The sequence below is a fragment of the Notamacropus eugenii genome, chromosome 1 (genome assembly GCF_028372415.1).
Source record: "Notamacropus eugenii isolate mMacEug1 chromosome 1, mMacEug1.pri_v2, whole genome shotgun sequence".
Lineage (NCBI taxonomy): Eukaryota > Metazoa > Chordata > Mammalia > Diprotodontia > Macropodidae > Notamacropus > Notamacropus eugenii.
In genome coordinates this window covers 712,567,997-712,689,892 of record NC_092872.1, presented here as the reverse complement: position 1 = coordinate 712,689,892, position 121,896 = coordinate 712,567,997, and the positions used below count along the sequence as shown (strand labels likewise).

General features: G+C 42.0%; 5 protein-coding genes and 1 pseudogene across 13 annotated transcripts; 1 reads left to right on the top strand and 5 right to left on the bottom strand.

The window, feature by feature from the left end:
• Nucleotides 1-626: 626 nt before the first annotated feature.
• CHST6 (carbohydrate sulfotransferase 6) lies at nt 627-10,781 on the bottom strand. The gene is made up of 2 exons (XM_072636531.1): nt 10,497-10,781; nt 627-5,570 (listed from the first exon to the last, which is right to left on the bottom strand). Exon 2 carries the CDS (start codon nt 5,553-5,555, stop codon nt 4,359-4,361), a length of 1,197 nt encoding a protein of 398 aa, XP_072492632.1. The 5' UTR covers nt 5,556-5,570; nt 10,497-10,781; the 3' UTR covers nt 627-4,358.
• Nucleotides 10,782-12,919: 2,138 nt separating this feature from the next.
• Nucleotides 12,920-36,949, bottom strand: TMEM231 (transmembrane protein 231). Of its 2 annotated transcripts, none has more exons than XM_072636529.1 (7): nt 36,645-36,949; nt 35,922-36,091; nt 21,115-21,243; nt 20,293-20,436; nt 17,795-17,876; nt 15,419-15,523; nt 12,920-15,020 (listed from the first exon to the last, which is right to left on the bottom strand). In XM_072636529.1, the coding sequence occupies exons 1-7, from the start codon at nt 36,781-36,783 to the stop codon at nt 14,839-14,841; spliced, it is 951 nt and encodes a 316-aa protein (XP_072492630.1). In that variant the 5' UTR covers nt 36,784-36,949; the 3' UTR covers nt 12,920-14,838. The 2 variants fall into 2 exon arrangements, with proteins under 2 accessions (XP_072492630.1, XP_072492631.1); XM_072636530.1 differs by having other exon boundaries at nt 20,293-20,394; nt 36,645-36,906.
• Nucleotides 36,950-53,264: 16,315 nt separating this feature from the next.
• GABARAPL2 (GABA type A receptor associated protein like 2) lies at nt 53,265-70,883 on the top strand. Of its 2 annotated transcripts, none has more exons than XM_072636527.1 (4): nt 53,265-53,480; nt 53,764-53,819; nt 54,740-54,912; nt 70,679-70,883. In XM_072636527.1, exons 1-4 carry the CDS (start codon nt 53,447-53,449, stop codon nt 70,806-70,808), a joined length of 393 nt encoding a protein of 130 aa, XP_072492628.1. In that variant the 5' UTR covers nt 53,265-53,446; the 3' UTR covers nt 70,809-70,883. The 2 variants fall into 2 exon arrangements, with proteins under 2 accessions (XP_072492628.1, XP_072492629.1); XM_072636528.1 differs by lacking the exon at nt 70,679-70,883 and adding an exon at nt 62,523-63,127.
• ADAT1 (adenosine deaminase tRNA specific 1) lies at nt 68,976-91,759 on the bottom strand. Of its 6 annotated transcripts, none has more exons than XM_072636525.1 (11): nt 89,488-89,577; nt 86,199-86,418; nt 85,367-85,435; nt 84,539-84,593; nt 83,077-83,207; nt 80,778-81,381; nt 79,692-79,837; nt 78,991-79,090; nt 70,931-71,017; nt 70,802-70,855; nt 68,976-69,444 (listed from the first exon to the last, which is right to left on the bottom strand). In XM_072636525.1, exons 2-10 carry the CDS (start codon nt 86,365-86,367, stop codon nt 70,840-70,842), a joined length of 1,377 nt encoding a protein of 458 aa, XP_072492626.1. In that variant the 5' UTR covers nt 86,368-86,418; nt 89,488-89,577; the 3' UTR covers nt 68,976-69,444; nt 70,802-70,839. The 6 variants fall into 6 exon arrangements, 5 of the variants coding, with proteins under 5 accessions (XP_072492626.1, XP_072492623.1, XP_072492624.1 ...); XM_072636522.1 differs by lacking the exon at nt 70,802-70,855 and adding an exon at nt 88,565-88,877 and having other exon boundaries at nt 89,488-89,506; XM_072636523.1 differs by lacking the exons at nt 70,802-70,855; nt 89,488-89,577 and adding an exon at nt 91,653-91,759.
• A 560-nt stretch (nt 91,760-92,319) lies between these two features.
• KARS1 (lysyl-tRNA synthetase 1) lies at nt 92,320-115,388 on the bottom strand. Of its 2 annotated transcripts, none has more exons than XM_072636519.1 (14): nt 114,937-115,388; nt 103,809-103,959; nt 102,134-102,299; nt 101,070-101,163; nt 100,541-100,727; nt 100,253-100,378; nt 99,251-99,370; nt 94,928-95,090; nt 94,637-94,810; nt 94,373-94,458; nt 94,037-94,122; nt 93,535-93,661; nt 92,889-93,032; nt 92,320-92,578 (listed from the first exon to the last, which is right to left on the bottom strand). In XM_072636519.1, the coding sequence occupies exons 1-14, from the start codon at nt 114,996-114,998 to the stop codon at nt 92,480-92,482; spliced, it is 1,785 nt and encodes a 594-aa protein (XP_072492620.1). In that variant the 5' UTR covers nt 114,999-115,388; the 3' UTR covers nt 92,320-92,479. The 2 variants fall into 2 exon arrangements, with proteins under 2 accessions (XP_072492620.1, XP_072492621.1); XM_072636520.1 differs by lacking the exon at nt 114,937-115,388 and adding an exon at nt 114,423-114,618.
• On the bottom strand, nt 96,907-98,144 carry LOC140521473 (E3 ubiquitin-protein ligase RNF126 pseudogene; annotated as a pseudogene).
• Nucleotides 115,389-121,896: the final 6,508 nt, after the last annotated feature.

Sequence of the window (121,896 nt, the reverse complement as noted above, 5' to 3'; positions counted from 1 at the left end):
GATTGCCAAAGGGATCCATAACACAAAAAATGTTAAGAACCCCTTCTCTAAGCTATTGTTGCCCTTAGCTGCCACATCTCTTTGCTTGATAAATGAGATCGTATTGATGGCAAGACAGTTTCCAGGTTCTTTTGTCCTTTTTATCATCACTGCTTACATTAATAAAATTTCCATAAGAATGGTGGTAATCAGAATCAGTATATTTCCTTTATCCATTTCCTATTTTTCAGCACCAACAGTTTTGTTGAGATTGATTGCAACTATTGTCATGGGACAAAATTTATTCTTATTATTTTTTTAACTTACTTTTAATTTGATGTTGATTTTGACCTTTGCTATAACTAGTCAATGGTCTGAGTAGACAGCTGATCCAAATATAACTCCCATATCAGTAATCAGCCACTTTCTCTTTTTTAAATTATTGTCAAAATTAATATTTCATGATTTTTTTGGTGTTCACCCTATCCAATGCCTTGCAAATTATTTCTTTTTAAAAATACATTTATGATTTTTAACATTAAAATGTTTCTTGAGTTCTAAAAGTCTCTCCCCTTTCCACTCTTTCCCCACCTGTTGAGAAGACAAGCAATGTGATGTTAATTATACATGTAAAATCACGCAAAACATATTTTCATATTAGTCATGTTGCAAAAAAAGAAAAGCAAGAAAAACAAAGTGAAACAATCATGCTTCAGTTTGCAGTCAGACTTCTTCAGTTTGCTCTCTGAAGGTAAATAGCAGTTTTCAGTATTAATCCTTCAGAAGTGACTTTTCCAAATTATTTCTAAAAGAATGTGTTCTTGATGTCTAGGTATGAGACTCCTGAGCAATCTAAAAACCATTAATACTTTCCATTTATTGATCCCAAACTATATATTTCCCACTACTTTTCACTATCCTTCTTTGTGCCTGCTCTCTCATATTAATCACTGGCATTTGGTAACTTGGTTTGGAGGATATTATAAAGGCCTTAGTACAGTTGTTCAGCTACTTCATTTGCTCAGCTGTTTTAGTTGTGACCAATTCTTCATGACTCCATTTGGGGTTTTCTTGGCAAAGACATTGGAGTAATTGATCATTTCCTTCTTTAGCTCATTTTACAGATGTGGAAACTGAGGCAAACAGGATTAAGTGATTTGCCATGGGTCACACAGATAGAGTCTGAAGTCAAATTTGAACTCAGGAAGAGGAGTGTTCCTGACTCTAGGTGGGGGGTAGGGGTGGGTGCTTCTATTCACTGAGTCACCCAGTTACCCCACTGAGTTAATTAGACCTTTTCTAAGGTGATAGCTAAGCACTAGGAAAGGAGCTGAGAGTTTTGAAAGAAGGGAGAAGAGTATTAGGTAAGTTTAGGGGTGGAAGAGGGGAAGAAGGAGGGGAGAGGGGTCTAAAAGGAGAGATTGAAAGAAGAAAGAGAAATTTTGTCTCAGACCAACCCTGTAACGATGAATGAAGGTGGGGGGAAGAGAAAGAAGGGATGGAGAAGAGGAAAGGACAGAGGGAAAGGAAGGGAGAGAGAGATGCATAGAAGGTTACAGAATGATTTGGGTATGAGATTGTGTATTAACAATATGGATGGGATACTGAGACCAATAAAAAAAAGTCTCTTCCCACAGCATTTAAGTCATAGATTTAAGCAAGTAATAAGCATTAATGCTTACATGCATTTCTAAATTTATGACTGGAGAAAAATCAATCAATGGACCAGAATCGAAACTCCAGAAAGAGCAACAAAGGTATATTAAAAATTTATGTTTCATAAACCTCTATATATTAAACACAGGGGAAAAGAATCATTATTCAATTATACTGTTGAGAAAATTAGTTTCTCTCTCTCTCTCTCTCTCTCTCTCTCTCTCCCTCCTCTCTCTCTCTTTCTCTCTCCTCTCTCTCTCTCTCTCTCTCACTCTCTCTCCCTTCTCTCTCTCTCTCTCTCTCTCTCTCTCTCTCTCTCTCTCTCTCTCTCTCTCACACACACACACACACACACACACTCTAAATTTAGGCCTATACCTCATACCATAAATCACAAAATAAATTTCAGTAAGGTCAACAAATTAATTATTTTTAAACTACAGAGAAAGGATAGGAGAAAGTGGAATAATATATAGTTTAGAAGAGGAATGGAATGGTAGAAGAAATGAAACAATGCTTTTAGAAGGCAGATAAATTCTTGTCTATCAAACAAATGTTGGAAATTATCAGGGACAAGGTAGGTGGATTTTATTATATACATATAAAAACAAAGCAACTCTATACAATGGGAAAAAATATAGCCAAGATAAAAGAAATGCAATTATTTAGGGGAAAAGCTTTTTTTTTTTTATCAGATAAAAACCTGACATCCAGAACCCAGGAGTATATAAATGCTGGCCTCATTTTCAATAGTAAAAGAATGTGAATAGGAAATTTACAAAAGAAGTTATATGAATTATAAATAATTGCTTGAAAAAACTACTCTCACTAATTTAAAGAGTGAATTAAAGCAAGGTACTACTTTGTATCAAGAAAAATCGATACAAATAACAAAATTCAACGCTGGTGGGGATGTGAAGAAAGATATATTTAAAAATTGTTAGTGGTACTGAAAAAATAGCATAATCTTTTGGGCAAGCAATCTTTAACTACACAAAGAGTTATAAAATTGATAATACTTTCAATGTAATAATCTCATTACTAGGAATTTGACTCAACAATATAATTAAACAAAAAAAGCATTGTATTTGTAAGGATAGTCATAGCTGTATTATGTATAATGAAAATTTAAAAAGCAAAATGTTCAGTGATTGAGAAGTAATAACTAAACCAGTTATGGTATATAAATATAAAGAAATACTATATGTTAATGACCTGTGAATTCCTCTGTATGAGAGATCAGGATATGGGAATTCTCTACTTCTACAAAGACCACAACTCATCTATAACTTATAGTGAAGGTATTGCCTAAGACTCAGTGAGCTCCAGTGATTTACCCATGGTCTACAACTGTGTTGTTTTGGTTGAGTTGCTTTTCAGTTGTGTCTGATTCTTTGTCATCCCAGTTGGGGTTTTCTGGCCAAAGATCCTGGAGTGGTTTGCCATTTTCTTCTCCAGCTCATTTTACAAGAGGAACTAAGGCAAACAGGGTTCAGTGACTTGCCCAGAGCCACACAACTAGTAAGCTTCTGAGGTCAGATTTGAACTCACAAAGAGGAGTACTTCCTAACTCTAGACTTGGAACTCCATCTGCTAGGTCACCTAGCTGGTCTCACAGCTTGCAAGTGCTGATCCTTGGTTTTCCTGACACCAAAGCCAACAATCTATCCACAACCCCACAGTACAGATGAGATAATTCTAATGCCATTAAGAATGATAAAAAAATACAAATATGAAAAGACATGGAATAATGCAAAAGGAAGAAGTTAGAACTAGAAATACAGCACATACATTGACTAAGACTACATAAAGTATATGCATTTAGACATATGCTAATTAATGTATGAAGAGATGATAAAGGGAAAGAGAGGAAATCATTGAATGAATACTTTCATGGAGACAGCTGGGTGGTGCAGTGCATAGGGTACTGGACTTGGAGCTGAGAAGGCACTTACTAACAATGGCTGTGAAAAAACCACTTAACCCTTCCTAGCCTCAGTTTCCTCATCTGTAAACTGAGGGGTATAATAGCAACTACCTACCAGGATTTGGGGATTGAATTAGATAACATATGAAAAGCCCAATACAAATCCTATATATACTATATAATTGTATATACGTATATATACTATATATATGTGTGTGTATAATTATAGACATATGTATATAACTTATATACATATATAATTGCCAGTTACAGTTATTATTTATTTGGACATGAAAATGTGTTCTTCATTGAAATGTTTTAAATACCTGTTCAATTTTTTCATTTATCAAAGTTAAATTCATAGTTAAAGTAAGTCATATGACTCAATTTCTCTACTCGGATACTATGGGATGATAAGTAGCACTCCAGCATCAAAAGGAAATAGGAGAATGGGCTGCGGGCTAGGGGAAAGGAAATAAAAGGTTTGGTCAACTAAAAAGGAGTCAAAGAAAAATGATAGCTAGGAGGGAAAAATCAGTGGTGCTTTGGAACTTTTAAAAAAATCTATTCAGTTATAAAAGTCAGGTATTATCTACATAAAACTGTTCCCAGCATCAGCAAATCTGAGTATTAGTGGGGAAATTCCCATCCCTTGTGGAGGTCCCAGTTTTTCTCTCGGAGACAGCCCCTCCTTTCCTTTAGGGGAGGCAGGGAAGGATCCAGGTAGCTGATGGTCTTGCAAAGTCCATAAATAGAAGCTTCCCAGGTGCCCGGAAGTGTTGCCAGGCTTCAGGTCCTACTTTTCTCGAGCGTGCGAGGATGCCAATGAGGTCCAGCTGAACTTGCTCCTTCCCTGGGGCAGCACTAAATCCAAGGTGAGATCCTTCTGTTCCTTCTCAGAGTCAACTGGCCGGTAGCCCAGCACCCGGAGGGCGCCAGCGCACAGCTCTTGTACCCGGTGGATCTTTGGGAAGGGGAGGGCATGGCGCCAGGCCTGGGAGACGTTGAGGGCATCTCGGGAGGTGATCTTGAAGGCCTCTTTAAGCTGGCCGGGCCCCTGGCCGTGTGTAATGTTATAGATCCAGCCCTCCAGCTGCGGGGTGAGGCGAAGCCCCGCGAAGTCGTACATGCCTTGGATCTCGGCCAGTGGGTTTCGCACCAAGTCCTCAAAGCGCACCAGGCGGTAGCGGCCTTGCAGAAAGGGCGGCGGCTTCTGCATGGCCACCTCGGTGATGCGCACGTGGCTGCGGCACACCTCCTGCACCACCCGGAGCCCGGGGTCAGCTTCCACCCACGTGCCGTTGGTGCCCAGCACGATGCCGTTGTCCCGCGCCAAGGCCTTGGCCGATTGCTCACGGGACTTGAGCACGGCTCGGGGATCCCGGACCAGGTGGATGATGTGCAGGTTGAGGGAGGGGTCGGTCAGCAGCGGGTAGAGAACCTGCAGGTTGAAGAAGCGTACCTCCTTGAGCACCACGTGGCTGTAGGAGCGGCAGGCCTTTGCCAGGGCCCTGAAGGGCTGCTGCCCACACCGGCTCTTGCAAGCGGCCTCACTGGTGATGTCCTCTCTCCGGAAAGCGCTGCAGGCGGGTGGGGAGCACAGGGCCCGACTGACAGCCCACTGGAAGAGGTCGGACAGGGTTCGATACCAGGGCAGGTAGGCACTGAAGACGTTCATGTCACAGAGGAAGACCGAGCGCACCAGGTCCCGCACGGCCATGTGCAGCACCTCCGCATTGCTCTGAGACAGGGTCACCCACACGTGCCAGGCTGGCTCCATCAGGTAGAAGACATCCGGGTGCTGGCTGAACAGCTGCCCCACAAAGGAGGAGCCTGAGCGCCAGGAGGACAGGATCAGCACGTGGACGTGGGCCGGCTTCTCCTTGAAGGAGGGCAGCAAATGGGTGTGGTGCGTGTACAAGTAGAGCAGGAGGCCCATCTGGACCATGAAGAGGACAGCCATGGTGGTGCTGGAAATTCGCAGCCAGGCCATGGTGGCACTAGTGACCTACAGAAGAAGCAAAGGTTGTTCAGCCTCCATGGCCATCCCATGCCCCCCACATCCCTGATCCAGCCCTTTAGGGAAGGTTAGGAACAATTCACCTCCAGGATTGCAAGGCAACCTGTCCATGTCTTATTTCTTTCCTAGCCTTTGCCTCTGTTTCTCCTTCTATGATTCAGAGAGAAAGCAAGTTATCTAATTGTCCAAGGCTACTGGAAAGTATACTGTTAGTATAGATATTATTACATTGTGTTATACTGCTATATTAAGTATACCATTAGTAAAGAAAATCAACCTATAGAATTCATAACTGCATTTAAATAATAAGGAAGAGAGTAAATGCCTTTTTGAGAGGAGAGAGTAAGGCTCAGAAAAGCATCCTGAGAACTATGCCTAAGGAAGCACTAGAGATAAGATCACCATATAAACTCCCCTCCTCAGCTAGAATATAAATTGCATAAAATCAGGGAATTGTGTTCTCTTCTCTACCTTGGAGGAGTCCTGGGAATATAAATGATACTCAACAAACTTGATTAATTTAGGTGAATAGAATTCATTAGTTCTACCAAATGAATAAATGAGTGAATGAGGTGGAAAAATGGGATTGAGTTCCTTGCTTAATTTCAACTCTCTGAGCTAAATAACAACAGGGTAGGGAATTACTGAACTCCTAGCATGCAAGGGCAACACCCCGACCATATCTTTCAGGTAGAATTACTATCAGACTATTTAGGGGCAGCTAGGTGGTGCAGTGGATAGAGCACCAGTGCAGGAGTCAGGAGGACCTGAGTTCAAATCTTACCTCAGACACTTGACACTCACTAGCTGTGTGATCTTGGCCAAGTCACTTAACCCCAATTGCCTCATCCTGAGTCATCTCCAGTCATCCTGATGAATATCTGGTCACTGGATTCAGATGGCTCTGGAGGAGAAGTGAGGCTGGTGACCTGCACAGCCCTCCCTCACTCAAAACAAAGTCAAGTGAAAGTCATGTCATTATTTCTCTAATGGCATGGTCTTCTTTGGCAATGAAGGACTAACACACATCAGACTATCTAATGAAGAATTTCAGATATTTGTTATAATAGCTAGGTGCCTCAGAGAAGATCTGAGTTCAAATCCAGCCTCAGATATTTGCTAGCTGTGTGGTCCTGGGCATGCCACCTAACCACTGTTTCCTGAGTTTCTTCATCTGTAAAACAGTTAGAATAATAGCCCCTATTCCAGGGTTGCTGTGAGGATAAAATGAGATTTAAATGTAAACCCCTTTGTAAGGTATCTGAGAAATCAGTGCAGTTTTAAGCCTTCATAGCACTGTATTTTAGTTGGAATTCCAACTTAGGTCTTCATGACTCCAATCTCCAGTGCTCTATTCTCTGTGGGACAATACCTTGGATTTGGAGTCAGAGGATGTGAATTCAAATCCTGATTTGGTTACTTGTTACATATGTAACCTTTAAGCAAGTTACTAAAACATCATGGGACAGTTTCCAAATCTATACAATAAGTTGCTGGACTAGGTCATCTCTAAAGTCCCTAGCTAGAAATTCAGGCTATGCTTGAGCATATATTTTGATTAACCTTGGATCAAACCTTAAAGCATTACATAGACACCAGATATTTTGTTGTTATTATTGTAGATATCCTCTATCTTTAAAAAGTCTTCCCAACATGCCATGCTCTCCAAAGTCCTAGCTCTCATATTATTCCTGTCCTCATGTCTCCCCTTCTCCATGAAACCCTCCCAGATCATTACAACCAACTAGGAAGTGTTATTTTCCCCTTCTTACATAGCTCTCACTTTGGGGCATAATTCCTGTTATCTTACGTTATTTAGCCATTGCACCTGTGAATGTTTAGCCTCCCCAACTACCTCATAAACTCTGAGGCAGGCCCCACCTTCTTTTACATCTCCCACGGTACTTAGCATAGTACTTGGTATGAAGCAAGTATTCAAGAGGTAATTTGCTTCCTCTTTACCCTACCAAAACTGCTCTTTCCAATGTTATTAATGATCTACTATTTGCTAAGTCCAACGGCCTTTATTCAATCTTCATTCTCTTTGACCTCTCAATACCTTTGATATTGTCCATCACCCTCTTCTCCTTGATACTCTCTTCTCTCAAAGTTTTTGGTACACTACTCTCCTGGTTCTTCTCTTATCTGTCTGGTTGCTCCTTCTATCTCCTTTGCTAGATCCTCTTCCAGGCATGTACATTAACTGGAGGAATCTCCCAGAGCTCTATCCTGGGACCTCTTCTCTTCTCCCTTTATACTACTTCACTTGGTGATCTCATCAGCTCCCATGGATTTACTCACCATTTCTATGCTGAGGATTCTCAAATCTACCTATCCAATCTAAACCAACCTTTCTACTGACCTGCAATCTCACATCTCCAACTGCCTTTCAAATATTTCCAACTGGATGTCTAGTAGACATCTTAAATTTAACATGTCTAAAATTGAACTCATTTCCCCCTAAACCTTCCCTAGCTTCCACTTTCTCTATTACTTTAGAGGGTAACACCATGCTCCCAATCCCTCAGGATCACAAGCCAGGAGTCATCCTTCACTCAATCCCCATATCCAATTGTTGCCAAGGCCTGTTTATTTCTTCTTTGCAGTATCTCTTGAATATCCTATCCTCTGACACTGTTGCCACACTCTCATTTAGACCCTCATCACCTCACACCTGGACTATTGTTAATAGCCTGCTAGTGGGTCAGCCTGCCTCTGGTCTCTTCCTCACTCTGATCCATTCTCTGTTCAATGACAAGAGTAATCTTCCTAAAGCATACGTCTGTCTGATCATGTCAGCCCTCTACCCAATATACTCCAGTGACTTCCTGTCACCTCCAGGATCAAATATAAAATCTTCTGTTTGACCTGGAAAGCCCTTCAGAACCGAGCCCCCTCTTACACCTTATTCACCAATATATATTCTTTGATCCAATGATAGTGGTCTACTGGCTGTTCCACAAATAAGGCACTCTATCTCTGAGCTCTGGGCCTTGTCTTTTACCACCATGACAGTTCTTAGGCCTGTTCTTGCTTCTATACTGTGTGTGTGTTCTTTGTGAACAATACCTACATCCCAGGACGTGTAAATAACTCGTCTTCTTCTGCCCGCTGTTTTTGAGGTCTTTTCATGAGAATGGATTGTTTCTCACATTTTTAAAACACTTTGCAAACCTTGAAGTGTATATGAATGCTAGTTATTGTTACATTAAAGACTCCCTCGTTCCTCAGTAAGTCTCTGCTCCTATTGGTGTTATCAGTTTCTACAGTTCTGACTCTTACAGCCCAAGCATAGAATCTGAGGGGGCAGAACACATTGCCAGGTACAAACTCAGATCCTTCTCATCTTGGCTTTGATGGGCAGGTAGGCCCCAGTTGGGGAATTCCAAAGCTTAGAGAGAGTGGATTGTAGCTAAGGAAGCAGCAGCCTCTGAAGGTCAGCGCAGGGGTAAATCATTGTCCGGGGGCTATGCCATAGGACCAAGGAATAATCCTGGGAGAAGAGGGAAAGAGAGGAGGAGAAAAGGGGCAGAAGAGGTAGAAGAAAAGGACAATAGAATAAGGCAGAAAGTCAAAGAAGGAGAAATGAGGCAGGAGAAAAAGTTGCTTAAGGAGAAGTATGATAAAATGTCATCAACAATGGCTTCAGGTGCCCCTGGGAACCACCCAACCTTTGTCTCTAATGATCTAATGGAAAGAGGATTTGTCCATGCCAGTGCCAGGAAGCTGGGGGCAATCAGAGCTGCCTAAGGATGAGCCAGGAAGTAGGGGCCCCGTAAAGATAAAAAAGGATACTCCAGCAGCTGTGGGTGACAGACCTATTGAAAAAAGAATGTAAAGAAAGCCTCAGGTAGGGCAGCCTTTGGGATTTGGTTGGGAGTGCTGCCTCCTTACAGAACTTATTTAGGGCAACTGGACATAAGTGGATTTGCCTTCTGGCCACTCCTCCTAAAGGTTGATGTTCATTTAGGGCCTGACAAATGAAATCTCCAGCCACCAGGAATCCTTTCAGGAGAAAGTAAAATCCTAACTCTTTTCATTTGTCTTTGCATTTCAAGGGCCTATTTTCGAGTAGGCACTCAAGTACTGAATTAGAAGGCAGCTCTAAGAATGCAGTGGTGGATCCTGTCATTAAGCACTGGAATTCGCTCTTTCCCTAACTGAAAATAGCTACAGGAAAGGCTACCCACTTCACCTCATCCCAGGGTCAGCCGTTTCCCCAGGGTCAAGGATGTCCTTATACAAGGTACTGCTGTGTCATCCTGAGAGCCCTGGCAGGATGAGGGCCCCCAAAACAAGGGATTAGGAGGGAAAGACAGGGGCATTCTCCAGATATAGCCAGAGGAGAAAGCTCCAGAGCTTGGGGATAGATGGGATTCTGGAGCATGGGGCGGCAGGGAGAAGGGAGAGGATCTTAGTGGAATAAAGGGGTCTAGGGAATGACAAGGAGCGAGGAGAGAAGTGAATTAAATGACGCCGTGTGCCCAGGAAAGAAACAGAGGGGAGGGGAGCAGAAAGAGACATCGGAAGATCCCAGAAGCACAAGAGAAGAGATCTTGGGACTACGGGGGAATAAAGCGAGGAGGGCAAGGTGCCCAAAGGCATAAGGAGAGGCTGTTCCCGGACGATCGGGAGAAGAAAGAGGCATCCAGGGGAACGGGCACGTGAGGGTGCTGGAGACCGGCACTTAATACTTAGTGACTTGAACCTGGAAGCGGGGTGAGAGCATTCTTGGGTGCAACAGGATCCTGGGGACCCAAAAGAACCCTGGCCCTGCGCGCCTGGAAGAAGGAGGCTGCCGCTTTGGCTGGGTGAGTGATGTGTGCTCGGTCCCGGGAGCAGCCTCCGCCCCCAGCCCCTGTCCCCAGGACTGCAGCCCCTCCACTGCCCGCTGCCCGCCTGGTCCCACTCTACCTGCTTTCAGCTCGCAGTGCCCCGAGTCCCCGAGCTGCTCTGCTCTGCTCTGCCCTCCCCTGTCCGGGACCGTGGCGCCTTCTCTGCTGCGGAGCTAGCACAATGAGTGGTTTTCAGACGTGGCCGCACCACCGGCCGGGAGAGGAGGGGGCAGGAGGGAAGGGAAGCCCGAACCCCTCCCCGCTCCTCGCAGCGAGGTGGGGGTGGTTCTCCATCCCGGGCAGGGAGGGGAGAAGGGCGCCAACGCGTTGTTCTGCCCTACGATGTAGTCTGCCCACCTCCCTTTTAGGATCCAAGAACGGCTGAGTTGAACTTTAGAGATCACCTAGTCCAAATTTGTATATTTGAAGAAACTGAGGCTGAGAGAAGAAAAAATGATTTGCCTACTGCAGCAAATAGTAGAGCCCGACCTTCTGGGTCAAAATACCAGGCTTTTGCCACTACGAAACTGCCTCTCCTAAAATGTGGAGAGGTGGATGGAGGGAGGCCAGTAGCCACTGAGTGCCAGTCCGGGGCGAGGCACAATTCCCAGTTGAATTTCATCTGGGGTTCTTTTCTCCCATTCACTTCCCAGTAGAGCTGCCTCACTGAAAACAGATTTGGATTCCAGCCTAATTCTGCTACTCATCTGCTAGGACCCCTTAGGTCAGTTACTTTGTCAGGGGGAATTAGTCCGGATGTCGTTCTGAAGTCCCATTCCTCCTTTGACATTGTGGCCCCTGGGGGAGGGAGCAGGGGATTGTAGAGCTAGAAGGGTCTTAGAGACAATCTAGTACAATCCCCTCCTTTTACAAATAAGGAAATTGAGGCACAGAAAGATTTAAGTCGCATGCCTACTACGCCACTGGTAGTATTGGAATCCAGCTTTTTCAGTCCAAATACAGTGCTCAATGGGCCATCTCCCCGTTTGTCCCAAGCATGTCTCCATTCATTCAGCAAATTTACTGAGTGCCTATTATGTGAAAGGGATTGTTCTCTTTTGCCGTTCTTCAGAACCAGATGTGTATGGGAGAGCATGGTCACCCCAACAGCACACCTTAGACTAAGCAAGGGATGGGAGAACTGTGGAGAGGTTATGAAGTCAGCTGGAGAGCACAAAAGGCCCTTGTGAATGAAATAGGAACCCAAGGCACTCACTGCAAAGCCCTGAGCCAAGGTGACCGGCAATACGAGCTGCCTCCCAAATCCAAATCCAGCCTTCAAAACGAACCAAATGGTTCAAGCAAAAAAAAAAAAAAATGAAAATCTTGTTTTAGATTCCCATCCCCCTCACCCCTGTCACTTCATCCAGACATCTTCCCTCATTTCTCAAGGGAAAAAAAAGGCAAAACAAAACAGGAAACTTAACATGATTGGTCTCCAAAACAGATCTCCCAGAACAGTAAGACTAGCCTAGTCTGAGATGGATGAAGCATGCTACCTAGCCACTGGCTGTTTTGGCTCTCACTTGAAGAGGTGAGCTCTGGACTGTTGATACCTCAGTTCAGGTCATTAACCTCTCACTCTGGCACATGCTGTGTGTCAAGAACTGTGTCTTACCCTTATCCCCCTAGGTTTCTTAGCACAATGATCAGTGCAAACTAGGTGTCAAATACATACTTGTATTTGGCTGAATAAAGGAAATTCCTTTCCCTGTGAATAAAAGGGCAGGCCTCTCGTACCTTAATAGGATGGAGATTTTGAGTTTCTTGTAAGAAGAAATCATTTCCTCTCTAAACACTACTTTTGGGACTCTGCCACCGATGGAGGCGAAGGCAGCATGCTATGATTAGTGGACGAGCCAGAGAGGCAGATACTGGAATCCCACCCACTGCACCAATGACTAGGTTATGACTAGGGCAAGATACTTCCCTTGGCCTGATAATAGAGGGTCATGTTTACACTGCCTACCTCACAAAGGATGCAGTGAAGAACAAATGAAACAGAGTATGTAAAGTAAGTACTTTGTAACCAGAAAGTACTTAATAAATGCCTTCTTAACAATAAGTCAACTACTCTGGTAAATTAGATCAGAACCTATCTATGTCCCTGAATTTGGGAAAATTTAAACAAAATCAGGTTGGTTGGTTTAGTTTTTCTTATATTAAACTGCCTTAAATCTGTGGAAGCACAGTCTTTAAGGTCAATTAAATTTTTTTCCCTCTCAACTCCATTAAGTCTACCATGCTGCAGAACCAGAGTTCTTCCTGCCTTCAAATAATCAAGTGCTTCCAAAACAAAGTTGTAATTTTCCAGGCTGTGGCTAGAACATGCCATCAAGTGGATTTAGCTGAAAACTCCCATGTTTGTTTGGGGTTGTACCTGCCTGATTCTGCTCCATGGGCCCCAAGCAATGAATGCCTTAACAAAGCAAGCTTACGCAGAACTTAAGATTGCCAAAAAGGGTTTACTGGAGAAAAAAATATTCCACAAGTCTTGACATCTATATTTTGAACATTTTAATCATAAAGATACAAAATTAAGGTACTTTCACATAGTTCTTTATACGTAAAAATTTTGCATTAAATGTATTTAACAAAATTTAAAGTAAGGTTCATAATACATCACTTAAACGGATCCTCCCCCCCTCCTTCCTCTCCCAATGTCTTACTACCTTTTTTTTCTTATTTGGTTTGAATCCCAGAAGCTATTTTTAGATCATATTTGAAGAAAATCTATTCTGGCATTTCTACATTCCTAGATGTTAAAAGAAAGAAGAAAAGAAAAATTTTCCAACATTAATAAAGTTGTTCAGGCACTTCTGTGCTTGAATAAATTGAAACAGCTTTGTTTTCCCAGACTCCCATCTTGGCCAGGTCAAAATCCTGAAAAGATGTGCTTTTGAAATGAGAGGAATCAGTCTTTCCAATTTTTATTGTCAAGCATTGAAGAGGTGGTACATCAAAGCAGGAGCTTCAGGTAACAGTAGGGGCATCGACTACAAGTGGAAGCCATCTTTCTAGCTCCAAACATCTCGTCAATGCCATAAAGCAAATTCCTTTAGCCTTCAAAGCATTTGTCTGTTTTCCTCAGGATGACTGGGCAGCAGCCAGTCCAATAACCCAGCCTTCCTCCTTGTCTGTTTCCATGCCAACATATTGAAGGGAAGGTTCATTTTTTTTCTTGTCATTGGGCAATGGGCGACCAGAGCTGACAACAATGACTCTTCTGTCTTTTATTGTATCATCGAGAAGCAGGATTTACATTCCAGAAAGCGCCTGCTTTTAGTAAAAGCTTCTCCTTCACTGAGGTTCACAGGATCATAAATCTACAACTGAAAGTATCTTAGAGATTATCTGCCCAACCTTCTCCCCACAGACAAATTTACCAGTGAGGAAACTGAGGCACAGAGAGATTAAGTGATTAGCAGCATCTAGATTTGAACCCAGGTCTTTGACACCCATCTAGCCCTCCTTCCACTCCTCTATGTTGTTCATTCCATTTTCTAGTTCTGTTCTATTCCGAGTCTGTGCTCTCAAGATCCCCCTAAAATCCCCCCCACCAAGACTCTCTTTCTTCATGGAAGCTTCTCTCTGTCTCCTCCAATTTCTCATAGCACTTTGTCTGGACTTCTCTGCACTAGTGTATCATATTCTTTCTTGAATCACAGTTATCTGTGTACTTGTCCTTCCCCCATTAGGCCAAGTTCCTTGAAAGCAAGACCTGTATTTAATCTTTGTACCCAAGGCCTTATACTGAATAGAACCTTAATAAATGTTTCATTAAGCTGAAATGAGATCAGACCCTCTCACCAGAGACCAGAGAAGATGGGTGGTGGTCAGTTAGCATTCAAGCTGTTAGGAATCAGCTGGAAAGAAAAAAAGCAATTGTTACAATACCAGTCTCTATAGCAACATCTTATGGACTTGGAATGGAATGGGGCGAACTATCTGCCTTCAATCCTAAGTTTCAGAGAGAGCGAACAGGTGAGATGAATCTAAGTGTGGTCAGACTAGCATCCCCAAGAGTAGGCAAGTGCCATTCCTGCCCCAAATCTCTTACAGACATCTACTGCTAGTTAAAGTCCAAGTTCTAAACGGCAAATACATATGAAAAAATGAGTGTCAATGATTGCATACCCATCGTAAGATAGCCCTACTGTGAACAGTGATAAAGGGTTTGGAATAGGAAAAAATGCATAATGTGTGTCCTCCAAATCCAAAGAGGAAAGATCTTTGGGTTATCAAAAATGGAACACTTTCCAGGATGTCAAAGTGGTCTCTTATCTGTTCTTCCTCATATTTGTGACTACTAGAAAATGGTGACAGTTTCCTTCCCAAAAGGGATCATACAAGGACAGTTTTCTAAAGCTCACAGTGAGGTAGGTGTGACTGTGCCCAGTCATTTTTAGAGGGGCTGCTTCTTAAGATAAGTGCTCCTTATAATATTCCACTGGGGTTATGGATGCCACAGGGACTGTGGTCACCATCTGATTCTGGAACACAAACATCTTGATTTTTTCAAATATCCAAAGGAAGACAAGCAGAATACTGATGTACTGGATCCAGGCAAACTTGATCATCTCCCAGAAACCTGGTATATATGTACCAACTGTTAAGGAACCACTGAATGTCACGCATCAATAACCGAGAGCTAAGGCTTTGTTCCAACAGGAAATAGTCAAAATGTTTCAAATATCCTGATTAAAAGGGTATGATAGGGAAGGTCAAGATATAAATATGGATAATTCTGGCCTGAAAAACTAGCTGCTCAGGGGGAAAAAGGAGGAAATTAAGTTTTTTTTCCCCTTAGGGAAAAGTTGGTAGAAACCATGTTATTTTATTGGGACTATATAAAAGCACGCAGCTCAACAGGACTCCATCGTTCTGAGCATCTGCCCCCACTTAGCATACCTTAGGTATTTCTTTCCTTTATTATAAAAATAGAAAGTCATGGCCACTGCTAACCACTGTTATTTCATCAGGTAACCATCAAAGGATATGAAATGACCTCCACGGGATATCGAATAATAGCATTAACTATAAATGGTGCTTCTGCAGCCCTTCCCACCAGCCAAACAGGGTTGGGATCAGCCAAGATGGTGGTTACTGCAATGAAACCAGGAAGACATCCCTTAAAACCGAATATCCCCCAAAGCCCAAATCTGTTCTCATAGAGGACTCACTACATGTCTGTGTATAGTGCTTGCTGTGTCTGGAAGCTATGGTAACAGCAGAAACACCACTGGAAAAAACATCAGCCCCTCAATAAGGCTCCATATGCTGAGCTAAACAAAAAGGAATGATCCCAGGAGTCCATCCTCTATAACAAATGACAAAATCTTGAAGTCCTGCCACAGTGGAGAGGTTTTATATCATTCTATTTGTGCTATTAATGTTAGAAGATCCTGCTCCCTTTATCCATCTGTGAAAAACAAAGAGTAAATCCTATTTCCTTCTTTTATTTTATATAAAATTTCTAGGAGCATTCAGAATGCTCAATGTCCACTACACCCACCCAAGCCAAACTGAACTCTTGATTCCCACTGCCCACCGCCACATTTGTTGCTCTTCCTCAACTTCTTCCAACTCTCACCTAGTTGCTCAAGCTTGCCTGATCTCTCCCTCCTCTTCATCTGCTATTTCCTCCCTCCCCACTCTGATCCATGCAACCCTCACAGCCAGCTGATTCTACCTTTATAAAATATTTCCTAGCCATCCCTTCTTTTCCCTTCCTGTTGATATCACCCTAGTTCAGGACCTCCTTACCTTACTTAGCTTACTTCAATAGCTTCTAATCTCTCCCCTCAATTTTATTCAATACACTTGATGAAGTGCCCACTATGTGAAAGGCACTGCTGTGTTAAATCTTCCTCATAAACAACTCAGCACATATCACACACCCCTGATCAAAAACCTAACATTGCTTGTCATTGCTACCCAACAGAGGCCAGACTCCATACCCTGGGATTCAAGGTTCTTTACGAGCTGGCTTCAGCTAATTTTTCCAGCCTTTGCTTACACAATTCCCCTCTACATACTCTATATCCTTGCCCAATTGGATTACGTACCTCTCCCTAATTACATCCCTAAATTCCCTCTATCTGCTGTTCCCAGTGCTTAGAACCAAAACCCCTGAACTTTTCTGTGGAAATCTTATCCATCCTTTAAGAAAAAACTCACCAATTCCTTCTTCAAGTTATCCTTGATACTGCTGAAATGATCTATCCGTCTTCTGAACTTCTGTAGTGTTTTAGCAGTGAGTCAATAGATTGAGCACCTACTATGTTTGTGAGGTACTGGGAGTACCAAAAAAGGCAAACATATTCCAGGTACATACAGTGCCAATGGAAGGTCTCCTCACATTCTTTTCTTATGTATTCAAAGCATTTCTGTCTTGCGTTCAATTGTAGATTTGTCTCAAACTCGTCAGAACCCAACTCTTTCCTGGTTTTCTCGTTGTTTCACATTCTGCTCATCTACATGCACTCTTCAGTTCAGCTCCACTGGCCTACCTGCTGCTTTTTATATCCTATCCTTCATCTCCCCACACTGAACATTTGCACAGGCTATTCCTCATGCCTAGAGTGCTCTTCCTCTTAACCTATGCCTGTTTCCCTGGCTTCCTTTACAAATGAGCTCAAATCCCATCTTCTTCTGTTGGCCAGCCCCCTCAGCTGTTAAGGGCCTTCTCTTTTCAGGTCACCTTTCGTTTTCTCCATTTATACTACATACATGTATTTATGTATGTATAAATACATATACACATAATTACATGTATCCATATATATGTTATATATAACTATGTACATATCTACATATAAATATATATACAGGCACATACGTGTGTATACAAATACACACATGCTGTCTCCTCTACTAAAATTTAAGTTTCTAGCGGGCAAGTTCTGGTCTTGTATTTGTTTTTCTTGGCCTTTCTTTGTACCCCAAGTGGCTCGCACAGTGTGGGTACTTAATTAAATGCTTATTAACTGATAGACTAAACTCCTTTAGAGCAGGAAACATGTCCTATTCACTTTGTATCATCCTCTACATCTACCACTGCGACTCAAACATAGCAGATGGAAAAAAATGCTTGGGAAATGAGTAAAAACAAAGTTAGGAATCAAATAAATGCAGGGACTTTTTATCATGAACCCAACTGAGCCACTAATCATCGAGCTGTGGTAACAGCTCTGAGATCAGTCCAGGGAGAAAAGAAAGGGAAAGGAAAACGAGTTTCTTCTTTTCGATCTCTGGGCCTGCCCTCTCCAATCATCATCACCAGAATCCACTGTTATTTTCCTACTGAGCTGTGAACAGACCTCTTTGAAGAATGCCACCCCTTACTAAAACCCTGGAATGAGGCTCATAACTCACCATTCCTTTCATGGTATGCAGCAGCAATTTTCTTGAATCTATAGTCACTTGCAAAAATGCTCGTCCCATTGATCACTGATACCTGTGATACAACAGGTGATGTAAATATGAGCACCAGTCTTCATCCCCAACCTTCTCCCCTTTTTCCTTCTCCCTTTCTAGGCTTTAAGTGACCAAGAGTGACTCCTGGTTAGTGTGAAACAATGATATATCTAGTATGCAGATCACTATCTATGATAGGCTGAGGACTTTCTCTTTATTCTTATTGCATACTCTAAGGATGAAATCTATCTAGAAAGCAAAACTCCCTAGCTCTGACATTTCTTCATTATGGAAGGAACATGGAGCCTCTGAAGTGAAAGATGTTAGGAGTTATAGGACTGAGTGCTCTCTCACAACATGTGTCTGGCCACCCTACGTTGGAAGGTCTCCAATGAGGGAGCTTCTACGATGAGAATTTTTCCTTATGTTTAAGTGAACTTCTATTATCACCTAGACCTCTTTTCTTTCAGTCTTGTCTTTCCTGAGACAATTTTTGAGTGAGGGAGGGCTGTGCAAGGTCACCAGCCTCACTATGGGTCCAGTGTTGATGTCATGGTCCTATTCAAAAAAGGACAAACACAATCTATGAGTGAATAGCAACTCCTCTTCTCTCTTCTCCTCTTTCTCTCCCTCCTTTTGTGGAGTGCTCTACTCAGGAAAAGGTGCACTTCCACAGCCAAAAGCTGCCTTTTTTTTCTTCGGGCTTACTGGCTAGATTTCTTGCTCAAAGACGGAGCCTTAAATCCAGTTCACTCTGGAGCTTATAGATTGGACAAATCCCTGATCTCCTAGCACAGAGTGAATGTAAATACTAAATAGTAACTGTTTCTCTTTTACCCAGGAACCCTGAGGGTCTTTCCTTTTTATTAAAGGGGGCCATCCCTTGAGTAACTACTTAAAGAGGACTATTCATTGAATGGGTGTATCACACTCAAAGTCAGAATCTGATAAGACCTTAGCCTAAAAGGGCCAGGGCCTCCCATTGATTGCATCCTGGGCCACCTTCAGTCATCCTGATGAATATCTGGCCACTGGACGCAGATGGCTCAGGAGGAGAAAATGAGGCTGGTGACCTTGCACAGCCCTCCCTCACTCAAATCAAAGTCAACTGCAAGTCATGTCATCATCTCCCTGATGTCATGGTTCTTTTTGAGAATGAAGGACAAACACAAACACAATTCTGAGACAAGAAAAAAATGATCAGCTGCTGCCTCTCATCTACTTTAAATCGTGGGATCACAGATTTTTAGCTGTCAACAAGTCCAATTCCCTCCTTTTATAGGTAGGGAAAGTGAAACCCAGGTAGACTAGAAGCTCAAATTTTTCTTACTCCAACCTCGGTATCCCATCCACTGTAATGACTTTCTAAACAAAATCGATTCCTTAACTTTTCTGAATATTTTTACTTCTCAAATCTTTGGTCACTTTTCTTGCACTTCTCTGGACACTTCCCAATTTCTTCATATAAGTTTTAGAATTTCTGAGCTGCCAAGCATCTAGTCTAACCCCTCATTTTAAAGATTAAATGTGCAGTCCACAGTGCTGGTGACTGGGCCTGGAAAAAGACTCACTCACTTTCGAGTCTGTCTCTCTCCTATGGGAGGGTTCCCCCATCCCACCTCCCAGAGTGGTTGTATTGTACTTGTACAAACACCCTTCGGGGCCCAGAGAGTACACAAAGGGTGGGAGGGGGAGAAAGGCATCATTTTGAAGGAAGTTGAGGCAGCCATGAAAGATTGTTGCTTAGATTACCCTTAGGAGAGTTTGCTTTGTTGTATTTTCAAACTGGAAAATTCCATTCTACTAAAAGTAAATGAAAATAAAAAACAACAATCCTGGAGCTCAGATGGAAGAGAAAACTTGCCCAAGGTGATACAACCAGTCAGGGCACAAAAAGATTAGAAAATTGGTCTCTTGAGTCCCAGGCCAATGCTCTATCCACTGGGATACACTGCCTTCCATAGGCAGACAATATCATGTGGAGGATGGGGAAAGGTCACTTCACTTCCCTGCCATTTCATGTTAACCATCCATCCTGCTGACGTAGAGTCTGTACCAAGTTAGCTTTTTAAAACAATGATTATATGCTGTTTACCCATATTCAGCTTGTGGTCTACAATGACCTCAAGTTTCTTGACATCCAGTATCAGTGCTGTCTGCCTTGAGGTACCTAAGTAGACTCTCTGCACTTGTCATTCCTTCATTAACTAGAATTTCTCTTTGCCATCTCACCATTCTCTGCATGTATCCAGTTTTTAAAATACCCTTTTTGGTAAATGCCTAGGTATTGAGCTGTCCCCCCCCCCCCCCCCTTCCCCTTGTCTATTCATACTACATATGAGTATTCCAGGCTGCTCCAGGTCACTCAAAGGAAAATATGTGCAACATTCATTTTCTCAATAAACAGTAACTAATAAAGACCGTAGAACTCAGAAAAAAAAAGAGAAACCGCTTACATTGTATCTGTCATCCAGCCCACGATACCTCAGAGGCTGCCTCTGCTGCAGTTTCAGGTCTCCATTCACAGACAGTTGGGAACCTGGCACAGGGGAGGATGACTGGAGAAAAACCATGCTCTGCATCACAAATTTTGACATTTTCTGAAAGAATGATTTAGGAGAGACAACTAAGCTGTGGCCCAATCTCTAGCTGCTTAAGTTCTAGAAGTCAGTGGTGTCCACTGCTCTGCTCCTCCTATAGAGAAGCACTTGGCCAATGAATGTTCCAAGCTCAGATGGTCTAATGGGGCTTCTTCACCTTTTTCCACTCAAGACCCCTTTTAGAATTTTCAGCAGTGTTCATTGCCCACTGAGTGGCCTGAGGGCATGAGCAGTGCAAAGTGCGAATGCTCTATGTTCAGAACCAAGGCTAAAGTGAGGCTGCTCAACACAACACAGGCAAAGGCTGCCAGAAACACCTCAGATTAGTTATGCGTTTGATTCTTAATTAAGTTTTGGTAAGTATGCATTCAGAAATCTTTTACTTTGCCAGTATAGGGTCTCTATTCATAGTTTAAGAAGCACAGATCTGCAGAACCAAATGGGACAAGTTCATGGGACAAGTTCAAGCCACTAAAGTCCAAACTAGGCCAGAAAACAGGCAGAGAACAGCCAAGGTCCTCGTAGAATGAGTAGGCAGAGGCCCTGGGTCCCCCAACCACACACATTCTTTTTATAAACTCTAGAAGATGGGACTGAAGTAGGAAATGCAGCAGGAATGGGATCCCTAAAAACTGCCCCCACCCTCCAAGGCAAAGGCTTCCTAAGACCGTCACTTACAGTTAGCTGATAATTAAAGGTCAGAATAAGCTGGACCCCAACGACATGCTCAGTAGGTTTCATCGGAAGTTCTAATCTGAAATGTAACATGTCCATTTTTCCATCATGGTTCCTGTCTTCTTCTCTGGACTGGAAGACATTACAATCCAGCTTTTAATCCACTTAAAAAGAATCACAAACATATGTACCCAGATATGTCCAAAATCTACTTTTGCCCCTCTACTTACCACCTCTATCCCCAATGCTCCATGAAAAAACATAATTAAGTTGTATTTTTTAATATCAAAATGCAAAAAGTACATAAAGTATATTGGCTATAATATCCACTGAAATGCTGCCTCCAAGGAACCAAGAGCTAGTAATGGTCAAAAGATCTAACAAGAAGAGGATGATACATAGCTAGATTTCTGAAGTGGCCCCAGAGAGATATCAGTGCTACCAAAAGAGCCATGTTAAGAAGTGTGTCTGACTCTTATATTCTAAGTCCTTGGAGGACAGAGACTTGATTTATATAGAGTCCAACTCATCACAAGTAGACAAGCACCAAATAAATCAGGATAATCATGGTATTTCTGTGTGATGTAGAGATGCAACTCTTCCTAATGAGTGGCCAGTCACTGAGTTGGACTCAGACCTTTACCTGGGGAGTCCACTGTCTCTCTAATTTGTTACTGTTATTAAAAAAAAAAAAGTTTCACATCAGAGTATAGTGAATTGATTAAAGCTTCAAGTTACCACAATCAAAGTGTCGTAGCTAGAAATACAAATATAGAAAAGCTCTGGTGGAGTGCTGGGGGAAGGAATCCTTATTCCCAATAGCTAATTTGTGTTTCAGGACACTCAGAAAAATCTAGCTTGCATCTTTCTTTGAATTAGAAATTGCTTTATATAGTGAAAGAATAACAACAACAAAACCCTCCGCACACAAAATGTGGCCCAACAAGCGCTTTCTTGGCCATTCTCTCCTGCGGTTCTAACATAACATTTGATCCTGTGTGAAATACGTAGAGTGACTATCATGCCCATTTACAGAAGACAAAACTGAGATGTGGAGAGATTCAAAAACGGGCCCACGGTCACACCCAGATTTGGCTCCAGGACTCACAGATAAGGAGGCAATAAACTAGTAATTATTTATATTTATTTATATATAATATATACTTATATTACGATCACTAATAAACTAGTCCAATTTCTTCATTTTACATGAGAGGAAACTGAGGAAGAGTTAGGCAGAGCGACTGGTTTGAAACAGAGTTGGGACTAGGATTTGAATGTCCCAACGCCTATCGGTGTTCTTTCCTCTCCACTACACATGGACCCAAGCTCTGGAGGATCTGGCTTTAGAGTCATGGAGAAGAGTTTCCTTTATGCAATGTCATTCTAAAGCAGCTCATATGTAAAATCAGTGCAATAATAAAAAGAGGACAGGCCTCAACACATGTGACCAATTTCCTTCCATTCTAACTTAGGAAAAGATCACATTTTCTAAAGTGGTGATTTGTAAATTCTCCCCCATTCAGGATCATTTCTCACTAGGCCTGTTTCTGCTTTCCTGCATCTCATTCCTCATGGCTGGGGAAGCTAAGAAATCTCTCTAGTCTCTCAACATTCTCTGGCACTGCCTTTTGGCCCCCCCACCAAAAAGAGATGGGGAGCTGTTCCTTTCCTTTTCCATCTTTTATATCCTTAGAGTTCTCCACTTATACTTTGACCTAGACTTTGATTCTCACTTTCTCTAGTCCTATATATTCCTTCAAGAGACAAGGTGGATTTGGAGTTCCTCAGATCCTGTTAAGTGAAATGCAGGCTTAGTGATTTTGAAAGAATCAAGCCACAGATGCCACAAAACATCATACTTCTCATCATTCAATAATAATTATAATAGCTAACCTTTCTATAGGGCATTAAAGCTTGCCAAACACTTAACCTATCTTACTTAATCTTCACAACAACCCTGGGAGATAATCCCCTTTTTATAGATGAAGAAACTGAGGCACAGAGACTGAGTGACTTACACAGCTAATTAAGTGCCTGAGACAGGATTCCAGTCCACCATACCACCTCATTCCCTCCCAAAGTTAAGCTAAGGATACGTAGAAATGTACTGTTCCTGCCCAAGGCACCTCCCCAAATGAGCATCTTCATTTTGCTTCCTGCTTGACAAACCTTTCTTCAAGAAACTCCCTTCTTAGCTTCTGAGGAAACCCTCTACATCCAGGAGCCTCATGCCTGGCTTGTTACCGGTGAAGAAATCTTGATTTATTCAGGATGGTGAGAGAATATAGTTTTGGTTTATCAAGGAGAACTTTCAAGAAGCAAATCACTGGTCCCTTAACCACCTGATTCTTTAACCCTGCACTGTGCCTCCTGAAGAGAGGACAAGGGGGCGCAGACCACTTACCGAGATGGACCATACATTAATCATAGACACAGGCCTGAGAAGAAGCACAGAACAGAGGGAGAGAACGAAGCTTTGGTCTGGTATCCCCACTGCAACAGAAAGTCCTAGCTCTTCTTGCAAATGGTTACCAACACCCTTCAAGGCTCGGTACCAAGTATTAAGTCTGTGTTCAGTGAATTCACAATAGAAAAAGGCCCTAGTGCATGTGCACAGCCTCACACACAAACACTTGTATCAGCACAGTAACGAGAAGAAATAAGTGCACTGAAGGGGGAGCCCTCTAAGCAATGGCAATACCTGCTTCTCCAAGTGAGTGACCAGCCTTCTGAAGATCAGATGTTGAATACTTAAAGAATGCATTTTAAAACACAATCTTTATGAATACTGTTATTAGCATCCATCTTATTCCAACTTGTTCCATTGTATTGTATCTTAAACCAGACTTCATTGTGGACACGTTGCGTCCCCCCATCTCTAAGAGGACAAGCCTTTGTGCTTCTGAACCCCCCTGGTGTCAGTGCTCTTTTGCTCCCCAAACGATCAGATATTTGCTTATCTAAATGCATTCAAAACTCATGCAATGCTCCCTCTCCGCCATGTACATTTCCTTTGGACAGGGACTGGTTTTTGTCTTGCCTTTATATTATAAGCACGTAGCAGCATGGCTTGTACACAGCAAATAAAACTCAATAAACACTTTTTGATCTGAATTCTTGGACTGAAATATTTAGAAAAGCCTGAGAGAGAAGAAGGCATACTAAACTATTTACCAAATTTTAAAAGGGAAGAAGCTAAATTCTAAAAATTTTGTTGATATCTCTGATTTATGGCCAATTAATATACTGCCCATGACAATTCTTCATAAAAATTTTTTAAAGTTTTGTCATAAATTAAGCATGCCATTGGAAACCTTCTGAAGCATATGTAGGCTTAAAATTGTAACTGAGTCACTTGCTGCCACTATCTAAAGATCACTGACAAGACCCTAATTTTAAAGACTAAAGTCAGAAAGTTTACATTTCCAACTTGACAGTAGGCAAGAGATAAGCCTATAAGGGTCAGAGGCAAAGGAGGTAAGTAGTAATGACCTTCCTTTGAGGAACCAGGAGAGATCTTAGTCGACAGGACAAGAACAGCAACCAAGTTAGCTGTTCTGGACTATGAACACAAGACTTTGCAGAGATCGCCCAAGACTAATCAATCTTGATGATTATTACCCAATTCTAATGATTCGTACTCACACAGATAACACCGTCAGAAGGAAACTAGAAAGTACTGCTAAAGATTATCAAGTCCTGGGCAAGTATTTGCAGACCTGAAGGTGCACTGCAGGTGGTGTTTTCACTGGCACTGCTGATCAAAGACCAGAGCTACAGCTGATTTGGGAAATTAACAGCTGCTCAAGAAGATAATGGATGAGAATGAGATTTGGATGTCTGGAAAATACAGGAATAACAGATTACTAGTCAGGGACAAGGGGCAGCCATTAAGGGCTAGCTAGGGTTTTGCAATCATGATCAAAAGGGCCTTAAACTGAAAAGCAGAGAGGGAGAAAAACACCCATGTATATCTATCAAACTGATACCACAGAAGATAGTTACAGTACATCAGCAGAAATGCCCATAAGTTCACAGAAGTCAAGATTTAAGAGCTCGGGCCATAAATCTCAAAGCTTTAGTTATTAAACTAATATGCACCATGTATTTTTAATAATCAAGGTGACCTAGAGATCCTAGTGCAAGGATACAAAATTGATCCCTTAGAATATCACTGAGACTTGGTGGTATGAAACCAATATATGGTTCTGAGAGGGTTACTTATGTAAAAGCAATAGGCCAAGTAAAGAGGTGGGAAGGTGGAGGGAGGAGGCTGAATGCATTATATGTTAAGATTAACTTGTGAGAAAACCCAAGTAGGTAGCATTTAGGTGAAAATCCATAAATGAAAATAAAGAAGGAACACATATTGTTATTGGAGTATACTACAGACTGCCAGGACAGAAAGAAGAAAGAGATGAAGAGTTCAGAAAATAAATCACAGAGATGGCACAAAGGCAAGAAATTGGAGTGAAAGGAGACTTATCTATTGTCTCTTTGCAGTCTGTAACACTGCTGACCACTCTTCTCCTTGACGCCCCGTTCTCTCTAGACTTTCAACACTGCTCTCCCCTGGTTTTTCTGGCTGTGGGGCTGCTCCTTCTCAGTCTCCTTTGCTGCGTCTTCATCTAGGTCATGCCCAATGACTGTTGGTGTCCCCCAAGGCCCTCTCTCTTCTTCCTCTATACTATTTTACTTGGTCATCTCCTCAGCTCTCCTGGATTCAATTATCATCTCTTATGCAGGTAATTCTTACATGTATTGATCTAGCCCCAATCTCTCTTTTAACCTGTCTCACACCTCTATCTGCCCATTGGATATCTCAAGTTAAATGTCTTGGAGACATCTTAAACTCAACATGTCCCAAACTAAACCCATTATTTTTCCCCCCAAAGCCATCTCCTCCTCTTATCTTCCCTGTTACCACTGAGGGAGCCACCTGCCACCTACCCTCCTCCCAGTTTCCCAGGCTTGCACTAGGTGGTATCCTTGACTTTTCACTCTCACACCCCATATCTAATCAGTTGCCATTTCTGTCTCTTATATATACCCCCATACACACAATGCCATCACCCTGTGCATGCCCTCATCATCTCATTTCTGCACTACTACAATAGCCTTCGGTTTGAGCTCCTTGACTCAAGTCCCACCCCAATCAAATTCATCCTCCACTCGGCTACCAAACTGATCTTCCTAAAGAGTTGGCCTGACCATGTCATCCTCTAATTCAAAAAACTCCAGTAGTTCCCTATTCCCTTCAAGATCAGATATAAAATCCTGATTGGATTTCAAATCCCTTCCCAATCTCTAGTACCCCTCCAGTCTTCTCACACCTTACTCTCACCCACATATTCTTTGATCCAGTGACCCTGGCCTCCCTGCTATTCCTAGAACCTGACTCTTCATGTCCCAACTCTAAATATTTGCACTGGTTGTTCCCCATACTTGGTACTCTCTCCTTCCTCTACCTCTAAGCTTCCACAGCTTCCTTCAAGCCTCAACTTCTGCAAGAAGTCTTTCCCAGTCTTTTTTAAACTTAGTCCCTGAACCCTAAAACTATCCCAAATTTATCCTGTATATATCTTTTTGCATATAATTGTTTCATATTATCTCTCCCAGTAGACTGTGAGTTCCCTGAGAAAAATTACTAGTTTTTGTCTTTTCTTTGTACCCCTAGCACTTACCCTCAGGGTTTGGCATATAATCAATGCTGAATGAGTGACTTCAATTTTCTAGTCAACCGTGGAAGGTCTTTCTCTGCCAAAAGCAGAGAAGCTAATAACTTAGCTTATCTTAATAATAATTTTATCCTTCCAAAAGACTCATGATGGAAAATGCTATTCACACCCAGAAAAAGAACTATGGAGTTTGAATTCAGATTGAAGGATACTAATTGCTCCTTCTTTTGTTTGTTTCTTTCTTGTAGTTCTAATTCTTCTTTACATCATGACTAATATGAAAACATGTGAAAATGACTGTATATGTAGAGCCTATATCAGATTGCATGGCATCTTGGAGTGGGAAGAGAAGGAGGGAAGAAAATTTAGAACTCAAAATCTTGTGGAGGTGAATGCTGAAAACTAAAATAAATAAATAATAATTTTATCCTTCTGTGGTGGAGGAATCAACAAGACCAATCACTGTAATGAACCTAATTTTACTAAAGGGAGAAACTGGCTGCTGAAACAGAAGTGATGGGAACCTTGGGGGACAGGTGGTCCCTTCTATTGGAATGTGTGATATGAGAAGACAAAAGCTAGGCGTGAATATTTAATTTTCAAAGGGCAGATTGCAAAAGTGTCACAGAAAAGAAAAATTGGATTCTACGAATGAAAACTCTACAGAGAAAGTCAGTCAAGAAGAGAAGGGAAGCTTTCAAGAAGAAAATTGTGAAGACACAAAGAGCAAAAATTCTCATGAGGGATATAAATACAGCTTTCAAAAGAGACTAATGTGGATAAACAGAGAATTCATAATCAAATCAAAATTTTAAAAGACAGATACAGAAGGAAAAAGCAGCTCTAAGCAATGCAAAAATAGAAAAACATTCTGTAAGAACAGTGTCAGGAATGTTTATGCTCAGAATCAGCTAGGAAAGAAACCTAACTGTGGGGAAAAAATTTAATTTTTAAAAGCTATACTGGGCCCATATAAGATTGCATGCCATCTTGGGGAGGGAGAGGGAAGGGAGGGAGAGAAATTTAAAACTTATGCAAGTGATTGTTGAAAACTAAAAGCAAATTAATTATTTTTAAAAAGCTAGACTGGGGAAAAGAGGAGAATCAAAGTAGGAAAGAAAGAAGATAACTGACAAAAGACAGAAGACAGAGCTGCTGAACTTGTATTTAACTTCTGTTTTCACTTCCAAAGACAATAATCATCAGACTAACGGAACAAAAATGGCTAATAGAAGTGGAAACAGTGTCCTTGGAAAGATCGCTGAGGATAGGAGAGATCCTCAGGGCTGAAGGACAAATATAATTGGAATGCTATAGGCCAGCGAACTTGATTTCTATTCCTGGCAAAATTCTTGATATTATTATTAGGGAATAGTTAGTGAATGTCAATAAAATAAAATGGTGATCACAGAGTGGCAGCAATGGAACTTTTTTTATGGCAGCAGTGTAAATAAAGTGTGACCATCAGTGAGCGAATGGCTGAACAAATTTGGGCATAGGAATATAATGGAATATTACTGCACTATAAGACACAATAAATATGAAGAGAAGCATGGGAAGCCATGAACTGATGCAGAATGAGGCAGAATCAAGACAATGTTTTACAGTATGACTGCAACAATGTAAATGGAAAGTGCAACAATGACACCCAAATGAAATGCTCCATAATTATACTGACCCATCTAGGTCCTGGAAAAAGACTGAGAAAAATGTACTCCCTCTCTGGAGATGTGAAACACTGCATATACTGTTAGACTTGGTGGAGGAGAAATTGCTAGTTTTGATGTACTGCCTTTTTTTTCTTTCCTTTTTATTCATTGCTACCTCTAGAGATGACTACTTGGGAGAAGAGGATATTCTGAACAAATGAAAATGATGTTAAAAAACCTCAAAAGATATCAACACATAAATAAATAAGCTCACACAGTTAACTTGGCTTTATCAGGGACAAGTCATACCAGGTTACCTTTTTTTTTTTTTAAAAAACAGAGTTATCAGATGAATAGAACAGAGAAATGCAACAGGACATATCGTTCATGTGGACAAGATGGTGATATGTGGGCTAGTTGATAGTAGACTTGGATGGATTCAAAATCTGCAGAATAGTTAGACCCAATGAGTGATCATTAACGGTTTGTTGTGAACCTGAAAGGTCTCAGTGATATATCCAGGGTCATAAGCTCACTGCCTTGTGCAGTTCAAGATTTTTAGTAGTGCATTTTTATCAACAGATCAGTTGATTCCAGTAAGATGAAATTTAACAAGGATTCAATTCAATAAGAATTTGTTAAGCAGTTATTATGAGCAAGGCACTGTGCTAGATGCCAGGAACAGTCTCTGCCCTTAAGGAAGCTTCCTTTCTACTAGGAGGATACAATATGGATAAAGGTAAATAAATACAAAGTAATTTCAAAGGGAAGAGTAGAAACCTAGCCTCAAAGTTCAAGTGCCAAGTTTTACAACTGGGTTCAAAATATTAATTTCTCAAGTTAAAAAGAAGCAAGTGAGGCATGACTATTCAGAAGTTAGTCTGGAAAAAAAATGTAGGTGTGCCAAAAATAATTAAAAGGAACCTCAATGCTGGTAAAGTTGCTGAGAAAGAGATAACTCATTCTTTGAGGATGGAATTGTAAATCTGTGGAACTCTTTAAGATTGGGAAAGACAATCTGCATATGATACAATGCAAAACAAAACAAAAAAAGGCAGACCAAAAAATAAACATTAACTACTATCATATAAGAGAAAAAGAGAATGAGAATAAATCAACAAGGAATCATGATAGAATGGTTAAAAAGTTACGATATTATTTTGAATATTGAAATTAATTTAAATGTAAATAAAGTTATAGAAGGTTATATAAAATATAATTACATATATTAGTACTCAATATTAAATGTATAGCAAAAATAATTTTTTAAATAGGTACTTTATTAGTGAACTTTAAGCACTATAGGGAGAGCTAGATGGTTCAGTAGATAGAGTGCTGGGTCTGGAATCAGGAAGATTTGAGTTCAAATCCAGCCTCAGAAGTTTACTAGCTATGTGATTGTGCAAATCACTGCACCCTATTCACCTCAGTTTCCTCATCTGTAAAATGAGCTGAAGAAGGAAATGGCAAACCAATCCAGTGTCTTTGCCAAGAAAATCCCAAATGGGGTCATGGGAAGTCAAGACAGGACTGAAAAAATGACTAACTACCAGCACGTACCAATAGGAACAAGACACTGAAAAGCATTGAGAGCAGCAACATAAGGACAGTGTGAGGGGCCCAGAAGTGTTCACAGACTTAGAGAAACCCATTTCACTATGAAATATGGGCTGAGTGTGGTGGCACATGCCTGTAATCTCTGCCACTGGGGAGCTCAAGGCTGACGAATCTCTGGAGCTCAGGCATTCTAAGCTACAAGGGCTAAAGTCTATCCTGTGTCTGGCACCAATTCTGGAGTGGGGCCACCAGGCAATCTAAGAAGGGGTGAACCAACCCAGGTCAGAAATAAAGCAGGTCTTGGGAATGGTTGAACAAGTTGTGGTATATGAACGTATGGCATACCATTTATTATGCTATAAGAAATGGTGAGCAGGTGAACTTCAAAAAAACCTGGAAGGACTTACATGAACTTATGTTGAGAGAAGTGAGAAGAACCAGGAGAACACTGTGTGATGAACAACTTTGATAGACTTAGCTCTACTCTGCAATACAATGATCTAAGACAATTCCAAAAGACTCATGATGGAAAATGGTATCCAAATACAGAGAAGAAACTATGGAGGATGAATGCAGATCAAAGCATACTATTTTCTCTTTTTTTGTTGTTTTTTCCTTTCTCATGGTTTTTCCCCTTTTGTTCTGTTTCTTCTTTCACAACATGACTGATGTGGAAATATGTTCAATATGATTGTACATGTATAGCCTATATCAAATTGCTTGCCATCTTAGGGAGGGGGGAGAGAAGGAGGGAAGGATAAAAAAATTTGGAACCAAAATCTTATAAAAGTGAATGATGAAAACTATCTTTACATGTAATTGGAAAAAATAAAATACTTGTAAGCAGGGAAAAAGACTGTTGTTCAGGTATGGATTAGACTAGATGACTTCTGAGGTCTCATCTATCTCTGAAATTCTCAGATTTTGCCTCAAGATTCTTATCTCAAGAATTACAAGAAATCTCAAGAAAACCATTTATCTTCTCTTTGACTTCATCTGTATAAAATGAGGATTTTATATTTGCCTCACTTCACTGGCTTTTGTGAGGATTAAATGAAAAAAATTCAAGAAAAAGCAGTTAGAAAAAAAAGACTAAATCCTTTATACAAATACACAGTATTATTACTACAGATCTATACTTATTGGGTAAAACCAAATTAAATTACAGATGAGAAGAAGATTAGGATTGATTTTGGTTTTATGTGCTCCTGTACATGTTTTGAAACTGCAGTGTAAGAACTCACTACTGAATTATATCCCCTTTCACAATGAGCTAAATGTCTTCCACTCAACGTCACCTTTGCCTTCACTGATTCCTCTCACACTCATCGTAGGTTCTCCTCTCTATCATAATGTCTTCTACTAGTCTCCATTAGTCTATTTGTGGGTTCTTTTGTTCATCACTCATTCCTTATTAGTCTATGGGTTCTGCCAGTTCCATATCTCAATAGCTCCCTCTTATTTTGTGGTACGAAAACTCCTGGAGAAAATTTAAATGAAATGGTCCCATATCTACAAAATATAATATATGTAATGAAATAGGGAATAAATAATCTAAGACAAATTTATCTTGCAAAGAAAAATCAAGGAAGTAATAAGTGAATTTCCAAAAGAAAAAACTTCAGACTCTTAAGTGAATTCCATCAAACATTTAAGGAATAACTAATCCTCATGCTACATAAATTGTTCTCCAAAATGGAGGAAGAAAGTGCTTTTTGAAATGACATATTAGGAAGTATGATTCCAATGCCTAAACCACAGAGGGATAAGGTGAAGAAAGAAGGTACAGACAAACATCATCAATGAATATTGGTATGAAAAAATAATAACAAATACATATAAAATGTGACTATTCATTATGACCAAGCTGTTTTTATACTAAGGATGTTTAGGACTAGTTCAACATTAAGAACACAAATGGTATAATTAATCACATAAATAACAAAAACAGCCCAATTATACAATTGATATTTTAAGATGTATTTTGTATTAAAAATACACAAAAAGCATAGGAGTGGATGGTCATTTATGAATATGATTAAAAGTATTTATTTCAAGTCAAAGGCTAGCATTTATCTGTACTAGAGGAACACTAGAATACTCCCAAATAACAGCAGGACTAAATCAGCACTATGATTTGAGAAAATACTAGAAATGTACACTAAAATAAATTATGGGAATAAGCATTAGTAAAAAAAAATAAAAAGAGCAAAATTATTCCTTTTTGCAAAGGATTTGTTGGTTTACTCAGAAAACCCTAGAGAATCAACAAAGAAGTTAATGGAGACTAGTGAGAAGTAGAGGACCTGGGCTCCAATCCTGTCTCTTATTTTCGATAAAACCCGTGTGAACTTGGGCAGGTCCCTTCACTTCCTTAGGTCCAAATTTCCTCATCTGTAAAATGGAGATAAAAGCACCCACCTCACAGAACTAGTGTGAGGACTAAATGAAATACCATCTGTAAACCACTTTGCCAGACCTTAAAGCACTATACTTAAGTGCCAGCTATTATTATTACAAAGAAACAAGACCTCCCCTATCTTGGCAGAGACAGGAACAGAGGTACAGAATGAAACATACATTTTCAGAAATGGCTACATTGTGTTAATGTGTTTGGCTTGACCACACAATCTGTGTTTTCTTACCAGGGAATTTCCTAAACCAATGAAATCATAGATCTAATTCCTATTTTTATTTAGAGATAAACCAAGGTGCCAGAAGAAGCTTTCTAAAATCAGATAGGTTTAATAGAATACAGAACAAAATTTACACACAGTAACAAAAAGTAAAGAATTTTAAGGGACATAATGAAAAAATGTTATGAACTAAAGGAATCCAGAGCATCATAATATCTTAAAAGATAATCATAAAGTAGTAATTTTCAAACCCCCCTGGTACTTCCTGGTATTCTCCAGAAAGCCTGCCTTGATTGCACCAACTCCTGGTACTGTCTCTGCCAAACTATCTTGTATTTAACTCATGTATTTATTCTTTTTTATAGTAATTGTACATATACTTCTGTGAGTATTTGTATTCCCAACATTTTAATGGTTGTTCTTCATGCCTGGAAGGCACTCTAACCTCAGTTCCATTTCACAAAATCTCTCTTCCTTCAAGACCCAACGTAAACACCATTTTCTACATGAAGTCCATCCTGAACCTCTCAAAATACCTTGTTTCCTCTCCCAGCTGCCTCAATAGAGGGAGATTCCTCATCCAAGATCTCCTCATATCAAACCCTTCTATTTGTATATGTCTTTATTGTCTCCCCTGCTAAAATAAAGGCTCCTAGAGAGTTGAGATCATTTCATTCACTGTCTTTGTATTATTCCCTGTGCCTAGCACATCTCCTGGCACACAGCAAGGACTTAGTAAATGACTGCGTCACCTGGAAATTAACAAAGTCACAAACAACACAAAGCCAAGCACAAAAATCTCCATATACTCAATACACGCAAGACCTCCTTCGAAGCTCCAATGATCCCAAACCATTTATGTTTACTCTTTGGGTTAGGTCAGGTTTGAAATGTCAGGTTTTCATCGGTCATATGTGCCATAAGCATTTCAAACAACCATTTTTTTATGTTGATATTTTCTTTCTCATGCTGAATACTTTTAATTTTAATGAAATACATTTATTTTGTCCCTAATGATTCTTATTTAATAAAAAAAAACCTTTTCACCACAAGTGAGATAAATATATTTCATTTTCTTAAAGAAATTTTTTTTTTAAGGTTTAAGTCTAAGAAGTTTAAGTTTAAATTTAAGTCAAGAAGCATTTACTAAGGGTCAACTATGTGTCTGCCACTGTACTAAGGAAAGAAAAAATCACTCTTTGCTTTGTTGGAGCTCACAGTCTAACAGAGGTCTATCATTTAGCTGGAAATCACTAAAGTATATGATGTGAGATGTGGGTCTAAATTAATTTCTTGTCCAATTAGTAGTCAATTTTCCCATGTTCCTTTATTAAATCATGAATTCTTGTCTGGGATTTTATCCTCTATAAAAGGTTTGCCTTTTGTCTACATTTAGTTAGATGCCTAGGATTATTCTTCTCTTTCATATGCCTCATTCTGCTTTTGACCCAGTGCCAGATAATTTGGATGGCTGCTTTTGTAATAAGTCTGGAAGTCATTATTCAGTCATTTTTCAGTTATGTCTGACTCTTCATAATCACATTTGGGATTTTTGGAGATACTGGAACAGTTTGCTATTTCCTTCTCTAGCTCATTTTATAGATAAGAAACTGAGGTAAACAAGGTTCAGTGACTTGTCCAGGGTCACACAGCTAGTAAGTTTCTAAAGTCACATTTGAACTCAAGACCAGTCTTCCTAACTCTAGTTAAGGCATTCTAGCCACTGCACTACCTAGCTATCCCAAGTCTGGGAGTACAAGACTACATTTACAAGCATTTTAAATAGTGACTCTACATAGTCCAGTTTCTTTATTTTTCTATATGTATTTCAATATTATTTTGTCCAGTTGTACTTAAATCTTGGCATTTTGATTGGTACTGTATTAAGTATTCAAGTTAAGCTTGGTTGTATTGACATTTTCATCATATTAACTTATCCATCTTTGCACACTATCCCTTTAATTATTTAGATCTTTCTTTATTTTAGTCATTATAATTTTATAGTTGTCTATATATAGGCCATGCATATTTCTAGGCAGAATGATTTTCAAATATTTGGTGCCATTTATTATTATGGTAGATGGGGTTCTTTGATCTCTATTGCTAGCAAATAAGACTGCAAATGATTTTAGTGAACTCATCTTGTTTTCTAAGACCTTCCTCAACTCATTTATTGTCACTATTAATTTTTGGTAGGAACATTTGGATTTTCTAAATAGCCTAAATAGCAAATAATATCTTGAACTCTTTGTTTTTAATGTTAATAATTTTAGTTTCTTTTTTTTGTCTTATTTGCAATTGCAAACTATAAATTAAAATAACTCTAAGGTATGTATCACTTCCCACTCATCAAATTGGGAAAAATATGGTAAAAGATGGAAAAAGCAAATGTTGGTAGAGCTATAGTGGAGCTACGAACTGATCCAACCATTCTAGAATATAATTTGGGAATATGCGACAAAATTTACTAAACCATTCATACCCTCTGAGCTAGAAATTCCACCACTGGGCTTATATCCACAGAGGTCAACGACAGAAATAACGTTCCCCATTTGCACCAAAATAGTCATAGTTGTTACAGCAAGAATTTGTAACAGAAAGAAATTAGAAACAAGCTACACCCCCAATGACTAGAAATGCCTCAACAGAACAGCGTATGAATGGAAGAAGAAGCGCATGGTACGGTGGGGAGAATGCAAAATTTGGAATCAGAAGACCCGAGTTTGGATCCTGGCGATGCCACTTTTTCACTGTGTGACTGTCAGTAAATAATGAACCTTTCTGGAAGCCACTTTCCTCATCTGTGAAATAAGATGATTGAAATGGATGACTTCTGTGGACCTTTTTAACTGCTGTTATGATTGTAATAAAATCCCATCTCACTATCACAAAGGATAAATATGAAGAACTCAAAGACAGGTGGAAAGACTTGTGTAATCTCATGTACAGAGAAAAAAGCAAGACCAAAGGAACAATATAGACCTGAATATACTGATTGAATGAAGTCCACCCTAAAAAGCAAAAGAATTCAGGTCAAATCCATGGACTTCTGTGGGGAGGGCAGAGCTGAAATACTCTTCCTTTCTGTTAAGAAATGATAAACTACAAGAGTGGAAAAATCACAATTTTTTTTTTGTCTATGACAATCATGATATTAAGATGGTTTAGCTTATTTGATGTTTTTTTACAGGGAAGTATTATGGGAGGTTATTTATTGGGAAATGATCAATATGTCAAAACAAACTGTCAATAGCAAATTCTGCTTTAGGAGTATAGGAGCCACCTACCCATACCACTGGCAGCCGAAGATTATCCCCTTGAAACTGGTTAAAATTGGGGAATGTGCTCCAGGCTAGATACTCTCCAGAATTAGAGCTTAACAAAGCCACAAACAGCACCTCATGTTGGTACCGAACAGTCGGCTGCTCCTCATAACTGCTGCGCTTCAACCAAAAACCTAGACAGAATATACAAGTCAGAAGCAAGGCATGGAGAATGAAGCTCTGTGCCCAGGCCGTGTTGAACACCAACAAGTCGATCTAGGGGCCAAAGAAGCTGAAAGGGAGATGAGAGCACACACAAGATGAGGGGAGATGTGACACACTAGGAGAATGAGGCCAAGGGGTGTACGCCAGGTTCTGGGGACACCATAATATTGCCTTGATGGCAAAGTACAGAGGGCAGTGTAGGTGAGGTTGGGAGGGCCACAATGTGTTGGCAGACGTCTGCCTCGGTCTGGGGTGGGGGCTTCTGGATGGCCGGGGTCTGGGTGGGGTTTGGGAGGCACACTGAAGGGGGGTGTCTGGATGACTTGGATCTGGGGAGTTTAAGGGACACAATGTGAGGGGGGCCATCTGGAAGGCCTGGGTCTAGGGGCTGGGGGGGCGGGGAACGACATGGGGGCGTCTGGACGGCCTGGGTCTAGGGGCTGGGGGCGCACGACATGGGGGCGTCTGGAAGGCCTGGGGGGGGGGAAGGGGCAGGGCCCCTTCGGGCTGGGCCGGGCTCACCGTGACTCCGGAAGGCCACGAGCAGCGGGGGGATGTAGGTGAGGCTGGAGGCCAGCAGCAGAAACAAGGCGGCCTTGGAGCACAGCCCTGCGCGGTAGATGATCTCCAGAGGGTGAGAGTACAGATCGTAGAGGGCCATGGCGAAGGCCGCGCTCCTCGCTGCAGGCCTGGGCTTAGGGAGCCCGGGGCGGAGGCCTGGGCTGCACGACTCACCAACGCTTACCAGATTTGGCTTCTCTCAGTGGCCATAGCCTAGGTCTCCACGGTAACCGTCCTACCTCGGTGCGTGAGCCAATAGCAAGGCCGCGGCTGGGGTAGAGTCGTTCTCAGCCAATCATGTAACGACGTGAGGGGGACGGGCTCCGCGCCGGCGAGAAAATGTTACTGTGGTCTACTTGTGCCAAAGATACCTTGTATCCCTGCTCCCTGCGGTGATCTATGCCAAGAGCGCTAAGAACATTTCTGAAACCTTGCGTGTAAACAGAATAATCTTTTATCTTTTCGGATAAACAGCATTGTAGGTATATTTTTGTCAGATCGCCCAAGGCAATATCTGTAGCCAGTCCAAAGGAAATGAAATTCCCGTGCATTTCCTACTTGGTCTTAGGAAGTATTTAGGGACCGAAATCAAATGGAACACTTCATACGTATGTGCCACTAGCTATCTTTAAAGCACTGGGTGCACAACTCTCTGAAGAGTCAATCAATAAACATTTATTAAGCGCCTAGTATGTGCCAGCACTGGTTGTGCTAAGCACTGGAGATGGAAAAAAATAAGGCGAAAGGCATCCTCTGGAGCTCACAGAATTAGGGGGAAAACATCATGAAAACGTGGTTTCAGCAAAATGTTTGTAGCAATACCATTTGTAACAGCACAAAGTTTGACGCCTAGAAATAAAATTGTCTGTTTGGATATCAACTCCTCAAGATTGTTTTCAGTATGAATTCGCAGTACAAAAGAGAATTATTCGAGATCTTTTTTACAACGAATTTACTCCAGAACAGATTGACCGTTTTATGTTTGCAAATATTGAATTTTCACAGTCCCTAAAGACTAAAATCTTGCCTGTGACCGAAAGGTCAATAAAAGAAAGGCACAAATATTTTCAAAGATGATTGGTGTATTAAAAGTGATGTAAGGGGATTCACTGAATATATACATAATTGGAAAAGAAGTAGCATGTGACAAGGGCAACAGATAGCATATGAATGACTCAAATGACATACTGTTGCCAAAGAAATGTAAAAAGACTTAAGAAAGGGCATTTTTCCTGATAGCAAACCTAAATTTAGTTATTTACAAATTCCACATATTGCTCTTGGTTTTGATCTCTAGGACCAAACCAAACTAGTGTAATCTCCGCTCCAGATAAAAATCCTTTAAGTATTTGAAGACAGCTATCATATTCCCCCATTCCCACCCCCAGTCTTCTACATCTCCAGGCTAAATGTGTCCAGTACTTTCAATAGCCCTCATATGTCATAGAGTCAAAAAAGATAAGCATCCTGTTTACTGTCTTCTGAACCACCTAAGTAGATAGGTGGTGCAAGTGATAGAGCCCTGAGCCTAGAGTTAGGATAGACTTGCCTAAAACACTTATTTAATAGCTATGTAACCTTGGACAAGTCACTTAACATGTTTGTCTTCTTTTCATTATCTGTAAAATAGGGATCATGATAGCACAGGAAAAAAATGAGATATATTAATAAAGTACTTTTCAGACCTTAAGGCACTATATAAACATTATTATTGAAGATAATTTTGGCAAACTTGATTTTTTGTTTTTGTTTTGTATTTCGAGGCAATCAGGGTTAAGTGACTTGTCCATGGTCACATAGCTAGTAGGTCAGGTGTCTGAGGCTGGATTTGAATTCAGATCTTCCTGACTCCAGGATGAAAACTACATTTTAAGTCCTCCAGTTTTGTTGGGTCTTCCAGTCACTGGTAATTTAAGTCACTTCTAAGTTCTACTAGGTAATCTCTTCCGAGATCAGTTTACTTTCAAAGTATCTTGAAGAGACAGGATTTTTTGGGATAGAGAAAGAAAAGTTCAACTCTTTTAGAAAAGGGCTAATTTGTAGAATCCTTAAAGTTCAACCATAGTTCCTTTGTATTATTAAAGACCATGTCACTCACTTGCCTAAGAGGGGCCCCAGAGAGCTATTTTTGTGTAATTTTTGTGTATTTTTTTTTTAATTTGAATGGCTTTTTGGAAAAGACCATGCAGTAAACCTGTCATTGTACATGAACATAGCCAGCCATTGAAGAGTGGTATAAAAGATCCCCACAGGGAAAAACTGTAAACCAAGGCAGATACCTGGAAACAGATTATTTTTTTTTTTATTAATTTTTTTATTTTTTTAATGTTTAACAATCACTCAGATTATTTTTTTATTTAAGAGATCAGAGAATTTTGCCACAAGGTTATTTTTGGGATTCTTTGGTGCAAGTCCTTAGAGAGGACACTTAAAATGATAATGCTAAAATTTCCCCAGGATCCCAGAAATATTTCTGGGATTGGGGATATGGACAAGTGTGCCAACTGTGCCCCCATTTAATCAGCCAAGAACAGGAAGGTGTGCTGCATCATTCTAAAAAGTTTGTACTCTCACTCTGGAACCCTGAACTATTATTGTAATTAACTCTCTCTCTCTCTCTCTCTCTCTCTCTCTCTCTCTCTCTCTCTCTCTCTCTCTCTCTCTCTCTCTCTTCCCCCTTAGTCTACCTCATCTCTCTTAATAGGAGTTTTAATACAGGAAGATACCCCAATTTTTGGCGGGTTTTTAAACTATTGAAGATATATATAAGATACATATCTCTCTCTCTCTCTCTCTCTCTCTCTCTCTCACACACACACACATATATATCTGTAATCTCGCTAGTACTTTAAAAAAAATTTTACATTGGTATTCATTAGGGAAATTGGTATAGTTTTTTTTCTCTGTTTTGGCTCTTCCTGGCTTAGATATCAGCAACATATTTTTGTCATAAGAGGAATTTGGTTAGACTCCTTTGTGAATTTTCCCAAATAGTTTATATAGTATCAGAATTAATTGTTCTTTAAATGTTTGGTAGCGTTCACTTGTACATCTATCTGGCCCTGTGAATTTTGTCTTAGGGAGTTCATTGATGGCTTATTCAATTTCATTTTCTAAAATGGGGCTATGTAAGTATTCTCTTTCCACTTATGTTAATCTGGGCAATTTATATTTTTGTAAATATTCATCCCCTTCACTTAGTTGTCAGATTTATTGGCATACAGTTGGGCAAAATAGTTCCTAATTATTGTTTTAATTTCCCCTTTGTTGGTGGTGAATTCACCCTTTTTATTTTTTGATACTGGTAATTTGGTTTTCTTCTTTCCTTTTTTTAAAAATTAAATTAACCAAAGGTTATCTATTTTATTGTTTGTTTGTTTTTTCATAAAACCAGCTCTTGGTTTTTAGTTCAATGGGTTTTTTTACTTTCAATTTTATTAATCTCTTTTTTGATTTTCAGAATTTCCAATTTGATGTTTAATCAGGGACTTATAATTTGTTCTTTTTCTTGCTCTTTAAAATTGCATGCCCACTTCATTGGTCTTCTCTTTATTTTATTGATATAAGCATTTAGAGATATAAAATTTCCCCCAAGTACTGCCTTGGGTTGCATCCCTTAAATTTTAGCATGTTGTCTCATTATTGTCATTCTCTTTAATGAAATTATTTATGATTTGTTCTTTGATCCATTTATCCTTTAGGATTAGATTTAGTTTATTTTTATTTAATTATCTTTCCATGGTCTTCTATTAAATGTAATTTTTTATTGCATCATGATCTGAAAAGGATTAATTTAATATTTCTGCCTTTCTGCATTTGATTGTGGGGTTTCTTTGTGCCCTAATACATGGTCAATTTTTTTGTAAGTGCAATGTACTACTGAGAAAAAGGTATATTCATTTCCATCCACATTCAATTTTCTCCAAAGGTCAATCATATCTATCTTTCTAAAGTTCCATTCATCTCCTTAACTTCTTTCTTGTTTATTTTGTGGTTAGATTTATCTAGTTCTGAGAGGGGAAAGTTGAGGTCCCCCACTAGTATAGTTTTACTATCTATTTCTTGCTATAAGTCATTTAACTTCTCCTTCAGAAATTTAGATGCTATACCATTTGTTGCATATATGCTTAGAACTGATATTACTTCATTGTACCTTTTAGCAAAATGTAGCTTCCTTCCTTGCCTCTTTTAATTAGAGCTATTTTGTTGAAGATCGTGATTGCTATCCTTGGTTTGTTTTTTTTTTACTTAAGCTGAAGCATAAAAGATTCTGCTCCAGTCTTTTACCTTTATTCTATGTGTGCCTCCCTGCTTCAAATGTGTTTTTTTGTAAACAACATATTGTAGGTTTCTTGTTTTCAATCCACTCTGCTATCCACTTCCATTTCATGGGAGAGTTCATCCCATTAACATTCACATTTATAATTACTGTGTATGTCTCTCCATCCTATTCTCCCCATGTCTATAATTTTCTCTGTGTCCTTTTACCCTGTCCTTCCTCACCAGTGTTTTGCTTCTGACCACCACCTCCTTCAATCTACCCTCCCTTCTATCATCCCTCCATTTTTGTCCCCCTTCCTTTCTATTTCACTATAGGGTAAGATAGATTTCTATACACAACTAACTGATTTTTATATAGTCCCTCTGAACCAAATTCAATGAGAGTAAGGTTCAAACAATGCTCACTCCCACCCTTTCTTTCCCTCCACTGAGATAGGTCTTTAAAATCTCCTCACTGTATTGATAATGCATTTTTGCTCATTGTTAATGCAATTTTGCTTCTTAAGGTCTGATAATATGCATAGACTTCTTGTTACTATAATGGATTTCTTTGTTACTATGATCGATTTGGTTTTCTGGTATCTGAATAGATGTATTGGTTCTGTCTTTTGGAAAGTCTGTTGTATTTCATGATTCAGAATTGCACTGATATATTCATGATTGCTATAGGTGCTGTGAATATTGCACTGGCGCTATATTCATATGATACAATTTACCCCATTCTCCTTTTCCCTTCTCCAAGTGAAACCCTCTTTCTCACTCTTTAATTTTTTTTTAATAATCCCATCAAAGTCATTTTATACCCACAACCTCTGTCCATGTATACTCCTTCTAACTGCCCTAATAAAGATACAGTATTTAAGAGGGAGAGATTTATTATTAATACACAATTATTGAATTAAGGTTAGGATTTTTTCCCCCAGAAGACTATAGGTTGTTCAGTCTCAGAAGGACATCACTGATAATGAGATTGAATTAACTTTATCTTTAATCTTGTTCAGACCCCACCCAACTTTATTGTGCTCTATACAGGTTTGGGTGGGGATAAATTCTTTGATAAGAAATTTCCTAGACTGGGTAATTTAGAAGTAAAAGACATAATTAAAGTTACATTCCCCTATCTCCTCCTTAGAATAGGTCTAGCTCTCATTGTAATATTCATTCTCTCTCTTTACTTGTTAACCATCAGAGTTGATTGCCATTCTCAGGAACACACACTCTTTCAAGGGTATATAAACTATGAACTCATCACCATTAGTTGTCTTTGGCATTCAAGAGTGTCACTCATTTTATTGATATTATGCTAGCATTGTTAACAAAATTTTTTGTAATTTATTTATTTAGTTTTAGTTTTCAATAGATACTTCTACAAGATTTTGAGTTCCAAATTCTCTCTCCATTTCTCCCCTCTGCCCACCTCAAGACAGTGTGCATTGATTACCACTTCCCCTAATCTGCCCTCCCTTCTATCACATTTCTCCCTTTTCTTATCCCTATCCCCTCTATTTTCTTGTAGGGCAAGATAGATTTCTATACCCCATTGCCTGTATATCTTATTTCCCAGTTGCATATAAAAACAATTTTTAACATTCATTTTTAAAACTTTGAGTTCCAACTACTCTCCCTTCCTCCCTCCCCACCCATTCACACTGAGAAGGCAAGCAATTCAATATAGGTTATATATGTGTAGTTATGCAAAATATGTCCATAATGGTCATATTGTAAAAGACCAGCTATATTTCCCTCCATCCTATCCTGGCCCCCATTTAATCTATCCCTCCTCAAAAGTGTTTACTTATAATTATCCCTCCATCCTGTTTGCCCTCCTTTCTATCATTCCTCCCAGCCCCCCACTTATCTCCTTCTCCCCTACTTTCTTGTAGTGTAAGATAGATTTTCATATCAAATTGAGTGTGCATGTTATTCCCTCCTTAAGCCAAACGCAATGAGAATAAGGTTCACTCTTTCCCTCTCACCTTTTCTTTTTTCCCCTCCGTTGAAAAAGCTTTTTCTTGCCTTTTTTATGTGAAAGATAATTTGCCCCATTCTATTTCTCCCTTTCTCCTCCCAATATATTCCTCTCTCACCCCTTAATCTTATTTTTTAGATATCATCCCTGTCTACCGAACTCACCCTGTGCCCTCAGTCTATATGTATATAATCCCTCCAACTACCCTAACACTGAGAAAAGTCTCAAGAGTTACAAATATGATCTTTCCATGTAGGAATGTAAACAGCTCAACTTTAGCAAGTCTCTTATGATTTCTCTTTTCTGTTTACCTTTTCATGCTTCTCTTGATTCTTGTGTTTGAAAGTCAAATTTTCTATTCAGCTCTGATCCGTTCAACCAGAATGCTTAAAAGTCCTCTACTTCATTGAATTACCATTTTTTTCCCCTGAAGTATTATACTCAGTTTTGCTAGGTTGGTGATTCTTGGTTTTAATCTTAGCTCCTTTGACCTCAGTAATATCATGTTCCAAGCCCTGTGATTCCCTTAATGTAGAAGCTGCTTGATCTGTGGGTTCTGCAGCTCCAAAATTTGTTTAGACTTATTTTTTACAGGTATTTGGCTGGGTGTATGGGGAAAGCATTAGCAAGTCCATGCTGTTACTCTACCAATAAAATTATTAATTTCCCAGAAATTATGTCTTTTGAACTTTTTAAACATCACAAGAATTATAGGTATCATCTTCCCATGGAGAAACATAATTGGCTTAATCTTATTGAATACTTTTTTTTCTTTTCTGTTTACCTTTTTTATGCTTCTCTTGAGTCTTATATTTGAACATCTAATTTTCTGTTTAGCTCTGGTCTTTTCATCAGGAATGTTTGAAAATCCCCTATTTCAAAGGGAAGGGGTGGAGAGGGAGGGAGGAAAAGAAGTTGGAACTCAAAGTTTTAGGAACAACTGTCGAGTAATGTTCTTGCCACTAGGAAATAAGAAATACAGGTAAAGGGGTATAGAAAGTTATCTGGCCCTACAGGACAAAAGAGAAGATGGAGACAAGGGCAGAGAGGGATGATAGAAGAGAGGGCAGATTGGTGATAGGGGCAATTAGAATGCTCGGTGTTTTGGGGTGGGGGGAGGGGACAAAAGGGAAGAAAATTTGGAACCCAAAATTTTGTTAAAATGAATGTTAAAAGTTAAATAAATAAATTAAAAAAAAATAAAAGAAAATCCCCTATTTCATTGAATATCCATTTTTTTCCTCTGAAAGATAATGCTCAGTTTTACTGGGTAGTTGATTCTTGGTTGTAATCCAAGTTCCTTTGCCTTCTGGAATGCCATATTCCAAGCCCTTTTTTCCAAACCTGTTTCTTGAAACAGAGCACTGAAAAAAGGTTTTGAGAAAGGCCATTGTGATTCAAATGGAGGTACTTGACTAGGCCTTTAAACCCAAATCTCTCTGACTTTCATTGGTTAGCTAATCCTAGGTTCCAGCCCAAGCCTCACTTGTTTATTGTTTGACTTTTGATGGCTCAAAGTGAGTGCAAATAGCAATTATTTTCTGTTCTGGACAGGTCTTTCTCGTGCAGATTGATTTTTTTGGGAAGGCAAACTAGGGCATCAATTGGCTCAGTTCTTACCTTGCTCTTAACTACCAAGTGGATGGTGCCTCAGACAAAAACTGAGATCTGGGAAGGATCTTACCTTAAAAAGGCTGTTTCCTACTGCATCCAGGATCATCACCAGTTGTCTTATGGCTTGCTACTGAACTTCCAATGTTTCTGGAGGAGAGAGTGAAGCTAATGACTTTGCATAGCTCTGCCTCATCCCCTTCCTGATGTCACTGGTCCTCTTTGAAAACAAAGGACCAACAACAACAACTATATGTGTGTATGTGCATATATGTGTATGTATGTATGCATGTATATGAGAGAGAGAGAGAGAGTAGTTGTTGTTTGTCCTTCCTTCATAAAGAAGACCATGACATCAGGGAAGTGACACAATGGCATGCAGGGGAATTCGATTTAAATGAGGTAGGGCTGTGCAGAGTCATCACCCTCACTCCTCTGGAGCCATCTGGGTCCAGTGGCAAGAAACAGATCAAGGATGACTGGCAATGGCCTTGGATGCAGAGGGAGACATTGACCTTTTTAAGTTAAGGTCTTTAAAAGGTCTCAGTCTGACTGAGGCAACACCCATTCAGTGATTAAGGCTAGGTTATATTTGCCATCACTTTCAAAGAGGACCATGACATTAGGGAAATGATGACATAACTTGCAGTAGACTTTGATTTGAGTGAGGGAGGGCTGTGCAATGTCACCAGCCTCACTTTCTCCTCCAGAGCCATCTAGGTCCAGATAGTCACCAGGATGACTGAAGATGGTCCAGGATGCAAGGGAGCCCCCAACCCTTTTAGGCTAAGGCCTTTTCAGGTACTTTCTTAGAGTGAGATAATGCCCATTCAGTGAATAGGCCTCTTTAAGAAGTGACTCAAGGTTAGGTTGTTGGTTGATTGTTGTCCTTCATCTTCAAAGAAGACCAAAGTGACATCACCATGATAAAAGTGAAATTTCAGTGTGTCTGACTGTGGCTAGTTAGACCAATATAAGCTCAGAATGCTCTACCACAGGTGGGCACAGATAGTCCATGTGAATATTTGGGGTGGATATCCCAAATTTACACATCCTATGTTTACCTTGTGCCATCTCAACTCTGCTTTGCTCAAAGAACTCAGCAGGCTTTTTGATGTGGGCACACCATGCTGAGTAGTCCTGTGCCAGCGTCTCCCATGTTGCACAGTCAAATCCAAAGTTCTTGAGAAGAGACCTTGAGCTTGCCCTTATATTGTTTCTTCTGGCCACCATGTGATCGCCTGCCCCATGCAAGTTCTCCATAAAATAGTCTTTTTGGCAAGTGTACATTTTGTATTTGAACAACATGGCCAGCCCATTGGAGTTGTGCTCTCTGAAGCATAGTTTGAATACTTGGCAGTAGCCCCCAAGGCTAGGTAAGAAAAGAGGCAGAGAATGGATTCTTTAACCTAGTCAAAAAAGAGATCTATCTATCTGGGAGGGACAGACCCTCACAGTTTCTGGCCAAAATAGAAATAATTGCTATTCATACTCATTTTGAGCCAATCAGGGCCCAAACACTGACCACTCGGGTCTTGGTTTGGAATCTCTTTGTTGCCCAATCAATGAAAGCCAGAGTGATATGGGTTTAAGGCATGGTATTTAAGAAAAATATCTAGCTCTTAAATCCTAAGACATCTTGGGAGGTTTCAGCAATTGAAATTTACATTTCTTTGGGCAGAGCACTGGCAGATAAGGTTATTATACCTTAAGAAGAAAGGAAAGAGGAAAAAAGAAAAAGAAGGAATGGAAGAGAAAGGAAGGAAGGGAGAGAGAGAGAGAAAGGAAGGAAGGAAGGGAGAAAGAAAGAAAGAAAGAAAGAAAGAAAGAAAGAAAGGAAAAAAGAAAGAAAGAAAGGAAGGAAGGAAGGAAGGAAGGAAGGAAGAGAGAAAGAAAGAAAGAAATAAAGAGCTGTGTTGCCTAAGTGGTCAGTTCCAGTTGGGTTCCCAGTGGGACAGTTCCTACTACTCCTCACAGATACTGATATCTATATATCTATATATCTATATAGACACACACACAGTACAAAGCTTCCCTCTCTAGCACTAACTTATTCTGAGCTTTAACAGTCCTGGAACTATTTTAATAGTACTGTGCTACACACTAACAATCATTTTAAGTTACATGTCTTTGCTTCTATTGTCTGAACATTTCTTTTTAAAATTTAAATTGGTTGGAGAGTCCCCTATGTATCCACATTGGCCTCTAGAAAAATCTCCTTTTTCCTCCTCAGTGGAATTATTTCCCATTATATGTCTTTAGTTCATTGTTGAACAGGTTTCATAACAGATCTCCACCTATAAATAAAAACAAGAACAACAACAAGAATACTGAGCACACACACTTATAGAAGAACAGAACGTCAACAGCACTAGACTAGATACAGGATCGCTCCTGCAGGGTGGTCTTTCTTTCATGTTTTATATAATTTCCATCCTTTGACTTTGTGTAACAACTTGGTTTTTACTATATGGAGTCAGGGCCCTTTTCAAAAGCAATATTCTTTTTAGCTGGTAAACAAAACAAAAGAAAAGCAATTATTCAGACTTAGCCGAAGCATGTTGTATTTAGGAACAGATGAGGGAGAAGTTACTTTGGTGTTGAGCCAGGTCTTAGTATTCTGATACATTCCTATAATAAGTAGACTTAGATCAACCTGGATTTGACTAAGAGCTAAGGGAAGGAAATCCTTGAGTCAATTTTCCTGTTAGTCCATGGAAGCTGGGAAGTCCTTTTGGATACAGAGTTCAGCTGAGGTCCTCGTCTTCCCACTTAAGCAGTAAAATTTGTCAGATGTCTCCCACCAATTAGGGGAAATGTGCAAATTTCAAAGGAATAATTAACTTCTTCCATAAAACATCTCCAATGTGCTAACCAGAATCCATAACTCTCTTTACTTTTGCTTCAAAAGTTCTAGGTGATGAGGCAATATTATTAATATACATTAGTAAAATATGGGGAGCAAGGTGGTGCTGTGGATAGAGAACTGGGCCTGGAATCAGAAAGACTCAGAGTTTAAATGTGAACTCAAACATAGTAGCTATACGACCCTGGGAAAGTCACTTAACTCCTGCCTGTATAATACTGAAGAAAGAAATGGCAAACCACTCCAGTATGTTTGCCAAGAAAACCACATGGACAGTTGGTCCATGGGGTCATGAAGAGTCTGACATGACTGAACAACAAGTAAAATGTATTAATAAAATAGAAATTAATGTAAAATACATTAATGCATAAATAGCGTGCTAATAAAAAAGAAAAAGGGCATAAAGCGGAAAATTATCTAGCTGGATCAAATATAATGGCATAATTCTGGCAAATATATATAAGGAAGAGAGACTCAAATTGGATTTTTATGTGTCCTTTATTCTTTTCAATCTCATTCATGTAATATTTGAGAATCTTGAAAGGGATCTTAAAGTGCAAAGTTCACAAGATTAAAATTTAGAAAACATGGATTCTAGTCCAGTAACTATAGTATATAATCTTGAAAAGCCATTTGGCTTGTTTGGTTCTCAGTTCTGTACAATATACAACATCATTTGTACAATGATGAGGTTGGAATGGATGACCCTTTGGTCTATTCCATTCCTGACATTCTGTGATCAAATGTTGCATGTTAACTTTAACATGAGTCTAGTCATTTTCTTCCAACTTCTACAGCTCACTGTGCTTCTTTGCTTCTTGAGTATGAATTCAAGAGACTATCCCCAAAGAGTGAAAAAACTTGATGAAAGAGCTCCATAACTGGTATTGTTGAGGTTAGGGAACCATAATGTTGAGGTTTGGAGTGCTTGGGACCCCAAAATACTGACACCCCAGGTCCTTCCTGAATGAATTTGATCCAAGCCTTCTTTTAGCCAAAGTAAAATGGAGTTTATTAAAGATTCTCCACATTGGGTTGACTCTTAAGAAACCTCACAATTTGTGACACTTGTATTAACAAGTAGGCCAGATAGAATCTGAGCTAGATTGAGTCTAAACTAGATAGAATCTGAGCACATTCACAGAGGCAAGAGGGAGCTTATATACAGAAAAATCATGGGGAAAGATCTAGGGGTGGTCAAGTAGTCTTGATGGGATTGGGGTGACTGATCAAGGGTGGGAAATAGCTGGAGGCAATTGAGAGGTATCAAACAAAGAAGGGTTAGGGTGGGAAGCAGGTAGGGACAATCCAGAGGCATTAGACAATGGATGGCCAGGCTAGGTTAAGAGTAATGATGTATGTATAAATAAATATGTGTGTGTGTGTGTGTGTGCATGTGTATGTTCTAAAGACAGAAGCAATTACTGAGGATTTGTTTACCAAATGTTTTTGCCCCTTCCAGAATAACATTGACATTACAAAGTCTTGTTCTTAATTGTTTGATATTAATGGAAGCCAGCAGATGTGCTCAGCAGCCTGGAACAGCAATTTTCTGGAACAGTGGAAAGAGTCAGAAAGAGTCAAATCCAGCTTCAGACATTTAATAGCTGTGCAACTGTGAGCAAATCACTTAACTTCTCTGACCCTCAGTTCTTTCCTCTGTAAAAATGGGAATAATACCTTCCAGTCCTACTTGAAACCTTGCAAGATATCTTGGAGTTTACAGCTAGATTTTTTTCTTAAGGACCCAAGTCACTCTGGTTCTCATTGATTGACCAACAAAGAGGTCTCAGGCCAAATCCCACTTGATCATTGTTTGGGCCCTGATTGGCCCAGAGTGAATGTAAATAGCAATTGTTTCTGTTTTGGCCAGAAACCCTGACATCTGGTCTTCCTCTCCTAGATTTTTTTTTTTTTGATTAGGTCAAAAAATCCACTCTCTTCCTCTTTTCTTTCCTAGCTTTTATCACTGAATGGTCATTGCCTCTCACACCGAGACCTTAGCTTAAAAAGAGCAAGGTCTAACAATGCATCCAAGGCCATCTCCAGTCATCCTGATCTATTTCTTGCCACTGGACCCAGATGGCTCCAGAGAAATGAGACTGGTGGCTCTACACAGCTCTACCTCACTTACATCCAATTCCCCTATGTCATGGTCCTCTTTGAGAATGACGGAAAAACAGCAACAACAGAATTGTGAAGATTTAATAAAATAGTGTATGTAAAGTGCTTGGTAAGTCTTACACAGTACCCCTTCAAGGGCTAATTCTCCAACTTCCAATAATATGTATGAGTGGGCAGGGTCCCAAAAGAGCAGCTCACAATTTCTTCCCTCAAAATTCTAGGCATAATCTTGGTTATCTACTCTTAGAATTAGATATGTGGTGACAGAGGCTTCTGATTGGTTGAAGAACTTGAAGGGCTGATGACTCAGAGGCTGCTGAGATAGAACTGAGTGTAAATGAAAGGAGTAATCTTACCCTCAGTAAGCTTTTTTTTTTTCCTTCCTGGGGCAAGTAAAGCAAAACTGCCATGATGTGGCAGGTAAGACCCAAGGCAGCTATCTTTCTCACATCTGGTCACCATGTGTTCTCAAATACATGTTGCTTCTGCTTCTTTTATGTTTATTCATTCGTTCTTGATCCTAGATGAATAACTATTCCCAGAGGGAAGTGTCCTAGCCACCACAAAATAGATCAGAGCCACCCAAAGTGCACCTGACAAACAGTCAATAGCAGAGTCCAACCCAGTAGTAGAGGTCAGTGACAAAGGAAACACCTACAGATAAAGGTAGAAACCTGACCCCCAAGGATGACTGCAACTTTAAGGATTATAACCCTTTGGGACCAAGAAAAGTGCTGGTTATGGACCATAGAAAGGCATTGATTCTTAGAATCCAGGAAATACACCTAAGAGGAACCTCATGAGAATTTCATGACGAGAAGGAAAGAACTTCTAGCACCAGGAATCAGGGAGTACCCCTTGGCCATGTGTTCTTTATACATATGCCTCATTACCATTGTACTTTAAGGGAGTGCACTGCACTCAGGACCCTTGTATGTACATGGAGAGCGTATGCTGCCAGCTTAAGGAAAATGTTTTTGTAACTATTGTTTTTGCTATACTTTCGTAGCACATCCCTTTTCTAAAAGCAGTAGAGTTCTACAGTTGGATTGATAATGGGGAGCACCCCAGATTGGGGCTTGTGACTGACAATACTAAAAACTTTACCCTTCCAGGATGCTCATGGACACGTTGCAATAAAGGTGGGAGATAAATCTTTTCCTTGTACTGAGGCAGTTCAGTTGTTCTACTGGATTAGAATGAAGGAGGGAATATCTATCATGTTCTGTAGAATTGAACAGGAAGAACAAATATGAGTTTGCTCTAAGGATTAGGTCCTCATTGGCTAGTTCCTCATTACAGCCAACTTATTGTACAAAGAAGCAGTCCCCACCTTAAAGGAGTTTATACCCTATTGGGAGAAACATGTACAAAAAGAAATATAAACAAAACAAACATGTACATATGATTTTTTTATTATTAAAGTGTGGCATCCAGAAGTGACACAATATTCTAGATGTAGTAGGACCAGAGCAGACAGGGACAACTACTTTACCTTATTTTGGGCATTATGACTCTTGTAGTAATACAGCCTTGAACAAACATTCACCCTATTGACTCATTTTGAGCTAAATCTTCAGGTTTTTCCCCCCATAAGAACTGTTGTCTATGTGTGTCTAGCTCATCCTGTACATATTTCATGGATTTTTGGAACTCCAGTGTAGAACTGTGCATTTATCTTTATTGCACTTCGTCTTATTAAATTAGCCCACCATTTTAAGTTGTTGAGATATTTTTGGATCCTGACATTGTCTTTCAATGAATTATTCCTCCTAGCTCCTAGCCATCTGACGACCTGACAAGCATGTCATCAATGTCTTCATCCAAGTCATTTGATCCACCAGGAGTCTTTGCTCCTTTTCTTCCTGACTTGGAACATTTACTTCTCCATCTGCTAATTCATGTCCATTCCTTCCTTCAAAACTCTTTCTGAGTCACTTCTGTCATGAAACTATCATTTGCAATTATTCACATATCCTTAGTATTCATAAATATAAACCTGTAATTCACCTAGCATTTAAAAATTAATCTATTTGTATTTTCACATAGGGTTCTACCTTGTTTATTAGGGTTATAAGCTTCTCCAGGACTGGATCTATGTGTTTTACTTCCTTTGTAGCTACTTACCGTGTCTTGTTAGGCAGAGAAGACCATTGAAATATTGACTTAACTAGTAGGTAGATAATTAAAATAGTCAAGACGGAATAGGGAAAACAAAAAAAAAATATTGCTAGGAAAGTGGATGGAAAAGACCATGAAAGATTACATAATTAGAATTTGAGCTATGAAAAGCTCAGGAGGAGGTACATGGGGATGCAAGATGGTTCAAGTAGCTTTGAGTCCTTATAACTCTTAAAACCAGAGAGGTATAAAAGTAATTACTTTTTAAGCAGAGGTGGTCATAAATACATATATAGGGCAACCTGGCTGGGGTAGCCGAAAGGGATTCAAGGTCCTTTGGAACTCTACTGCTTTCCTGAATAATGTTGAACAAACCACCTTACCACTCAGTACTTTTGTCTCTAAAACAGGAAAGCTCACACGTCCTTTGGAAACAGGTCCTGAGAATAAATACACTATCTGCAAAGAACTCTCTGGGAGAAAGGTCTGGTCAAAATGCAAAGTATTTTTACTTTCACTTTCAAAATATTTGCGTTGCTCAGAGGTGCAACCTCAAAATAACTAAAATATTTGAGATGTAGTTAGGCTCCGTGACATGTCTCAGGAATTTTAATTGTAGGTAAGGAAGGAAGACCAGCATTAAAAAAGAGACCTTTCAGATACATCAGAGTCGCCAGCACGTGATATGCATCGTGCACATAAATTGGTCAACACACCCTCTAAAAGTTCAATTACTCATAAACAGATGACTTCCCTGTTCTTCCCAGATGATTGTTTGGAGGAACGTAATTACATCACCAGCTGGAGAACCTTTAAAGTATGAGGAAAGGCAGGTGACCTGTGCCACACTGCCTTGTGACTTTTGAACCCTGCTCAGAATGGCCCACAGGAATGCCAGTCTTATGACCCGCTGTCAAGGGAATTCATCAGTCCTGACAGTCACCTCTAACTTCCCTCTCTCCTCCGCTCAGTAATGAGACATGACCAAACCCAGAGATGGGGTCTCTTACTGGAATCTCATTTGTAATAAGTGAGCTCCCAGTCATGAAACTTCTCTGCCTCCGCAGGCATCAGCAACCCCTCCCCATACAGCCCCCCACGGACCTGTCCCCTAGAGCCCCCCACGAACCTGTCAGCATCACCCCTCCCCCTAGAGCCCCCCACGGACCGGTCACCACCGCCCCTGCCCCTAGTGACCCCACGGACCTGTCAGCATCACCCCTCCCCCTTCAGCCCCCCACGAACCTGTCCCCTAGAGACCCCACGGACCTGTCAGCATCACCCCTCCCCCTAGAGCCCCCCACGGACCGGTCACCACCGCCCCTGCCCCTAGTGACCCCACGGACCTGTCAGCATCACCCCTCCCCACCAGGACTCTACCGACGGGTCACATCACCCTCCTCCCACATTCGGGTCACATCACCCTCCTCCCACAGACGGGTCACGTCACCCTCCTCCTACAGACCTGTCACTGTCACCGATCCCCCTCCCTCGAGTTAGATCTCCTCCAGAGGTATGGGAGAGTGGCTTACGCCTTCTGGGCGGGCTGCGTAGCGCAGGCCCCGCCCCTTAGCGACTGTCGCCGGAAGGCCCGCCCCCTGCCCAGTTGCTAGGCTCCGTCAGTCGGAAGTCCCGCCTCTCGTGCCGCCGCCGCTGCCGCTGCCGTCACCTCCTCCTCCTCCTCCTCCTCCGTCGCCGTCGCCGCTGTTTTTGTTGTTGTCGAGGCCGGGCCCGTCCGGTCCCTTCCGCGGCTCCGAGAGCCGGCTCCGTCCCTTCTCCGCCGCCGCCGCCATGAAGTGGATGTTCAAGGAGGACCACTCGCTGGGTAAGGGCCGGGTTGGGGGCGCGGGCCCGAGGCCGGGGTCGGCCCGGGGGAGCGGCTGGCGAGGCCCGGCCCGGCCTGAGCCCTCTGCGCCCCGGGCCCCGGGCCCAGTCTCAGCCCGGCCCGCGGCGGAGGGTCCGGAGGGCCGGGGCGGGGGCCGGCGGAGCCGAGCGCGGCGCCCCTCCCCGGGGGCTCCACCCCGCCCGGGCCGGCTCGGCCGCGGGGCGAGGGAAGGGCCCGAGGCGCGGACCCCCGCTCCGAACCCCTCACTTTGTCTCGTCCACAGAACACAGATGTGTGGAGTCTGCCAAAATCCGAGCCAAATATCCCGACCGGGTCCCGGTGAGTAGGGAGCGGGGCTCCGGCGGCGCCCCCCGTCCTTGCGGGGCGTCACGGGGGGCGGAGGGGGCGCAGGGAGGGGGCCGGGGCCTTCACCGCCGCCGAGTGTCCTATCTGGGGCAGCCTCCAGGCTCCCTCCGGGTTATGGAAGGGACGGGATTCCAGGACGGGCCGAGGGGAGCACGGGGGCGGGGGCACCTTGCCCTGATGCCCCCCCTTCGGAAGGGTGCGGCAGGTTGGTGAAAGGGCTCCGTACCTGCCGCAGGCTTTCTTCTCGGAGGGGAGGGCGGGGAGAGGCCGGGGTTCGGAGGACACACACCTGAATTCTTAATCTTTGAGAAAACCGAAATAAGACCGGCCAGCAGAAAGAGGAACCAGGGGGGCAGGTTAACCACTCGGTTCCTTAAAAGTTCTCTGCCAGGTTCCTGCCTCTGCTTGTTGGGTGTTCCCATCACTTACTGGCTTTGTTACCTTAAGCCAGTCATTAATGTCTTCGGTTTTCCTCATCCACATAACCGTGGAGTCCCTTCCAACTGTAACGTTTCTTTGGTAACTCAATTATCTTGTGAGGTGCAGTGGGTCGAACTTTGGGGGATTAGATGGAACTAAAATGAATAATTTTCTTCACTTGATTTTCTAAAGTTCAATACATTAAGAGCTGCTTTTTTCTGTAAGTGCCTCTGATCAGGGATGTAGAATACAGTAACTGACTTCATGAAAGAAAACAGCTCACCATATAAATATACTCTCCAAAGCGTATAATTTTCAGCAGCAAAGGTAACATTTTGCCATTCTATCATGTAGTTCTGTCTTCCTCTTAATCCCCTGACATTTCTAGCACAGTGTGCCTTCATCAGCTCCCCAAGCACATGACAGATTAAAGCCTTTATTTCAGAAGCTAACCCTGACCTCTGCTTTTCCAGGTGATTGTGGAAAAAGTCTCAGGCTCTCAGATTGTTGACATTGACAAGCGGAAGTACCTGGTTCCATCTGACATCACTGTGGCCCAGTTCATGTGGATCATCAGGAAACGGATCCAGCTCCCCTCAGAGAAAGCAATCTTCCTGTTTGTGGATAAAACAGTCCCACAGTCTAGGTGAGAGGCAGTCACTTACTGATCCTTTGAACACTTATTTTGATGGGTTGATTGTGGTACTCAAGTACTTTTTGGCCCTTAATCTCTTAGGGATTGTCTTGAAATGTAGGCTTTTGTTTTCAAGTAATAACTAGAAGAAAGGGGAAGATGCCATGATAGTATCCATCTGTACTAGGGCAGGTTGTGAAGTGGAGAATGCATACTGTTAAGAACCATTGAGAGCAGCTTCTTGGGGCTGAGCTTAAACTCCGGATCTGAGGCTTGAGACAAAGGTCTACTTTAATAGTCCAAAAATTAGTAGTGCCCATGCTTCCTGGAGCTCTTCATTAGGCCTTGCAGAGTCCTAGATTTGAACTAATCACCTTGTTGGCTGTGTCTCCAAATGCTTCAGTCAGCTTTTCTCATTGCAGTCGTTTTTTTAGCTGTCTGATTATCATTTACTAGGGCTGGTTTCCTGTGAAGGGCTATGAGAATTACATGGATTGTTAGGTTTTTGTTCGTTTTGATTCCTATTTATCACTTTTTGCTTTGGCTGGCAATAGAATAACTTTAGCACTCTAGCTGTTTTCCTGCTTGGAACTTCATTCTAACTACAACTTGGGACCAAAAATCCAGTTTCAAGGCAGTCTTCTCCCATTCTGTGTTGACCTTGTCAGTTTTATCTTCTGTATGAAAGGAAATAGACTTTAAACTCGTAATTGCTTCTTCTCTTACTCTACGTTGATTACTCTCAGGCCTATGGCCAGATTCTGGTTTCCTGTTTTGTGTTGCTGTCTGAAAGGGGATTCCTGGCCCTTTGTAACATCAGAGACCAGAAGAGAGTCAAGACTGGTTTAGGCTCAATCTGTTTTCCAAAAAGAGAATGTTTGAAAACAAATACTTTGCCCAGTGTGGACAAAATGCCCTTGATTTGGAAACCTTTGAGGCTCCAGAGGAGGGATCTAAACCAAACTCATTCTTTATTTCTTCTAAAAGTAAACAGCTTTGGTTTTTTAGGTGTTACTTCCTTTTTCCTTAGTCCCTTCAACAATATCTACTTCCTAGTGAGGGTGGAAATGGAATAAGAAATAAGATCTTGGCCTTGTAGTGGTGATTCCTACCTGAAAAGGAAAAGCCCAGCCATGGCCCATTGAGGTTCTTGGGCTAGCCACAGCTGTCATCTGAGAAGTTTCAGGTTTATTAGGAACAAACTTGTCACTTTGGAGTCACTTCTTCTGGCCCTCCCTCTCTTTGATGAGGCCTGTGGTTAGGAGTGGAAGGCAGGGCATTTCTTGGTGCTTCTTTCACTAGGGTTGAAAGCTGTTGGACAGCAATAGTTAGCTCTTGTCCTTCCTTATGGGGATGGGGGGTCATCATATGATAAGAAGCAGGACTTCATTACCTACCATCTGAAACTCTAGCAATCAAGTTTAAAAAGCTCTGTTTTTGCTTCATCTTAGAGTAGGATATGTGGCAGTTAGGGCTTTTTTTTTTTTTTTGCACTTCACTCTGAACTTTTGATACAACTTGAAGAAAATGAAATCAAAATACATTGAGATCACTTCGTTTCCTGATGGCTGCACTTTAATAGTCACAGGGGCCTTAAGTTACTCCTTTCCATTATCAAGGTGATCTCAATAGGAGAAGAACCTACAGGGCTGTTTCATAGCCACTTCTTCCCAAAGCTCAAGCCTAGGGAGCCTCCACATATATTTTGTGACCTACCTCAGCATTTTACAAAATGGTTAACCAGGGATTTAGAATCTATGCTTTTCTTCCGTAATATTGTATGTAGAAATATTATGGAGAGATAGATTGAGATAGACTGAGTAATTCTGAGATAAATACCTGGTTCAGGGCCTTACCCTGTTAATCCTTGATTAATGGCTTTTCTCTTCACACTCTGAAACAGCTGTTTCTTTTGTCTTTGAGATTGTAGTTATTAAAATAAACTTATTAAGTAACAGAGAAAGCAACAAATGTCATTCTTACTAACCACAAATTCAGGCCCTCTGTAATAGAAGTACAAGTTCAAGTAAATGCCAGTGGAGTTCTGCCGATGGGGAGCTCCCTTCTTTTCCTTCCATAAGAATTTTCTATTTCCGTACTGCAGTTTTCAGCAACTCCACCTAATATTGTGGTTTTGTTTGTACCGCCTCCTTCAGTTGTTTCCAGGTACTCCTGTGTCTGAAAATTTTGGGTGTTGCAACGGAAATTGACTTCATTGATAAGTCTAAAGAATTTGATTCCTAATGGTTTGATGTTCTATATTCCTTCTAAATTCTAGTTTCTTTAAGAAGGGGTATCAGACTTGCTATTTTTTTTCCTCTAGAGAGCTGTGTTCTTTGTAGAATTCTATGCTAATTGGAAATCTGGCCAAATCAAACGTAAGACCATTCCCTGATGCTCATCAAGATTGAAAAGGAATGTTACGAGAAACATTCACAAAATCAGTCAGTACTCTGGGGCTGGCATGAGAGAGAACACCAAGACTTAGCATGTTTATCTTTTTTTTTTTATTTGTAGCCATAATATGAATCTTGCTGATAATTGCCATGTTTGAAATAGATTTAAGAAAGTCCTGTTTATGACATTGTTATAGGTGCTAAGCTGCTCTTTAGAGGAAAGACAGTAGGTAAAATTTTAGGTGGTTATGTGGAACTTAGTGATCCATTCATTCATCAGTTAGTAATGTACTTGAATGAACAGTTTTGATCCTTATTGGGTGAACCTGAAATTCCCCTCAAGAAGATACTTAGTTTAGCAGTGGAAGTAGAAGGAAGACATGATTAAAGAAGCAGTCGTTTATAATTCCCCCCTTTTCCTTCCTTCTCCCTTGGTAATTTCCCCCTTTCCTCCTTCCTCACTTGTGTTTTCAAGCCTTTGATCTCATTTTGAATTACTTTATGGTACCTTCAGGACCATGTAATCACTTCAGCTACTGCATTCACACAGCTATTACAGTTCCTTGGCAGCGGCAAAAATACTCTGTTGGAAAGGAGGGAATTCAGAGGTCTGTAGGAAGCACAGGGATGTGCTGATTAGCCCTAACTTTGACATTGAGCCTCTTACAGGTTCTGTTGCAATGTAAGTTAGGAGCACCCGTAGATGCTCAAAGCGTCAGCCCAGGTTGCTGGGTCCAGGGGACTGTTGAGCAGATTAGTCATTTTGCCAGTGATCTGACCATTTCTGGGTTTGGACACTGTTTTACTAAATTGTGATTACTTTGCCCAGATAGCACAAAGAAACAAAGGCATAGAAGTCCTAGAACTGAGTTGAGGGACACTACTGTTTTACAGGAATATTTCACTTTGAGGACCTCAGTGACCTAGGACTCATCAAGTAAGCTTTGAACCTGCATTCTACCTCTTCTTTTATTTTCCTTTTCCTTTCTTAAGATAGTGTGGTACACTCAGCAAGTATCAGCAATCTTGGTGTACAATAGTAGCATGTTTGTGGAATGAGCCATTTGTATGGGCACAGGGACACATGCAAAGTAGATATGCCTTTCATAAAAAATTGACACCTTTGTTTCATTACCAGGCACCAGATCAGATACTATACTGAGAAAAGCAGTCACCTCAGTGGTTTCTCCTCCAGTTTCCCAATCATTTAGGCCAGAAGTTTAGTATTATCAATGATTTGGAGTTTTGAGTTGGAAGGCTGTGCAAAGAGCTTATAACACAGAGCCTATCAAGCATGAAGTGACATTTGAGGATCCTCTGAGTATACCAATGGAGAATATACTTAGTGAGGGTGTGGTCAGTGGAGCAGGTTGAGCACAATAGTATAGGGCTGAGAGGGCAGAAAAGTTCAGCCTTCCTGGAAGTCATGCAGAGAACATCTCAGGCTGGCCTACCAGCTCATGCCACTCATATGAGACTTTTCGTCATTTCGTGGTTCCTCAAATCATACTTAGATTTGTGTGATTATTTTTCTTTTTGGTGGAGCAGAGGAATTTTCTGTATTTGCTTTTGTGGTTCAGCCTTTTTTCACCTCAGGATTAAGTGACTTCCTGTGTTTTGATGACAATTTTCTTGAGATCATTCAATTTTATGGCAACACCATTAGTTTATTCTTGTCTCCCTAACCTCGGGGCTTGGCACTGTCAAGTATCACCCTTCTTAAGGGCCTGAAGGTTATGGGTTCAAGTTTCCATGTAGATTATTATAACTGAGAAAAAGATGACAGTACCAAGATGACACTTGAGGTCACTAGTCTTAACCACTTCATAGAGGAGCTAGCTACTTGGTGTCTTAAATAACCTATAGAAGCTAAGTAGGAAATTCTTTTCATGGAAAGAATTTTTAAAGAGTTTATTAGCCATTCTCAGTCTATGTGAATTAGACCATTCCCTTTAGAGGGGGTAAAAGGCAAATTGCTCTAGAAGTTCTTCCAAAGAACTTGGGTGGACTACATCTCATTGCCAGGCTAACAGAATTGATTGAGCGACCATTGCTTGGTCTCTGGGGCCCACAGCACATGAAGTGGCAAACAAGAGCTGGAAGAGCAGGGCCAGAATACCCCAAGCACATGACTTTGGTTCCCCACCCAAAAGTCAAGGCACTGCTTCAGCACCAAGTTGCTGCAGTTGTCATTGTTAACTCTAGGATTAAATGGGTGAGAAAAAAAGGCCAAATTTGCAGTCTGAATTGGGAAACAAACCTGGACTACCTCCTGAGGTGAGAACATCTGTCTTTGACCCAGATATTCTGCCATATGCTTAGCTTATATTCAAGAAACATGTCAGTTGATGTCACTGGGACATTATTTGGGGAGATATCACCCTGAGTTACCACAGTCATCCTTGGCACTTCAGAAAAAGTCATGGGAAAAAGATGTGATGTTAGACACAGATATTCTCAGGTCATCTTCATTCTGAACCACTGCCTCAAGACTTTTCTAATAATTCAGAATGAAAATAGAAACCACTTTCAAGGACTTGCATCCTGTTCTGTTAGAGCTGTATCACTTTACTTGCCCTTTTTAGTATCCTCCTGCCTGCCAGTGCTCCTCTCTCCCAGCTGATCTGCCTTTATGCTTGTAGGAGCAGCCTTTTTTATGTTAACAAACCCTTCTCTCCTTAATTTCATGTTAAGAGATTTTTACCTGGAACAGCCCCATTTGGTTTTACATTATGCCAGTTATGTAACCACCACTTACACTTTCATTTTAAAATTCATCTACTCCCACATTTTGGTCATTTGTCGTCTTGTCCAGATTGAATTGTGTTACTGCTTTAAAGACAGAAATACCCTAATGGTAGTAGTCATAAGAGGATGAAGTGAGAATGCTTGGGACAGTCAGTACTCCTTTTCCTGATTGTAAATGTCTTGGAACTTCTCCCAGAGTTGCTGATGGCCTCTCTCCATCAATTTAGCAAGTTACTGACTGATGGCTTGGGTCATTTAGGCATCTGCTATGAGCTTACTGGACTAATGATATCACAAGATAGCTATCAGACCACGTTTCAATCTTGTTTTCATCTTGACCTCCAAACAAAGCCACCTTCAAGCTTAGTTAGTCTAGTACCTGTTTACTTCTATCACCAATATCTAGTCGTTTCTTATCCTGGAGATTAACAGCACAAATCATGTGGGGAGAGTATGTATAGAGTTCCAAGTGTTACTAGTGTTACTCTCTTAAGTATATACTTCTGTTTCATGGCATAGGAATGGATTCAGTGTCCCATTTTGACAGTCTGTTTTTAGGCTGAGAGAGAGCCAGCTTTACCACCCACATGAATTTGGTCTCAGAAATATCTATTTTTGGAGTTTGTGGGGAGGTTGCATAGGGCACATTTGGATCTCTGATACACTCAATGTATTTTGAGTTTGTTACCAGGGGAATCACTTTATCCTACTTAATAAACAAGGATCTTTATCTGTGGTCAACTTCCAAAAGACTATCTATGTATATCCACCAAAAAAAATTCCTTATACATTCTCTTTATTTTTAAATTCAGAAGGGTTTAGTATAATGAATCCACACCTTTTTGGTAACAGGTTACTTAACTACTCTGGGCCTGGTCCTCATCTGTTTAAAAAAAAGGTAGGGGAGTATAGACTAGATGACCTTTGGGGTTTCTTCCAGTACTAAATCTGTCATTTGATCTTAAGGTGAGTTAGAAACTACATGCCCTCAGTTTAATTTTTTTTTACTTTCTGCATTCAGAAGCGCTAAAAATATCCACTGGTCTCACCCGTTTATGAGGGACAGAGCTCTTGGAGGAGTATGGTAAACTCCTTAAAGTAATAGGCCTTGCCTAGAGACTCTCAAGTTGGCAGTGGGCCCTAACAGCATGAATCTGTTTATAGCCATAAAGGAACAGGAAATTACTTTGGTTTCTTGGAGGAATTTTGGATCCAGTCACTAGCCCCCTTTCCTTTTATAAAGTAGTAAGTACCATGCCCTGAATCTGATTTCTTAGCTACTGGATGACATTTCTCAGAGAGACAGCAGCACTTTACCCCTTCCTTCTTTGAACTGAAATTTTATTTGCAGATCTTTTCTTGATGTATCAACTTTCATAGCATCTCAGTATTTTCCAGTGGAAACTCGTGAATAGCTAATAAAAGGGATGGTTAGGGAGTTACATAATGACTTTTAAAACCGAGAGTACCGTAATGAAGAATAGTGACTTGAACAACATGAATTTTGTAGTATTACACTGAGCTTTCTCCTTACTTAGACCTCTGCAAAGAAGTCAGTTAATGAAAAACTCTTCAAATGAAGAACAAAGTCCTTATAAGGAAGAGGGCGAAAGCCTGCAGTAGCCTCAAAATTAGGACAGAGACTTCTCATTTCTGATAACCTATTTTTCAACCTAATTATATATTTAAAGCTAAAGTATAAACTCTGACCACAGTTGTGGTGTTAATCTTATGTAGTACCTTAATGGCCCAAAGAATTAAGCATTTCCAAACCAAAGGGGTTTTTCCTAATATCATGATTACAAGCATGGAGCCAGCTTCCACGTTCTTTGTCCGAGGAGCACCTTCACCATTGGAGCCATGCAGTGTAACAGGCAGGCTTAAGGGGAAAGGGAAAGGGACCAGAAGAATGAGGAAGGGATGGGGAAAAAGAAGCAGGTCCAGGTCATCTCTCAAATGGCCTCCACGGTAGACCATGTTGAGAACCGCACAGCTGGGTGTTAACGTCTTTCCAGAGAGGACAGACCCAGAGCAACCATTAGCTGATGGATAAGGTCGCTGCTCTTCATTCACTTCTCCCCGAAAGTTTGTCACCAAACTTTTTTTTATACATTCATCCATGGATGCACAGCTGGCCAGCCCTAGCTTGGTGTTGGAAGAAAGGAGCCTTTAGCTCTCTTTTTGCCTTGGCCAATAACTCAGCTGACAAATTTCATTCAACTCTTCTGGGTACCCATTTTCCATCTACAAAAGAGTACGGTATTTGCTCCCACCTACATCTTGGAATGTTGGGGAGATCATCTGGTTGATATTGTAAAATATGGGAATTTCTCAAATGACAGGCCCCAAAATGAAAAAGTGTCATGGTTTAGGATAATTACTGGAGTTTTCTGCATCTAGAGATTCAGATCTTCCCGGCATTTGGTTTTAGTGAATTGACCTGAGTTCTTTTACTGTTTTCTGTTTTTCTCATTCAAGCCTAACCATGGGACAACTTTATGAGAAGGAAAAAGATGAAGATGGTTTCTTGTACGTGGCCTACAGTGGGGAGAACACATTTGGCTTCTGAAGACCAGTGCCCAAATAGGTGCATCTTTCCTGCTTGTGTATCTTGTAAATAGCCGGTCACTTTGAGTTATTACTCCAGACCCTCTTCACATAGACCCATAGTGCATTTGTAACTGGATTTATTTCTTAATATATTGAAGGTCTTGTTTTATTAGACTGGTAAATTATCAGAGTTTTATTTTCATTTTCTTTTCTTTGTTGTGCATTGTCCTCATGGCTGCAAGCTCCAGGGGGCTCTGCTCCTCTGGAACTCTTATTTAATGAAGTTATTTTGGTATTGAGATGAGGTAGTTGGGGGACTCAAGTGAAAAGGGGGAAGATAACACATTCTTCTGGATTATGTTTGAGGTGTTAGTTGGATAAGTATTAAAAGCATCTAAGTTAAATCCTTAGTAGTCAGGTCACTTGCTTCACTAGATTATTCCAACTGCCAATCATGTTGGACTGAGCTAATCTGTTCTTTCTGAACTCTATTGAGGTGAATAATTACAATAAAATTTCCTCTCACAAAGGCACTATAGTGTGACACTGTCCTTCATTTACCCCTCTTCCGGGCTTGCTAAGTAGCTAATTGTTACCTATTGAGAAAGGAGAGCTGGTGGGAGTGAAGATAGTTTGACATGAGTGGTTCCTGTTGGCTGCACATGAAAGGGACGAGTTAGTACCGACTGCATAAGCCTAAAGCAAAGATTACATCCTACAGATTCCAGAATTACAGGGATGGTGCTGAGGAATAGTAAGAGACAGCATGTTCTCCACTTATTTAGGAAAAATCATGTGTTGCTGGGATAAGGGGCTCTTATTTCTGCCCTTACTTTCTTTTCCCAGGTGCGGATTTCTCAGTCCTTTCTCCCCAAAAGTAAGATGAGAGACAGGCAGGCCAGTGATTGCACCTCTGCCTTCACATAACACCCAAACTAGGATACTTGGGAGTGGGGCTGAGTGCACTCTCCTCTCACAGGGACTTAAGGAACTGATTCACAGGTTGTCATCTGGTTTTTTTAAGAAGTCCCAAATTATACAGGCAGCCTTACTAAAGTTTGTTTGTTGTGTGCTTACTAATTAACCATACAAAGCAGGTAGAGGAGACAGTCTCACTTTGCTGCTTCACATCCTGCTGCTCCATCGCAAATGTGACTTACTGCAATTGGTACCTCCTTGCCGATTTCTGACTGGGGGAGGCAAACTCCTAATAGAGGGGAAATGACTTCCAAAGGGGAAGAAGAGGCCTCTAGGGAGGGGAGGACAGAAGGGAACTCAAGAATGGCAGCATGTCCGTAAGATCTCAAAGGAAAGCAGATCCTACTGAAAGCCGGCAGGATATAGTAGAAACGGTGTGGAACTGAGCTGAGTGGACCTGACTCTGCAAACTTTTTTTAGTTGTGTGACTTTGGGCAAATGATTTCACCTGAATCAGTTTCCCCCTCTGTAAAATGGGAAGATCTGTGCGAAGATGAAATTAGCTGGTGTATGTGAAAGCACTTTAACTGTGAACAAAAGAACAGTAAGTCTGCCAAGGAAAGCTTGGATTTCTCTAGTCATTAGCTATGCCATTTACTTTGCTTTTCTCATGTGACCAATCTTTGTTTTCTTTTGTTAAAATTTAATGTTTTGTGAAAAAAACAATAATATTGAAAATCAGTTTAACTACCTAAACTTGTTTAGTAACCATTTCCAGTTAAATTCATTTCAATGAATAAACCATTATAACTTTTTTTTCCTATGTCTGTTACTATGCACCAACCTTCTCTCCTTTCCTCAGCAGGAAAGAACTCCCTAGTGACAAATAGGTGTAGTCGGATAAAAGAAGTCAACACATGAGCCAAGTCTAAGAATGTATGCTTGGTCCTGTACCTCTAGTTCAGGGCTTTCTTCTCATTCTCAGATCTCGGAGGTGTTGGTTTCCTTTGCCATCATATACAGTATGTATTTCATGCATTTAACAACATGATTCTGAGGTGCTTTCTATCGGAACCACCAGACTCTTGCCTTGGGGTCCAGGACAAAAAGTTTGGGAACTGCTCTCTACTGGAGGGTAAACAGTATATATCATCCTCAGTCTTCTGAAGTCATGACCTCACTTTCAGTTTTACAGATGTTAGTTAAAACAGGCTCAGAAGTTAGACTTACTGTACAAGGATCACCCTCCTCCCATCCCCCAACTTTAGTGTAAATTCCTTGAAAGTGAGAGATTTGTTTTGATTCTTGTATCCTTAGTGTCTTGCAAATAGTACTTAATAAATGCTTATTAAATGGAAGTCACTTGGCTTCCAGCATAATGTTGGGCTTGAGTCTAGATCTCAAATGACTTCAACTTCTGTGGTCTTCCTTCTAAATCATACTGTCACTCTTTGGATCCTTTTCTGGCTTCTATTTGGGACCTCAAATGTAACTGAAGAGCTAAATCATTTTGGTTGTAATTTGATAGCAGCCACCATGGCAGACCGTAGCTATACAGGATGCTGAGAGCATTCAAGGTAATGTCAGAAGATGGATCTGACAGGGAACTGGAAAGCCAGCCACAGCAGGGCTGAAAGGCAGATGATGATCTAAGACACTTTTACCTCCATCAAATTTTCCTTCTCATCTTTGTTTCCTAAGGCAGTGAAAGACCCCAATCTAGGCTGTTGTTGAGGAGGCAGAGGAGAGTGAGAGGATGGGGCCTATTTATACATCTTTGATCTCTGCCTTCTCTCCCTGTTGCTTCTCCATGCAGGATGAGGATGTGGGTCACTACCAGGCTTTATAAACAACCAGGCTTTCACACCCAGTAAACAGAGCTCAGGAAACCTAGGCCTGAAAATTACAGGACTTCTCAATTCTGAGGCACTGGTTGTTCTTTCATGTATTTCTGACATCAAAACACCGTAAGCATATAAATATTTTGAAAAGCAATAATCCCAACTTTTATAAAAAAATTAAAATCCCTTTTTTCTGCCATTAAAATCATGGGACTTAGAGGGGGTAAATGATAAACTCTGCTGTTGGCACTTGGGAAAGAACATAACGGCAAGCAGGAGCTGTAGCAGCTTGGAATCAGCAGGAATTCAGGCTCAGAGACCTGGCATTACCTCAGCAAATGTACCCGATAGCTCATCACCCAGCACGCCTGGCTCTTTTCTCTGCTCTGCTGATTGTGGCTTGAGGGCATATAACAAAGGGATGAAGTGGATCAACAAAAGAGAGGAAGATGGAATTGGAGATGTAAAGAAAGTATAAAAGGAGGGTACAAGGTGAAGAGGTGCACTGACTTGCAGAGGCCAGAAGTCTAAAAAACTGCAGATGGAACTGCAAATATTTTTATGGCAAGAGCCAGAAGTTAAGAAGATAGGAAACATGTTTGCCCACTTACCAGTCATTCCAAGAAAATGAGAACAAATATCTGTGAGATCATATTCCCATCATCTACTGTCCAGTTGAACAAAGCTAGTTTCCTAGAGATTGTTCCTATTTATGTGAGAATATTTGGTGCCCAGGTCATCACTTTCCACTTCCTGTCTAAGGTTGGCTTGTATAGAGTCCTTTTTGTTGGGTGGAGCCGGCAGGTGGGGAATTACAAGTGTTAGTTATCCTGCCCTGTTCTCTAGGTCACTGTCACTAACATGAGTGGATCTTTGCTCCTCTCCCCAAAGCAGTACTGCTGAGTTTCAATAAGCTTTCCATTTTTCTGTGATGTCTTTGGGCCGCTACAGCAAAGGCACCATCGCTGTTTCCACTGGTGCTCTCCTCCTTGAGAGCCAGTTCAGAGACATGTGCTTGAGACCCAAACTTGGCAGCTAGTGTCCCAAGCTGGAGTAACTTTCTGGCTGTAGATTCCCTCAACTGGAAAGCCCACCAGTGTGCTAAGCCATTTTCCTGCATTTCAGAGACTGAAAAGCAGCTTTGTGTATTTTTTTTTTACTTGAGCTGGTACTCTGCACTATGGCATCGTTAAGAAAATGAGCGTTTGCCATCTCTCAATCACCCTAAAATATGAGAACAATTCCCCTAGTGTCCACAGATATGTTTTCTTGGAAGTTTCTTTTTATAGAATTCAGCCAGTCTAGAAACATTTATCATGTGTCTCCTGTGTATCAGGCACTATGCTGGACAGTGTGGATACAGATAAGATAGCCCCTGCCCTCAAGCACCTTATATAATCTACTGAGGAAATATAAGTTCACAGATAAGTAAATATAAGCTATATACCACATAAATACAGTGACTTTGGCAGGGCTAGGCTGGGGCGCCGACAACCTAGGAAATCAGGAAAGGTTTTGTGAAGTGGGTTACACTTGGCCTGGGCTGTGGGGTCCAGGGGACAGAGATGAAGAGGGAAAACGGTGATGGCATGGCAACATGATGAAAGAGGGAACAGCAAGTAAGGCAGTTTTGCTGGAGTGTGGAGTGCATGAGGGAAATAAATGTGTAATGTGCCTGGAAAGATGGGATGGAGCCAGATTGCAATGAGCTTTAAATGTCAGGAGTTTGTATTTTATTCACTAGAGCTTGAGCAGGGGAATAACATGGTCACAACTGTGGAATATCCATTTGGCAGTGCTATGGAAAATGGATGACAGGAGAGTGGATTCAGGGAAATCAATTGTGAGGGAGTCAGGTTTAATTGAGAGAGCACTGAGGTAGACCTGAATGAGGATAGTGTCCCTGGCAGTGGAAAGGGATGATACTATGGAAGTAATGAGACTTTGCAATTCGATAAAGTGGGGATAAGGGAGAATGGAGAGTTGAAAAGGAGTCCTTGGTTGTGAAAATGAGTAATTGCTATCTTCAACAGAAAGGCAAGTTTGGAGGAGGGATGGATTTTGGGGAAAAGATGAGATCTGTTTTGGACATACCGAGTTTGAGGTACCTTTGGGTATAAATGTTATTTATGTCCACAAATGTCCAGTTGGAGATCTAAGACTAGAACTTAGAAGTGAGGTGAAGGCTGTAGATGTAGATTTCAGTCCTTTATACAGAGATAACAGGTTCACCTGTGGAAGCTGGTAAGAAAACCAAAAAAAAGAATGTAGAGAGAGAAAAGGGTCTAGGATGGGTGGGGAACCTTTAGTCTCAAAGTCCTCAAGTTTGGCCCTCCACATGTCTGGTCTCGGAGATGAAGGGGGAACTCTGAAGAAAGCATACCATCTTTCATGTGAAAGCTATGAAATATGAGATCCCCAATTATTCTCACAATTCCTTTTTTTGCAGATTGGGTATTTATACTTTTTAAGAAAAAATTCAGAATGTATCTCATCTGCTGGATTTTTCTTTGTAGGTTATATGGAATTAATTGGTATTGAAGACTTGGTATCACAAGCAAAATTTTGGATTCATTGTTTCAGGCTTCCAAGTCTCTGGGCCAGGCTTCCTCAGAAGGCTCCCATTGGGGGCTTCTGATATAAAGAGTTTTGAGGGCCTTCGGGTTGGGTTACTGAAGTTACCTCAGTGTGGGAGTAAGGCATTTTTCTTCCATTTAATGACGAGGTATTTCCTTTCTGGAAGAACAGCTCCGTTTGAGAAGGGGCACAAGACACAACCAAGAGAGGGCAGTCACTGTGGAAATACATTGTTCCAAGTTGTCTCGCCAGAATCAGGGAGGAAATTGGTGTAAAGACTAGAAAACTTTGGCTAAGGTTCGTTCAGCACATTGTTTTTCAACCACAAATTTGTCCTAAGGCTTGAGAAGAGGCAGCTTTCCACAGAAACAGACATTACCAAATCAGGCAATGCCAGGGCAGTCTGTGCCAGGGATTGATCATTTCCGCCTCCCTCCACATGACTTTCCCAGACTGTTAGCTAATGCTTGGCACTGCTACTACAAAATGAAGTACTTAATATAGTTATCCACAATTCCCGTTATAATTTATGCCCAAAGGCTATACAGAGAATATATTAAAATATAATGCAAACTATTTAAATCAAAGAAAAACTTTAAAACACGGCATTTGATCTTTCCTAAGAGTAGGATTAGAATCCACTAGTAGAGTAGGGAACACCAGGAAGAGCTGAAGAAACATTCTACATAAAGCTACCTAAGGCTGTCTTTAATTTTTTATACTTTTAGGGGTCCAGTTCCCTGGGCACCAGGACAAGTTAGATTATCTTTTTGGAAAAGGTCATTTTAAAATTGGAAATAGTCATTAACTTTGTGTAAACGTAGAAGTATATTCTCTTCTAGTTGTGGGGCAGGATGTTTATGCTTCTTGGTTGCCGAGAGCTTTTCTAAAAGAGATGAAGTTAATTACTTGGCTTTGGCCTGCTTGCCAGAGGGGAGGGATATTTCCTTCTAAGGCAGGGCTCCAACTTCCCTGATGAGATCTGTTTCACTCTGCATAAAAACAGGCTTCACTAGGATCTGATTAAGCAGGTGGAAGCCACAGATCAGAATCTTTCAAACACATTTATTTAATTTTTTGGGGGGGGAGGGATATTGACTAAGACCCTGTCACAACATGTGACAGATGCCAAAGACAGTCATTTGAAAAAACACATCACATCTTAACAAGATGCCATTTTACTACAGAGTTTAATTCCAATGAGTTCCAATTGGCTATGTGTTCCAGAATGAACATCTGCATAGGCTTAAACATTTTAAGATCCTTTGGCAAAATGCTTTTCCTTAGCTAACAGAAAAGCTCAGATCTGTGCAACATGTGTAAGTGGGACCAAGGCTGGAAAGCGTCCTGTCTCTAACGGGTCGGTGCAGATTTTGTCTCCTTATTTAAACTGCTGGTAATCTGGTGAATTTCTAATCCAGGAGCCAAGTGCCTGCTTCTGAAGTGCCCGCCAGGCTTCTTGGTAGCTGACTGCTGCCTCCTTATATTCCCAGTAGGTTTCCAGCTTTTTGACCCTAATGCAAACACAAATCCACATGTAAAGGCTGTTCCTGAATATAAACACACTATTTTAGCCAGCACAACCAGCCTAAAACAACCAGATCAATATAGCAACTCTTACTGATTGTTAAGGGAGCTTACCTAGGAGCACTTTAGATTACTACCATAGTGACAGATTGGGTTGGAGTAAAATGGATGCAAATAGTTGCACCTACTTCTTGGCCAAATTTTTTCAATATGAATTATGATCTGGCCCAGGTGACACAGCCTATAACTCTTCAGCCTTGTTTGTGCATTGCTGGCAAAGGATAGACATTAGGGCCTTTATCAGACACAATGAGCCCTCCCTCTGGGGCTTCTGATTGCTCTCCATCCTTTTTCTGAACATCAATTTTTGCAGAGGGGCTGCCGCTCTGAGGCACATTTAGGATACTTAGGTGCAACTAAAAGGTTTGCGGTTTTTCTCAGTGCCTGAACATTTCACCCACTTAGGGAGTGTCCCCCTGGACTAGAGCTTCCTCAGTTGTAAGATGAGGGCTTTGGTTTAGATGAGTTCCAAAGTCCCTTCCAACTCTAACATATCATAACTGTTTATTAATGTTCTTTGTGGAACCTAAATTTGACCCCTTTGCTTCCTACATAGTGATTTGCTAGGACATTTCCACAACAGAAACCCTTTTCTTGTAACTAAGCATATAACTCAGTAATTCTGTTAACCTCCTACCATCCTTTGCCAGCGAAGGCTACACAGTTTGTAACTCAGACTGGCAAGCACTGTCTCCAGTGGGTTGGTGAAAGACTCTATACAAGCCAAGTTTGTGTTAAAACAAACCCAGCTTTGATGCAGTCCATTTTTCTGTACAAAAAATACAAGTATCTTAGGAAGCAAATGGCACCTGGTACAAGCTGCTGGCAATCTGGACATTCAGAATGTAGAGCAGCAACAACATGCAGCTCAGTCTCTTTAGACATCACCTTTGCAGTGAGGGTTCATCTTTCCTGTTGTCCTGACCTAGCAGTTGCATTAGGTTCTCCCGGCTTCTGCTGTCCAGAAGCTATTTAATTCCTGTTAGCAAGCAAGTCACTGATGGGAATCAAAAAGGAGTGAAGGAGTTCCTTACAGAAAATCTAGAACACCAGAAGGCCATGGCTACTCTGAAAATTTATTTCCACTGTTATTTGACCAAGGTTCAGTAAAAGCTAATCAGTGATAGTCTGCTAAAATTCTCATCCTGGCTCTGTTTGCAGCTCACTGCATGATCCCCTCTGGATCTCAGAACCAGTAGACATCTCCACTCCAGCACACTCCCCTCAGCCATATGAAATATCTTCTAAGAAGAACATGGAGAAAAAAGGAGTCAAAAACCCCACCTGCTAGAAGTTGGGACGACCATCTCTGCAGAAAGCTCTCAGACACTCATCCTCCTAGAAATAAACTCTTTTTAAGTATTAACAGCCTGGTGAAATATTGTCTTTTAACAATGACGAGGGGTTGGTTACCTGAGAGATTCAGGTCGCTTGCTCTCAGAAATACTGCTCACCAGATTCTGGAACATGTTGAAGAGTTCCACCTTACAGACTTTGGATCTGTTCAAGAGAAAAAGAATCAACAGCTCCTCACTAAAGGTTGAGCATGTGCCCAGCACTGTTAGGTACATGAGAAGACACAAAAGACACATTACTCCTGTAGGGGGCCATGGCTTCCTCGGTGCACCTAAGACTTCCCTATCTATACATGAAACTATGGGACAGCATGTAGTCAGTGCTCCCTTGTGCATATCAAGTGCCATACGAATTCACAGAAGGTAAAGAGCATTGTTGGCTATGCTAGTGAGAAGGAAGAAGGGCACCTGGGTAGTCTGTAAAGAAAGTAAAGGATCAAGCAGAACCAGGAGAACTTTGTGCACAGCAACAACCACAATGTGCGAGTTTTTTCTGGTAGACTTGGAACTTCACTGCAATGCAAGGACTTAAAAAACAAAATTCCCAATGATCTTCTAAAGGCAAAATGCCTTCCACATTCAGAGAAAGATCTATGGAATTCAATCACAGAATGTAGCAGATGTGTGGTGTGTGTGTATTATGTTTTGGTTTGTTATATGATTTCTCCCATTTATTTTAATTCTTCTACAAAGCATGACTATAATGAAAATGTATTCAATAGGAATGTATGTGTAGATCCTATATAGAATTGTATGCCATCTTGGGGAGGGAGGAGGTTGTGGGGGGTAGGTGAGGGGAAAAAAAAATCGTAAGTTTTATGGTAGTGATTGTAGAGCATTAAAAATAAATAAAATGAATATATTATAAAAAAAAATAAAGGATCTGACTGGGGGGGCAGGAGGCATCATATTTCAGATATGATAAGTAGAGATCATTAGCAGAAGACACCCAGATAGGAATGAGTGTGGCATATGTGGTGAATGGCTGTGCTTTCATTGAAGAGAGCTATCACAGGAAGTGGCCCTGCAGTTCTGTGGTGCTTAAGTAGCTGGTCCCTGTCATGAGATGGACCCATTGGGAAATACAGCTCCTTAGCCAGAGGTGGCCTCTAGACAGGAAAGCTTACGTAGATGAAAATGAATTTAGGAACTTAGTCTGCTAAAGACCATTCCTGACTCAATGTTATATTTGGGAGAGAAACCGGGAACACTGGAGAAGTGGGAAGTTTAAGTTGCTAAGGTCTATTCAGCCTCAGTCAATCCAGGTAGACAATTCTTTCCAAAGTTTGGGCATTAATGGGGCTGACTAGGCCACAGGCCCTAGAGATTTAGAATTTACCATGTAAGGCCAGAATCAGAATAGGCTAAAATGACTTAAGACCTACTTTTTGGTGAATTCTATTATAAAGAAGGCGTGTAACTCTTTGTATCTGACAGATTGTTTATTCCTGAGGTTACTGACCTAGCTGTATCCCAGTGGGCAAGGACTTAGAGAGCTGCACCTGTCTCTCTATATGCATCCCCTTACTGAGTGTTTGTTTCCATATTCTTACAGAATGTTTATTTGTATTTAGTCAAAGGACATTACATTAGCATTTGCCTCATTGACCCAATCTCTCTTAATTCCACTAGGTCAGTCTTTAAATGGCCTAACACTACAGTTAAAACTGCTGGGGTGGTGACTGATGTGAATAGAAAACCAGTTAGTAATCTGAGCAGGTGACAAACTGGCTCCCTAAAAAGATAAAACACCCTACTGCCTTAGTTCCTTTTCACCACCTAGTACACGGACCCACAATGGCTGTTGACTCAGCCTTTAGTGCCACTGGGTGCAGACAGACTCAGCCTACTGCTGAGGCCTTGTAAACCCTGGCAGTTGGGCTAGAATCAGGGGTTCTTAATCTGGCACCTGTGAACTTGTTTTTAAAAAGATTTTGGCGACTATTTGAATATAATGTAATCCCAGATGTTTTATTTTAAGCATTTAAAGACAGGGATCCTTAGCAAAAAAATCTACAAGCCTGTTTTAGAACCTGGTTCCCACTGGGCTATTAGTTAGGAAATTCTCATCATCACTAAAACCATAGAGATGTAGGACAGGTTTCTTCAGGCCTGCTAATCAAGTATGTCTGGAAGGGATGAAAGCAATACTGTTGTATCGATCCTAAGAACGATTTTGATGAGTCCAGGAATTCACTGCTGAGCCTAAAAGCCCATTCCCCAAACACCAGTAAGTACTCTAAGAACTACTCTGCACATCAGTCCAGCTCAGTGAGCTGTTTCCTCCTCAGACTATTCAAGGCCTTCTCTAAAACAGAGTTGGGACAAGATGTAGTAGACCGTATATTTAGACGCTAGTAATAGCATCAATCAGGAAGAAACAGAAGCATCTAAACAATCACTAACTTGGTGAGCCTTCAAGATAAAGTGGGCCATTGTCACAAGGCCACCACCTCTGAACTGCTCCCCAAACTCAACAGCCTCCTGGACCATTACTTCTCTTTAGCAGAAGCTCATTCGTATCCTGTGAAAGGCATGAAGTACCTCTTTCTAACTTGTTTTGTTTTTCTAGAACCTTCTTTTCAAAAAAGAACCCTGAGGTGAAGGTAAAAAAGGAGATGGGGATCTATAAAATCCAGGGGAAAAAGTCTACTCTCTTTTCCTTTGCCTTAGTAGATTGTTTATTCAGGAGATTCTGGTTTTGTTTTGTTTTGTTTTTTTGAGTCATTTCCTTGTATATGCTCCACTAACTCACACCCCTCCCCTGGTACCAACAACCAAAAATTAAGCAAAACTGACCAATATAGCAATCATTTCTGATGTTCCCCCTTTCTCTACCAAGATAGTGTGTCACCATTTCTTTTCCATTCCCTTAGTCCGAGTTCTGCCGCCTTTCAACGTTGTTTCCATTTGTATTTCTGTAGTCAGTGTATGTTATTTTGGCTCTGCAGTCTTTGCTTGATATCAGTTAATAAATCTTCCGTGTGTGCCTTAATTCTCTCTATTTGTCATATCTCATGGTATAATAGTATTACACTGCACTCAGATATCACAGTTCATTCAGTTGTTCCCCAGTTGATGCAAATCCTGTTTCCATTTTTGGGGGCTACCAAAAAGATACTGCCATGATTATTGTGACATGGATGGGACTTTCTTCTGACTCTAAGGATATGTGTCCTTCCAAAGGACATGAAGAGTTGAGTGTGATTTCTGGCATAATTCTAATTTTCCAGAGCAATTAGACCAACTCACAACCCCACCAAGAGTTTATATTATTGTTGTGTCCAGCAAGTTACTCCTAACTTCACACATTTTCTATATTCTGTTAGATGTGATGAGCCACTGGGGATGGCACCTGATTTAGTCTGCCAAATACACTAGGTTATCAGTGAAAATAAGGAGAAGTAAACTCACTATTGTGTAGATAAACAGCTTAGTGAGAGATCTGAAGAAAGTTCAAGAAGCTCAAGAGATGAATGTTTGGCTCAGGCCCTCATTCTCAGACTGCTAATGCCTTTAGACAACTCATTACGTTAAGAGCCCTTAGTATCTTGGTGACTGGTGTTTATATTTTGATTTAAGAGCTGATGTTTTTAGAACATCATGGAACATTTTGGAATGTCATGAAATCAAATTAGCACTGCTCACCTAGCCAAACCCTGAGGCTATGAAAGCTCTACTAGTTTTTATGGTGCTGAGAGGGAGGTGCGCAGGGAACTTAATGTAGACTCCAAAATCCATCAGTGGACCCCAGTAAGAAGAAACAGGAAAAATCCACACTGTTCACTGTTAGCATTACATGTTAAAAAATTGGTAGAAGGTTAAAAACTAAATCAAAGTTACTGATGGAAAAGACCATTTTAAAATGACACACTTCTGGAGTGCCACAAAAAGGACAGTGTCTAGAGGGGCACATTAGTTGGAATGAAGAGCTTTGGCTTCTGGTCTTGACTCTGCCAAGATGAGCAAGATTATCCCAGGAACGAGGAGGTGTTTGCTTTTCCAAAGTCTGGAGGACAGGACCAACATCCCAGTGACATCCACGAAAGACAAGTGTCAAAAAACAGTCAAATAACTGTTTGGGAAAGGGTGGGCTGGCCTCTCTCCTAGAGAAGAAAGGGCCTCAAAGAATGCCTTCCATTTTCCATGTTATCAGGAAAGAAAGAAGGGCTTGGATATAAAAGTGAAGAAAAAGGAGCTGAAGAAGCAGAGAGGATGCCTGACCTGCGCCAAAAGATCAGAGACTGAAAGAATACGGTATGGAAGAGAATGGGAAAAAGGATGACTGAACACTTGTAGTCAAGTAACAGATATGAACCTGCTGCTACAGAATGGGAGGGAGCAGCTTCTCTTCCTTTAAGGCATAGGTTCCCAAAGCGGGTGAAACTATCTTGCGAAGGGTGTTGGAATGATCCAGGGAGGCAGTAGTAGCCTCGGGTCCACTTGGGGGGTTATTGAATAAAAATAAGGTGGTGGTAGAAGCATAAGGTAAGAGAAGAAAATTTTGAAAAAACATTTGTACATGTTTCATCTGTTATGTAACAGAGTTAAAGTGTTAGTTATGACATTATTTTCCAAATAAACACACAAAATGCAAATTCTAACTGATCAGTGGTCAGTTCTGCCAACAGGTCTTAATAAGTAAGTGCTGGCAGAAGGGCGTGTCACACATTGTCAAGAAGTCCAGCATGCATCGGCAGAAGTATGGATGGGTAATGACCTGTTTACAATACTATATTATATGGTTACAGGACACCATATAGCATCATCAGAATTTCAATGCAGGAAAAACCCTCACAAATTTACAACAAATTATTAGATCTGAGATGTGTCATTTAAAAAAATTTTTTTTCAAATGATGCAAATTTCAAAAAAGGGTTAAAGAAAGTAGATTTCCAGAGGGGCATAGAGTAATTTTTTTTTTCAAAAGGGGGTGGTAGGCCAACTAAGTTTGGAAACCTCTGCTTTAAAGGCATGAAAATGTGGCTCCTTAGGTGCCATCAGGCAAGAGATCATCCTTAAGAGTCAGAGACAGAAAACAGTATCGCTTGATGACTCCTTTTTAAGAAAGTATCTGGAGCTGATAACTAAGCATGGTCATGGTATAGGAAGATCCCCTATCTTCTCAGGGCACGTATCTAGGATGGAACAGAGAAACTCACGAGATCTGTCAGTTTTTATGGCTACCCATGTTTGAGGATTCATTTAAGCAGATGACATCATCAGGAGTTATCTACAAGTCATTGTTAAGGGTTATGAAAGTACCAGGCAAGAGACTGAAGACTTTGGAAGCCTTGTATCTCTGCTACAGAGCAATGGCAGGTTTTTGGACATGTAAAATATATTTGTATGGAGTCTTTCAAATGTCATTAAGAGGGTTTTAAACTGAAAAAAAGGTAAAGAGAGAAAATTACTTGAGTGACTGTACCAATAAAAATCCTCCCAAGATTAGCCACGGTAAAGAAAGAATAACAGTAGAGAAACCCCCAAATTCATAGGAGACAAAATGCCAAGAAAGGAACCAACTATAAACCCCAGCCTGTGATGTCTACACACAAGGGCACAACTGTGGATAATAATGACAAAGTAAAACACAATGCAAGGAGGCATACTGTATTGATGTCGTTGAGATTTGGTAGAATAGGGCTGCAGTGTGGCTCTGGAAGGGCTCTGAATCTTTGGTAAAAGACACATGTATGTATGAAAGGATATCCAAACGACTAAGGAAACTGAGGCAGTCAGGAAACAGATCTTGTCTCAGGAAGAATGGGAGAACTCCACTGTCTGGAGGCCTACCACAGTGGCTAGTAATCCTTTGGCTTGTCTTAGACATTTCAGTCTTCAAAAGGCAGAGGTACTTAATCAGAGCAGCACATATTCTAAGCAGGCTTTTTTAGTAACAAGGAGACACCAACGTTGAAATAAAATGGTAAGAACCTGGAGGGTGAGGGTTGGGTGCAAGGTGTGAATATACTATCTGAGAATTTGTGATAGAAAAGAGAAAAGCTAGGCACTGAGCTCAGATTTTAGAAGAACTGATTACAAAGGGTTCAAAGAAAGGACAGATACAGTAGGACCTCATGGATGAAAATCTTCCAGTCAAGTCCTCCCAGGAGAGAAGTTCTGAAGACAAAGATAGACAATTATGGCAAGGAGAACTCCCAAGAAAGACTAAGGTTGATATCTATGGAACTCACCAGACATTTTAAATTGTAAAAAGGACAAATGCAGAGGCAGAAAGCAAGGACAGGTGATGGCGAGTGTGTATAAAAGCATGGCCTGGTGCTGTGGGAATAATGTTGGACACTAAAGCTCTCAATGTGGTAATGCTGGGGGACAGTGAGGAATAAAAAAACCACAAAAGTTTTTTTAAAAGCTATAACAAGGAAAAGAGGATGTCAAAGAAAGCATTGCTTGTGTGAGGGGGAGGGCGCTAATGCACAAAAGAGAGAAGGAAGAAATATGCAACTGTTACTTTGCTGCTTTTTTCTCTTCCAAGGAAAATGATCTTTGGCTTGGAGAGGGCAGAACAAATTGACCCAAAGGGAGCAGTAAGACTGTGAGAGAGGACCTGGTACCAGGCTTGACCAGTGGGCATGACTATTTCTGAGCCCCTGACCATGGAAAATAAGGACTGGAGGACAGGGAAGAAAGCAGAGTCCAGCAACGAGAGGCCAATGAACTTCCCTTTGACTCTGGGCACATTCTAGAATGTCTATTAAAGGAATGGCCAGTGAACACCAGAAGGTGTTCAGACAAAACCTGATCAGACAATCGGCATGACTTATTACGAACAGATCAGGCCAGACCTGTGGCCATTTTCTTCTCTGACAGTGTTAACCGGAGTGGTAGATCAAAATAATATGATAAACATAATTTAACTAGATTTGAGCAAATAATTTAATAAGATTTATCATATTATTTTTCTGGACAAGATGATAGTGTTATGAGATAATAGTTAGTTGGATTCAGACCCAACTGACTAGATCAAAAAAATTTATTGTTTCACACTCATTTAGAGAAAAAAGTCTCTAGTGGAGAACTCCAGGGATTTGTGCCTGACCCTGGGCAGCATTTTATCAAGGACTTTGGTAAAGGCATAGACTGAATGTTTACCAAATCCATAGGCTAAAACTCAGGATGAATCAAGCAAGATGAAGTCTAATAGTGATGTCTAGTATTCCACTCAGGTTCAGAAAACAGAAATCTTACAGGTCCAAGATGTAGGAGTGTGGCTGGAGAACAATTTGTCAGAAAAAGATCTGAGGGTCCTGATGAATTTGCAGACTTTATTATGATTTAACAGTGTGATATGGGAGCCCAAAAAGCTAATGTGACCTTAGGCTGCATGTAAGGACAGGATTTAGGACTAGGGAGACGATGATTCTTTTTTTACCCTGCCCTGTTCAGATCCCTTCTGGAGTCCTTCATTTCACATTTTAGGAAGGACACTCACAAGCTGGAAGGAGTCCAAAAGACAGCCACCAGAATGCAGAAGGACCCCAAAATAATGAGAAAAAAATCAAAGGACTGTGGCATGTTTAGCCTGAACAAAAAAAGACTGGGATGGAGTAGAAAAGGAAAACCCACTATGTTCTTTAAAGGTGGCCCTATGGTTAAGGGATTATTAGCCTTATTTGTGTGGCCCTGATGGGCAAAATTAGGAGCAAGAGGTACAAAGGGTATAGAAAGACTCACACAGGAGTTTGGGTAAAGCCTGGGTGACTCCCAGGGTTGTGGGTGAGATTCCCACTCCCTCCTGCCTCTGATTTGCTCGAGGCTCCTGCAGAATCAGCTGAGAAGCAGTGTTGGGGGGAGGATTCTCTCTTTCTGGTTCTCTGCCCTGCCACGATGCCCAACATCTACCAGGCCCTTTGTCAGCAGGAGGCCAGCCTTCCCCTCTGGGCTCTCCCCATCACAACACTCACTCCTCGGGAGCAGAGACTATCTTGCTCTTCTATTCATATCCTCCAGGCTCAACCCAGAGCTTGGCTCAGAAGAAACATTTAACAAATGCTTTTTGATTGGTCCATTTCTTTATTCCCTGTTCCTGTAAGAATGAGAGAGAGAGAGCCCCCAAACCCAGCAATTCTCCCCAACTAGCCCTGGATGGTGCACCTGGCCTGAAGGCTTCCAATACTCTTCTTCGTAGCTCCTTGCCTGAAACCATTGCAGCTCACATCAACAGGCTGTTCTGGGACTGCGCTCCAACCTATGGCTGGGAGAACACACAAGTCAAGGCTGCCCAGCACGGAGGCTGTACTGTGATAAATATGTGCCAATTAATGCTGACCCAGGGGAGAGAGGCATAGGGTCCAGTTAAGTGATCCAGGATACCTATGGCATTCTCCTCTACTACTGTCTTACTCTGACCAGGCTGCTGAAGGTTCTATCAGTGGAGCATGAGCTCTGATGGATCCTCTCTGGCTACAAAGGCAGAGCAGCTACGTTGGGAGAGGTTCATCTCCAAACTGAGGGTGGATGGGTTTTCTGGCTACAGCAGGACTGTGATATGTATTGGTGAAATAAATATGCCTAAAAACCCCAACATAGAAGCCAAGAATATGAGATCACACTGAAGAATGCGTATATTATTGTTTCTTAGAATACTGGTATAAAAATGGGCTGGCTTTCTGAGAGTTGCTAATTGGCAAAAACCTGATTTTTGGTGAGAATGAGAGTTCCCCTTGTGCCATGGTGTATTAGATGGACTGGATGGAGAAGTCTTGGGGGAGGTCACTCCTGGGTAAATTCCTCACTCTGGAAGCTGAATCCCAAGGTGCCCCAGGGTACTGATGGAAGGAGGCCAGGTCACTCACCAGCCCCACAGGGAACAACCTTCCCTGGGCAGTTAGCTCTCTTTGCCTGAACTGCACAGCGGCTGTGTTCAAACAGCAAACCTGACTGAAGCATTTTCAGCTCTTGGACTTGGAAGCCTCTGGGCAAACTGGTCACATGCTGACACCTAGTTATGGGGAAAAAAATCTCATCACTTGGAACACACAGTGCTCCGACACTCCATCTCTCCCACCATACGTCGCCCCAGACTTCCCAATGACTGAGAAATGAACGTCATTTCCTTAAGAAGTGTCCAGAAATCCATTTACAGGGTCAGACACATTCACTTCAGGCCAAGGAAACCAAGGTTGGTCTCTTCTTGCTCCCCCCTTAGGGAGATGGCAGTGAGGTAGAGTTGTTTTAGGGATGTGAAAGTGAGATCCTGAGTTTAACCTGGTCAATCTCAAAGTAATGGCTGCAGGGAGAAAGGCACCCCTTGGACTCTGGGTGAACTTATGTATAAAACAATATGCCCAGGTAAAGGCTGGAATCAAAGGGTGGCCTGATGGGCTCCCACACAAAGTGCAGTTTCACTTTGTCTTGTGTCTTCCTTCTAATTATGCCCCAGAGAGAATGGTGATGACAACCACAACCACAAGTCCTCAGAACCAATTATGCAGGTTAAAGTGCACCCCCCTCTTCCACCCATCAGACCTGTGGTTTCTGTGGCAGTGCCCTACAAACAGTGCTGTACCAAGGTGAGTTATACCTGAGCTTGCCACCTGAGAGACAGTACAGTACAGAAGAAAGATCAATGAATTGCAAGTTCTTAGAAACATATATTTAGTATCAGAAAATGGGTTTGAGTCTAAATTAACTAGACAGTTGATTCTGGGTGAATCACAACCTCTCTGACCTTCTGTGTAACAAGCAATAATCCGGACACTACCTGCTTCACAGGTTTGTTGTGAGAATCAAAAAAGATAAGGTCAAGTGCTGTGTAACTGAAAACTGGTGTGGAAAGGTAAGCTCCCTTCACATGGGCATTTACATAGACATTCTTCTTGGGTTGCCATTTCTCAATAGGGGTAAAGCACTAGGATGGCGCTGGGCAGTCTTTCTCTTACCTGTCAATCACAGCTCTCTTCATGGCCTCAGGACTGTATGGACACTTTCCGATGACCAGAGCTGCTAGGTAGATTGGCTCCTCTAGGAAGTGCATGAGCAGGGCACCTTGGCACCCAAGCACGTTCCACCTGGCTAGCTTATCACTACAGGACATGGAACAGGTTTGGTCTCCTCGGCCTGGTTTCACTCGGAGGGATCCCACCTGGTGATATTCGACACCAGGCTTCTGAGTATCTCCAGCTTCCCCTGGCACACATTTTGCTCCAGTTCTATAAATATCCACTGCTTTAACACCAACTGGGACAGTCCCCTTAGCAGTTGCTAGTCCATTTGCTTGAGGGCTGGAATTGCTGGAATCTGGGGGTATCTGTAAGCTTCTTTCTTTCCCAGTAGAGTAAGGCATGGCTATATCACTGGGGATCTCCCTGAGAAGATCCCTGGGTTCTGTCCTCAGTCTCTTAGTTATAAGGTGAGCAGGGGTTTCTTCACATTTCCTTTTACTTTCTAGTACCACAGGGTCACTAATGGCCTCTGCTGACTGGCTGACTGGAGCGCAAGGCTGATCTTCAAGCTCAAGCATTGGGATGATGGAGGCATCCCCACCTGCAAGAGAAAATATTCCCTAAGACAAAGACATTTTCACAGTACCTACTCCCTGAGAGGAGATTAGTGACATGCTGACCACTTTATAATCCCAGAAATTATGCCAAGAAAACCGAAGCTCGGTAAGGGATGATGGTAACCACCTGTGAGCATAACCTCTTTAAATATCAATGTGTATTTCTACACTGCCTTCCTAAAGAAACCTGAAATGAGTTCATATACTTCCAATCCCCCAACCTACCCATGGGCTTAGCAAGGGATAGGGATTATTGTTTTTTTGTTTCAGACATAACAACTGAGGCACAGAACAAATGTGTTTCAGGTGAAAAGTCACTACATTAGAATCCATATATCCTGACTCCCATGCCTCATGCTCTGGATGTTTGTTTAAAGGGACATTCTGGCTCACAATGTCACACCTGAACCCTGAGTCCATACTCAGTGAGGGTTGGTCCTGAGCCTCCCCACCCAAGTGATGACTTGATTAACTATTGTTATGAATAGTTTTTGTTTTCACATTCCTTAAATTTCTCCCAGCATCCCTTCTCCTCCTTCCTGAAAGCAATCTCAAAACAAAGAATTTGTTTTAAAGAAAAGAAAAAAAGAGAAAACCAAACCATATGTTGAACAAGCCTAAAAACATATGCAGTGTCTCACTCACACCCATGGATCTCCTACCTCTCCAAAGGGGTTGCCCAAGTGATCCTTACAATTTAATGTTGTCTCTACCAGATGAAGACAGTCCAATGGCAGATTGGAAAGTTTGCTCAATCTGCCCTCCATTATGCTGCTTGTGCAGTATACGCTTCAGTGATCTACAAAGACTAACCATGTGATACATGAGAGGGAAAAACTTCGTTTTTCACAGTCTTTAGCTGCATAGAATACGACTTAAAAAAACAACTTTGGCAGCTGACATTCATCTAACACTGTCTAGTTTATGAAGTGCTTTACATATTTTATTTTATTTCATCCTCAAAGCAGCCCTGTGAGGGAGACTGAAAGAAGAGCTAACATGAAGACACTCATCTCAGAGAGGGAATAGGATTTGTCCAGGGTCAAACATAAGCAGAGGCGTGAATATCTGACAAGATCTTCCAGTTCAAAATACAATGGTGAGTCATCCATCAGATTAGAGGCCGTCTTCTGCTTACAGGATTCTCTCTTACAATGGCCACATTTCATTGCTTGAAATAACAAATTTGGCAGCTGTAGTGGAAAAGAATGCTTGCCTTGGATTCAGAAGACCTGGATGCAAGTCCCAGTTTGAATTACTTGAATTAGCTAGTTGTATCAACACAAGCAAGTCCTTCATATCTGGGAGCCTCAGTTTCCCCATTTTTGAAGACTTCTGTAACTAAACAGCGAGTATTAAAATGGATTTTGTTCTTTATGGCCTTTTTTCTTAGGGAGATGAATTTTTTCTTTCCAAATCTTCCAATGATTATATTTTTCCATAATCCTATCAAGCTACTAACAATCCTGCCTAGATAAACACTAATAAGAACCTTGATATATTAGACAGATACAACCACATTGGTGGAAAGATAAACGAAAGACACTGGCTTAAGGATACTGTAAAAGGCACAGTAACATTGTGGCTTTAATTAACTCAGAAATCAATGGAAAAGCGTCTACATCACTAAGACAAGAAAGCGGGCACTATCATAGACACAAAGGCTCAATTTTACTCACATGGAGTGTGGCTAGAAAAAAACACAAAATGCAAGTCTGGTTTGAGTTTCCACATCCCGGTCTTGGCTCCTGGCATAAAGATGCTGTCCTGTTGCAGGCTGACTGCAGTCCTAAGCTGATGGAACAGGTACCTGCCAGGTAACAAGTATTAGCATAAATAAGTAACTGGCAACTGAGATCCTTACAGTGTGGAGGAATTGGGGTGGGCACTCCCTCGGGAAGGAGCAGTACAGAAATCCTGAAGTCAGAGCAGTGGTCAGACAGAGAAGGACAATCCATGCTGCTGTTTTATCTCCAAACCTCTCCCATCTCCACAGTTCAAGGTGATTGATTTCTTCTAGATCACTGGTCCTTAACTACATATCCACCATTATCTGTGGCATCAGGGCAGTGACTAGGAAGCCTCTCTCTATGCAGAGCCTGGTCTTACTTAGCTTTTTATGTTGGACAGATATAAAATGGTAATGGAAACTCTCAAGTTAAATCAGGGCCCAGTGCCAAAAGATTCCCGACTTCACTTAAGCTAACAGTATTAAGGACATTGAAACACAGCAGGCAAAGCAATATTATTGGAGAAGGTGAAGCCTCAGTGATGGAGTAGGGCTTGGTCATTGCAGAAGTTATTTTTAAAAATTTACCTGGTAGGCAGGAATTGAGGAACAAGCACTTATTAAGCATTTACTGTGTGCCAGGCCGTGAGATAACAAAGAAAAAGTACAAACAGTCCCTGTTCTCAAGCTGCTTCGTTCTTGTCATAGGCCAGAAAATATAAACACAGAGTAGAAGCAAAGGCACAATGGAGATCATTCGCAGAGAGAATTGGAAATGGGTGTCATCTGTCAGAGCAATCATACTGTTATTGTATCTAATGAAGAAAGACAACAAGGAGATAGAATTCTTTTTTTGGGGGGGCGGGGAGGGAGAATCAGGGTAGTGACTTGGTCAGGGTCACAAAGCTTGTAAATGTCTGAGGCCAAATTTGAACTCAGGTCCTCCTGACTCCAGGGCTGGTGCTCGATCCATTACACCACCAAGCAGGAGCTATAATTCTAAGCAACAACTTGATTTAGGGCAAGGATTCTTAATATTTTTGTGTGTATCACAGACCCTTTGAGCAGTCTGGCAAATATTAGAATTTCTAGATTCTTCTCAGAATCATGTTTCTTAGAAAAATTTGTAATTATAGAAAATGCTAAATTTCAGTTAAAAGTTGATTAAGATAAATAAAGATATAATCTTTTTTCCCATCCAAGTTCACAGATCCCCTGAAATCTATTTATCGACCCTTTGGGGGTCCATGGACCTCAGGTACTATTCTTAAGAACTTCCAGTCAGGATTACGGGAAAACCTATACTACCGGTTAGTTTGCTGAGCAAGAATTTTCCTTACAACTTTTTTAGATATAAGGAATGTGAAAAAAGGCATGAAAATCATTTTAAGAGCGAATTTCTAATACTTCACCTCTGGAAACTCCTCTTGGCTATGACCTCGGCATGACTGTCATTAAGGATGTCTCCTATGGCAAAAATAAGAAACCCTGTGAAATCATAATAGAACTTGAGGCGGGCTCCCTCCCACCTTTAAGTGCCACAATAACTTTTCTGCCTTTCTTCCCAGAAATGGAAAGATTCTTCTCCTACCACTTTGGACAAACCATGCTAACTCTGTTAATTTTTCACAACCACTTACCATGATACATTAAGAGCAAATCTTTAACCTGGAGGGCTCAGCCTCAGATCTGTAACATGTGAGATGATTATTTTGCTTACAATAAGCTCATGTCTAGGGACTAAAAACATTTTCCTACCTTCAATGAGAGCTGCTGACCCAGGGGAGTAAGGCTCTCTTTAGCAACCTAACATACCCGGGGCTGCCCACTGCCTTTGGTGTGCCCATTGTCCTGTCAGGAAAAGCAGCTTTCTTTTAACCACTACAGCCTGGAATGGCTCTGAGGCTTGATGCTCCACATGTGACAGTGACAGCCTCAGGGGCATAGGTACAGATTTAAAAGAACTAAGGTTACAGACAAGTTTAACAGCTGAAATACCCATGGAAATTTCCACATTGATGTTCCCTCAACCTGTGTCTTAATTTTGCTTCTTTTCCCTGAAACACAGAAGTATTAAAAAGCTATAAAGCTACATTTTCCTCATTCTATGTTAGAGATTGCCAGACACAAGGCAAAAAATTGATGAGATGAAATCTCTTGCTAGGAACACAAAAGGAAGAAAGCTCAGCATGGACACTAGTTTCAAAGGTATCAGAATCTATAGCTCCCCCCTTGCTTACCACTTTTTCTCATTTTGGACAGGCCAATGCATTTCGTTCCTGTTCCCATGGAGACAACTTCCTTAGTTACTGGGAAAAACAAATTATCAAATGAGTTCCTATTATCTAAAGGTTCCCCAAGTTTAATGAGTCAGGTCACTTAGCAGTTTATCGCCATGAAAAGATTCCTGTAATTAATAACACATCTGGAACAAACCAATCACTGTGGTCCTGGGAAAGGAGAGGGAGTTGTCACCTATCCCAGAGCACCATGAGACTTAATGGAGGAGCTGGAAGATTTTAGTGGGTAATCCCTTAATTCTCAATCAAAGGGAAGCACTTGAGGATCTCGATGGCCACATGTGGTCTTGAAGCCATAGGTTCCCCAACCCTGCCCTACTCCAACCCCTTCATTTTGCAGAGGGAGAATCTGAGGTCCCCGAAAGTTACGTACTTGCCCTTATGTAAACATCATATCAGTGGCAAACTGTAGTATCAGGGCCCAGATCTCCTAATCTCCTTCCCAGGATTCATACTAGTACCCCATCCCAACTTCAAAAGTCCAACAAGGGGACAAACACTTGGGGATTACATGCCACATGATCATTCTGCTTCTAAGACCACTGCACCTGACATTCTTATACAGCTGCAATTTAAAGCCTTGTCAGAAATGATCCTGTATTTACTTATCAGTAACACCAGGTCCTCCTAGGGAAATAGAAACAAGTTCCTTGAAGGCAGGGGCCACCTCACTTTTAGTTCTTAATTCTCAGTGTCTGGGACATAGTTACATCCTTAATGCAGGCTTGTTGATGGCTTGTCAGGTGTTCTGGAAAAAGAGAAAAAGTTTCACCTGGGAAAGATCTGTCGCTGGAGTCATGAGAACACTCTGTTGCAGAATTCACCTTAACCACAGCTGCCAGCAAGGTCCACTCTCGATCTGGCTCCGGCTTCCCCTGCTTGGGCAGTCGAGTGCTGTAGTGAGTATAGCACAGATGGGCAATTTCATCTGCAGTCCACATGATCTGAGCAGAAGCCCTGACATCAACCTGGATCAGATTTGATAGCTCATCCTGGGAAATAGGAAGCAGAGACAAAAGGGGTAAGGACAAGCACCGAGATACTTTCATCAGAAATTAATTTGTGCAGTCAGCTCTAACCATAACAATCTTCCTTTTCTATATAATACCTATGTATGTGGATCTTGGTAATGCACACTAAAGGTGTCAAACACAAGATCTCCACAACATTCCCGCTGCAGACAAATCAGATTAAAATGTAACTGGGAAATAGTTAATAAAATAAGTAAAAATACAATAAAGCAGATTATGTAAATATGTGGTTTTTGAAGTCAACATCAGGTCCAGGGGATCCTCGTGTATGATTTGGTGGCCCGATTTGAGTTTATACCACAGATAGATACCATTATCCCACAAACCTGCTATGCCTATTGGCAGATAACACTTAAAGAAATGTCATAGGTGGCAAAATTCGTGAAAATCACCATCTGCCAATAGGCATAAAAGATTTGTGGGATAATTTAAACTGTTCTGCCTTTATTTCAATATCAGTTTTTAGTTTACAAAGTGCTTGCCCCAAAAGATAGAGATGGTTTAAATAATATATGAAATACTGTCCCCATTTTACAGGTCTCTGGAGCTCAGAGATTGTGACCTTTCTCCCCCTTCATTATTGACAACAAAAATGTAACCTAAAGGGCTAACCAGACCTCACACATCGACTGTAAGGCTCAGGTGAGACAACATAGGTGAAGTGCTTTGCACACTTTAAAGCACTATTTAACTGACAACTTAAGGATATTATTTTTCCAGATTGGTGCCTGTTGGGTTTTTGGGGCAAAGGGAAGAATAGACGTATGGCAGGCCAAAACTAGCAACTCCACTGGTTAATTGTGGCTCTATACATCCTAGCTATGATGGGAAGCAACACACATCCATCTGTAGGAAAATCACATAATGTATTATCTAAGCGCTGTGACCCTGAGATACAATATAGGAAAGCATCCCTAGATTAAAACAAGTCTCCCTGGAATTGGATTCAGAAACTAAAATGCAGTTAATCAAGTGCCTACTGACTGGAAAGGGTAATGTGCTTCATTCCAAAGAACCATACAGGCTTCTATTTCTGGAGGCCCAATGCACAACGGCATTTCTTTGTGAATACCACTCAATTCAGTTAAGCAAACATTGCCTACCACCTACAGTACAGGCATCAAGATGAAAGAGCAGAAGGCAATCTGGATGTCTGGGGCTATTACTGAACCTTTTGGTGCCTCAAGCAACTCTTTAAAGACTCCAAACTTTGGGTTTGTATCTTGTCTCCCCCAATAGATTGTGAGCTCCTGGAGGGAAGAGACTGTCTTTTGCCTCTTTTTGTAGCTCTGTTGCTTAGCACAGTGCCTGGCACATAGTAGGTGCATAATAAATGTTTGATTGATTGATCAAGTCTCTATGGAGCAACTGGGTAAAGACGAAAAACAACGCAATCTTTGCCCTTGCAAAAGTACGCTACAAGGTACAACTGGGATAACCCTTTCACTCAGCAAAACCACTACTAGGTCCATATCCCAAAGAGATCAAAGAAAATGGAAAAGGTCATATTTGGACAATATTTATAGCAGCTCTTTTTGTAGTGGCAAAGAATTGGAAACTGAGGGGAGGCCCATCAAGTGGGGAATGGCTGACTATGTTGTGGCATATGATTGTGACGGAATACTATTGTGCTTTAAGAAATGATGAGTATTTCAGAAAAATCTGAGAAGACTTATGTGAACTGCTGAAAAGTGAAGCGAGCAGATCTAGAACATTGTACAAAGTCACAGCAACATCGTGAGGATGATCAACTGGGAAAGATAGCTGCTCTGATAGGATCCAGATCAGCTCCAAAGGACGCATGATGAAAAATGTTATTCACTTCCAGAGAGAAAACTGAGGAACTCAGTGTGCAGACTGAAGCATACTTCTTTTTGACTTTACTTTCCTCATTTTACTTTTTTTGTTTTTCTTTTGCAACATGGCTAATATGAAAACGTTTTGCATTGACCTCACGCCTATGACTGATATCCAATTGCTTACCTTCTCAAGGAGGGGGTGCGTGTGGGAAGGAGGGAGGAGAATTTGGAACTCAAAATGATTTTGTAAACAAAGTTCCTATATTCTAAACATCGTTTTACAAAACCCACAGATGACGGTGATTTACCCAGTGTTCTGCACAGAATTGGAAACTGGCCCTCGGGGGTCTTGTCTCAGTTACTCAGCAGGAATTTTCTCTACAATTATCTCAGGGTAAATGGTCATCTGGAGAGCATTCGAAGATTTCCAGGATAGGGAGTTCAGGATCTTTTGGGGCAGCTCATTCCATTTTTGAATAGCCTGCTCAGGAAACCTGTTCTTATTACACAGAATGTCAATCTCCAGAACCACGACCCTCAGGTTTTACCCCTGCGCCCCAGGGCCGCCCAGAACAGGGACAATGTCTGAAAACCTCTTCTCGCTCCACCACTCCGTCCAGCCTGGAGGCGCGCCCGCGCACAGACACACAGACAGACACACAGACACACAGACAACGAGTGAGGTATATATTTGCCATCCCCATTTTACAGATGAGAAAACGGGTAGCCTGTGACTTGCAACGAGCCCCCGGCTACTGGGTCTCAAGAGCGGGATCTGAAGCCAGTTCTTCCGGGCCCCCAGTCCAGCACTCGGTTCACTAAACATACGCCCTAGGCACAGGCCAGGCCTGGAAAGGGCACTGGGGCGCGGGTCGGCGTCTTCAGCGGGCGCACTCGCCGGGCCTGCCCGCCCCGGCTGGAAGGGGTGGGGCGGGCCAGGCGGGGCCGGGCCCACGCGGCCCAATCCCCGAGCGCCGACGAAGGCGGAGCCTCCGGGCTGCCGGGCCCCCCGCCGAGCGCCTGGGAGGGAGCTCCCGGCCTAGGCACGCCGGCGGAGAGCGGGAGGGCAGGGGCCGGACAGGGACGTCCGGGCTCCTCGGCGATTCCCGCGACTTCGCGACCCGACGCGAGCGGCTGAGGCCAGGCCCGGCCCGGCCCGGCCCAGCCCGGCCCCCGACCCGGCCCCTCCTCGCCTCCCGAGCCCGGGCCATCCCAGCCCCGATCCGCTCACCCTCTGACACGCTGGACCGGCTCTGGGGCCGAAGGAAAGTCAGCTGACTGCAGCGGACATGACGTCAGGCAGCCTACCGGGGCGAGAAGCATGCTGGGCTATGTAGTATTCATGGGACTACCGCAGCGTAGGGCAGGCTCGGACCCTGGACCGCGGGCCAAAGCGCCACGACGCATGCGCATGCGGACAAGGCCGGGCCGGTTTCAGGCTGACGAAATGCGCAGGCAATCGCTTACGGCGCCTTTTCAGGCCTGGGCACGACCTACGGAGGGCCAACCTGCGTTAAACGGTTACCGGTAGAGCGGGGTTTCGCATGCCTTCCCCGGTGTAACTCGACGGCCCGGGCAGGACTCAGGCGCGAGCTGCCTCAGCGCGCTGAACGTTTCCTCGCGTCAGTTTCTGAAGTCCAGAAACTGACCAAACCACGAATCACGCCCTGAGGCGGCGGCCCTGGCTGGCAGGGGTGCCCCAGGCCACCGCGCCCGTTTGTCTGTTTCTCCACCTGTAACAGGACAGCAGTCCGGCCCCAGAACGTCTCAGAGGCTTCCGAAAGGTGGCAGGGACAAGCACGGGAAGCAGAGCAGCCATTGCCTCGCCTTCCTCTCCAAGGGCAGAGATTGGGCTTTTTTTTTTCTGACAGGAAAGGAGCTGTTTTGGGTGGTCTCTCACCTCTACAATCCATCTTCTACAAGAACAGGTGTGCTGTCGCTCCCCTAGTCCACAAGCTCCATTTATGGCTTCTAGGAAATGTGCGTTAAAACACCTTCCCACCTTGACTCTGGCCCATTTTATTTTTGCAGTTGCATAAAATTCAATTCACACATTCCAGTATCCAATGTGTTCTTCATTCCTGCCTCAATGTTCCCCATGTGCATCATCCAAGCTCACATCTGTACCTTTACACTTAAACTCCCTTCTCACCTCCCCCTTAGAAGCATTAGCCTCCTTTGAGGACCATCTGGAATCCAACGGATGCGGTACAGGCTCTGGGAACCCCCTTGAAACTCTCATTCCCACTTGATCAGACGTTCACCTGAGGCCATAAGTCTTTCATTATTGCTTTGTCCAGTTCCCCCTGCTATTTCCCACCTTTGATCCTATCAAAATATGTGCCCAGATCTATTACCCTTAAAACTAACCCAGCCCTCCATTGTCTATTCCGGTCAAGACCTTCCCTAAATTCCTCCTCTAGTCTAGTACGCAGACAACTAGACCACCCCCAGATTCCTCCCACAGTCTTTCTGTATATAAACTCCCTCTTGTCTCCATGAAGGTGCTCAAATTCAATCTGGCCCATCACAGGGGTTCAGATTCTATCTAGCCTGCTTGTCAATTCAAATGCTCAGATTCCTTAAGTCTATCCAATATGGCAGATATTAAGTAAACGTTTTCTTTGGCTGAAAGGCTTGAGTGGAACTCATTTGGGCAGGACCTGGTGTCAGTATTTTGGGATCCTAAGCACCTCAATCTCAACACCCTTCCCTGTACCCCAAAGGAAATTAGATTTAGATGCATCTGGGTTGCTCCTGAAAGGCAAGGACATCTTGACTTTTGTCTATCCCTAGCCTCTGGCACCTCAGAGGCTGTTTGCAGAATGAATAGGGAATATGAAAACAGAATCTGAAAGTTGGGAAGAACCAAGTAATGTCCTCCACAACATCTGCCGAGGTGGTCAGTTAGCCTCAGCTAGAAAAGGAGGTGGCTGATCTACTTCAGGACAGTACAAATTGTTGAGAATCCTGGTTTTCCTGATGTCAAATTTAAATTTGCCTGCTAGCAACTTCTACCTCTTGTTTTTGGATCTACCTTCTCTAAAAGAGGAGCCTTTCAGAGACTTGCAGATGACCAGCTTGTAGCCCTCCAGGTGGGCTTCTCTCATCTAGATTCAGCACCACCAGTTCCCCCTACAACATCTGTTAAAACAACTTATTAAGATATATGGATCAAGGCCTGTAGTTATCCTCTTCATAACCCTTCTCAAGCCTCTCCTCAGTTCTCCAGTGTTCTTGACCCATGGAACTAAGGACTAAAAACTGCTCCAGATGTGGTCTGACTAGGTTACAAGGACTTATTTTCAGAAGCTATACTTCACATATATCATGCTGACTTGTATTGAGTTGACTGTCTCTAAAATTCCCAATTTATTCAGGAAACTTGAAACTAACCTTTGGAACCCAAGTGACCTTTACATTTATCCTCAGTGAATTTCATCGTATATGCAGCTCCCTGCTCCAGCAGGTCAAGATCTTTCCATTGGGTCTTTGTCATCCAGTGTTTGCAAATTTGGTAAGCCTCCCAGCTTCGCCTTTATCCAAGTCAATACTGAAAATGTTAAACAGCACACATTGAAGGTTCATGCCCTCAAGGAGCTGTAAAGAGATATAATAACACCAAGCAGAAAGGGCCCTGCCGAGGGTTCTAAGAAAATTTCAAATGGTAATCTATGTCTTCCTTCAATTTCCTCAGAAGCCCTGACCCCTTGTTAAACTTCTGAAACCTAACTTCTGGTTACCTACCACCCTTTTACCAAAACAACTTGAGGGATTTTTAGAGGAGTCTAAGAAAAAATCAATAACTTCCTTATGGCTACACCCCTTTATTAAAAAAAAAAGGACTTTCTTGGGCTTCTTTGGGCTCCAAAGCCACAGGAGTTCACCTCAAGTTCCCTTTTCCACAGAAACCCTTTTCCAGAGCCTTGCTTAACCCGAGTCCTAATTTACCTTGGCCGAAAAAAAAAAGTTAGAAGCCCATTCCAAAGTAATAGATATAAATGTTAATTTGATTGAACTGCTGGTATTCTAAGACTTAAGAAATAAGTGAAGTAAAGCAGGAAAAGAGAGAAATGGTTTATTTGGTGGTAAGAAGTAGAAAGCACCCCTGGCCGCACTGCCTCAGGCTGGAGACATTCGCAGAACTGAGTTCCTGACACTCATATTGGTTCTGCTGTCCCAGAATCCCTTGTCCACATCAGAAGAGGCTGAACTCCTCTCCTCTAGATGGAGGCAGCAGCCACCGTGCCTTCAGGCAGACCAGCATGTGATGGATTCTCCTTCTTCTCTTCAGGTTTCATGGCAGGAAAGAGAAGGACCTCCTGGAGAAAAAAACATGTAAAGTGAGGCGGGAGGCTCCCTGAGAATGCTCCTGCTGACAGCAGCCCAGGCCCAGCCTCTTTCACCCCACTTTGTCAGTGGGCAGGGGCCTGGTGCACAGATATGGCAAGGAGAAGAAATCAGCCTGCTCCTTTTCCCCTTCAATTCTAACTGTAGGGAACCAACCCCATCACAAAGAGGAAGCACAAGGCTGGCTTCTTTCTATAACTAGAGGCACATAGCATTTGGGTTGGTTTGTTTATGCTTCAAGTTAAACTTGCTTTGGAATCACCATGGCCTGCAGCCATTTACCTTAATGTTGTTTGAGTCTGTAAGAAACATAGTGAGTCTGTCGATGCCCATCCCCCAGCCAGCCGTTGGCGGGAGACCATACTCCAGGGCAGTACAGAAATTGTCATCTATGACCATGGCTTCATCATCACCTGCGGCCTTGGCCTGGAGGAGAGAGAAAGGGACATGAGGACATGCTGAACACCTGTAGTGACTGAATGCCTGGAGTCCAATGACTGGGTGTTTCCTACCCTTTTAGGAAACTTGCAGCAACCAAACAGCATTCTAGATCGAAATCTACAACCTGCAGATGATGCCAGATTCCCTTCTAGAAGAGGATGAAGCAAACTGCATGTGTGGAAGAAAGCCATCTCAGAACAAATGCAAGTTTCTCAGTAAAATAAATCTAGGCCTCACAGAGCCTAAATCTGAGTCTAGCTACATGGATGGTCACCTGCTTCCAGAAGTCTGTCAGGGTCTGTATTTTCAAGTGAGCTTCCCTTTAGAATGGCCTGAGTCCAACTCTCCATTTACAGAGGGTACCAGAGGGACAAGATATGAGCCTGTGTCTTTGGATTCTGTGTATGGTGCTGCACAGAATTTGTTCCATAAACCATTTATTAGACTCTTGCTCGGGTCTTTCCTGCTCACGCCCATTCACCCCTACCTTGGCCTGCTCTTCAAACAGCTGCCGCTGCCGCACAGGGTCATTCAGCTCCGTGTAGGCGTTGCATATTTCCTTCTTCATCACGAAGAGCTCAAAGCGCTCAGTAAGGCCATTCTTGGAGCGATGCCTGCACAATAGAAACCAAAAGACAGTGGTCAGGCAACTGGATACCAGGTGCCTCAGGAATACTAGCGGACAGTTTACTTAAATTCAGAGAATCACAAATCCTGAGAAAGGAGGGATCTCAGGGCTTCTCTAGTTCAGTCCCACTTCTCTCAATTTTCAGATTCAGAGTTTGTCTACTACACCATGATAGGGCAAAGTCCATTAATCATCTAGCAATGGACACTTTTAAGTACTGGGGATAGAAACTTTCAAGATGACAAACCAGAGCTCAAATATTGCAAAGACTAGGTGCTATGCCTCTCAGTAAATCCAGAACACACAGGAAAGAGACACCAAACATTTCTTCCTCTACAGGAGAGCCATGCTGTTATCTTACCACTTGGCCAATGGGCTCATTATCTGTGGGTGGTCACAGATGAAGGTGGGGTTGATGCAGGTCACTTCCAGGAACTCACCTACAAGCTGAACAACAAAGGACACACTGCTAGAGAACAAGTTTGAGTAATGTTTTCCTAGTCCCAATCCTAAATCCCCACTCAAACAATATGCTTCTGAATATCTGGCTCATACTTTTCCCATCTGTCTAACTAGAGTCCTCTGAAGATGTCTGAGCTGGATTCTCCTCACTGTGGGCTGCTATTTTCACAAGGAACAGAAGGAGCCATCCATCTTAGGATGAGAGGGACAGGACCCCAAGGTCATGATCACTTACCTTGTCAAGAAGCCTTGCTGTAGTTCGGGGAGGGGGACACTCCACACCTCTCTCCACACAGATGTCATCAAGAATCTTACGAGTTTCTGTTATCCAAACACACAAAATTAGGGGAGAGCTCCCAAGTGCCTGGGGGAGGAACTGTGTAAAGGACTACAGCAGAACTACAAGGCTTTACAAACCTTAAAGCATTATGTAAAAGTGAGTTATAAGCAATGACAGTTTCTGATGCAATGGCTAAGGTCAAGGGAGAATTATCTTTACCTTCTGTTTCAAAATCACTGGTCTCAGGAAGCTTCATGCCCAGAGCTTTCTCAAGCTCTTCCACCATGCTGATTTTGCGGAAGGGTGGGGTGAAGTCAATATCATAGGCCTGGCCCTCTGGGCCATCTGGGTGATAGGTGACCTTGTAACTTCCTGTAATGTTCTTCACCATTCCTGAGAGAGAAAGCTGCTCCTTAAAGAGGATCTACCAAGATCCCACATGGTCCTTCCCCCTGATATGGTGCATTAAGGCCCAGAGAGCACATGTCAAAGGCATGGTGGAGAGGTTACCTGAAATCATCTTCTCGGTGATCTCCATGAGATCATGGTAATCTGCATATGCCATGTAGAACTCACAGGTTGTGAATTCAGGATTGTGAGTCAAATCAATTCCTTCGTTCCTGAACTGACGTCCAATTTCATAAACCCGGTCAATGCCACCAACTACCAGCATCTAAACACAGAGAAACCAGTCATGATGAAAGCAAGCTTTGATGAGTGTTCCTGCAAAATTTACTGGTAATCCTTAAAAGAAACACAAACTACCAACAACCATGTGAAAAGCTGTTCAACATTGCTGTGTTACCAAAATAAAAACTGAAATAAACCTAAGACACAACAGTGCACCCATTAACACTGGGGAGAGCTGCGTGAACTGACATAGAGCAAGTGAGAAGAATGCAATCGATCCTGTAACAACTTGGAAAAACAAATATACTGAAAGACTTTAAATAGAATCCCAGAGGAGCAAAGATGATGCACAGGACCCACTTATGGACAGAGAGGTGAAGGATTAAATCTACAGAAAGAGATATTTTTTGGAGGTGGCCACTCTGGTTACTTTTGTTTGACTCTGCATATCTGTTATAAAGGCTTCGGGTTGTTCCCCTTGGAGGTGGCAGGGAGAAAAAAATGTAATTTAATTTTAAAACTACCTAAGCTCAAGAGATATACAAGTTTCTTGCATACCTTCCCACATGAACAGTCAGTCTACAAGCATTTATTAAGCACTTACAATGTGGCACGTACTGTGACAAGTGTTGGGGATACAAAGACAGGAAAAGCATGGTCCCTGCCCACAAGGAGATTACATTCTAATGAAGGAGGCAACATGCAAAAAATTGTACATTATCTGTAACGGGTAAATGGAAGGTAATGTCAAAAGAAAGACACAAGGAGAGTGTGTGGCGAGATAGGGGTGGTCCAGTAAAGACCTGCTACAGGAGCTGAAAACTCAGTAGACTCTTTAGGGAACCGAGGAAAGAGTGAGTGTGTGTGCGCCCATACATGAAGCGTGCTAGGCATGGTAGTGGTGGTTGTTGTCCTTTGTCCTTAAAGAGGACCAAAATGACATCACCATGATAAAAGTCAAGTTTCAGTGTGTCCGACTGTGACTGAACAGACCAGTGTGAGCTTGGAATGCTCTACCGCAGATCGTCTGTGTGAACATTTGAGGTGGATACTCCAAATTTGTGCATTCTATGTTTCCTTTGTGCTATCTCAATTCTGCTTTGCTCATAGAGCACAGCACCCTTTTTGATGTGGGCACGCCATGCTGCGTGGTCCTGGGCCAGCGTCTCCCATGTTGCACAGTCAAATCCAAAGTTCTTGAGAGAGACCTTGAGAGTGTCCTAGTATTGCCTCTTCTCATTGCCCCATGCAAGTTCTCCATAAAATCGTCTTTCTGGCAAGCATATGTTTTGCATCAGGTTATATGGTAAGAGGTTATCCCCCAGGAGTTCAGAATGCCTCCATTGTCCATCTCTATAAAGGTATATAGGAAAGATTTCCTGCAACAATCATGGGGGGGTGGTCCTCTCTCTTAGTCACTGCTGGCAAGATTTTTATAAAGACCCTTTCTGTTGTTGGGCATTAGAGGGCAAGGTTGTAAAGACAGACAGGATGATGGAGGACAGGACAGCTGAAGGGGGAGTGGACAGTTCGCATGTTGGATGGCAATGAAACAGCCAGACTCCAACAGACTTCCCACCTGGGAGCATTGTCTATCTTCCCTCTGAGAGGGTTACAAAGGTTAGAGGAGCTGTTGGGGAGAAAGGGGCAAATGAAAAGTATCTCAAATCCACAACCACAGAGATGGCCTAGCCACATCCATCCTTCATTTGAAACAACCTGGTACTTGCTAGGATTCAGACTGATGACACACAGTTAATGTGAGCCAGCACAGGGGTGGCCATCAATGGGCAGGAGAGACAGAGCTTCCCTGGCACCATCAGGTAAGTTGGGGACTGGCAGGTGTGTGTGTGTGTGGGGGGGGGTTGTGAAGGTCTAAAGGCCTTTGGTGCTTCCAAAGCTTGTTAAAAAAAGGAAAGAAAAAAGGGGGTCTTGGGATCTCTCCCACACCTTTCTCCTTTCCCCCATCCTGTCTCCCGAGTTCAGCATGGGTGGGAGAAGATTAACTGCTCCCTCTGACCAGGAAGCAGATGGGCAACGGACAGGGTAGGGTTGGGGGCAAAGGGGAAACAGAGAAGGTCAGGGGTGGTTGATTGGACTGGCTGGTGGTGAGATTCACAAGCTGTTTGTGCCAAACTGGAGGAGGAAGAAAAATTCATTCCTGTTAGTCCTGGAGGGTGTGGGGGGCGGAGAAGGGATTTGTGGCAGTGTTCTGTCTACAGAAGCTTTTCTGATATACTAGCAGATATTGTGCTATTCCAGCCAAGGGACAATGCAGCCATCGTGAAGTAAATGAATGCAAGGTAACTGCTGAACATTCTCACCCAGTGTATAGTCATCTTTGCACACAAGACATTCTAACCCTGAACCTACATGTTCCTCTGTGACTTGTATAGTGGGAAGGGACTTTATTTTCTTTTTATCTGCTGGTAGGGGACCAGTGTTTGCAAAGTGATTAAGAAGCTGGGCAACGATCCCATCCAGGCCATTAACACCCTGTACACAGTCCACTGGATTTGAATGCACGCTCCAAGGGCCCAATCCCAGCTTTGGTACTGTTGCAGGTGCAATAATTCCATTGACCGACTGCTGAATAATCCCTTCTAATGTTGGGATGCCTTCATGCCTGCCTGTAGCACACTGTGCCATGAGGCAGGCCCGTGACTGCTGTGTGCCACAGCAGTGGTGGAACTGGTATTCTCTCTCGCCTGTTCTCCAAGTCTCAGGAATCCTGAGACTGCACCCCAGAGCTAAATGTGGGAAATTCAAAGCTGTCATCAAAAATCCCAAAGGCAAACTGGCCGTAGCCCTGTGGCAAGGTGAATACATGCTGATTCACATTCCCAAATGGTTGTCCGTTCTGATCTGTGGGAGCTGTAGCAGAACTGGACCTATTTTCAGTATTTCTGGTCTTTTCCAGAAGCTGTTCAATAAAACCAGACTCACATCTTGGGCAGATAGAATCTTGAATGAACAACAGTGGCAGAAGTACCATCTGGCCAGCAGCAAAGCCTCCACCATTCTCTACCCACCCCGTCAATCCCAACCTGCTGGCGTCTTGCCAGAGTCCTCCTAGGCTGATCCTTCACCTGGAAGATGGCCACCTACCTGAGAGTCAGCGTGGCTTCAGAAATGGCTGAAGAACAGTTGATATGGTATTTGCTGCCTGACAACTCCAGGGGAAATGCCAGGAGCATTTCATTACAGAGAGGTCTGTACACAGCGTTTGTAGATCTGACCAAGGCCTTTGATACTGTTAGTCATGAGGGCTTATGGAAAATTATGTCAAAAGTTGGTTGCCTGGAGAAGTACATCAGTATTGTACATCAGCTTCATGATGGCGTGCTTGCCTGGGTTCTGGACAGTGGACAACGTTCTCGTGCCTCCCCCCCGCAGTAGCTAAACATGGTACACAACCAGGGAATCAGTGAAAAGGCACAGGTATGAAGGTAAAGAAAAATAGGGAGGTTTTTTGTTGATTGAAAAACAAATTTAATTTAAAAAACAATCAAAGGCACAGGGATGGAGTGTCATTTGTGAAGAATAAATAGCCAAGGCCAGTGGTAGCCAGGTCATAGAGCAGAGTAAACACTGGAGTTCACTGAGTGGAGATGTGAGGGAAGGGAATGACCAAGTGGAGGAAGACTTGCTGCAGGCAGGCTGACCAGCAGGCTACTGCAACCATATAAGCCCAAGGTGACGAGGAAAATAGCAGGGTGGCCACTGAGTGAGTGGAGAGAAGTGGAGAAAGGAGAGAAGCTGTGAAAGGAGAAATGGTTAAGACTTGAAAACAGATTGGATTTGTGGGGTAAGTGCCAAAAGAGGAGCTGAACGGAATGCCCTGGGGAAGATGACGCTGTCTCCAACCATCAGAAGAGAAGAGAGTCTGGGGGGACAGAGGACAAGTTGTGTTTCAGACTTGCTGCAGCAGACAGCTATGACAAAGATGTAGAGGGCCGAGGCTCCCCACTGGGGTGGAGAGCAGAAAGAACCCAAATTCCAGCGAAAGGGGAATGTCTTGGAGGTCATATTTCTAATCCTGAGGATGCTGTTTCCTCATATCCTTCCCTGGGGAATCACTTGTATACCCTTTCTACCTGTTGCCCAGCCAATATGACTTCTTGACTAGCTATCTGTACCTGAAAACCCAGGGATTCCTAGCCCTTGTCTTCTCTAAGGGAAAAAAATTTCTTTTCTTCTGACCTTGTGATAGAGCTCTGGGGCAATTCTCATATACAAGTTCATGTCCAGCTCATTGTGGTAGGTGATGAAGGGCTTGGCAACAGCTCCACCTGGGATGACATTCATCATAGGTGTTTCTATCTAGAGAAAAAAATAATCAGTTAACTCAGAGACAAAATAGATTATGTACATTTATTTCTAATTCTAAGTTAGACTGTTAATCAAATGAGAATCATAGAGACTAAAAATTTGCCTTTGTGCCTGTCACTTTCTATTAAAAAGATCAAAATGTCATTAACATGATACCATGAAGACTTCCTTAATGTTGTGGAAGTGGGTCAAAATCAAGAATACTGCAACATCCCTGGTATTTATCCCTAGGATAGAGAAAACACTGCGAGGTAAAGACCATCCGAACTGGGCTGAGCTTGAGCCATGCATCCATGACCCTTTGCCCAAAGATCCTATTTAAGCCACAAACATCTCCCTCCTTGCCAAGGGGTGGGCTCTTCAGTTTTAGCAAAAGCCCTGATCTACATATAGCAAAATCTCAGGACTGTCTGCTACTTCCTGGGACTTGGAATGGAGGGACCAGGGTGGAGGGATGGTGTGAATCAGTCTAGGACTAAATGCCCTCTAGAGACTGTTAATTCTCTATCAACTTCAAAAAAGCCTATGCCAGCAAAGCAGCCAGGTCTGACCATGGGAATCCCCTGAGTCCAACACCAAGACAGGAATACATAAGAAAAATCAGGCCAGACCCTTTAGCATGTCTACCAGTCACTTCCTCAAGCCAGCATGCCTGCTCCCTGTGTGAATGCCACTCTGGAAAGTCAGGTCCTGTCCTAGTACTTGGGGAATTATGGAAACATGGGGAAATGACGACAGTGGCAGAGAAGGGACTACCTTCAGCTGGAATTGGAGGTTACTGACATACAGCAATCCCCAGGAAGGAATAGGGAACGTGAGAAAAGTACACATTAGGAATGTCTGAATAAATGTTACAAAAGACTCCTTCCTCACCTCCAGGAAGCCCAACTCATCAAGAAAGCTCCTTATGTAGGTAATTATTTTGGAGCGGGTGATGAACTTCTGTCTCACAAAGTCATTCAGAATCAAGTCTAAGTATCGTTGACGATAACGTGTTTCCTTTAAGAAACAAACACAGTAGTTAGCAAGCCAGCACATCCTGAAACAAAATGCAGATGTGAGACCACAGGCCTAAGAACAGAAAATAACCAGAGGTGGTAAAAGAACAAAATAAGCCCTAAAAAGGGCTGGATTCAGAGGGAGGAGGCACCAGGAGCTCACCTTGTCTTTGAGGCCAAAATGAAGGTGAGGCAACATATGAAGACATGGTGACAGGAGTGTAATCTCATGGGGAATGATGCTCAGCTCTCCCTTCTTAGTCTTCCCTGGATTCCCCTGAACCCCAATAATGTCTCCCCGTCGAAGTTTATTATTTACATGAAAAAATTCTTCTTCTGATTTATAATTCCTGAGGGGAAGGGACAATCAATTCAGTACACACTAGCCCAAGTTCAAGATGATCATGTTCTCACCCTGGTCCCTCACTCAAATCCTAAACAAATGTAAGGTGGTTGGTTCCGTGTAGCTCTTTTTAGATTCTCAACCAAGTTGAGGCAGGATCCCGTTCTCATTTCCCTCCCACTATACTTTACTGTTCTTCTCCATTGATACATTCAATAAATTCTACTGGTCTATTGGTTGACGAGCTCTGCTCACCTACTCAGCCTCACCGCACTCTACCTTAGATAAGAGTTGGGAAAACAAGACCACCAGTACCTCTAAATCCCACATGGGAGGGGCCAGCCCATACCTGGAATTGGCCATCACTTGTAGCTTGACTCCCTCTCCTCGAAGATCATAAAAGATGAGTTTCCCCCCAGAAGCCCGTTTTGCATGGATCCGGCCTACGGAGAAAACAAAGCAGAACGAAGAGAACAATTTATATTATACAATAACATCAATACTGTAAAGATAGTCAACTTCAAAAGATTTGATAACTGATCGATACAATAATCAAGGCCAATTCCAAAGCCTGATGATGAAATATGCATTCACCTCCAGATAGAGAGCTATTGGCCTCAGAGGGCAAACAAAAGTGTACATATTTCCTTCTCTTTTTTTTTGACATGGCTAATATGGGAATGTTTTACATGACTACATATGTATTTATAATGGATTTTGTTTTTCTTGCCTTACCAGTGGATGGTGAAAGGGGAAAGAAGAAAGGAGAGAATTCAGAACTGGAAAGACAAGTTTTTTTAAAAAAGAAAAGAGTAAAAGACCTTCACTGGCAAAGTCAGAAGCCATCCTGTGATAATTTAGCATTAATGAATACCCTGCTCACTTGTATCAGGTTGGCCAACAGCAGAGCAAGCCTCCTGCGAGGTCCTAGACACACTTTCTTCTAATGAAACTAAGAATCACAGTAGTTACTTTGATCTAGAAGCAAGAAAATCCCAGTGCTACTGCCCTCAGTTATAGAACACACCCAGTTCAAATGTTTATCTCAACTGATGAGTCCCATGTTTTTCATAAACCTAGAGCCATGAAGGGTTCCCTGGTCTGAATGGCACAGATTACAGCTGCCTTTAGGGGTAATACCCATCCTGCAAATTTCCACCCTTATCTCTGGTCCTGGTTTCTTCATTCACAGATCTTTTCCACACAGCTGGATCTCTCAGGACTACCATCCTTGTTTGTGAAGAGCTAGGATATGGGTATTCCCAAGAGAGATATTCCCTTTCTCCAATTGAACCAAAAGACTGGGAGTATTTTTCTAAAAGAAAAATCCTCTTATTCCCCCAAACCACTACATGGCCCACTGCAGAACTAGAGTTCAGGAGGGGTTATTACCTGACAAGAGAAAACACATACCTGCCACTCTCACGGTGACGTCAGTCAGGTGGTCGCCTGGTTGTAAATGATTGTACTGCTCAATGAAGTGAGTGAGTGAGATGTCCACATGGAACTTGTGCGGGTAGGGATCCTCTCCACTGACTTTCAGCTGCTGGATCGCCTGGCTGCGGATCTTGTAATATTGCTATCATCAAAACACAAAAGCCCAGTGTATCAAGCCTACAAGCACTTTCTTCGGGCCAGGTACTGGCCCAAGCACTGGGGATATAAACAAAGGCAAAGGAGCCTTCCTGTCTCACGGAGCTCCCAGTGTAATGGGGGAGACAACATGTAAACAAAGCTACAGGTGGGATAAACTGGAAAAAAAACCTTAGTAAGAAATCATTGGCTTTAGGGGGACCAGGAAGGCTTCTTGGTGAGATTTTAGCTGAATCTGGAAGGAAGCCAGGGCAGTCAGACGTGAGGAGGAAAAGCATTCCAAGCACAGGGGAAAGGCAGATAAAAGGTATGGAGCGATGAGATGAATTGTCTTGTCAGAGGACCAGTATGTGGAAGGGAGTAAAGTATAAGACCAGAAAGGCAGGAGAGGGTCAAATTATGAAGGACTTTAAAAGCCAAACAAAGGATTTTATATTTGATCCTGGAAATAATGAAAAGCCTCTGAAGTTGACTAAAGGGGGGAGGGAAGGTGACCTGTTTAGACTTGTGCTTTAAGAATATCATCTTATAGCCCAGTGGGGGGCTGAACCTGGTCGAGAGAGACTTGAGGCAGGGAGACAGCCATTAGGCTATTTCAATAGTCCAGGCAGGAGGTAATTTAAGGCCCATATCAAGGTAACTACAGTGTCAGAGGGGAGTAGAGACTACACGGAGAAATACCACAAAAGCAGAACTGACAAACTTGGCAACAGATTGAATGGAGGGTGAGTGGAGGCACAGAGAGAGGAGTTGGGCATGACACCTGGGGTGTGAGCTTGGTAACTGAGAGGATGGTGGTACCCTCAATAGTAACAGGAAAGTCAAGAAGAGAGGAGGGTTTGGGGGAAAGGATTAAAAACACACGACGAAATCACAGGGCAAAGAAGGAAGGGAGGAAGGAAGAAAGGAAAGAAGCCAATTTAACCCAGAAGTTCCTTTTTCCTAAAAGCCCTGGAGGGCAGCTTATGGGCACCAATCTCAAAAAGTCAAAAGAGCATTCCCAACATCCTAAGCTCCTTGCGAAGATCCCTCATGAGCTAGGATCCACAAACTAATCTATGTTGTTCTTCATTTCTATGGTCAAATCCTCCCATCTCCTGACATCTCCATACTTTTACTGTTCATTCTCAAGTATCATTGCCTCTAAAGTACTCAAAAAATTTACTTCGAACAGGTTTTCCCATATATTTGAAGTTTAAGACATTTGTTCAAAAAGTCTATTCACTCTGTTCATGCCTGTCCCAGCTGGCAGTTCATTCTGGTTCACTCACGGACTGTTTGTAACAGGACAAGAGAAAAACTGCTCCAACTGGGAGAAAATTTAAAACTTGAGAGGGGATCACAGTCAAATATATTCAGATGATATTTGTTTAGAATGGTTTAACAAAGCCATTCTGGGACATCACTTGGACCAGACTTGGACATTTGAGAGCACCTGCTCTTTAAGTCTCTCACCATTCTCTATAGCTGATCAAAATTACCAGTCAGAACTCACATTCGGGTCCAGGCTCTCTTCCTCAGCAGACATGCCATCATCAGCAGCGTGATTGGAGGGGGCTTGATTCAGCTGCTTCTCACTGAGCTCTTTATGCTTCGCCTCCTTCTCAGCCATTTTCTTCTCTGCCTTCAAACGTCTCTTCAGCTCACTGGGTAAGAGAATGACAAAATTCAGTATGGCAATTGCCTGAGGAAACCAGTGAGATCTTCTGGCTATAGGTCTACTTCCCAAGGCATCTTAACACTAACTCAGACCTACATCAATCAGCAACTTACTTAACCACTGAGTCTACACCAAACAAGTGTTGGGGGTGGGGCGTTTAGAATATGGCCAAAATAAAATACTTAGCTCTCAGGATCTCACCAAAACCTAACAGGACATCAAGAGAAAATAAATGCAAGGGCTGAGTTTGATGCCCCCAAAAAGAAAATTAATTTTTTCCCTTAGTGATCACCCCCCCCCCCCCCCCCCCGCTCCAAGCCAGTAGTCCCAGAAAGGGAATTTTTTGTACAAAGAGCTGATTAGGGCACACAGCCCAAGAAAATTGTCTCTCTGTCATCATCAGAACAATGAACGGCTCTTAGCCTCTTCTGCTTACCAGGAGCTGTGCCTGCCAATCAGTCTGCCCACAGGGTTGAATCTATCCCTGTCACTGATAAATTCCATAAGATGAAGCTCTTATTTAGGAAGCAATCTAGCTTGAATCATGGGAAAACCACACTGATTTACACGTAAGTCACTCACTCTTCCTTCCCCCATGCCCAAGAAGAGGGCAGATGACCTCTCTTTTATATTTTATCTAGAAAATGGAGGCAGGCTGTCAGAGGTTCCTCTATTTCTCATGTAAGATCACAGCTTCAGAGATGGAAGGAACCTCAGAGACCACCCACCCCAACCCCCTCATTTTACAGATGAGGCAACAGGCTCAGGTCACATAGCTAACAGCTACCAATGCAGGATTTGAACCCAGGTCTTCTGAACTCCACGTGTGGCATTTTAACCTCTGCCTTAGGCTTTTTTGTACTTTACATGTCACCCTCAATTTGGTCCTCTTTTGCTACTTTCTCCTTTACTTGTACTTTTGGTTTCCCCTTTCTTTCTTCTACAGATGAGCAGACTTTCACATAATTTAGATGAGTACAGTCACCTTCAGGAATAATAATATAATTAATATATAATATAAAATACAATCCTTCAGGTAAGATGAAGGATTGCCAGACTACACCTGACCACCTGTCCTTTCACTGGATTCCAAGAACCTTTAGTCCTTTCCGTGTGCCCTGCAACCGTATCCTCCTTTCTCATCTGTCATTTCCTGCAGAGTAGGGATTGTTTGTACCCTCCATGCTTAGCGCAGAGTCAGTGTATTTATATATTTGTTTCTTTCATAGGTGTTCCCCTTCAATCATCACTTCTTTATAATCTCTGAATTCTCTTTATCCAACGGTTCCTTTCAATACCTACAAACAAGCTCAGATTTCCCATCTTTAAAAAAACCCTTTACTTAAAAACAAATAACACCCCCCCCTTTTATTTGACCCTGCAACACTATCAAGCCATCATCTTTATCTGCAAACTCCTAAACAAGCCATTTCTGCTCAGAGCCTCCATGTCCTCATCCAGCTTCTTTTCTCAAACCTTCATGATCTGGGTCCAAATCTACCACTCAGATGAAACTACTGAAAGACTACAAATGATCTCTTTACTGCAAAATCCAGTGTTTTTTGGCCTTTCTGCAGCTTGACACCAGTGACCACTTCTTATCTCGAGATACTTCCTACTACCAGCAGATGCAGACAATCTGACTTCCGATCCCATATTTCAATCGCTCTCTCAGTCTCGTAATCCTTGTCCCACCTCTTCCTGTGGATGTATCCTGAGACTTTATCCTGGGTCATTTTTTTCTCTAGTCTCTAAAGCTCCCATGGATTCAGTGATCACCTCTATGCAAATGATTCCCAGATCTACATATCCAACTCTCATATCTAATTCACTAAACGCCAGCTGGACATTTCAAGCTCAGTAAGTACCAAAAGGAACTCTTCATCTTCCCACAAAAAAAAAAAACAACCTACCATTTTCCCCATCCCTATTTCTGTAGAGAGGGCAATCATCATGGTATCCAGATGGGACCCAAGAGGCTATCTAGACCACTCCCCTCATTTTACACATGAGAACTGAGACCCAGAACCAGGCCACACCGGCAGCGTCTCCAAGCAGCTGGGGTGCCTTCTGTACCACCCCATCACGCTGCCTCAGCTTCTCTCAGACACTTGTAAGTATCTTCTTCCTTTTCAGCTCGCCCCCTAAAGCCAGTGAATTCTCAAGTCTCAAGTTCTGCTGCCTTGGCTCTCCTAATCTTGCAAACTTCACCACTGCCCTGGCTCAGGCTTCATTATCTTTCATTGGACTATGGGAACAGCTTCCTACCTGATCTCCCTTGCCTCCAGTCTCTCCCATGGGCAAATGGACATCCCTTAATCCCAGTTCTGTCCATGTCAATCTCCTGATCAAGAAGCTGCCATGGCTCCCTACTTCCTCTAAAATAGTGCACACATTGCTGCCTCTAGTGCTGAAAAGCTATTGCCATCTAGTTCCATCTGTCTCCCCAGACTAACTTCAGCACATGCTCTCCCTGTTCTAGTTCAATGGGGGCACTCCCTGTACTGTGTCTGGGGCCTCTGCAGGACTTGCTGCCATAACTACTTCTCTACTGCTGCCTCAGAGAAGCCTTTGCAGCTGCCTCCTGCAGGAGGCATTTCCTCGACTCATGCTGCTGGTGCTTTCCCCCAAAATGATTATGTTTCCTCTTTATTTATTGTATACAGGCTTACTGACATGTGTGGGTTTTCCCTCAGCAGAACGTAAGCTCCTTAGTTTTTATCCTGTTTATTACAGGCACCCAATAAATGCTTACAGAATTAAACTTTAAGGAAAAGTAAAAATGTCTTTGCAACATGTCATGCTGACTTGATGTACTTAAGAGAGGTCTGAAGGTGTGTTGTTGTTTTTTATTAAATAAGTGAGAGAACCCCATTCAAGGATCTTCTGGTATAATCTCTTCCAGGTAAGCCCACTGAGGCCTAAAGGGACAGAAGTGACCAGCCCAATATAAGAGAGCTCATGAAGGGCAGGACCAGCACTTCTCTGCACTCCAAGCCCAGCCCTCATTTTTACTGCCATAAAGCCATCCTTTGCCTTTGCTTAACAACTTCCAAGACGGCCATTATATGAATACAAATGATTGGCTTTCCTGGCAGTCCATTTCATACTGCTGCTCAGTGTTCCTTGGAGACTTCCACTATTGTTCAGCAAGAGGACTGGAAACCAAAGGACTGCTCAGCAGGATCCACTGCGCCTGCTTGGTCAGTGGGGTACTGTGCTAAGTGCTAGAGACAGACCCCCATGCTACCTCCCCCTATAAAGTCCTGCCCTTAAGGAGCCTACAGTCCAGTAAGGAAAACTTGTAAATAACAAGGGGTATGCAAGATATGGGCAGACCAGTGGGAGGTCTTCTCTGAGGGGAAAGACTGGGAAAGGCCTCTTGCTGAAGCTGGTATTCAATCTAAGGCTTGAATAAAGACAGGGTCACTAAGAAGCAAGAAAAAACTGAAGAATTTCAAGGGAAATGATGAAAAAAAGTGGGAATAAAGAGGGCCTAGCAGCAGCACTAGATTGAAACTGCAGTATGAAACAGGAATGCTCAAAACTAGTTAGTTCTGCCATCCTGTTTTTCTGCTGGATTTCCTATATGGAAATGCCCCTTTTAGTTGGTGTTTCTGAAGTTCAGAATAAAAAAACTTAAAAGCTATTTGGTATTCAGTTAAAAAGAGATATCAATCAGTGAAACAAATTAAGTACACAACATACCAAACACAATAAATCTAGTAGCTTAGTGGTTGATAAAACTCAAAGACCTCAAATACTGAGGTAAAGTCTTAGTCTTGGACAAAAACTAATGGGAAAACTGGAAAGCAGCTTGGCCCAAATTAGGTACAGAGCAACATCTGAGACTGTATGCCAAGATAAACTCCAAATGGAGCTTTATTTAGTTAACTGCTCATTTACCTTAGTGGGGGAGTAAGATGGCAGAGAGGAAAAATAATTGATAGTTGAAAAAAAAAATTTTTTTAGAGGTAGATCAGTGGAATAGACTAGGTACATGACACACAACAGCAAATACGGTGGTATAGTGTTTGATAATCCCAAATACTATAACTAATGGGGTCAAGACTCACTATTTTACAAAAACTGTTAGAAAACCTGGAAAGCAGTCAGGCAGAAATTAGGTGTGGATTAACAAACTGGCTTTTCGGACATCCCGTATCAGGGATAGATTCAATTTATAAGAACAAGAGTCATTTCCCAATCCAATGTGACACAGTACACCAAGAGAAGCTCAAAAGGCTCCATGACTTAGACATAAAGAGTTACACTTCTAAAGGAAAAAGGAAGTTAGAGGAACAAAGAAGAATGCATCTTCACAACTATGGAAATGTAGGGGAAGAGTTCAAGCATGACCAATCAAGGGACACTGAGGATCAAAGAAATTAAAACAGATAATTTTAATTACATAAAATTTACAAGTTTTTGAACAAACAAAACCAATGTAGTTAAGATTAGAAGGACAGCTGGGGGGAAAAATCATTGCAGCAAGTTTCTCTGATAAAGGTCCTGTATCCAAGACATACAGAATGTCCCAAAAATCTTGATAAGGCTTAAAGCTGCACTAAGACACCCCATATGAGGAACATTCAAATTTATAAAAACAAGAGCCATTCCCCAATAGGCAGTCAAAGGATGAGAACAGGAAGTTTTCAGAGGAAGAAATTGAAGCTACCAATCAACACATGAAAAAATGCTCCAAAACATTTAATAATTAGAGAAATGTAAATGAAAGCAATTGGGACATTTGGCCATCAGATTGGCCAAGGTGACACTACAGGAAAATGACAGTTGTCAGAAGGGTCCCAACTGTAATCCCAGAGCCCTGAATTTGGTTCAGCTATTCTGGAAAGCTATGTGATACTTTGCCCCAAAGTCAGAGCAGAAGGAAAAATTATGAGCAAGCACCTTGGTGCTCTGGGGGTTGGTGGCTGAAGAGCACGCCTGGGTTCTACCTTCTAGGCTAAAACCACTCCAGAGTGTGGGAGAGGCTTTGGGAGAAAATCAATTGTTCAGTATCCAAGACAGATGAATTAAAAAGCTGTCACTCATCACTAAGGGAAGTTAATTCTGGAAGTTGCCCAGTTTTATACAAGACAAGTCATTTAACCTGTTTGCCTCAGCTACCTGAACTGTAAAATGGGGATAACAACTGAATATATCTCCCAGGGTTGTTGCGAGGATCAAATGAGATTACAATTGTAAAGCACTTAGCATGGTGGCTGGCACATGGAAGGCATTTATAAATGTTTGTTTCCTTCCCTCTTTCCTGTGCATAAATGCCCTTTGATGCAGCAGGACCACTACTGGGTTTATATTCCAAAAGGATCAAAGAAAAAGGAAAAGGACTTGTATGTACAAAAACAGTGGACCAAAGATGTTTTGTCTACAGTGCAATAAAGGAAAAAGACACTACCTGCCTCTGTCAGAAAAGAATTGCCCCAGTGAAAGAGGAGGGACACAAAGCCACACAACCACAACTTCTCTGTCCCCATTCTTCTCAACAGGTGTGGCACCCAGGCCCCTTTAATGAACTATCAAATTTATGGCAAAATACCCTAGCACTATTGCTTACCACCCACCACTAAAAGAAACCAGAAGTTGGATCAGGAGGGACAGCCTAACAACATCTAAATGAACAGGACCTTCCCGATGTCAAGAGAAGGTTCTTACTGCCCCATGTGCCCCAGGAGATTCCTAATTAACAAATGAGTCTTCTGTGCTAACTATTTTGATCCATTTGGGATCCTAAATTCAGTAAATCATTCCAGCACAGAGCAGTCAGGTAATAATAGTTCAATAACAAAGCTCAAGATGAGAAATTCTGAGTAACTGACCCCCCCCCCCCCCCAATCATATGGCAAAGAAGTCCTATAAATTTTTGAAGTCCTATAAATTGCTGCTTGTTCTGTGATGTGAAATCTCTTAGAGAGAAAAAGGCAAGGTGGAGAGAAGTGAGAAATGAACATTTTTTCATTTTCATTATCAATTTCACTGTTTACCACAACTGAGGTTAAACTAAAAGCCTTACTTAATGTGGTGGGAGCGTTCCTCCGGATCTTCAGTCATGAAATGAAATGAAAAAGCATTAATTTATTAAGAGCTTACTATGGGCCAAGTATGGAGCTATGTATGGGGAAATAAAGGACAATCCCTTTCTCAAGGAGCTGACAGTAGAGATTATGGAAAGGCCCTTGAGGGGGTTGCTGACAAGGTGCATCAGCCCTCAGCAAGTAACTGTGGCTATTCACCCTCACCATTGCCCTCTGGGTGACCCACAATGAATTCTTCAGAAAACTTGGTATTCATAAACCCCAGCCACATATATCACTGAAAGAATACTTATGTTTAAAAGATGGACTTTCTTTCAGGGAGAAGGGAGGCCAAAAGTATTTAAAAGCACTGCTTCCTCTTATTCAATTTTAGACCCTGTTTACTGAGTATCTACAGTACCTTTGCAAGAGACAAAGACTGCTGAATCAACTCTCTATGGGCTGACCATTTAATTCCCCGTCTGGACAGTAGGCATCCTTTCCCCAGGGGATTTTCCTAGGTGCAGTGTTAGGCTGAATTCTTTTGAGTAATTATGGATTTCCTTTTAGAGATGACAATGTTCCTGTGTTTGATACAGTCAGAGCAGTATCAGCCAATGAAGCATCTAAGGGACTTCTTCATCTACACAGAATCTTTTCCCCAATCTGATACAGCACATACTCCCCGACAGATACCTTTGGATAATGTAATCTCCCTATTTTAGGGGAGTTTAGAGAGATTTTGATATTAATTACATTAAAATCAAATTAAAGAGTGCCAACAAGTAATGTTATCTCTCTTGTATCTTTCAAGGAATCTTCTAAGATTCTGAAATACACATAGGTGACACCCTGCTGGAGAAAAACTTTGAAAGTGACCTTTTTCTTGGACAGACTAAAATGCTTTTTGTAACCAAACACTAAGTGCAGTAGAGAATCTTGTGTTCTTCAGACTTTTGGTCAATTATGCAACTATAAAAATGCAGTCCAGTGCCAGGATAATGTTTATGAAAAGTCCCACAGAGCCCCTCTTATCTTCACCAAGGACACCCTTGATGTATGCGTGTGGATTACTCTCATCAAGATTTTGTAGAGTTTTGGGTTAGAGCTAGGAGAGACATTAGATATCACTGAATCCAACCCCTCCATTTTGCAAATGATGAAACTGAAGCCCAGAAAGGTTAAGTCACCCAGCTATTCAGTGACAGGAATGATATTTGAACTCTGTTCCTCCAAGTTCAAATCCACTGTTCTTTTCCTCTTTACCACACACTACCTCCCTATGAAGAAGCAGACTTTGTGAATCAGTATTTCCTGATACTTAGTCCTTTTTCTGGTATAATAAAGTTTAATATTCTTTCTGAATAGCTGGTATTCTCCCCTCATTCAATTAGCTCCAGAATTTATCCCGACCTGCTCTCAAAAGTGTGTGGATCACAGCACAGAGGTGCCAATCATTTTCCCTTAGGCTATTTCTACTTCCTTTTAGAGCAGTTAATCAGTGCAGGGAACACAAAAAAAAGCAGAACTAGCTCCAGCCTCCAAGGAGGACACATTCTAATGGGGGAGGACCAGAGAGAAGTAACCAGGTCCACCTAAGACTGACCCAAAGAGAGGACATGCAAGGCAGTGGGGAGAGGCCTCTTCTCCAGCTGGAGGAACAGTGAGTCTTAAAGCTATCAGTGAAATCTAAGAGGGAAGGGGATAGAGATCACCAGCACAGAATAGCAGGTTGGGGCCATGCTGATGGAGAAGACAGTCTGTCATCAAAATGTTCACAGAGGTTATCCACTTTTGGTCTCTTCTGTCTTTAGTTTTCTCCTTAAACAACCTTAGATGACCTACCTGACTTTTCCTTTCCTGCTACTCACACCTCTGTAAGATCTGGCAAACGAGCTCATATTCTGAATGGGTGCTGCCCTCTTTCTCCCACCTAACAGAGGCAGAGAGGGAGACACAGGCCTGACTGAGGGCCTCTATGGGTTGCCTGGACAAAGAATTCATTCTGTAAGAGCAGAGGCAACTCCTGCCTCCTGGTCAGTGCTCAGTTGACTGTTGAGCCCTGAGATATCTGACAATCTGTGGCTACCAGGCCCAGAGATGAAGCTCTTCCAGCATCAGTTTGCCTTCCACTAGTACTGCCACCCAAGATGGACACTGTGGAGGGATGTTGGTATTAAAATGTTTATAGGATACAATTTAAGAATAATCCCTGCTCTCAGTGACTGGATTATCTAGTAGGAAGAGAAAAAGGCCCATATCAGATTGATGTGCATTATAAAATCCACTAGGTTTTAAATACTAATAGTAAGTATAGGCTTAATGGCCCTGGCTCTATGACTTCCTTGGTATGATGTGGAACCTACCTCCACCAATGCCAGTGATACCTCATCTACACATGACAGACATCTGTGTCTGGGTTGGACAAGATGGCCACCGAGGTCTCCTCCAGTTTTTAGAGTTACCCAGGCCACTGAGAGGGTGTCCAAGAGGGATGGATGTGTAAGAGGCAGAACTTGAATCTTAATACATTTCCTTTCCTACTCCTTCCATCTTCTGGCTTTGAGATCTGACTCCTGCCTGATGACACAGCTTTCCAGGACTAGCTGAGGAGAAGTTGGAGTACTCTTTGCTCCCCAATGTCACTTCCAGGGTCTCTCCTTCCCACCATCACTAAATAATCTGTCCTCTGAAGGCCACACAATCCATATTTTGACTGAGTGGAAAATATGGATTATATGGTAGAGCAATTCTTTTTACATACTTCTCTAACTCACTATCTCACTCTCCACAAGGCCTCTTCCAAACGTTTTCCATCCCTTCTGAAATCTTTAGTGGCTTCTACTCCTCTCGCCTTCTCAACTGATAACCTTGCCTCATATTTTACTGAAAAATTTGAAGTCATTTGGAGAGCTCCCTCTTCTTCAGCTGATACCATTCAGATTCCATCTATCACCATCTCCTCCTTCACCCATCTCACACCAAGAAGGCCCTACTCCTTGCCGAGGCTAACCCCTCTACATGCGTAAATGATATGTTGTGTCTCCTCCAATATATTACCCCATCATTCTCTCACTCATCTTTAATGTCTCCCTACTATCTACAAACATACCCATCTCTCCCTCAACTTCAAAAAAATCCTCACTTGATATGCCTATCCTGAGTAGTTATCATCCTTTATGTCTTTTGTTCTTTGTGGCTAAATTCCTTGAAAAGGCCATATACAAATAGGTGACTCAGTCTCTACAGTCTGCTTCTAATGTCATCACTCAACTGAGCATGCTCTCTCTAAAGTCACCAACGACCCTTATTTGCCAAATCCAGCGGCCCTTCCTCAATCTTTTCTTTCTGCCCTCTGTGAAGTCTCTGACACTGCTGATCACCCTCCGCTCGATACTCTCTGCTCTCAAGGCTTTTGGAACATCACTCTCCTGGTTCTCTTCCTACCTATCTGATTAATGCTCAGTCTCCTTTGCTAGATCTGTATTCAAGTTATCCCCATTAAAGGCAGGGTTCCTTAAGGCTCTGTCCTGGGCCCTTAAAGTACATGAAAGAGAAAGTTATGCAATAAGATGAAAAGATAGGGAGGGGTCAGGTTATAAAAGCACTGAATGCTCCCTCTATACTACTTCACTTGGTGATCTCACCAGCTCCCATGAATTAAATTATCTCATTGTCAGTGATTCTAAAACCTAATTATCCGGCCCTAACTTCTCTTAACCTCTAGTCTCCTATCTTCAACTGCCTGACATCGTGAACTTCGTGTTCTCTTAAAACTCAACATGTTCATTGTCTTCTGCCTTTCTAAAATCCCTAGCTTAGCAGTGCTTGGAACACAGTAGGTATTTAATAAATGCCTATGACTGACTATCCATACTCAAACTGCTAGTATACCTGAGAGAGAAGCTCTTTAAAGAAAAATCTAAGTGCTCAACAGGATAGAAAAAAGTTAGCCAAAGCTCTGTATATGAGCTCAGTAGGTACACTAATGCAAAGACACACATACAGAGGAAGACCTATATTTTCTCCAGCTTAATAATCACTGCGGGGCTTTGTATTTTAGTCTCAAACCACAGAAAACTGAAAATAGCATCTGAGATGTGAGTGTAAACTTTTTTTACATTTATGGATCAAATGAAAGCCTGTCTGGTAAGCAACAACACCCTCCTTCGTCCCAACCAGTATTAAATACAACTAGGTAATTTTTGGAAAGCAGTCTAGAACAACCTAGAACCTAGAACAACCTAGGATTCAGCCTGCTTTCGGAAAATCCTTGAGGAAAAAATTCAAAACTTCTATGAGGGGCAGCTTGGTGATTTCACCGACTCAGCAAAGATTTATTACTAAATTAAACAGCCCCGTCTTCAAGGAGCTTACAACGTGTAAATATACATAAAAGAAGTATCTTAAGTACCGAGTTCAAATCCTGCTCCGGACACTTCCTAGCTGTTGACTCTGCCTCAGTTTCCCCACTTTGTAAAACAAGGATAAAAACAGCATCAACCTCGTTAGGCTGTAAAGAGGATAAAAATAAATAACGCGTAATGCACTTGGCCAAGTCTCGCTCCTTTCCGGGCTGGGGTGGGGCAGGAAGGACGAGGGCGAAGTACAGCCTCTCCCACGACCGCAGGTCCTCGCCCCTTTAAGCCGGACTGAGGCCGGACGAGGGCGCGCGGTAGAGGCGGGAAAGGAGCTCCCCCCCCCCCCCCCCCCCGCCCCAAACCGAAACCTCTAGCCTCAAGCGGCCCCGGTGCATGCTGGGGCTTGTAGTTTCCAGCAGCGAAGGCGGCTTCTTCGAAGCACGTCAGCGCCCACGAAAGCCGCCGGAACTCTCGAGGCACAACCTCCTCCCCGGGGAGGCCCCAGGGGTTCTCCGCCCCGGACTCCACGGCCTCTCCGAACCCCGGCCCTCTCGCAGAAACGCTTACTTTTTGCTCAGTTTCGTCTCGGTGCCGTCCTCGGTCACCACCGCTGCCTGCACCGCCGCCATCTTCCCCTGAGAACCCAACCTGAAAGGGACAAGGGCTCCGACAGGAATTTCCGGGTCAAACACGCCTGTATCCGGAAGGAGACGGGGCTTCCACCGAGTCTGCGCACTGTGAACCTCGTTTTCCTTGAGGAAGTTGAGAGCTGCCTCTCTAAGAGTTGCTTGTGTTTCTCCCTTTCAGCCAGCCTCTCCCCTAACCCGGGAGGGAGAGGAACCACTAGGAGGTTTCCTTGAGGGCGGGGATATAGGCACTCCTTCCCCGCTACACTTCCCCCAGCCCCCGCTGGGGGCGCATGTGCACAAGGTGCTTTTTTTCCAGCTAAGGGTAGGTCAATGCAGGCACGGCGCTCGTGCTCGAGCTCGTGGGCGCGCGGAGGCGTCTCCTTCCAAAGGGGCGGGGGATTGAGCAAGGAGGTTTGAATTTCGAGCCGCTGCTGGGTGAGCGCAGGCGCACTACGGGCTTTTTCAGCACCGGGGTGCTGGAGAGCGGCGGTGGGAGGGGGATGAGAAGGCAGCATGCTCGCGCATGCGCGGAGGTAGCCCCGCCCCCATCAGATTTCCAACCAGATGAAACAACCAATTGGGCGTCTACTTAGTGTAGGACGCTTGTATAGGTACTCAGCATGCAAAAATGTACAAATAGTGGTACAATTCATTCCTTGATGAGCATAGACTCTAATGAAGTACCATATCTCCACCTTGTTCAGTCATCTTCAGTCTTGTCTGACTTTTCCTGAGCCCCTTTGGGGTTTTCTTGGCAGACACGCTGGGGTGGTTTGTCATTTCTTTTGGCTCATTTTACAGATGAGGAAACTGAGGCAAACAGGGGGAAGTAACTTGCCCAAGGTCACACAGTTAGTGTCTGAGTCCCCTGTTGAACTCCTGTCCTCCTGAGTCTAGCACAAGTGCCCTATCTACTGCTTAAGTGGTTTTAAATTATTAAAGCTTAAAATGTTACTAAGGCTTTTGGGACATCCAATATTTTAACTGTAGCTATTATATGAAGAACAAGGCTGTGTATTGTCATCTTATTTATTTAACTTATATACAGAGTACATCACGTGAAATGCCAGGCTAGATGAATCAAAAGCTAGAATTAAAGTTGCCAATAGAAATATTAACAATCTCAGATAAGTATATGATACCGTTCTGATAGCAAAAGTAAATAAGAATCAGGAAATCTTTTGATGAATCTGAAAGCTAACTTAAAGCTTAACATAAAAAAAAAAACCACCTAAGATCTTGGCAACTAATCCTATCACTTCCTGGCAAGTAGTGGGAGAAGGAATGGCAGCAATGTCAGATTTCATACTTGTGGGATCAAAGATCATTGCAGATGTCAGTTGCAGCCATGAAATTCGAACAATTTAGATAATCATCTAGTAGCATTGCAGTGACCTTTCCAACAAAACCCACTCAACATGTCCAGAACTGAACTTAATTTCTTTCCCCCAAAATTCTCCCCTCTTCCCAGCTTTCCCATTGCTGTTGAGAATACCTATCATCCTCCCAGTCACTTAGGCTTACAATTTAGGTGTTGTATCATTTGCTCACTTTCACTCCCTGTATCCAATCAGTTGACAACTTGGTCATTCAATAAGTATTTATTAAGCACTTACTATGTGTCTAGTAATGTGTGAAGTGCTGGGTATACAAAGAAAAGCAAAAGTTCTTTTCCTCAGGGAACTCACAAGCAAACAAGTACAGATGAACAGAGGGAAAGCACTGGAATTGAGAGGAATTGGGAAACGTTTCCTGTAGAAGGTGGGATTTTAGCTGGGACCTGAAGGAAGCTGGGGAAATCAAAAGGTGGGAAGGGAATAAGTGTTTAAGTTTTGTTGTTCAGTTGTGTCCCCATGGACCATCACAGTACACCGGCCCTTCTGTGCTCCACTATTCTCAAAGTCTGTCCAAATTCACATTCATCGCTTCCGTGACACTGTTGATCCATCTTACCTTCTGTCATCCCCTTCTCCTTTTGCCTTCAATCTTTCCCAACATCAGGGTCTTTTCCAATGAATCCCATCTTCTCATTATATGGCCAGGGGATTTAAGCTTCAGCTTTAGTATTTGACCTTCCAGTGAACAGTCTGAGTTAATGTCTAAGTATTGAGTGATTCAATCTCCTTGCTATCCAAGGGACGCTCAAAAGTCTTTTCTAGCACCATAATTTGAAAGTTTCAATTTGGCAGCACTCAGCTTTCATTATATCCCAAATCTCACAGTCATATTGCTACTAGAAAAAAACAGCTTTAACTCTATGGACCTTTGTCATCAAGATGATGTTTCTGCTTTTTAGTATGCTGTCCAGATCTGCCATAGATTTCCTTCCAAGGAGCAAGCATCTTTTAATTTCATGGCTGCAACTGACATCTGCAATGATTTGATCCCAGAAGTATGAAATCTGACACTGCTGCCATTTCTTCTCCCACTATTTGCCAGGAAGTGATGGGATTAGTTGCCAAGATCTTAGTTTTGTTTTTTTTTTGTTAAGCTTTAAGTTAGCTTTCAGATTCGTCAAAAGACTTCCTGATTCTTATTTACTTTTGCTATCAGAATGGTATCATATACTTATCTGAGATTGTTAATATTTCTATTGGCAACTTTAATTCCAGCTTTTGATTCATCTAGCCTGGCATTTCACATGATGAACTCTGTATATAAGTTAATAAGGTGACAACATACAGCCTTGTCATACTTCTTTTCCAATCTTAAACCCATCGTTGTTCCATATTCAGTGCTAACTGTTGCTTCTTGGCCCTCATATAGGTTCCTCAGGCTGCAAATAAGATTTGATTCTCCCCTTTCTTTGAGGACTTGTAACATTTCATTGTGATCCACACAGTAAAAGGCTTTATTGTAGTCAATGATGCAGAAGTAGATGTTTTTCTGGAACTCCCCTGCTTTTACCACAATCGAGTGAATGTTGGCAATTTGGTCTCTAGTTCCTCCACTTCTTTGAAAACCAGCCTGCTCAAAAAAAAAAAAAAAAAAGAAAAGAAAAGAAAAGAAAAAGAAAACCAGCCTGTTCTTTTGGTGATTCTCAGTTAATATATTGCTGAAGCCTAGCCTGCAGAATCTGAAGCATAATCTTTCAGGTGTGTGAAATGAGCACACTTGTTCAGTAACTTGAACCTTACTTGGCATTGTCCTTCTTTAACATTAGGATGTAAACCAATCTTTTTCAAACCAGTGGCCACTGTTGAGTTTTTCCAAATTTGCTGGTATATTGCATGCAGCACCTTAAAAGCACCAACTTCTAGTATTTTCAGCTGGAATCCCATCACCACCACTGGCTTTATCATTAACAATGCTTCCTCAGGCCCACTTGACTTAATTCTCTGTGGTGGATGACTAGATCAATAACTACACCCTCATGGTTATCAGTGATGTAAAGATCTTTCATTTATAGTTTTGTACATTCTTGCTACCTCTTCTTAATCTTTTATACTTCTCTTAAGTCCCTATCATTTTTATCTTTTATCATGCCTATTTTTCAATGAAGTATTAGTTTGGTATCTCTGATTTTCTGAAGAGATCTCTTGTCTTTCCCATTCAGTTGTTTTCTTCTATTTCTTTGCTCATTTAAGAAAAACTAATCTCTCCTTGCTATTTTCTGGAATTCTGCATTCAATTGTGAACATCTCCCTTTTGCTTTCGTTCTTTCCTCAGCTTTTTGTAAAGCCCCATCAGACAACCATTTTGGTTTTTTGCTTTTCTTTTTCTTTGAAATGTTTTTTGTTACCACATTCCATACAGTATGGCAAACTTCTGTCCATATTTCTTCAGGCACTCTATCAGATCTAATCCTTTAAATCTATTCATTACTTCCACTTTGTTCTTTAGTCATTTCAGTCATGTCCAGGTGTTTGTAGCCCCTTTTGAGGTTTTTGTGGCAAAGATACTAAAGTGGTTTGCCATCTACTTCTCCATTGGATTCAGTAGGTCCATTTTGTCAAGCAGTCAAAGGTTAAGTGACTTGCCCAGTCACATGGCTAGAAAGTGTCTGAGGCTGGATTTAAACTCAGGTCTTCCTGACTCCAGGCCCAGTGCTCTATCCACTGATCCACCAGCTACTTCTACTTCATATTCATAAGGGAGTTATTTAGATCATACCTATATGGTCTGATGGCTTTCCCTACTTTCTTCAATTGAAGTCTCAGTTTTGTAATAAGAAGTTCATGACCTGAGCCACAGTCAGCTCCAAGTCTTGTTTTAACTGACTGTATAGACCTTCTCCATCTTTGGTTGCAAAGTATATAATCAGTGTGATTTCTGTATTGATCATCTGGTGATATCCAAGTATAGAGTCACCTTTTGGGTTGTTGAAAAAGACTAGTGACTTATCTTGACAAAACTTTGTACCCTAAGGCCAAACTTGCCAACTATTCCAATTATTTTTTGATTCCCTACTTTGGCATTCTAATCCTTTATAATAATGAATGTGACATTTTTTGTGAGTTATTTCTAAAAGATGTTCCACGTCTTCATAGAGCTGATTAACTTAGGCCTCTTCAGCATAAGTGGTTGTTACTATAATGTTAAATGGTTTGCCTTGGATTCAAACAGATGTCATTCTCTGATTTTTGAGATTATATTCCAATACTGCTTTTCTTACTGTTTTTATTTACTATGAGTTTACTCCCTTTCTTTTTTGCCCACAGTATTATATGTAATGCTCACCTGAATTAAATTCACTCATTCCCATCCATTTGAGTTCACTGACACTCAAGATGCTGATGTTTAATCTTTTCATCTCCTGTTTGACCACATCCAGCTTACCTTGATTCTTAAATCCAGGTTCCTATGTGTCCGCTTTTTCAGTAAAATGAGACAAGGTTCTCAGCTCAGAGAGTTGGGGAAGATGCATACTGTAGAGGGTTTGGAAGCCTGGGTTAGTGAGTTGCTATGGGAAGTGTAGAAGGATTGCCCAGTGACAGTGAGGTCCCAGTTGAAGTTGTTGAAATAATTGTTTGTTGGCAAACCTCAGGAGCTGAATGATGACTTCCTGGGGGAGGGGGGCCCCATGGTGCTCAAAGTTCAAACAGAATTCTCAAACAGACCTCTCTAGAGCTGTGACACCATAAGCCCTAGTCTAAAGGAGCCAGAGCTGAACTGTTTTCTTTTGTGACCTTCCATAAAGCTGTAACACAGCTTTGTTCCCAGCTAGCTTATGAGGATGTGTACAGAAGGAGATGAAGTTTTTAAAAGAAGTGGATTTAATAGGTTCGATTTAAAGGAGAAGTATGGGGGGGTGGGGGGGCAGTGTGCACAGCTAGGAGGTGAAGTAAATAGTGTGCTGGGCCTAGAGTCCAGAAGACCTGAGTTCAAATCCAGCCTCAGAGACTTACTTGCTGCGTGACCCTGGCCAAGTCACATAATCCTGTTTACCTCAGTTTCCTCATCTGTAACATGAAATGAAAATGTCAAACCACTCCAGTATCTTTGCCAAGAAAACCCCAAATGGAGTCACAAAGAGTCAGACACAATGGAACAACTATGGCAGGTGTGGGACAGCACAGGGATGGTGAGGTAAAAACCCAAGACCTGCCACACCCTAAGCCAGTCACTTTGGGGACAATTAGATTTTGCCTTCTAGAGTCCCACCTAAATAATTTCAAGCTAGCTGTGGCTCTCCCCTACTATATAATTATACAGCTGTGAGCTGATCAGTTGAAATTTGATAGGCTTGGGTAAATACAGATGCCAGTGCAAATAGACACACTATAGAGAAGTCACAGAGCATATGGAAGCCCTGCTAGGTGAGCAGAGGGGGATGATGCCATTCCCAGGAGGATGATTTAGGTGTGGATCCTGATTTATCAGGGTGATAAGAAAGCAACACATGGCCAGCCCTTAGGGGTGCTAGTAAATTAGTATAGGGAAATTAAGCACCAGGGCACTAGGAACCCTTCGGCCCCACTCAAAGCTCTAAAACCTCTTCCCCATTGAGATAGTTCAAGAGAAAGTATAGAGAGCGGTTCAGGGAGAGAAGATATAAAATGGGCTCAGTTTCTGGGAAAGCCCTTTCAGTAACCTCTAAGCATGTTACTGCAGGTACACCAAACAGAAACCTTTAGTTAATACCTATAAAAATCAGGTCCCCAGAGGGGTGAAAGATATTTTCTTTCTTGTAAGGGAGATAAAGGAAGCTGGAGGACTTACTTCTTATGCAATTTGTAGAATGACAACAATATAGTAAAGACAAACAACTGTGAAAGAATTAGGGATTCTGATCAGCATAATTACCCAGACTGATGTTACAACATGCTATCTGCATAAAATGACTATAATTGGTGTCAGTATCATTTCTGTTAAACATTACCTATTTATCATTACCAATCACTCACTTAAGTTGGTTAGGATTGAGTTTTTTCAATTGCGTGCTATATCTTTCTGATAAATATTGTTTCCTTTAGCTTTAGACTAGACTAGCTTTAGAACTTCAGATAGAGAGGACAGTAACTCAGAGTACAGAATGAGACATTATTTTTGGACTTGCAAGAATGTATGCAGAAATTTATTTTGCTTGACTATACTTATTTGTAATAGGGGTTTTGCTTTTCTTTCATTTGTAATGATGGAGGAGAAGGGGTTGGAGCAGGGTTGGGAAACCTGAAACCTTGAGGACACATGTGGCCTTTTAGGTCTCATGTGGCCCTTGGAATCCAAACTTCACAGAACAAATCCCCTTAATAAAAGAATTTGTTCTGTAAAACTTGGACTTGGTCAAATGGCCTCACCCAAGGACCTAGAATACCTTGAGGCTGCAGGTTCTGTACCCCGGGGTTAGAGTGAGGAAAAGATTTCTATTCTTGGAAAAAAAAAAAATATAACTTTTAAAAAAGAGCCTGTTGTATTGAGTCTTAGACTTCATGCAACCATCAGTGTTACCAGTCTA

Bases quoted from the DNA above. Each gene is read 5' to 3' on its own strand.
- CHST6 (XM_072636531.1), bottom strand. From the start codon at position 5,555: ATGGCCTGGCTGCGAATTTCCAGCACCACCATGGCTGTCCTCTTCATG.
- TMEM231 (XM_072636529.1), bottom strand. From the start codon at position 36,783: ATGGCCCTCTACGATCTGTACTCTCACCCTCTGGAGATCATCTACCGC. The intron at 21,244-35,921 runs GTAGGTGGCTCC...AATGTCTTCCAG, and splicing joins TTCGGCTGCCAGTGGTATGG to TCCAGAGAAGAAGACAGGAA. The intron at 17,877-20,292 runs GTAAGCGGTTTC...GTTGTATCACAG, and splicing joins GGCTGGATGACAGATACAAT to GTATCAGTGATCAATGGGAC.
- GABARAPL2 (XM_072636527.1), top strand. From the start codon at position 53,447: ATGAAGTGGATGTTCAAGGAGGACCACTCGCTGG. The intron at 53,820-54,739 runs GTGAGTAGGGAG...CTGCTTTTCCAG, and splicing joins AATATCCCGACCGGGTCCCG to GTGATTGTGGAAAAAGTCTC. The intron at 54,913-70,678 runs GTGAGAGGCAGT...CTCTGTTTGCAG, and splicing joins AAAACAGTCCCACAGTCTAG to CTCACTGCATGATCCCCTCT.
- ADAT1 (XM_072636523.1), bottom strand. From the start codon at position 86,367: ATGTGGACTGCAGATGAAATTGCCCATCTGTGCTATACTCACTACAGC. The intron at 83,208-84,538 runs GTGAAGTATTAG...GTTACCTGGCAG, and splicing joins GCCAAGAGGAGTTTCCAGAG to GTACCTGTTCCATCAGCTTA. The intron at 81,382-83,076 runs GTGAGTAAAATT...TTTCTCTTGCAG, and splicing joins TTTTTCTAGCCACACTCCAT to GTGGGGATGCCTCCATCATC.
- KARS1 (XM_072636519.1), bottom strand. From the start codon at position 114,998: ATGGCGGCGGTGCAGGCAGCGGTGGTGACCGAGGACGGCACCGAGACG. The intron at 100,728-101,069 runs GTATGGGCTGGC...CCTTCCCCTCAG, and splicing joins CAAGTGATGGCCAATTCCAG to GAATTATAAATCAGAAGAAG. The intron at 93,033-93,534 runs GTAGGGGTGAAT...TCTCTCCTCCAG, and splicing joins TGTTTGAAGAGCAGGCCAAG to GCCAAGGCCGCAGGTGATGA.